General features: G+C 42.4%; 2 long non-coding RNA genes across 2 annotated transcripts; one reads left to right on the top strand and one right to left on the bottom strand.

Moving 5' to 3' along the window:
* Positions 1 to 63618: 63618 nt before the first annotated feature.
* Positions 63619 to 84386, bottom strand: LOC143823900 (uncharacterized). The gene is made up of 3 exons (XR_013226641.1): positions 84023 to 84386; positions 65046 to 65156; positions 63619 to 63930 (listed from the first exon to the last, which is right to left on the bottom strand). It is a non-coding gene; the product is annotated as an uncharacterized LOC143823900 (long non-coding RNA).
* Positions 84387 to 89214: 4828 nt separating this feature from the next.
* On the top strand, positions 89215 to 95845 carry LOC143823951 (uncharacterized). Its single transcript, XR_013226654.1, has 2 exons — positions 89215 to 89335; positions 95729 to 95845. It is a non-coding gene; the product is annotated as an uncharacterized LOC143823951 (long non-coding RNA).
* The last annotated feature ends 48334 nt before the right edge of the window (positions 95846 to 144179 follow it).

Genomic DNA, 144179 nt, shown 5'->3' with positions numbered 1-144179 from the left:
GGACACTCTACCAGAGCCAACCAAAAACTGGAACTGGTCCTTCTACTGGGATGCTTCGGGGAGACAGAAAAAATAAGGTGCTGCTGGAGGGAGGAGTAGACGAAACCAAAGCAAAAAGGGAAAACAAAGCCAAACCTAATCAGAGAAATCAGAAAAGTTAGGAATCCAAAGGCTGAACTGCAAAAAAAAAAAAAAATTTAAACAAAAATTGTAAATATTTATTACATAAAGTGTACTAATTCATTTTTAATGTATGGAGATCCAGTAGATCCAGGGCAAACCTGACTTAGCTTTCAAGATCAGACTGGTCTGAACTATTCAGGTCAAGGTGACCACCATATTACAAAACATTTAAATTTCTCCTGGCAGAGTGATAACAATGAGGATTCCATAGGGTCCCCTCCCCCATTCCCTTTCCCTGATATAGGTAAAAGTTGACCCAGGATCACCCAGTGAATTATGGAACTCCCATCATACATACCATAAACAGCAGCTATCTCTGTCACATATTGTTAAAGCTGACATTCCATGCTATGCACATGGTATGTACTCAGTGGGCTCCTGTAGAGCCCCCTGAGAAAGAATCTTGCTCCCAAATGCTAACTGAAATATCCTTTGGGTCATGACTATAGTCCTGACCTGGGGGAACTGAACAAGACAATCCCCCCAGCCCCCTTTGATCAAAGCAACAGTAACTTCCATCCACCATGAATATTTATGCCTCTCTTCTCTGTTATATCAGAATTAGCGCCAACATATTGTGTATGCCAAAGGCATATTAACTCAAACCACTGGGCTTTCCTGATAGAAGATGCAGAGGACAAGATGAGTCTCGCTCTGATTAACTGAGAGCCCCCTCCCCCCCCAAAAAAGCCTTTCTTACTTCAGCAATTTGCAAAATTTACATTTAAAAGCCTCAGTCAGTGTCCAGTGATCTCGTATTAACACATGCAGAAAAGCAGGAGGGAGCTTAATTCTCACAAGGGGGAGGGGAAAGGAACCTTTCTTATAAATCGGAGAGAATCTTTCATGAAAAATAGAGGTACTGCTGAACTTTATGGCAACATGGTTTTGGGCGCAACATTTCGGTTTCTGACACAGGCTCCCGTTGTTTGGGATAAAACTATAGCCAGCTTTAAAAAGACAAAAACAAAGCCAATCCCCCTTGAAGCATGCTAACAGACTTCATTAGAAATATTAATGCAAACATAGATCTTGCTTTGCCATTCAGTTGGACATAAAAGGAGCAAAATGGCATATAAAAGACATCAGAGAAGTAAACAAATCAGTAGCAGCAGCTACAAAAGAGGGCAAAATGAAAAGGCTTACAAGGACAAGGCAGTGGAAAGAAATGAAAATAGAGAGGGGAGGCAACCCAGCTCAGGAGTAGAGAAAGTCCCACAGTTCACTCCATGGCATCTACAGCTAAAGGAGACAGAAGTGGTATGAGAGAACCAAGACCCCGAGGAGCTGCTGCCAATTAGGGGAGACAATACTGACCTTGATGGAACAAAAGTTATATTGAGTGGAAGTGCACTCACATATTTTTACAGGGGCCCATTCCGTACAAATAGGATAATACACTTTCAACATGCTTTGACAGCTGGATTTCCCTGTGCAGAACAGAAAAATCTATTTCTAAAGTGCATTGAAAGTGCATTATCTATTGTGTGCAGAATAGGCCAGGGAGAGACTATGACTCAGTGGTGGAGCACTTGTACAGTTGCCAACATCGAGTTGAGAAATTCCTGGAGATTTGGGGGTGAAGCATCTGCTGGCAAGGGAATTGTAGTCCGTGGACATCTGGAGAGCCACAGGTTGGCTGCCCTTGCCATAGATTCTACCATCCAAAGCAGTCATTTTCTCTAGGGGAAATGATCTTTGTTGACTGGATATGAATTGTAATTATGAGAGGTCTCCAGGCCCCACTTGGTGGCTGTCATTGTTGGCATCTGCTTTCCATGCAGAATGTCCCAGATCTCCAGTTCAGATGACCAGGCGGTAGATGATATGAAAGACCCTCAGGAGATGCTACCAGTCAAAGTAGATGAATTCTGATCTTGGTAAGATGGGTGGTCCATCTTAGCATGCAACAGCCCCATGTGAAGAAGGGCATGTATGAGTCTCCCACTTTTTGAAATTACAGGCCTATTTAGGGATGTTTCCCTTTTGACCTCTAAAGTTCTGAATTGTCTGATCTGTTCCCCAAACTAATGCTCTATATTCTTTCCATTCTTCAATTTCTATTATGTGCAAAAAGTCTGAACATACAGAGCTCTCTGCATGCACAGATTGCTGCTGCTTTATTTAAATCCTTGTTTAAACCCTTCCCATCATACAGGTGTCAGGTTAAGAAGTCTCCCAAGGAAGCTTTCTATATATATATTAAAAAAGACAACTTCCAGAACACAACATTTCACAAGACATCAGCCATATCACCCGCCAATAATAACTGTGCAGCTCTCTCAGCTCTAACTCTATACTAAGCCGTAGAGAATATGTGGGGCCGAGGCTGCCACCCAACTATCCCAGAAGGCTGCTTTCAATGGGGATTAGGCCAGCCAACTCATTGGACACTATTCAGGAAGTGCTTGAAAAAGGCAGCTGAGTGTCCTATGCCACTAGCCCTCTCTCTATAAACAGCTACCATAATAATAGCTTGCTTAAGAATTTGAGCTTTATAGCTATACTACAGGATCTTGAGGGTCCCAAGCCAAGTTCTTTCACATCACTTACTGTCCACTCTTTTTAACTGGAGGTGCGAGAACTGAACCTGGGACTCAATGCATGCCAAGCATGTGCTCTACATTTGAGCTACAGGCCCATCTTAGAGTCAGCAGATCGTATTTGATACGAGAGAAGCACCAGTGAAGGTACTGAGTATTTCAGGAGCAACATTTACTTTCTTGTAAATACACATAACACTATAACTCAGGGTTTTTAATTTTAAAAATTATAGTCAGGACACTTTGGGGGGAAGGGAGTAGCAATCAAGGGTGCAGAATCATGGGATTAAGGGGTGTAAAAAAAAACAAAGGTGCAAGCAGGCACCACCTCGCAAAGCAAAATACATTTTTGGAAAAGGGGAAGGGAGCAAAGCATAAGGGGAGGCTGCCTCCATCAGACTTAGTGTGGAAAGCATATTGCAAATTTCAGCCTGGGAAATCAGGGGAGGGAAACCCAGATGTTTCCTTATGCAGAAACGGTCACAGAGATAGCTAGGAGCACTGCTACATTGCGGCAGATCAGCTGTTTCTGTTTTGATCCCCTGAGAGATCAATATAGATGGACTGTTTACCCCCAATCCAATTGACAGCAGCCTGCAGCAGCCAGCCTACAAAGTTTACCCCTTCAATGGGAATGGTTCATGGATAGGTTGTTGTCGTTAAGTTCCATCAAGTCATTTCTGACTCTTGGTGACTTTATGAACAATGGCCTTCCATCCAACTCTGTCGGTAGTCATTTCTTTATGTTTTTGCAAGGCCAATCCACTTGACTTTGATTCCATCCCCCCAATCTTGTTGAAACCATTCATCTTGTTTAAACCATGGCTCCTTAGCAGAACTATCCAGAGATCATTTCTCAACAACACGCTACCCCACACTGAGGATGTGTCAGTCAAGCCTTCCGAACCATTGACCCAGCAAAAGAATAGTCAACTGGCAGATTCAACAATAGTTATTACAAGGATTTCAGAGTCACCTCATTTTGACAATGTGTTTCAGTCGAGGCTCATTTGCAACCAAAGTCATATGATTGCTGTCCAGGGCCCAAGTGGGGATAATTGCAGATATCTCATCCCTGCTGTTTTGACCTGAAAACCCCAGGTTTCAATTTCGCTTTGTGCAAACGGAACTTATGATTCTTTATTTTCATGTCCTTTTTGGTTTTGGCAAATTGCATTTGCTCAGAGAATGGAGGCTTCCAAGTTCTTTGTGCCCCATAAAGCAGGAAAATAGGTGTACTGAAGCTATAAATGATGTACATTGCACATGAGTACCTATGAATGATGTACAATGAACATGAATAGTGAACATGAATAGTACACGAATAGCATATAAATAACGTGCAAGGTATATAGAAAACACAAATAAAGGTACAAAACAAAAGGACAAGTAGGGAAAGAAACCCATTGACAAAGATAGAAAAGGAATGCTCAAAACTTCCCATTTTTTATAACAAATAGCCAATGGGGTTACGTTTTACAAGTTCTAATATAATCTATTGTCTGTTCCCGTATGGTTGTTGAACTGCTGCCTGCTAGTTGTTCCCCTCCACTGAATGTAGCCTGTCTGGCATCAACTAGAAGTTATAGCTCCCATTCTATGAATGGGCTGTTTGAGGAGTTGAAAGCACAGACCACCATCTCTAGAGATGTTCAGGTGATGCTACAAAGCGACCCTGTTTGCTAGGGCTTTTAATGGGCCATCAGGGATAGGGGAGGGTGTGGGGTTTCATTGCAGTTAGTATGTCTTTAAAACTTGAATTTGTGAGTCCCATTTATCTCACATTCCACCCCATACAATAGAGAGGGCTGAAGCATTCGAACAGTCATAATGAGCTTCAATAAGATCAAAGCTATTTCTTAAGTAACCATTGCACACACCCAGATTACACAATAAAACAATCAAAATGGATCCTGTCACTGGACAGAGAATTAAGGTCTACTGGAAGGATGCATTCCTGCCCTTCTTCTCTAGGACCGTTTATGCACTGGAGGTTTCATGCCAGGCTGCAGGCTGGAGTTTTAGTCATGGCAGGTTTCCCCACCTCTTCCTGCACCCACACAGAAGAGCATTTGGCCTGGTGCACCTCATCCGGCCCCGATTTGTGTTCCTGCATGGGAGCTGGGGTAGTGAAGTTCCCAGTGTGTAAACAGTCTAGGTGAACCCCATGAACACCATGGCTCAAGAAAGACCGGACTGCCGCCAGCTATCCGTTGAATAAAAGCTGAAGGATGGAGTCTGCTTCCCATCTCCTACAACAGCTATGGATATTGTCAGGTGTCTAGAAACCCTAGATCTCCACCATATCAGTGGAATTTCTGCTGTGAACTTTAGGGGCTACAGACCAGTTCTGTTGCCATCTAAGCAGCCATTATTTAACCGCTGAGGGTGGGGAAAGGCTCACCATTGCCATTGTCCCCTGTGTTGTTATTTATATATCTGAACAGCCAAAGTGATTTCCTTCCTATGGGCCCTGTCTTTTTCAATTAAAAGTCTCGGGACCCATTCCCCAGCTCTGTTAATAGTGACAGATGTCACGTGTCAAACAACAGTGCTATAAATGTAACATAAAATACAGAAATACAGTGCTGGATACCAAATTTTTGGTAAGGTAAGCTTATAGAATGTACAGCCTCCCATTCCCCTAATTCACACTGGGTTTAATAGCTTTCCACTGAGTTATGCAGAGGTACGCGGGATTTCCGATGGACTTTTTCTACCGAGGGATGAAACTCAGAGATGAATGTTTCTCTCTCTGCCCTGTTTTGGCATCATCTGTGCCCATCTGCTCTCTTTCACGCCGCGACATAGGCAGGAGCAGATGGGACCTCCTCTCCAGCCTTTTCCTGAAGCCCATATTCATTATAACCTAATTTTTATGATGACAGTCTCACTGTCAGAAATGCCAGTCAGTCATTCCTCCACACTTTGCGGGGGTGAAAGACAAAAAGAATAATAATAATTCCGTTGCTGCTGCTCTCGCAACCCCATATGCAAGCCAGTTAAATGGAAGTGCTAGTATGGAAGCCAAAGTCAAATCCTGTTGATTTAATTGGCTTGTGGATGAGAAAGTTTGTCCTAACCCACGGAATACTGCATCCTTGGAAGAGAGGCTATATCGATTACAAGCTTGACAGTGCAGCTGGCTGTGGTGGTTGACCAAGATGGGTACAGCTGATGGACCTCTAAACTATTTCATTATACTCAGTAGAATAGTATCACTGTTTGTGTTACTGTCATGATTCAGGCACCAGTTGAAATCTAAGCGGCTTCTGGCTTTCGTGGTGGCAGAAAGCAGGCTGAGCAGAATGTAGAAGTGCCCTGTGCCCCTTTTTGGTCCAAAGCAAAATGTGAAATGATTCAGAGGGAGTTTCTTCTTATGTGAACTTCTGGAGCAATGTTGAGGGACACTAAACGAGTTTGGGTAAGGCTAGAAAAATTCCCTATAGTGTATTGAGACCCTACAGCTTGTTTGTAGTGATTAAGAGCCATGGCTTGGTGTGATGGTTATCAGCAGTGGATTCTAACCTGGCGAGCCAGGTTTGATTCCCTGCTCCTCCACATGCAGCCAGCTGGGTGATACTGGGATAGTCACAGTCCTGACAGAGCTGTTCTCAGAGAGGAGTCTCTCTCCAAGATCTCTCAGCTGTACCCTGGACCAGTTTATCCATGTAGCACATGCTAAGGATAATGCCCCCCCCCCAAGGATCAGGGTTGTATCTCTCCTTCCTCCTTTTCCCTCTTAAGAACCCTCAAAGTGACACCCGTTTCCACTGGGAGGGGCTTATACTACCTGGTGGAGGCCAGGACTGAAAAGGCCTGGTCGAGGCCAGGCGGGCTTCCCTAGGGCTGGGGACAACCAATCTGTTGGTACTCGAAGAGCAAAGGGCTCTCCAGAGGCCATAGGCAGATAGGTGGTCCCTTGGATACGTTGGGCCCAGACTACATAAGGCCTTAAAAGTCAAAACTAATATCTTGAACTGGCTCCAGAATTCAACTGGTAACCAATGGGCTGGTGGGCCTATTTCACATTCCAAGCTGGAGCTTTTAGATGAAGAATTAACTTAACGATCCTTCATTGAGCAGGTTGCATCAAGTACAATGCCACTGTTCTAATCAAACAGTATCAATGTAGGTGACACATGTGTCTTTCCCATTGTTCCTTTAAATAGCTATTTTACTGATATCATATATCGGCTTGTATACTTATCATTTTTATTGAGCTTCTAAGCACCTCTGGGATTGCAGCCAATGAATCTGCTATTTTCTTTAAAAAAAAACATTAAATATGAAAAGAGATGTATGTGACAAGAGCTCCGGTCACAGCAGCATATGTAACGTGGTCTACTAATGTTCTTTAATCTCAAGAAAGGTCCTCCAGTTTGATATTTGAAAGCCTAAACCATCTAATTAGGTTAAGGTGAAGCATTTGGTTAAACTCACATGAAAAGCCCTGCTAAGAAGGAATAGTAAACATCGGATGAAATTGAGTTCGGAGGAACCATCATCCAATGACCTCGATGAAATAATGTTTTGTGGAAGGCACAAGTGTTAATCCATTATAGACGACTCAAATAAAGCACACTGACTAGCAATCAGCAATGAATGAATAGGCTTCTTTTCAAACAACAGTTTTATTGTTAACGGTGAGCATATCCTCAAACATGCAAAATATATATATTCTGAACTTATTCTAGCCTGCAATGCCTGCCTATATAAGATTTGCACAGGACAAAGACTTTGACTATGCCAAGCCCCATTGCAGTAAAAAGCTATATAGACAATGCTTGTGCCTTTAATTTAAATTTTGATATTTTGTGTGTGCCATCTAATACCAGGTATTGATATATTAGATAGAAAATTTAGCTTTCTTACTTTTATGCTGCAAGAACATAGAGACTTTGCCTACTGCTGTCTTGTTCTTTAAATATTTAATAAACATTCATATGTTTTGCTTGAGTAGCGCACAAGTATTCACTACTTGTTCAAGGGATGGTAACTTAGAGGGACCCTGGCTTGAGTCCTTGACAAGTACTGAACTATATTTTGAACTAATAATTATTTTATGTGTAAAAACATCTTGCACTTTGAGCATATTGTTCATATATGTATTAATTAGTGACCTTATCTGTGCCATTTTAAAGCTTCCAGGATAATGATTCTATATGGTATTTTTAATTCATCATTAAAAAAAAAAAACTCTGAAAATTCATCCCCACCCTTCAAACATTGCTTAACAATTATGGATATGACTCATACAAATCAACCTTTCAAATATCTTGTCATAAAATAAAGGTCAAGCCATGGAATGGTTTAACAAGAAGTGCTTAAAGAATATAAAGGAATAATGTTGTCGCTTTCATTAGAGTTTTATCTTTCAAATGCTCAGAACTTATTATTAAAGTTAATTTTCAGATTACAGGGTTTTTAAAAAAAGAACCCCGCTGCTATTTTTGACCTGATTATGCCACAAGGCAAAAATCAATTGATGGGGGGGGGGGGGAGAACCTCCACAATATACTCTAAAACGTTTATGTTGCAACTGTAATTTTAATCCATTGCTATCAATCAACTCTGTGAGAAAAGGTCTGTGGGTTTTATACACTATAGTTTTATAACTTGGCTATGCATTTCTGTAAATGTTCAAGTCTTCTGTAAAGGAACAGGTTACATTTTAAAGGTGCCCTAGAATCCAGTGTTAATTGCCTGCTCATCATTCATTAATTCATTGGATTTGAACCCTTCTAAATCCATCCAAGTCAATGCCTGGGATTATACTGCAAAAATACGGGTCTGCCTTCGATAATCTGCCTTTGGTAATAGTTTGAAAGCTTCAAATGGTGCAGAATACTGAAAGATCAGAATTTGTTCATGTGGGGATAGGAAAACCGTAAGCTATCAAAAGGACCATAGCTGGGCCGACAAAGGTGGCTGATACACGAGAGAAGAACAGGAAGACAGCAGGCAGGAAAAAATGTTTTTATTTCTCATACCTAGGAACTTCCAGCATCAGGAAGAACTTAGAGGGTCCACATCACATTAAACTAAGTTTCCCAACAGCTGGGAAATTATCCTGCCAACACTGGTGTTACTTCCTGGCCTCAAACATAGTCCTGGCGGAACAGCTATGTTTTGCAGGCTTTCTGGGATTGTGAGAGATCCTGGACAGCCCTGATTTCCTCAAGTTGGGGCCAAGGCCAAAAAGGCCCTGGCCCTGGTCAAGACCAGTTTTATATCCCTGGGGCCAGAGACCTTGAGCAGCTTTAACCTGCCTAATCTTAATACTCTTTGGGAAGAGTAAGGGTGGGAGTCTGGCAAAGTCTTTTTTAAACTGACCAAGGGAAAGTAATCAATCAATTGTTTCACATCCCATTTTGACTAGTAAGACTATTATGTATTTATTATTTTGAAAACAGGTTAAAGACCCATTAAAACAATAATAGATAACCAATACCATAACACCCGTTAAAAAATGTAAACAAAAACGTAAAATGGTGGGATAATCCTGAGTCCTAGAGGGTAGGCAATATAGAGAGCACTAATGCATATTTTGTGTAGCTCCACACACACAATGCACAAAGAACCATCAGCAGCCCAGCAAGGTGGCACTGGTGTGGAATGGTGTGGAAACAAGCATCTGACTCTAGTAAGCCTTCTTCCCCATCTTTATATTTCAATGAGCCATCCTGAAAAAATGAGTACTTATAGTCTGTGAATTCCCCCAGTCAATTCTTATGCAATGTATTAATACTCCAATTCATTCTTTTATTGTACACATTCCCAAAATGCACTAAAATGTTCCAGGATTATTTTAGTCATGGTACTTACTGCTTTAAAACAAGCTTTAAAAATTCAATAAGACTAATGATGTAAGATGTACATTACTCTTTTAGGTAAAAGATGTTGATGTAAGCAATATTTATGACACTATCTGTGTCTATATCTGTACCTCTATAATTGGCAGCCCCACGAGCACTCCCTTTGGTTCATAAATCTCCTAAATGTAATTCTGGAGGGGTCATCCTGTCTCTTAAGAAACATCATTGCCTCCGATGCTGGCTTAAATCATTAAGAAGACATGGAAAGTGTGAGATGGTGGTGCATTAGCACATTGTCTGACGAGATTTCTTACCTCCTCAAATTCTAGGCACAAAAACCCCAACATTTGTACAATGGGATTATTTATCCCTCCCTTAAAGTATTCTTTGTTCTTCTCCATAGCCCATGGGCAGGCTTCCTTTGTTCTATTCTTCTCCGTTGGCTTCTCCAGTATGGAGAGACTGCCAGAATTAAGAAGATCTCTGCTCAAGTGTTGGTGGGAAAGGAGAAAAAAGGACATCTCAAGAGGGACTTGTGAATGACGTATCCAGAGATTCCTGCACAGTCAATCTTTTTCACCCACAACTATGGGTGGTTCATAGGGGGTAACACCTGGGGGCTCTAGTGCACAATCAAATAGTTGCCATTCTATTCTTTGATTGATTGATTAGATTTTTAGACCGCCCTCGCAGCAAGCCGGCTAGGGTGGTGTACAAGATTTGTATAATATACAATAATTAAAACAATAAAATTCAAGGTTAAAACCAGCAACATTTCCTCCACTAGAGTTATTGGAATTCTCCCAAAAAAACTCAGCCTCGTCTAGGAGTGAATACATAACTAGATAGATGGACAGATGGATGAGCGAGGCCATAATTAGGTAGGCAGATTGGTGTTAACTTTGGACCCAACCAAAGCCTAGCAGAAGAATTCTGTCTTTCAAGCCCTGCGGAATTGGATCAAGCCCTTTCAAGCCCTGCGGAATTTCAAGCCCTACTCCAGCAGCGTCCTGAAGTAATCCATTTAGCTCTGTTTAGATATATCCATTCAGCACAGGGGTGGGTGATACTTCTGGTCCATTTCCACAATTTGCTGATCGGATAAGATCATATTTAGTAGCCTTCTAGCTCATCCTGTTGTAATGTTTATATTTATTATCAACTATGCGACTGTTTAAAAACTGTTGTGCACCTCCCTGTTTAGGGAGGGTGGTATATAAATATTATTTGCATTAATAATAATTAATAATAATAATTAATAATTAATAATAAAAATTAAGCTGGGCCGATCCTTACATGCGTTCCTGGGTTGCTAAGCAGAAGCATGCAAACGCAAATCACGTCTGCTCATCTCTTGCCTTGAAAACCTAATGGTCCTGGGGTCACCATGCGTTACTTGTGATTTGATGGTACACAATTATTTATCAGTTTCGGGTTGCATAGGCAAAAGAACCAGGGGTCATTATGCTAAGGTCATTTATGTATCTGCTGCTTCTGTGCCTTCTCTACTTCCACAGGATCTAGAATGCATTGGTCAATTTCATTATGTTGGGGAAAAGCTCAGAACGTATCCAGTCGAACAGCAGTTCCCTGGTAGCAGCATGAGAATCCACAGCACATGATAGCCCAGTAAAGTTCACTGGATTAACATCAACATCAGCTTTGAAAGTCAGAGAGGCAAATCAAAGGCTGGAATGCTAGGAAGAGAAGCAATGCAGCTTCTTGCCACCCGGAGACACAGCAGGCTCAAGGCAACAAAAGAAAGCAACTACTTTGGTAGTTGATTGTTTTCCTCCAGGGTGATGGGCAGAGGGTGATGATACACCTATGTAAGAACGCACCTGGTTAAATATAAAGTGAAGTGTGAGGGTATTGCTCACAATTCCCAGTCAATTTTCCATTTGAAAAGAGAAGGGGTCCTCTTTTGTTACCGATGTAAAAGTGTGATGAACCAGGAGCACGCATTCGCATTCGCCGTGATCCATCAACATCTGAACTGAGTTAAAGAATCTATCATATGAGAACATATCCAGTCCTTAGCTTTCATTGCCCAAGGTGTACGAGCTACTCATTTAGAGTAAATGTATACCTGTTCAGAATGCCACACTAGCAGACTGGTTAACACTGACCTCTGCTTCTATTGATCTTACAACAGATAGAGTTTTTTTCATTTGATTGGCTCTTCCTTTGTGACATGTCGCAGTTGCTTAGCAACTACACTGTGCTCCTTCCAAGGACTTCTTCATCTGGCCTAAACTTGTTGAAAGTCCAGCCAGCAGCTGATACTGTACTGCAGTATGTTTGTACTCACTCCCCAAGGACATGAACACTTTTATTAATTCTATCTTTCCAGTTCTCCATGTGGTTGATGGGGAGAGAATAATATCAATAAAACAATCCAGACAATGATTTGAAATGTAAAATTGCCTGTTACTAAATTTCAAATCATACACGTGAAAACCCTGCATAGTAAAAATGTCACACACACACACAATGTTGAATCCAGATTCATGGGCTCTGCATGGATCAAAACCATAAGTATTGGGTACTGTAGTATGTATGAGAACTTAATGAGAGTGTGTAAAAAAGCAGGTTAAGTCCAAGATACGAGGTGTTGGATTCCACCAGGTTTACTCCTATATGTCATTCAATCCCCATCTTTACTGCATGTCTGTCCACAATTCCTAGCATAACATTTTAGTGGTCAATAGTGGCTTCTCATACTTTTCCCCCTTTGGAAAAGCTGGTAGGATTCAACTGTAATATACTGAAGTGGGCACACACAAACACCAGTATTTTTCAGCTTCGGGTATACTGAACTTGAAAAAGATCACTATTCCCCAATATTACTGAATCATTCCCAATATTGAGATTGAAAATTCCATTGGAATTCAGAGATTACTTGGGAATGCTGAATTTTTTCATCTCAGAGACATTAAAAGTGACCGTGATTCATTTTAATCCCTTGGAATCCCTAGGATCTGGGATGGGATTCTATGATTCATAGCTTGGAGTCTGTAGGGGGCGGTCCAATCTGGGGCCCTGTGCAAAGCCCACCAAACAGCTGATCCTGTGGAGAAAGATCTCCCTAGGGCTGCCACCCATGTAAACCTAATCACTTGGCAGTTCTGCCCATCAGCTGTTAGGTTTAAATGTCTTCCTTTTGCTTCCCCTCACATGGAGGGGGGAGCAAAATGGATGCTTTAAATAGCTAAACGTAACAGCTGACAGGCAGAATACAGATTAGAGAATCTGCCTGGTCTACTGGTATCACTGACCCAAATCAAAAGATTTTTTTCTGGCTTTTATTCAGAGCTCTTTAGCTGTACCAATCAGCTAGTGAATCTGCCTGTCAGCCGTTGGATGTGGGAGTGAAATGAATGGTTTAAATAACTCCCCACCAGCTGATTGTTATGGCTAAATATCCATGAATAAAGGCCAGGGAAAAATGTCTTTTATTTGGGTCAGCTATACTGGTTGCTGAAAGAGATTATCTGATCTGCATTCAGTTTAGAAAACACCGGAAAACACGGATAAGGTATTTCTTTTCAGTATTTTTTTCCAGCTAGACCGAGCCAGATGCACATGCCTATACTGAAGCAGAAGGAAATGAAGCAGGGAAATGGAAGTGTAATACCCACAGTAAGATTCAAAAGATACCTCTCACAAGCACAGATTGAGCTTGCAAATAACACAGGATAACATCAAACAGTTTCTTTCCCAAGCCCAGATGGAAAAGGATACCCCCACCAACACCACCACCATGAAGAAAAAAGGGGGATCATTGGGGAATGCCTGTCGGTAGATACTCTGCTGCCACCAGTGTAGCTGAGTAGGGAATAAAATGGTGCTGCGGCCCAATGAATGTCTGACCCATGTTGCAGTTGTGGGAAAGGATGCAAAACAGAAACTGAACATGGGAAGTTGCCTTCTACCAAATTAAGTCATTGATCTCTCAAGACTCAGAGTAGCAGCGTTTGTCAGGGTCTCAGGCAGAGATCATTCACGTCATCTCCTACCAGATCCTTCTAACTGGGGATAACAGGAATGAGGCTGGGATCCAAAACAGATGGCTCTACAGCCCTTTCCTGAAACACTTCACCAAATTGCTTTCTTTTTCACTGCATTCAAGTGTGTTTCCCTTTAATTTAAATAGATGGGTACAACCATTTTTACCTTCTCAAACTGAAGATGTGCCTAAGTGAATGCTGTCTACTGCAGCAAGATGCTACGTATTTTGGGCTAAAGTCCTTCAGTTCCCAGACAAGGACAACGATTCAAACAAGCTAAGCCTCTGTGCTTTTTATTTAACTATTTATTTTAGAAATATGATTCACAGCCGAGGAATATCACAGCTGGATTTTTGCTCAGAAGACAAACAAGAAAAAAAGACCGTTACGAGATAACAAGCTTCCTCGCTAATACAAGGCCCCAAGGATGACCTCTCAGCGGTGTGTCTAATTTTTGCAAAATCAGACTACAAGCGTTTGATAGCCTGCCATCATAAACGGAGGCTGTTCCTTTTGTTTTTGTCCACTCACAAAAAGAGTCCAGTGGCAGAAACATTCGCCGTTTCCAAGACACCCCCCCAAAAAAAAATTGCCAGTTTCCCTTCTCTTATTAATGATTTCTTTTTGATGTGGAAACACATCTTCTGGTGCAGTCAGAGAAGTGGAAATGACTATAGACGTGATGTGTGTCCATCCTGCCTCCACCCCACCTTGCTGTCACAGAGCTGCACTGCCTCATCTGAGGAGACTGGTGAGAGTGATTGGAAAAGGGCTTAGTGCTGGGCCGGGCCAGCCATTGCTGTGCCTATTCCTCCTCCCCCTGCACCGGCCTCCACCTGAGGCCGAGCACCTCAGTCTTCTCCAATCTTCAGACCGGGATGAAGGAACTGGGGATGGGCCAGGCATGGAAGATAAGCAGCAGTAGTAGCACAAGTGTAACTCACTGCCGGGCCTGGCCAGCCACTACTGTGCCCCTTTGATGTGCAGCCACGTTGGCCTCTGTCTGAAGCTGAGGGACCCTGTCTCCTACTCCTGGCTTCATACCAGGACTAAGGAGGTAGCTGAGGGTGTGGGGTGGCCCCTGGCAGGGTGGCTGCCAGTGAGGGCTACTAGGGAGAGTCAAATTGTCACAGATTGCCACAGATTATGTGCTTCCACACAAGATATTGAAACCATAGTTCTTTATATATGTTCCTCAAATTATATACATGCAATGTACATCAGGTTTGTTATGAAGATAAAATGAAGAAGAAGAAGAAGAAGAAGAAGAAGAAGAAGAAGAAGAAGAAGAAGAAGAAGAAGAAGAAGAAGAAGAAGAAGAAGAAGAAGAAGAAGAAGAAGAAGAAGGGAGAATTATGCTGTAAACCATTTTGGTTCTCCATTGGGGATGAAAGTCGAGGATAAATGTTTAAATAAACAAGGTGGGCTTTCTGATAGAAGTTAGTGTCCTTTGTTCTTTTGTCAGTAGTGGGATAAAAATAGTACAACAGTGTTTTTAAAAAGAAATAATTGTCTTCATCTTCATCTACTCATGTTTTTGATCTAGTAGTAGATCTATAGCAGGTAGATTAGCAAAAAAATAAAAAATAAAGAGAGAAAGGGAGAGAGAAAAACATCATTCTTAAATTAAAAGATGACTCCATTCAGTAGTCAATTTTGCAATATAATCACATTGTATCTATTAAGTGTATTAGGATGTCCATAGGGAACTTCTTTCCAATGTGAAATGCTAGTAAAAGGCTTATAAAATCTCAATACAACAGATGCAGGAGAGTTTACATTACTGTCATGAGAATGTCTATATTGATTCAGTTATTACCTGTCAAGGTATAATGGGTTTGTGGGCAACCATATTTATCGTACAGGATTAATGAAATGTAGTGCGGAGTGGAGACCAAAATGACTCAGATGTCCCCCTTAGTTTAATTTTGTTAATGAATCTTAAGAAAACGTTCAACTGGCACAGGGCAAAAATACAAAAGAAGCATACAGTTGGAACTGAACCACAGAGTTGGATCTAAAGGAATCCTTCTGTGACCAAAAGAGCAGAGACCCCCTTTGTTGGATAGGAGAAGAAAGATGAGACAAACCAACCTCACATGTTGGATTCAATCCAGAGCTTTATGTACCATAGTCAATATGAAATATATATATATTCACTCATGCTTCCCAGATGTGATTCTACTCAGAGGTCCACAGACCATCAAGGAGACTAGCAAAAAATCTAATGGATCTCACAAGTCCTAAATCAGTATTTAGGATGATAATTGGTCTATTTTTGAAAAAGAATATCTGAGAAAAAAAAAAGATCTGTAATTTTCTTATCGTATATTACTTTCAAGTATATTATTTTCAAGTTTCACTGACTAAACCAACTTGGATAACAGCAAGTTTTGATTATTTGGGCATAGAATAATACATATTTAATAGAAACCTTCCAAATGGTACACAGTGCCTACAGAGACAGCCAGTTATCAGCAGGAGAGCAAAAGAAGCCCAAATTAATTCAGACAAAACTCAAATGCCATGCACAATGTTGGAGAGAGAAAAATTGCGCTTCTTTCCTTTTCTGCATGTTCAGCATGGTGGTTCCTCCCCTCCAGCATGTGCGAGCAACTTCCATTTTAAAATCCTCTTCTCTCATAGATTTAACACGTTTCTTCCAAGTGTGAAAAAGATATGCTGAGTGTTACAGGACCCAATGCCAGCAGTTTGCAGATGGGCTCAGAGATGTCTGGAAGAAAAGAGGGAGGAAATATGTTGATTGGTAGGATTTGGTGGCAGAGAACCAGACGTCCCCATGGGAGTTGTGACTGATTTAGAGACATGAAAAGAGATGAGTCGATGGGTGAGGGAAGAACAAGCTGCCAGAGATGGTGCAAAGGACTGGAATGACAATGCACTTCTTCGAAAGTAGCTTCTGAAAGAACGTTCAGCTGGAGAGGCCATAAACAACAAAAAATAAAATCTCCTTTATCAACAGAGGATTGGATGTCAATGTGAGTGAAGGATGAGATCAACTGGGTAACAGAGCGAGAGATGAAGGTGGCAAACCAGGGTGAACGCGTGGGGGTGGTATCACTACTGAGGCAATACATGGCTATTTTTCAGTAATGGACATGGAAAAACAATATTTCTGGGAATTTGAAGTCCAGGTTCAAATAAACTAGATCGTTTTAAAAACACCCTGTTGTGAAACCACCATTTCTCAGGCTCAGATCTGTGGGGCTTGTAGCACCAGAGCCAGTTTAAGGATTTGCAGGGTAGAGTACAATTGTGGTGGGAGCAGACAGACTGTAGGCAGGTGGGCCCTCCAAAGTGGAAAGGGGTATCACTCTGAATGTCCTTAAAGAGGAAAAGAGAGAGAGGAGACAGGCTACGGTCCTGATCCATGGGGGGGAAGGCACCGGGTATGACCTTTGGAAGTGCAAGGCCCATAGCACGTTCCAGAACTGTTCAGAACTGTTCAGTTCACCAAGTTTGGTCATAGTTTCAGAAGGTAGACATGTTGATCTATAGTAGAACTGCTAGATTCAAGTCCAGTAGCACCTTAGAAACTGACAAGATTTTCAGAGTGTGAGCTTCCAAGCTTTTGGAAGCTTTGACTCTTTAATTTTCATACCCTGAAAATCTGGTTGCTTTCAAAGGTGCTATTGGATTTGGCTCTAGCTCAGGCTTTCTCCACCAGGGTTCTATGAAACCCTGGGGTTTCTTGATGGTCCTGGAAGGGTTCCCCAAATGGGTGCAAGTTAATTAATTTTAAAATATTTTTAAAATGTGTTAAACATTTATCAATTGGTATGACCATATATGTTCATGTTGACCCACCCATACCTCCCAAAATGGCCAGTGGTGGGCCTGGAGGGATTGGGAAGGGGAGGGGCCCGGGTGGCTGTGTACACCACTATGCTTCTCAACCATATTCTGCATGGTCACACCACTTCTGGGGGTTCTCGAGGCCTGAAGAGAGTTTCAGCGGGATCTCAATGGTAGAAAAGTTGAGAAAGTCTGATCTAGCTATTCAAATTGGGTCATGAGTCTCTTGCTAGGGAGAGAGGGAAAGTGTACATGGGGAGAGAAGACTGAACCAAATTGACTGACAAATTTGGCTTTGTCTACGTGCAAAGTGTGAATGGCCTTGAAAGAAGCCCGTTTTATGTATCATTAAATATTTTTTTTAAGTAAAAAGGAAAGTTGTTCAGTGTTAAGTGTTGTGAGATTCATACAATTTATGTTTGTTAGCAGGGAAGAAGCATGATGAAGTTATTTTTCGAGTTGCTTCTGAAAAATGCAAAAGGTTTACAAATGCATCCCACTTCAAAATGTCTGAGAGCCACTGAGCGGAAGTGAAAATTCATACAAGATATGCACAAGGGACCATTTCTGTCCCTTAAGGCTTCAGTCCTAGACACATAAATTCCACTCAAATCTAGAGTTGAGTTATTTCCAAATAAACATGCATAGAATTAGACTTGATGTGTCTTAACTATATCTTAGATATGCAGCTTGATAGTAGACTCCCAAACAGAGTTGGGAGGTTATGCACAGATGAGCTTCTGATTGGCCACTGGGCTGAACAGGTGGTTATACCTGACTGGCCACTGGGCTGAGCAGGAGATTATGCCTGATTGGCCACTGGGCTGAGATGGAGGTTATGCCCAGATGGGCTTCTGATTGGCCACTGGGCTGAGCAGATTCAAAAGGACATTATGGTTAGAACTTGAACAGAAGACCTTCAAAGAAGTCCTAGGCTGCTACACAGAGGCAGGAAATATCAGACCGCCTCTGCGCGGATCTTGCTTTGAAAATCCTGCAAGGTCACCATAATTCGGGTTTGACTTGGTAACAAACCTCCCCTACCCCTTAAAAAAATGCAAATAGAGTGACTTTTGTATTCTAGTGCAAAAATTTCTTTTGGACAAAGGCAGTTTCGAATATGGTTGCAAAATTTTGTTTCTTAGCATTAACAAAACAGAAAGCTTTATTTAAACAAAATGGGCAATTTCATTGTTTGCCATATTTTTATCTTCTGTCACTGATGTTTCAACGTTTATCTGATGTTTGTGTTAATCAAATAATCAAATGTGCCTTTAAATCTTCCCTAGGCCTAATGCTCCCTCTACCTTACCAATCCCCAACCTAAACCATATCTAACCTAACTCTTTCCTCAACCCCAATATGAATTCCTATTTTTTAACATGTTTTACATGTAAAAAATAAAGTTAAAAAATACTAATATATCCCATGGCCTTTCCTAACCATGAATATAATCCCATTCCACAATAAATTATGTATCATCAAAGAAAATCCCTGGGTTTTAAAATAAATACCAGGAGACCAAATCATAGAAATTGGCTGGCAACCTCTCTGTCTAGTAAATTGTAGGCATCCTATCATCTCATTCGTGGACTCTGGCTGCAATTGACATTTTTAGAAGTATACCTATATTTATGCAACTAATGTAACAAGCTTTCTTCTTCTTCTTCTTCTTCTTCTTCTTCTTCTTCTTCTTCTTCTTCTTCTTCTTCTTCTTCTTCACCTTTCCTGTGCATATTTGGAACATTTATCAGCAAGATGAATATACTGTGTGAACACAAATAATTAGTTTTTTAAAAGTTAATTTTCCTGGAATTTCTTTCATTGCAGTAATAAGTATGTAGAGAAACATGTTACAGTTGGATAACAGATAAGTAATGAAATTTAATTACTGCTAAGTAAATGGTTTGAACATTTTCTATGGCAATCAAAGCATCCAATAGGAGATATATGTCACAAATCACTTGCTTCCTGTTCTTTCAGCTGGGGATTGAACTTAGGACCTTCTGCATGCAAACCAGATGTGGTACCACTGAGTGATGGGGACACCACATTTGAAGATGCTTTAATGGACCAGATCAAAGACTTTCATTCAAAGCAATCCACCTGATGTCTTAGGGGGCATGCAAGACACACTTGGCGAAGGCTATTTCCTTTCATTTATTTCAGAGACATTCTATTTTTGCATTTAGAATTTTCATTTAGCTAGCTACTATTTACCCACATCTTTATTTCATCTGAGAAGATCACAATAGTGTACACAGGTTTGCCTCCCTGCATTTTAGCTTCTCAATAACCCTTTTGAGGTAGATTACCTTAAGGAGAAGAAATTGGTTCAAGGTTAACAATGAATGCTGATGGAAGATAAGAATCAAGGACTCCCTGATTCTTTGCACTCTGTTACAACTAGTAACTGCTAATAGGCATACATTTCTGGGATAGTACCTTCAACCATGGCTGCCTGCTGATTATATCAATCTCAATTATTTACGTTTCAAATTCCACCCCAATTAAACTTGAGCTGGATCCCAAAAAGTCTTGGATTCCCACATTTGACAGACTTCTCTAGACTCCCTGGAAACTGCCACAAACTGTATCTTTCTATCAGTGGGACCTCCGCCTGGGCTTATAGGACAAAGCAGTACTGCGAGGCATAGAGTTGAGGCCCAATAAGAGTTAACATCTGATCTCTAGACTTTCCTACCTACATCTGTATCAACCAGCCAATCGGTTGGCAAATTTCCATCGTACCCTCCCCAGTCCTGGACTAGGATTTTATGGACTGTATTTTGAATTTTAATGTAAACTAGGTCTTTATAATATATGGAATTTGGAAGGAAGGAAGGAAGGAAGGAAGGAAGGAAGGAAGGAAGAAAGAAGGAAGGAAGGAAGGAAGGAAGGAAGGAAGGAAGGAAGGAAGGATCAATATTGGAAAGGGACTAATTGCCAGGGGCTGATAGGCTTGACATATTCTAAATTGCATGCTTATTCTGTGTAAGAAAGGACAAAATAGGACATCTTGTGGAGGGGGGGGGAATAAAGCTAATTAGCTGAGATTCTATTCAGTCCTGTGGCTCACTCATGCAAAAGGCTGAGCTGTTTGTTTTACAGAGAATGCATATATAAATCAGAGTAACAACATGGCCACTGACACCACTGCTGTAGGTTTGCTGAATAATGCCAGCTGTATCCAGGCAACACTAATATCTGAGTCAGAAAAGTCCATGTGAGGAATTTGTTTACCTTCTAGAGAAGCACTCTCAGCAGTGCTCGTAGACCTCAGAAAAACAGGCTATCATAAAACAGGATTATGTTATTGGAAGTTAATCAGGTTCAAGCCACTCTGCGGAAAGAGCAAAGGATGTGATTTATGAAGGATGCCCATTGACTTGCAGATTGAATTAATGGACGGGAATCAGGAAATAATAATAATGAAAAAGGTTTAGGAAGTCGTTGTGATAGAGCAACTGTAAAGGATGCTACTTTGGTTGAGATTTTATGTGCAGTTATTTGGGCAGAAGCAGGCATCCCCTGAGAGCCTCTTGTGGCACAGAGTGGTAAGGCAGCCGTCTGAAAGCTTTGCCCATGAGGCTGGGAGTTCAATCCCAGCAGCCGGCTCAAGGTTGACTCAGCCTTCCATCCTTCCAAGGTCGGTAAAATGAGTACCCAGCTTGCTGGGGGGTAAACGGTAATGACTGGGGAAGGGAATAGCAAACCACCCCGTATTGAGTCTGCCATGAAAACGCTAGAGGGCGTCACCCCAAGGGTCAGACATGACTCGGTGCTTGCACAGGGGATACCTTTACCTTTACCTTTAGGCATCCCCTGAAGTTTACAATAAATGTGTTAGATAATCAGCCTTACCTTGTTCCACTATTACAATCAAATGTGAACCAATGTCCAGGTGCATTCCATCCAGCCCTGATTGACACAATGCTTGCCAAGCGGATTTTTCGTTATGTTTCACAAAATGGTTCAGGCATGAAGATTCCGCTGATCTAAACAGATCCAAGCAGATTTTTTAAAAAATACTGAATAGCAAGACTATTTCACACTGTCCTTGGCAAGAAGGCCAAGCCCTTGATGATTCTCCAGAAACACTTCAAAATGGAAATCCATAACAAAAGGCATTTGAGGATGTACAAGTTGCCCCACACAGTCCTTACTTGGTGAATTAAAGATCACCCTGTATTTATTGTGATACTTGTGCCTCACTTTTCTCTTCAGTGGAGATCCAAAGCTGCTTATGACATGATTCTTTCATCCTGTGCTGTGCTGTTACTCTTCTTGTGTATTGCTTTTGATGTTTTGTATGCCGCTTCTGGTCTCCTTGGGAACAAGGGAAATTTAAATTTTTTGAAGACTGATAAAACACACCCCAAAACACGTGGCTTGGTAGTGATCAGCTGTAGTTTGCTGGTTCTTTCTACACATGTGTTGCCTTCCTTGTTCTTTTGTTGACTTGATTTTTGCCGTCATGATGCAGCCCACTTCAGGAAATACCATCGAGCTTCAAGGCAAGAGACATTAAGAGGTGGTTGACCCTTGCCTATGTCTGCATAGAGACTTTGGGTTTCCTTGGTGGTCTCCTATCCAATCCCTGACCAGAGCTGGCCCTGTTTAGCTTCTGAGATCCGATGAGATCAAGCAAGGCTGGGCTATCCAAGTCATAGTGCTTTCGTTCTAAATACCAAGGGATGCCTATTCTCCAGGTATTTACACTTTCTGTTTCTAAGATGCCGCAGACCAATCAATCAATAAACCTTTAATGGCATAGTCTGTAAAAGGAGCAACAATAATCAGAATAAAACAGCACGTCAATAAGGAGAAACTAACATTGGATAAAATGGATAATCAGGGGTTGTCCAATTTGGGGACAGCGTAGGAATCCAGCTACAGCTGCTGAAATGGTAAGCCATGACTTCTTTGAGAGCTGCTGCAGATCAAAAACATTTTATTTATTTAGATTTATATCCCGCCCTCCCTTGCGGCTCAGGGTGGTATACGAAGAACATAAATTGGGGGATACAATGCAACATACTACAACAAAAGTGATAAGACAGCCGTAACATAGTACAGGTAACATGATTGAGCGCTGCCTTTGGTGCCTACAGAGAAAAAAGACATGTTGTAGGTAACTATCCTATTCCTTCATATTTAACACCCATCCATGGACATGTCGGAAAGCACTGGAAATCAGTTGAAGGACAAGGTGGCAACATTGTTTTCCCTGGTCTTCACTCCCACTTTGTTCACCTCTCTCTCTTTCTCCCTATCTCTCCCCGAGGCTGGCTAATCCAGCTTCAGCTCTCACTTAGCAAACTTCAGGTTGCTCATTTCTTCCCCAAGATTAATAACTTCTTTGTGGAAAGTATTGGGAGAGAAGGAGAATCACTCACAACACAGAACTGGCCTGTAGCAACTGGCTGATGGAATGAAACACTGGTGATAAAAAGAGCACATGGAGCTCTTTGGGTACTTAAAAAAAAAAAACACCCTATAATTCGTGTTTGTTCAGCTGCAAAAGGGTAACTGGTGCTCTCCTGTGATATTGGATTGCCTTGAGCGCCAGTGAGCGCAAAGCCCATGAGAAAAGACTCACCTGTTTCATTCTTCCAGGCATGTGCATTTTTCTAAATTATTGACAATGTCTGTAGGTCTTAGGTTTCTGTTTGAAACTAGTTCAGGTAAACTCTACAAACTGAAATGTACTGTGGAAACTCCCACCTACCCATGAGCCACTTATACACAAACAAACACACAGATGTACATGAATACACGCATGGTATGGTGGCTAAGAGCAGCAAATCCTCTCCAGTCCTAATCCTCTAGAGCAGGGGTAGTCAACCTGTGGTCCTCCAGTTGTCCATGGACTACAGGTTGACTACCCCTGCTCTAGACTAGTGTGGTATGCTCTTGAGCCAGTGTAATGCCAGGTTTAAAGTGGCGACTTCTAATCTGTCAAACTGGGTTTGACTCCTTGCTCCTCCACATGAAGTCAGCGGGCCAGTCATAGTCCTGATAGTTCTGTTCTCACAGAGCATTCCTGTCAGAAGTTCAGCCTCACCTACTCCACAGGGTGTCTGTTGTGGGGAGAGGAGGGGAAGGTGATTGTAAGCCGCTTTGAGACTCCTTCAGGCAGTGAAAAATGGGATATAAAAACCACTATACTATCTTGCCTGAGACAGCTGAGTAAGAACTAGGGCTGGGTGCTTCAGCAGTGAGGGGGGAGGGGCGGTGCCTGTGTGCATGCGCCAACTGGTGCACCTGTACTGCCCCTCCCTCCCTCCCGTCATGGAGCTGGCTGCTTCAGGCTGGCCAACCCTAGTAAGAACTATAATAAATTGCTCTGCATGTTTTTTTTAAATGGAGAATTCGTAATATTCAACTTGATATAAAACCAAGTAATCAGGAATAAAATTCAGATGATTGTAATCTCTCTCTCTCTCTCTCTCTCTCTCTCTCTCTCTCTCTCTCTCTCTCTCTCTCTCTCTCTCTCTCTCTCTCTCTCTCTTTCTCTCCCCCCCCCTCCTTTCATTATCTATCCCAGCTATTTCCTTGGTCAGTCCACCAAGTAAAACTGGAAGTTCTTTTGCAGGGCAGCTAGTGAAATTTAGCACATTTTTCTTTCTCGCCTTAAGAAAAAAAAAAAACAACCTACCAAAATGTGCTGTCATATAGTGTTTCAAAATTGGTATATTACTCAGGGAGAGGCCAACAAAAAGCTATTAGGGACAGAGAAGAGCATGAGTCAGAACAGATGAAAGATAAGAAGAATGGGCTTGGGAGCAGCTTCGGGAACAAAGAGAGCTGGAAGCATCTCAAATAATTCTCTGGCAAAAGTTAAACAATTCAAAAGAGAGAGTTGCATCTGACTAAAAAGGAGCAGAGGTTATCTATACATTGAGGAGGGGGAATCAGCTCAGCAATCAGTCCCAGGATTCTGGTGGTTGCCTCGCACCTAGTTTGCTCGATGTTGTGTCAGTGTTCATCTTCTTAATGTGGCTCTCAGACATTCTGTACAATGAACCCTTGCTCTTCAGAGATTGGAGTGGAACTGGAAAGGATGGAGAATCAGCGAGCAATTTAGTTAACAGGCTATGGGAGAGTGGAGAAAACTAACAAAGGGCAATGGAATTTGCACTGGCAAATTGGATCTGACTCTTTTCAGTTAGTCCATTAAATGAGCCGTTAACAACGAAAACACACAAACCTGGGATGATATTACGTATTCAAATGGCAGGCATTGAGGGGTTCCTCGGATACTTTACTACGGCGCGTGGGAAATTGTAAGCAACTTGCATTTTGAAGATGCAGAAGTTGTTTTGCTGTGTTTCCACTACAATTGTAAGAACTCTTTCCTGGGACTAAGCAACATGGATTAGACGAGGTCTGATCCTGTTCGGATCTTCATAAGATTGCTCTCTAATGGACAAAGTAGATGTTGCCTCTGACCTGACTCTGCTCTTTTTTACAGACACACATTATATAACGTTCCTAAGTGTGTTTCTGTCTAATATAGCTCAGAAGCACAGGGATTTCACCTTTCCCTCCTTCAGACTTTTTCCTGTGCCAAAATGGCTGCAGGAAGCTTTGTTTACCACAATTTTGGGCTGCACATGCAAGATGGGGCAGAAATGAGTATGGTCAGGGAAACATGCAAATATAAAACATGGGTGCAGTACATGGAGTCCCACAGCAAGGCAAATATGGCCCTCATGACTGTTTCAGCTGTGGAAAATGGCAAGAGACTTATGGCTGGAGACCCTCATCCCCTCTGTCTTGGTTCTGAGACAAATCAGACCCCAATACATTTGGAAATGATACCTCTTGAGTCATGTCAGAGATAAAATCCAGTTCGGCCGTAAGTGTCTCCCCATATAGATTTGAACAGATACCTATGGGTATTGTACTCATTGGTCTGAACCCAAACAGGTGTATGTGTGCGTGTGTGTGTTTTAATGTGAAAATGAGAAGACGGGTGTGTTTGGACTACACACCTTTTAATAATAGAAGCCAAGGCTTGAAGGCTGGCAATACTCTTATGGCCACATATCAACAGCTACTGAGGGCCTTAGATTCTGATAGTGGAGTCACTTTTATTGTTTAGAAGGAAGACCACCCAGAAATACCATGATCATGATGCAGAACCAGGCAATGGCAAACCTTTTATGATTTTTTTTTTGCCAAGAAAACCCTACAGGGTCACTATAAGTCAGCAGTGACTTAACAGCACTTTCTACCATCACCAAAATTTCAGGATTGAACATCATTGTTCAAGAAGGAAATTGACAGGTTGGAATATGTTCAGAGAAGGTTGACTAGGATAGTTGAGAGGTTTGAATCCATGTCTTATGAGGAAATGTTGAGAATGCTGTGTGTGTGTAGCTTAGAGCAGGGGTAGTCAACCTGTGGTTCTCCAGATGTTTACAGATTACAATTCCCATGAGCCCCTGCCAGAGTTTGCTGGCAGGGGCTCATGGGAATTGTAGTCCATGAACATCTGGAGGACCACAGGTTGACTACCCCTGGCTTAGAGAAGAGGAGGACAAGTAGTGATATGATAGCTGTGTTGAACTACGTAAAAGGCAGAAATGTTGAATTGGGGGTCAACTTGTTTATTGCAAATTTAGAGGCAAGGGCTAGGAGCAATGGATTCAAATGACAGGAAAAGAGGTCCCACTTAAATGTTTGAAAGCATATTCTGACAGTGAGAGCTGTTTATAGATGGAATAAACCTCAGAGGCTGGTGGAGTCTTCTTTGTTGGAAGTTTTTGAGAGGAGATTGGTTGAGTACCTGTCAGGAGTATGTGATTTTTAAGAAGAAGAAGAGTTGGTTTTTATATGCCATTTTTCTCTACCCAAAAGAGTCTCAAAGCGGTTTATATTCACCTTCCCTTTCCTCTCCCCACAACAGTCACCCTGTGAGGGAGGGAAGGCTGAGAGAGCCCTGATATTATTGCTTGGTCAGAACAGCTTTATCACTGCCATAGCAAGCCCAAGGTCAACCACCTGGCTGCATGTGGAGGAGTGCAGAATCAAACCCGGCTCGCCAGATTAGAAGTCCACACTCCTAACCACTACACCAAACTCGCTCTCAGTCTTTAAGTCCCCAAGAAGGTGGGGGGCTGGGCTGGATGGTCCTTGGTGGTCTCTTCCACTTTTGTGTGATTCAGTTAATTTGTGATCTTGAAGATTCAGCAAAAAAATAAATACAGATTTTTGTTTGGCACTGTCCATATATTCATATTAATTATGGAAAACACTTGGTTTTTTTTCTGATTAAATTATTAACAGGAAAATAGGCAGCATTAATGACAGTTCTGTCGATTGTGCCACCAAGGTAGCAATCTACCTCCATTTCTCCAGACTACCATAGGCAAATTTGAAAGGCAATTCAATTTGATTCTCAGAGTGGAAACAAGATGACCGGAAGATGTTAGGTTTCCACACATGAGCGCGCAAGAGCTCTGAGAGTTTCCAAGGGCTGAGCATTAGTGATTGCACAGGCCGTCAGGTATTCTCGGATGGGTTTTGGAATTTAAACATCCATTAGTCTTGAATCTGAAGATGAAAGCAAATGCAAAAGATAGAGTTTGAGTGCAAAAGCATCTCAGAGGAGAAATGTATATATCTTTGGGGATTGCTTCTTGGAATGGGAAGAATGCAACGGGAGGTTGAAGGCAGAAAAGATGCATTATGCACTTTACAATGTCCCCAGGGTCCTGCTGTATGTACCATTAAAGCTGCAGTTAAACTACAGAACATTATTATGGATATTAGTGGGATGCTAAAGAATATTAGTGTGTGTGTGGGGGGGGGTTCAAGATGGGATTGGTTATGATAATCAGTGATGACTGCCCACAAAATTGTTAGCAATAATCAAAAATATTTCCGTAATCTGATAATACCTCCAAAAGTTCAGGTAGTGATCCTAAGTGCATATATCTGAAACCTATCCATTTTGCACCCACCCACTTCTAAGCAGGGGGCGGAGCAAAACAGAACAGTGAAATGGCTGCCAGCCATTTCAGCCTAAGAACTGAGGGGTGCACCCACCTTGCTGTTAGGTTGAAATGGCTGCTTGGAAGGCAAAGCAAAATTGACTGGTGAAATGGCTGACAGTTATTTAAACATAACAGTAGGACGGGTCTGCCAGTCTGGTATTTGCTTTAAATAACTCAAATAAAGCTCTCTGTCCAAAGGACGTGAATCTTACATTAAAAAAATCAAAAGTAGAAAAAGAAATATATGAACATCGAACAACCAACAATGAAAGTACGATATAAAAATATACTGCAATGCAATAATCTATGTACAATGAAAATAATGCCCAAAATTTACAGTCCTCTTACAGGTACAGTCCTCTTACTTTTGCTGAAGGATTTCAAGAGAAGTGCACAATCTCTCATTGTGGATAACACACATTGCAACAATCCTACTTGTGGCAGCCAATGAACCCTTTCCAGGTGACCCCCAGGCAGTCCAATGAATGGAGGTCAGAACTGGCTGGTTTGGTTTGTGGAAATTCCAAATCAGTTTGGTTTGGGGGTTGGTTCAGAGGCCACCCCGAACTGAATTGAACCAGAATATTTATGTTCCTGTCCATCCCTTGTTATAAATAAAGTATCTGGCAATGGATGATGAGAATTGCTACTACCTCTCTTTCAGAATTTCTTCTTGCAGTGGCCAGAGTCACATGGTTGCTGTTGAAATGCAATTTTCCATGCAGCTGAGCAGAAGCTATCGTGATCAAAGAACGGTATTATTTGAGATGTAATTAGGATACCATTTTAGTTTTGACAGCCAAAGGTAAATGTAATCACCTAGCAATTAGCAAGTGATTATGCCATTACTACCTGGACCCATGTTAAGGTACTTACTATCTAGGAAGGCAGCTGGACCTAAATCTTTTTTGCACTAAAACTGTTGTTTAATTTAATGAAAACCTATTGATGCAATTTAATTAGCTATAGCAACAGATTACTTGTTCATAAAAAAGAATAGTGCCAGATAAAACAATTAATACCAGGGATTGCCGCTCTGAGAATATTCAGGCCACTCTATATCCATGGCCTGGGAGTCCTGGACATCTAGATGTATAGCCCTAGAAACCAGGAATGGGTGGGATTTCGATCAGGACCATGGAGCAAGGTTAGGAGAAGTTTCATTGCTATTTTTTTTCAAATCAAAATGACCTCCTATATGCTCTTATAAGGGGGAAAGACAGGTACCAATATTGTCCTGTCTTTTTCTCCTATTGAGTCTTAAACCAGCTGAACTGGTAATAGAGTGGAATAGAGAACTCTCCTTCTTCAATCCATGTTGTCTCTGATAGTTGATTTTTAAGGCCAAATAATATATCTGGTGTTCTATTCACAAAATTCCCAGGTTTATATGTGGTTTTTCACCATATCTCTTACACTCAAATCCGGAGCATTTAAAAATGGTTTTGGTGGGATTCTTCCTACCTGCGATGGTTGAAGAGAATCATTCTCTGGCAAAGAAAAACTTCATGTGAAACCAAAACGATGCATGTGCTGAGAAGCATTTTCCCAGTTTCCCTTTAAGCATTTGGCTGTGATTTGTCCAAACCATTTTCCATATTCCTTATAGTATTTTTTTAACTGTTGCCTGGTTTATTTCACTGGCAGTCTTCAAGCAAAGGTTGGATACACACTTTTCTTGGATGCTTTAGGATGCTTAGGGCTGATCCTGCGTTGAGCAGGGGGTTGGACTAGATGGCCTGTATGGCCCCTTCCAACTCTATGATTCTATGATTTATTTTTATTTAGTTAGATCATTACACCCCTACAGTGTGCTCTCTCCACCTTCATTTTATTTTCACAGCGACAATAATGTGAAGAGAGAGAATGACTCGTCCGTGGTCACCCAGTACGCTCCTATGGCAGGGTAGGGCTTTGAGCCTTGGCCTCCATGGTTCCATTCTGACAACCTTACCATTACCCGATACTGACGTTCTTTTGGATGAGCGAATGAAATGACTCTTGGAATTCAACTCAGAGTGAACACCATCACGAGTGAAGCTCTTTGAAGAGGACAAATACGCACACATGCCTTACCTTGGTTCTCTTCCAAGCTTAGATCCTCGGATTCCTGTTGGGCTCATCTTTAATTAAGCAATCAAACTAAGACCGACTGTGCTGTAGCAATGAGTCACGACCTCCTTCCCCCACCCCCAAGATGTTCATTAATCAAGATGGCATGCTTTGAAGCGGCTTCTTGCAATTATGAAATAGTTATTATAAATATTGTCAGCCTTCTCAATGTCAAAAGATCTAGCCTTCAAAATAGCCCCTCACCAATTAGTTCTGAAGGAATTTGTATGTAAATACACCTATTAATTACAAATATTGTTGTGTGTGATTAAAGTTGCCTATTTTTAGGCTGGGTTGCTAGGGGGATTTCTTATTCATGTTTATATCAAAGGAATGTAGGTGGTGTCACAGCTCTTCCCCCTCGCTCCTTTTTCCTAGAGTTCTACCTCTAAGCAAAGAGAGGCTCTTGAAGTAATTCCCTTCACTAGAATTAATCAGGGTCTCTTTCTTCTTCTTCTTTTATTTGCATCTGAAGCTCCACTGGGTTTTGCTTGCTATTCCAAAAAAAAAAAAAAAAAAAAGGAAAACCTTCACCCTTAAATAAAATATCATATACAAACGTATGGATGAGTTATGAAAAGACATTCTTAGAACCCCAAACAGGCACACAGAAGCCAGCGATGTTGTTGATATAATTTTGTGAAGGTTTGGCCAAATCAATTTTCACAACAAAAGAGACATTATTTGCAACTTGTTTTGCATATAGACAATGGGCCCATTCGTATCACCCTGAGTGCACATACACTGTGTGTGCAATTCTGTTTGTAAGAAAGAGCCAATGCATGCTCACATCACAGCTAAAAACAGGTCTCAGTACCTGTGGGTTTGAAGAAGAAGAAGAAGAAGAAGAAGAAGAAGAAGAAGAAGAAGAAGAAGAAGAAGAAGAAGAGTTGGTTCTTATATGCCGCTTTTCCCTACCCGAAGGAGGCTCAAAGCGGCTTACAGTCGCCTTCCCATTCCTCTCCCCACAACAGACTCCCTGTGGGGTGGGTGAGGCTGAGAGAGCCCTGATATAACTGCTCAGTCAGAACAGTTTTATCAGTGCCGTGGCGAGCCCAAGGTCACCCAGCTGGTTGCATGTGGGGGAGCGCAGAATGGAACCCGGCATGCCAGATTAGAAGTCCGCACTCCTAACCACTACGCCAAACTGGTCACATACTGAGCTGTACATTAATTCAAGCTTCCCCACAGCTGATCCTGCCAGGGCTCACTTCTCCTGCCCCCATTTATTTCTGATAGAAGAGGAAAGAAGGCATTTAAAGAACTCACAGTCCTTTTAAAAGCCTTCCATGATCCTGTGAGTGAACTTCAAAGGCATTTAAAAGCCTCTGTCTCTTTAAACACCTTTTCCAAACTGAGAGTTCATTCCAAAGTAATTTGAAGGGGTCGAGAGCACTTTAAAATGCACTTTAACTGCCGCTATCTGGCAATCCAGAGAAATCCTGAATGTTTTGGGTATTTAAGGGGTTTTGCAATTTGGAATAGCCAATTAAATACTGGCTATCTGTAACCAGATGAAAATAATCCATAAGATACTAGTAGGATATTTTTCAGTTGTTTTTTTCAAGCTTAAATAAACTGAATGAATCTTGGTAGTCCTTTTACTTAGGGCTGAAAATAAAGACCCAGAGTGGGTTAATCAGCTATTCTCCTGTGAGTGCACGGAATCCACACAGCACATATCCAGCAATTGCTGTACCCAAACAAACCCTCTCTCATTTTTTTTCAGCACTCTTTGATGATATCGTAAAATTCCAGGAAGGAAGTGGAATCTCAATGAAAAGGAAGTCCATTGTCTGCTTAATACAACAGGACACTGCCCCCCCCCCAAACACTCGACAAAAAGCTTTACAACACAAAAAGTATTGGATTTTTTTAAAGACCAAATAATGTTCTGCAGCACCTTCTGTTTGTTGCCACTGTGCTTGTGCAGCTCCTTTGTCCCTTGCTAGGATCCCGAGAAATCCCTTGCACTTTCTCCCTTGAGAGAAATACCCAAATTCATTTCAGAAATTCACATTCAGCCCCATTTCAAAGGCAACTCTAGTGCCCCTGTGCAGACAAGCCTACGATCCTGTTGTCGGTGGCTTGAATTGCAAATCAGTTCATATGCAAATAGGCCAGAATAATTGGTTGATGGGTTGCAGTCTATGCAAATTTTGCCACCCAAGACCAGCTGAATCTGTTGAGAAAGGGTACAAGAGCCTTCATGCGTTGCCTTTTCAAACAACTAAACCTCAGTCTATAAATATGTCATTTTAATTCCTGACCCTTGGAAGCAGAGTGAGGTTCGTGGAGCACTAGTTCCGCTGCATGTTGCGTTTTGTTTTGTTTCTATTATGTTTCCTTGCACCATGTTTTGACCATCTATGATTACATAGCTCAGCGAGAGGGGAGAAAATTACCCAGTAATTTAGAAAGAAATTCCACAACCAAGTCAGCAGGAATATGCTTTTCAATTTAGAAAGAAATTTCACGGTGACTAGCTGTTTGGAGTCGTCGTAAGCACTGTTTAAATCCACACCGGCCTGATGTATCATTCAAATAAATGTGATTTTATTCCTTTGTCTCTCTTTCTCATTCCCTTGAGCGAAATTCAAATCAGCTCTGGGAATTGTTCCTGATCCTGTGGACTACCAAACCCAACAGTGCAATCCATCATATGCCAATCTGAAGAAACAATGAAAACAGAAGATGCATAAATGCCACAGTGATGATCCCACGGGTACCTGGGTCTGTTCAATGAGGACATGATTCTGTAGCTGATGGTATTTGCTGATATTCATTGGATAAACTTGCCCCAGTGCATGCTGTATTCATAGGTTATTGAAATGGTGGAAGATAGAGGGTCAAAGCACAGACGAAACTCAAAGCCAAACAAGATGTTACAGTGGCCATAGGTCTAACCTGTAATGGCTCACATAATTCCACAGAAGAACTTGGCTGCTGCAAAATTCATGGTGGTCCAATCCTGATTGGACCCCTGGCACAATGGGCCAGGTGATCCCTCCACACACATCTTTTTGAGGGTCGCAAGAGCTGTGGTGCTGTTCTGTCACTCGAAAGGGCTCACAAGGCGTAGACCAAATAACCTGATCCAGTTACAGCATGGGGCCAATCAGGACTGGACTGTTGCAGCATTTTTAAAGGGCCAAACTCTTCTCTCAGATAGCACTTTCCACCACAGGTGGGACCTGTGGCTGCTGGAATGTCTAGTATGGCGTTTAGTGGACCTCCTTAATACTGTCAAACAGAAATAGCACCTGTATAGAGCCATGACTTGGACTGGAGACATCTTGCATGTAGGAGACTAAGAGTAGCCTTTGTCCTGCATGATTTCTCCAAAACATTTTGGAATAGAGGGAGAAAGTCCAGTGTTCTCAGTTCACCTTCCCCACCTCCAGCCAGTCTCGAGCATGTATGATCTTTGATCAGTAAAACAGTACATGATGTAGGAGCACCATTGTCCAGGTGGAGCCTAGAATTCTGCCAGAATCACAAGTGATCTCCAGACTACAGAGATCAGTTCCCCCAGATGAAATTACAGCTTTGGATGGAAGATGCTATGGAACCACATCTCTGCTGACTCTGATAGTGCAATGGCCAGCAATTTCCCTTATATATGTCAAATACCAAGCAAGAGTCTCAGAGCCCTGGGGAGATGGCAGTCTTCAAGCAAAGGTTGGATACACACTTTTCTTGGATGCTTTAGGATGCTTTGGGCTGATCCTGCATTCAGCAGGGGGTTGGATTAGATGGCCTGTATGGCCCCTTCCAACTCTATGATTCTATGATTCTATGATGACAGCAAATAAATTTTAGAGAGAGATTTAAGGGAATGTCACTCAGTAGAACTGACTCTTTTGGCTAGCCCCATGAGCCCTTCTGCTATATGGTACAGTTTAGTATCAAAGTCAATATAAGAGGAAGACCTTGGTCACCATGGCCTGTCTATCATCCTCCGTGGCAACTGGTTGGCTCCTATTTGCTACAGGTTGCTGGACTGGATTACCCACTGGTCTGATGAAGCAAGGCTCTTTTGCTGTTCTTACAATCTTCCGCCAGGCAGTAATGTCCCTCCCAATCTCCCTGACAAATGAAGCGAAAACCTCTATGGCTTACATCATATAGCAACCAAGTCACGAACTCCAAACATTGACCTTCTAGCTACAACTTATGCATCTTTGTAATAATAAAGGATGCAAAAAGCCTGACCTCAAGCTATTGTCAGGGTTTCTTCTCTTGTCCCTAAATAAGTAAAACAGAGCTGAGCTGGGCAAAAAGTAGCTAGGCCTAAAGAGCTATGGAAAGGTCAACAGCTTTATTAGTATCCATAAACTAGAAACATGGAGGAATATACTTTTGACAACTGGCTTTGGGTAACAACCGCAATGCAGCTTCCCACATGCATTTTAATGTGCCCCAAAGGGTTGCGTGTATGTGCCCCACAAGGGAGGCATTTCTATTCTATGCTATTGCTGGGAGCCTTTTCATTTAACCCATTCCTCATTGGTGGCATTCCAATTTTGTCCATTTCATATTTATGCGATACTTAGAGCATTTTAATGTTATACACCATTTGTAAGACTTCCATATGCCACGTCTATGCAATTGACACAGAATAGGGGTCAACTCTATGAGAATATTTCTGACATTTTTTGTTTTGTTTTGTTCATTTTGCATGGTCAAAAAAGATGATGGCAGTTTCATCCCAGTTGATGAAAACCAGGGAAGAAACTGGAAATTCTGCATCAAAACTGTATGATCCTGTTATCTGGCAATACTTCAAATGCATGCTGTCACTGATGGGACTCTTAAACCTGCTATCAGCATGGCTGACAGTATAATAAGAAGGGAAGAAGGCCAAACACTAGGTGAAACCTAGAGTTCTCCCTGGATAAATATGCAGTTTTATTCTAATCTCCCATTGAAATGACTGGGCCTAGACTGGACTAACTCTCCTCAGGATTTCATTGTTGGACTTTGTTTTGTGAAAACCAAAAAAAGGGAATGAAAAGTCAGGAACTCACAAGTTGAGCTATAAAACAATATACATACATACATACATACATACATACATACATACATACATACATACATACATACATACATACATACATATATATATTAAAGTGCACCAATATTAGGTTAAAAACAAAGTAAAACTGTATTAAAAAAAAAAACTATACAGATCTACCTGCACATGAACAGACCAAATGCATTTTGACCCTACTGGGTCTTCCTTATCTAAAGCCAATTATGAAGAATAGCTGTTTGGTGAAGGGAAATCTGGTCGTTGTAGCCCCAACAAATACTGGTATAATGTTTCTTTTTTGAGCACCACCTTCTAAGATATGTAATATCCAGGAACACCACTTTCATCTATTGTTTTACTCTGCACAGAGAGTGCAACTCATGTTTGTCAGGGTTTTTTTCCCTCCAGAATAGTGGGCTGGGGAAACACAAAGTCACTCTGGTAAATTCTACCAAAAGCCACCCCCCAAAAAAACTGTTTTAACAATTGGAAGACAATTCAATGCACCTTTTCATCAACAGTGTCCCCCACCCACATTTTCTAAACCCCCAGCAAATTTGAAGCATTGCAAAATACAGAAAACCTTAATGAGAACTGAGGAGTTTCCAAAAGAAATATTTCTCACTATCTCTGTGGTGCAGAAATGCACAAGTGTCCAGCTGATAAAGGGCACATGCTTATTCAACCAAAACTCTCCCATCATTCTCCCACTAGGAGTAAGGCCCACAGCAACAGACTTAAGGAAGCGGCACCATGTGCCGGATGGCTTTCATCATTTTCTCATTTAAATGAAAAAGATGCTATGTTTCCTTTGCCACAGGTGTTCTCGAGGGAAGAGAACTAGGACCCTGGGAACAAGCAGATAATGCTTAATATGCATGCCCCCAACATTTGCAGAATTATTTGGTTTTTTTTTTTTTAGAAAAGAAAATGTTTTGTAGAAACTATGAGTGGTATGGTCTGAAACAGTATTGGAACTATGCTTTTGGAATCAGGAAGCATGGCTGAATCTTATTTTTCAGAGAATAATGTAACCCCCACCACATCCTTGGGATCAAGTCATGGAACACAGTGCATGGATCAGCTAAGGGCCACATTTTGCTCATTAGCTCCCTTTCCTAACAGTGTATTAACAATAAGTTCCATTGACTTGAGGTCTTTAGCCAAATGATACAATGCATTTAAAACAAGGATCAAATCAGAAACATTTACAAACAACATAAACACTTTCTCTCACCGACAAAATATCATTGAAAAATATACAACCCTTCCAGTTGCATTTATGCATAGCAGAGACTCTTGAGTCAAGCTTAAATCAGATGAAGGTGCAATCTCTCCTTCCAACCTTCTCACAAACAGGCAGTCCCCAGCAAAAGTGCTCTCTCCCTTGGCATGGCACACCCCCCTCCCACTTGCTGACTTTTGTCTTGCTGATCATAGCCTTCTATGCTGGCTCAGCAGCCAATTTCTGCCCCCTTTCCAATCCTACATGGCTCCCTTTGCTGGCTAGTGGAGTCTGCCCACAGTGAGGCCATTCCTGATATTGTTCCAGGGCAGGGGTAGTCAAACTGCGGTCTTCCAGATGTCCATGGACTACAATTCCCATTAGGCTCTGCCAGCGAATGCTGGACATCTGGAGGGCCACAGTTTGACTACCCCTGGCTTAGAACATGGTTTTCTTCTGCATTTTCTCACAACCACCATTCCAGGTGGTAAGCCAGGTTGAGAGTTTGTGATGGGCTCCAGGTCTGCCTGCAAGCTTCAGTGGTAAAACTGGGAATTGTAGTCCATGGACATCTGGAGGGCCGCAGTTTGACTACCCCTGTTCCAGGGCCTGCTGCTGGCCCAGGAGTTAAATGGCAGCGCTCCCCTAGCCTGGAGAATAACATCAATGTGGCTATACAATGCCTCCTGCCCATGGATCTGTGGCACAGCAGTGCACCATTGAACTTGGATTCCTGGGGGGCTATTGTCTGGGAAAGACTGAGTTACAGTTGGGTACAGTATGAAGCCAAAAACGAGCAATATGAAGAGCTGCACTCTTATCAGCAGATATATTTTGAGAGTGCAATCCTAAAATCTACTTTCCTGGGAATAAATACCACAGAATAAAATAAAGTGTGCTTAGGTATACAATTTTTGGATTGTTCCTTAATGGACTTAGAAAGGATTAACTCTATTTATGCAATCATAATAAAATTAGTAATGTGACTATGATCAAGATGTGATCAATGAACACAAGAGAGACAATGTTTGGACAATTTTGCAATGTATGGATCTCGTTTAGCCGGATCACTGAGAAAAAGGAGCTGAGTTTCCCAAAATGCCCTTGTCTTGTGCTTATAACTAACAATAAAATCAGGAATATATACTAAGAGGCCTCTTTAGTTTTCTTGTTCCTTGCACATCCTCCTTCCCCATATTAGCATATAGTTCCAGGGAATTGCAGTTTACAGCATGTAGAATTCCCTGTCTCAGATCCGTCTCGTCTTCAAGTAATTATGTTAGCTGCCTGCCTGCCTTTTCAAAAGGGGCTCTTTTTAATTTTGTTAATACTAGCTAATATTATTTAACAAAGATCCAATCCCTGAATGGATTTCAAAAAGCTTTTGCTCAGTTCTAAGGAATATATTACCATTTTCCATCAAGATAAAATTATAGCTATTGCAATACTTTGCCCAAACAGCATTCAGGTTCGGAAGGTTTGCATTTTGATTGCTAATACATTTTTTCCCCAAGACTCCTCCAATAATTCTCAAGTGCTTTCCATTTTCATATAGTATTTTCTTTAAAGGGGAGGGGGGAACCCCTCTGCTCTCTTCATTAGCACCTGAAGATGACTAGATCTCAGAAAAGTCTAATGTTTCATTATGTAGATGATCTCATTTCACTTCGTTTTGACCTTGCCAAGAGGATTCATTTCCATGCACTGTTTTAACAATAATAACACGTAATATATAAATAAGCAACCCAGCAAAGGAGATGAGCATTATTAGGCCTATAATGCAGTTAGGGAGCCGATAGTGCCTTGTATAAAGCCATCTGCTGAGCTTAGGGGCTCGGTGACATTTTAACTGTGTACCTCCCAGATCTAGGGTTACCAGTTTTGGGTTGGGAAATATCTGGAGATTTGGAGGGTAGAATCTAGGGAGGGACCTCTATTGCCATACAATTAGCCTCCCAAAGCAGCCATTTTCTCCATGGGAATTGATCTCTCTCATTGGGACAGCAGTGGTAACATGAGGAGATTTCCCGCCACCACCTGGAGGTTGGCAACTATAGCCTGTCCACAGGCACATTTCGCTGTGACACTATGACACCTCTCAAAGTATGAGAATAATAAATCAAAAAGGATCAAGGATGAGGCTGCCTATATCAGGCCTTGGATGACAATCCCATTAACATGAATGTCTCACAGGTAAGTCACAGTATAAAGATAATCATAATACAGATTTTTACAGATGTTCAGTGTTCAAAGTACCTCACTCACCATGGGTTGGGGGTTATCTTTCCTGCTAAGTGAGGAGTCTTGGACTAGATGGAGTAGATGGCCCTTTCAAACTCTGATTCTACAATCATAGCACTGTTCTTTAAATCTGCATTGGAGATGAGCTGATCAAAAAGGGGGGATATAAATCTTTAAAATGATATACACACAATGGCTAAAACCAATCTGATTGACTCATAAATAATGATGAAATGTGTGCATGAGGAAAATGTAGTGTGAACAAACAAAAAAATGGAAAAGGGAAAATGAATCCAGAACAGTCCCTAGGCTCAAAGGCTGGTGTCTAGGGACAGGAATCAGATAGCCATAACAGCCTGGCCAATTCTCTAGCATCTCCCTCAGCCATGCTACTTCTTATTGGACATGATCTGATTCTCTTAAAATACAGTGCTCCAGGCTTTTTGCTTGGCAATTTCCTTTCCTACAAGGATCTTTTCTTTCTTTCTTTCTTTCTTTTTTTTTTTGGAAAAAAAAAGACAGAAAGTAGTTACTTTGCCACATCCACCTCTTAAAAAAAATACAGATCAATCCAAGCTAACAGCAAGGGCAATTAGATAATTGATTCTGAAATGTAGGCTTTTAAACTATTTGCGAATCATAGCCCTTGTAGGATAATGAACTGGATCCTGAGTTCCTTGAGATCAATGGGGTTGAATGCAAAGACGGAATGTGCAGTAAAGTGGAATGGTTTCCTTAACAGTTTAATAAATTAAATGACTTGATATTAAATGTGTAAGTGCCTTGTGTCAAGACAGGAGACCTTTTAATTGACTTAATAATTTCCCCCCCCACCCCCAAAAATAACTAATAAGTACTCAGTGACAAAATCAGTATAAACAACAACCTTTTTAGTTCTGCTTTTTCGCTTTTATTTTCTGGATGACTTGAATTAAATAGCTTACAGACAGGGCACAAGGGCTCTTGTTGAGCTTTGACTTTGATGTGGCGGAGAACTTGACCCCCAACAATGTATGCAGAGCCAAGAAAACCTGTCTCTATAGATACCTCTATGCTTACTCCCTAAAATGACGGGAACTGTGCAATGTCCCCCCAAAATACTAAAATCATATAAAAATGTATTAACTATCCCCAGATTGTCAATATTTCACTTAAACAGGAACTTTGAAGTTGAACTTTAGGTGCCACTCAGTGGAAATATGTGTGTGGCAGCAGAACCATTGTTCCTTACTCATTTTTTTGAAACATTAAAAAAAAATCACCCAGTTTAGTTTTGAAACTATGCACTTAAAAGAGCCTAGATATATTTGGGATGAAGGAACTCAGTGCCAGTTTTAAGCTCCTGGCATGTCAAGGGATGCCTCTTGTTATTAATGAGCAGGGTCAATCGGGAATGGTAATTAACCCCTAGGAGCATAGATCAGAGACTGCTAGGCTAATGAAGCTTATTTTTCAAAGATTCAGTCTAATGTAGACGGTGCATTTTCTAACTCCTCTGGCCAAGAGAAAAGGGGGAGACTGGATATATTCATAACTCCTAGGGCATCTTCTGATATGGTGAATGAATACATTGCAGATGCCTAAATTTATGCTTTATACCAACACTAATCAGCTTTACACTGTGCTAGACTATTGCTATACCAAGACTGGTATTTTCGACTATGACTGGGAGGGATTCTCCACGGTCTCAGACAGAAGACTTTCCTATCACCGACTACCTGGTTGTTTTAATTGGAGGTGATGGGAATTGAACCTGGAACCCCAGATCTTCTGGTACTGGGCAACAGCCCTTGCCAACATTAGCTGGGAACTGTGCTCATTACTCTTGAGCCAGCAGTTAACCAGACATAGAAATAATGTTTCCTCGATCTTCTGTTTTTTGTTTTTTGAGGGGAGTTAGCAAAAAGGAAGGTCTGAAATGAGTTTCTCTATTGCTACCATGGCTTTGGCATTCATGGGCTGATGCAAGTCCATCTGCCATCTCACAGAACAAGCTACTATTCCAGGAAATTAAATTCAACCCCTGGGGAAAGCTCAGGGCCAGGATTGGCATGGTCCAGCTGAGGGATATAGATTTATTTCCTGTCTATGCCAAGCCAATCTAGTGCCTGGCGAGCACAGAGGAAACAGAGAACAATGGGAACCCTTTTCTTTTCTTCTAAGTAACCTTCTCAATGCAAGAGTGATCTCCCATTTCTTAGGAAGAATGACAAGAGAAAGCAGAACCTCAACTTTTGTGGTCCTTTTTAGTCCCACAGAACCCATTGGGGACTGTGAGTCTCCTCCTGGCCCACCGTGGGCAAGCTGACGTGTGCAATTCTGAGGTCAGATAACCACCCTTGAGCCCCCAGGATGGCTTTCAACAGGGATGGAAGCAAAACAGGAGAATCATGTTTCCCTCCCATCAGGCATAAGGTAGGAAAAGTCCAGAAGAAGGCCCTGAAGAAAAAAACCAATGGAGGATGGGGATTATTAGGGTGTTAGTTGCTTTGGCTCCTCGAGAAGAAGAACAAGGGGGTATACATAAATAAAATAAATCCTGAACTTCATGGAGATATGCTTTTGGAGAGAGAGATTCAAGGCGATTGAATCTTCTCAAAGAAACACCATCTGCAGAAGCTGGTGCAAACATAAACAAAATAACATTCTGAACAAAATACAGTTCAGCCAATCAAACTAACTAAAACACTTTTGCTATAGAACAATGCCTATTAATAAGGAAAAATATTGGTATCAGCAAAGACTCCCCTCCCCCCTTAATTCAAATATGCCATCTCTTAAAGCAGGGGTAGTCAACCTGTGGTCCTCCAGATGTTCCCATGAGCCCCTGCCAGCAAATGCATGCCAGGAGCTTAAAACTGGCACCGAGTTCCTTCATCCCAAATATATCTAGGCTCTTTTAAGTGCATAGTTTCAAAACTAAACTGGGTGATTTTTTTTTAATGTGTCAAAAAATGAGTAAGGAACAATGGTTCTGCTGCCACACACATATTTCCACTGAGTGGCACCTAAAGTTCAACTTCAAAGTTCCTGCCAGCAAATGCTGGCAGTGGCTCATGGGAATTGTAGTCCATGAACATCCGGAGGACCACAGGTTGACTACCCCTGTCTTAAAGGGTTCAGGGGCAATTTGAGAGATCCTCGTGCAAATGGGTGATGGACGAACACCCATGTTGAGGTCAAAAGTCAATTTTGACATGGGCGGGAGGTTGTCTTAGTATTTCATGAGCAAGGTCTCGATCACCCAGATCCTCGTCTGGCTTGCCAACCTACTCATGCTGGCTCTCTCTTCTGACACCTTAGGTGCTAACAATGGCACTTGTCTCTGATAGGACAGTTCTTGCTGAGAAAAAGAACTGGCTGGAAGATGTTGCCCTCAGGATTTCCTGAAATTCATTTGAATCCATTGCTTTTGTGCTTTTTAGAGGTGTTAAACAATCTCCCATTCTTGTTCTCTCTCTCACACACATACACACACTTTCTCTCCGCTGATGTTTTCAACTGTAACATTGATTTGATTTTCACATATTGGATTTAGCATTACGCTTTACGCTAAAGCATATTTAGCAGGAGTAGAGCTGAAAACTTCATTATAAGCTCCTTCAAAACAATGGAAGTGGTGAAATGCACTGGGGGTGGGTGGGGGGGGGGGGAGAGGCAAATCGCAGGAATGTGTCAGGCTATTACTTTTTAATTCCAATTTGCTTTTCAGTTAAGTAGCATAGATAATGAAGCCAGTGGTGCTGGGATATCCCCAAATGCCTAGGCGATAAGGGTTTGTGTGAGCGCATGCTTAATGCCACCCCTGGTAAATGAATTAATGGATGAATGATTTAAACAATAAAATATATATTGCTCATGGATTTATGTGGCAGGCAGTGGCTCTCTGGGGCACGGCAGGAATTATGGCAGAGGTCCTGGCCTACATGTGCTGCCGAATGCAGTCGGGATTGAGTAGAAGGTTTTGGAGCCAAAGAACGGACATGATTATTTCAGGCTACGTGAGGAGTTCTGAATGCTCATGCGCATTTAGAAAGAAAAGCCCTTGCAAATAGAACATTGGATTTACTGTTTGTGTATTTAGAAAACTTATATTCCATCTTTCCACTCCATCAGGGTCACCAATTAGGCTAACAATTTAAAACAAAACATTGCAAAAATATATAATAACTAACTAACTAACTAACTAACTAACTAACTAACTAACTAACTAACTAAATAAATAAATAAATAAATAAAGGATGCAGTGTAGGTAAGGCTGAGAGACCTGTGATTAACCCAATGTCATCCAGCTGTCTTCATGTGGAGGGGTGGAGAATCAAACCCATCTCTCCAGAGTACACTGCTCTTATCCACTGTGCTACACTGGCAGGAGGGGGCATCCTGTTCACATGATACTGAAAGAGAGATATGGATGAGCATTCAAAAGGAAACCCTCTACCTAAAATCTTGAAGTGGTACAGTCCTTGCTGTCACTTGCAATCCTCTCATCTCTTTCGGTTAAATTTAGCAATTATGTCCCCAATGACCGTTTGTTGCCAGATCATGGCAATGAAAGGAACATAAAATTGGGAACAGTCCAAAATGACAAAAATGTCATAGAGTACCAGGTTTGGTTCAAGGTTTTGATATTCTGCGATCTGTGTATCTGAGGGATTGTCTGTCTGTGTACATCCCCCAGAGAACATTTTTGTTGGCCACAGCCAATGGACTTGTGATCCCCAGTCCTAAAGAAGTGAGGCTGGTCCATGCTTGGTAGAATAAGTTCCTGGAGAACGTCAGGGCCCTGACAGAACTAGCACAGTTATGCAGGATCTGCAGGACGGAGCTCTTCTGCCAGGTTTACATTTGAAGCCAGCTAGTACTGAATATTTAAACATAATGTGAACCTCCCCTGCTGATATGCCACCCCTCCCCCCCTCCGTGCCACTCTTCGGGGTAGGACTTATCAGGTTTGGTATAAATACCATCTCTCAGCTGGCTGCATGTAGGGGAGTGTGGAATTACACCTGGCTCTCCAGATTAGAAGTCTGCACTCCTAACCACTACACCAAGCTGGCTCTCTAAACCAAGGATGGATGCTATGAGGATAAATGGAAAGATGAGATAATGATTTCGAAAGCTTCCAAGTGGAAAGCAACCAGTAGAGGCTCATAACAATCATGCTTCAAGACTGGGAAACTTAAAACACTCAGAATAACTTACAGATAAAATAAGACATACTGTTTGAAGTGGATCTGTTCAGTAGATTTCAGCACTTTTGTGGTCCAGGCTTCCCAAGCACTTGCACGAAGAAGGGCAACATCATCTAACCATTTAAAATCATGTTATTCAACACCCTAAACTCCTAAAAACAGTCTTTTGATTTATAGCCCCCATCTCGACAAAGAGTTTTAACTCATTAGAGTGCAGTCAAACTGCAAGATGATTATCAATTGTCCATATCTTGCTGTGCTAAGTGTTGTTAGGGCTTTCTTTTTGGGTTTGGGGGGGGGGACAGAAAACCATCAGAGTGGCATAATGGGATTTAAATTTGCCATGGTGATCACATCAGCCTCTTCAAATAAAATGAAGCTTTGATGGAGGATTATGTGAATAAGAAAAATCATTGAAATGGGGCCTCAGGGGACGCTTAAGTAGCAAGAGATTATTATCTTCAAACAAACCTCCTTTAAGAAAATAATGAAACCGGAGAAACTTGTGACTTGTTTTAGTATTCACTTTCATGAGACAGAGAGATACGGGCATTCACTGTATGCCTGCTGAGCCTCGCTACAGTGGTTGGGGACATGGCTTCTGGACTGTATAATGATGTTAAAATATCTCCAAGAAATTAAAAGATTACAAGGATATATGTCAGAGAGGATTCTGGAGATTACAGTACTAATAAACATAGATCGTACATTGATCTCTGGGCCGGTTGCACCGATATCATTCTAATTTGAGGGAGTAAATGAGTTGACATAAGTTGGATCCAGATTGGGACGGATCCAATGGTCTCTTCCACTCATCGAAGTTGTACTTTTTGTTCACACTAGGGATCCTGTCTCCCTTGGAATGTCTTTTGTGAAACGGAAAGGCAGCTTTGGACATTACTCAATGTCGACTGCAACCACTGATTCCCCCTTTTTGAGCCAATATGAAATGCACTTTGTTTGTGAACAAATGATGGAACAAGATTCTCTTTTTTATTATAATGGTTCTGAATGCCTTATCTGTTGACTACCACATGTGCTGTTTTGCATCCAGAGTATGTTTGAAGAAATGCATCACAGACTTCATGACATTCAGACATCAGATGAGGTCCTTCCCTACCCCAAACTTCACCCTCTTCATGCTCCACCCCCAAATTTACAAGGATTTCCCAGCCTGGAGCTGGCAACTCTACCTTATCAGAGGGTCATTATGAAATTACATCTTGCTTCTTATATATAGACTTTTTAAATGAAGGACTCACCATTAGGTTATATGCTTTTACTAGATTTGTACCCTGGCTTCTCCCAGCAGGTCCCCAAAGTAGCTTACATGGTTCTCTTCTTCTCTGGTGTTATACTCACAACAACCGTGACTGTCACAAGGTCATCCAGCAAGCTTCTGTGTCTGAGGGGGATCTAAGACCGAGTCTCCCAGATCGTAGGTCCACTGTACTGGCAAACTGAACAGCTGAAAAATGAAGGATGACTCAGAAGTAATGACGTTAGTCATTGGGATGAGGAAGCTAAGGGCTTTGTTAGCAGAAATAATTGGAGCAGGCCATGAGAAGGTGACATCCATTCAGGCTGTTAGAGTAGCAGCAACCAGGAGAGAAACCATGTGGGGAGACAAATGGGAGCCATGAACCCATGACAACATTCAGGCAAATCGACAAAGGAGAATGACTTCATCTGATGTAGCATCATAGAACAGAACAGAATTCAGTTTTTTGGGGGGCTGTTTTTTTGTTTTGTTTTGTATTTAATATGAACATCCATCTCTTAAGAAGTATACAATCTGTATTAACCCTGAAGACGCTAGTTTTTCACTTAATCCAGATCAATTAAGATTGTAAATGATATTAAATCAAGTTGTATTTACCTATGGTAGAAAAGGGGAAGAAAAGACTACTGAAGTAGTGTTTTTTTTTTTAAATGTGTAATCCTAAAAATGAATGACCACTGAAGCTGAAGGGGAGTTCATACTCCAATTGGTAGAGTGTTAGAGTAGATGCTATCTATCAGCATTTCATGAAAGCCCTGGGAATAGCGTCTGGCTCTGTATGATGTCTTACCTCATTGACAGATCCATCCTCCAAGTTTATTTTCTACAGGTGAATTAATATTTCAGTATATGCAACATGTATTTTTTTTCTTCCACATTGAGGTTTGAAAGAGTTTCCAGTAACAGGCAACTGACACAACGGGAGCTTTAAACAGGGATGAAAGTAAATCCAGACATAATAGTCCACTGTAGTGATAAAAACAACCAAATAGCTTAGGAGGTACCTACAGGGATCATATGAGCCTTTTGTGGTGCAGAGTGGTAAGGCAGCAGACATGCAGTCTGAAAGCTCTGCCCATGAGGCTGGGAGTTCAATCCCAGCAGCCAGCTCAAGGTTGACTCAGCCTTCCATCCTTCTGAGGTCGGTAAAATGAGTACCCAGCTTGCTGGGGGGGGAAGGCACTGGCAAACCACCCCGTATTGAGTCTGCCATGAAAACGCTAGAGGGCGTCACCCCAAGGGTCAGACATGACCTGGTGCTTGCACAGGGGATACCTTTACCTTTACCTTTTACAGGGATCATGGACTGCCCAAAAGACAAGTAAGTGGGTTCTATATAAAATCGACCTTGAACTCTCCATTGAAACTAAAATGGCTAAACTGAGTTAATCAATTCATAGGGTTAGTATAAATGGGAAGCAACTTGATGGTGCCTCACACACACATACACACATCACCAAATTGGATCCAGGTTGAATGTTCATCCAGAACAGAATGTCTCTGACTCCACTGACCTAATGAACATCATGAAATGTGGGCCAGGGGGGCAATATGGGGGATATAAGATAGATCTGCAGCACCAATGGAGAACTGGTAGAAATTGTCAGTTCCGTCAGGATGAACCCATCTTCTGTTTCAAGGCCCCTGAGAAAGACGGTATTAGCAAGTAACGTATGTAACCCTGATTTGTGGCTACAGATACGCATAATCTACCATGAATCCAAGAGACAGAGTTGGTAGGAAGGTCTCTATAGAATGTGCAATGTGCAACAAAGGACATTCATTTAGTTTGTACCACTTGGGAGCAAGCCTGATTTGAGGTTTTCTTCTGTTGAGTTTAAATTGTAATACTTTAAGTTTGGTATGCAAACTGCCTTGAACAACACGGAAAGGCATGGTATGCACATTTTAATGAATAAATGAATGGGTTTAAAGTTAAAAAACAAAGGGTTTTGGTACAGATTTTCCCCACCTTACCCCACTCCAGAATGGAGATCAAAGATAACTGTGACATTAAGATTACCAGTGGATAAAGGAATGAATTATGTCTACAGTTATAGCTCATGTTGCTTGAGTGCTCCTTATTGCCTATAGAAAGACCTATAAATAAATCCGCCAAAAAGTTTGACCAATTAGTGCATGTTGCAAACTGGACAACGTTATATAAAACAAGACCCTTTGCAATGGAAAGCATTGCGAAGCCTACATAAAGAATTCATAGACACCCTCCTCCTGCAAGCAGCATTCAATATTGCTATTATTCAATCTAAGGGGGAAAGAAACACGGAGACCTTCCCCCTTTTTTAATTTAAATGGATTGCCGCAGATAAGCAAGTTGCTAGAGTACCATTAGCGTTAATTCAAAATGCATTAGCACGTTGCATTGGGTAATGTCAACTTAAGGCAAACCACTAAAGCAGTGCACCTCCCGTGGCTTCCATGCTGCTAATTTCAATTATTATGATTCTTGCATCTTTTTAGAAATACCATCACTTTCGGGATGTCCTTGATGTTGCATTTAAAGAGCAGTAAATAAAATGAAAACATCTCAGTAGGCTGTTAAGGTGAAAACAGCTGCATCTCTGTGTATATGTGTGTGTGTGTACGTACACATATATATATTATATATTAAGAGCCTCTTGTGGCGCAGAGTGTTAAGGCAGCAGACATGCAGTCTGAAAGCTCTGCCCATGAGGCTGGGACTTTGTACTTTGTATATTGCCCCATTTCCCCTTCTGGCCTGTCAGCCAGTAGAAAGCACTCCTCCGAGTTCAATTTGCCAATCAGTGGCTCCTCCGAGTTCAATTTGCCAATCAGCCACTGGTTGACTTGGGACCATTCATCATATCTCATCCTAGAGTAGTAAAGATCAAATGGTCAATGTGAGAAGGAGATGTCACCCTGTAGTCCTAAGAGAAAGAGTAAGACAGAAATGCAATAGATTTTCCTAGAGTCTTTGGCCACTTTCTGAGCATCCAGTAAACCTGAAAGTCATACAACAGAAAGTCCTATTCAGAATTCCTTGGGGCATGAGGCCATGTGAACTACACATTCATCTTTGTCTATTGCACAAGAAAGATCTGAAATAAACAGTGTCCCCATTTTTGCATTGTATGGATCCATGGAAGCTCTATCCCAGGGGTAGTCAAACTGCGGCCCTCCAGATGTCCATGGACTACAATTCCCAGGAACTCCTGGGAATTGTAGTCCATGGACATCTGGAGGGCCGCAGTTTGACTACCCCTGCTCTATCCAAAACTTCTGATTAAGAAAGGAAGCCTCTGTTAAGGTCAGTATTGATTATCCTGACAGGTAGTTGGATGTTCAGATCACAGCAGAGGCTTTTCACATCACCTACCAACTGATTCTTTAAAAAGAATCAAACCTGGATCAAAAGGATCAAACCTGGGAAATATGTGAAGTGAAGCAGATGTTCTGCCAGTGAACTACAGCCCCTCACTGCTTGAGAATCTCAAGGTGATTTCCCATAGATTGTCATGAGCTAATGCCATGCTGTGCTTCTTAACTAAGCCATCCGGTGGTGGTGGAATGTGCTATCAAGTGATAGATGGCAACCCCATGGGGTTTTCAAAGCTAGAGACATTCAGAGGTGGTTTGCCATTGGCTACCTCTTCTTCATGACCCTGTGTTGCTCCCATCCAAATATTTTCCAGAGCTGACCCTGCTTAACTTATGAGATCAGGCTAGCCTGGGCTATCCAGGTCAAGGTGAGAGATCTGGCTACCGCCACGTAAATATGGACAGTCCTACATCATTAATTACTTTTCATTGATCTTCAGAAATCGGTGACCTCATCTCCAGTCATGGAAAATTACCAGCCATGCCCCTAGTTTAAATACAACTGGATTGCAATTCCTAATAGAAATGGAGCCAGTAAGTAAAAGCAAAATTGGATGCTCGCTAATAGCCATAGAGTGTTTACAAGACAATAAAAAACACACACGTATTAAATGTATTTCATGGATTCAACAGTAATCTAAGCCTTTACTTTTAATTTTGGAGGAAAGCTAATTTTGAGACTTCCTGATTGAGTGTGAAGCAATTTAGAATCTGGATGATACACAGTGTATAGTTCAAAGAGAATCATGCCTTTGATTGAATAACAGAAAATAAACATTAGCAGAAAGAGATGTCACTTGGGTCTACAACTAATACTGTGCCAGGCTTAAATTTGTTTATTTAGCAAGTTGTTATCCTGTCCTCCCTTTTCAGTGTTTTCCAACCTGGGTTCTGTGCAACCTCAGGGGTGTTCTGTAGTGCCAAGGGGTTTGGGCCAGTTGAGAGGGAATTATTATTTGTTTTAAAATATGTATTTCTAATTTTTTTTAAATTAACATGGGGTGGTTTTCTCCTTCTTTGGGTAGGTTGGCTGACTCCCTCCCAAAATGGCCAATGATGGATCGGGAAGGGGAGAGAAGGGGAGGGTCCTTGGCCATACAAACCTTGGCTGGCTGAGGCTCCTCTCATGTGGTTGACCTGTTGGTGGTGACTGAAATCCAGCAAGTCGGCCTCTGTGCAACTTCTGGGCTTGGGGGATGGGTAGGAACAGAGACCTCGTTCCTGCCACCTGGATTTGGTTCACTGTGGAGGGCAGAGCAGGCTGCTGGGCAGCTTCAGTGCTTGGGGATGGGGTGGATTTGGAAACAGTGACCCATCTCTCACCTGCCACTGCGGTCTGGCATTTTTGTTTCAGTGGCAGATGGAGCATGCCACCTTTCTCCAGTTGGGTGAGTCCTCTTGGGGCTGGTTGGGGACGTTAGGTAGGTAGAGAGCCAGTGTGGTGTAGTGGTTTAGAGCAGGGGTAGTCAACCTGTGGTCCTCCAGATGTTCATGGACTACAATTCCCATGAGCCCCTGCCAGCAAGTGCTGGCAAGGGCTCATGGGAATTTTAGTCCATAAACATCTGGAGGACCACAGGTTGACTACCCCAGGTTTAGAGCAGCAGACTATATTCTGGAGACCAGGGTTTGATTCTCCACTTCTCCTCCCTGTGCAGTTAGCTGGGAGACCTTGGGCCAGTCACAGTTCTGGCAGAGCTTGTTCAGCCCCACCTACCTCACAGGACATATGTTGTGGGGAGAGGAAAGGAAGGCAATTGAATCTCCTTCTGGTAGTGAAAAGTAAGATGTAAAAGCCTACTTTTTCTTCTAGACTAGATATAATATTTGAAACAGGAAATTGGGTTGTGGGTGATGAACCTCATGGGGAAGGGGAGTCTTTCCAACTATGAATGTGTGTAAAAGGACAAAGAAAGAAGTAGCTTTGGGACAAGAGATGCCCTATGCAAAAATCAGGTCATGGAGAGTTATTTCCTACCACCAGCTTTGTCCACCATGGGACCTGAAACTCAGTGACTTTTCTCACTCTGCCTTCTAGGTTTCTGACATCCCTTAAAAAAATAATCAAATGAAGAATTTGGGGAGGATGTTCACCTGACTGCAAGGGCTTAGAGACCTGCTCCTTATACAGAGTGAATTAAGTCATTAACTGGAGAGCTATCTATAAATCACCTTTAGGAAGCTCAGCATCTGCTGCAGTCACTTTTCATCAATGCCTTTCCCTGACCTGCTTAGCGGCTTCTTCGGGGTCGGTGGAAAGGAAGGGCCTATTCCGTGGTCTTCGCACTCATGCACACACACGAGCTAGATGTTGTAATGGCTTTGAAATTAATTCAAATATGAAGGAGAATTGTGTTTTCTCCATCTCTGGTTATCTTACTGTTTCTCTTTAGTATGCAGGAGTGGTTTCAGGATTTGTGGGGCCCTAAGGTAAAGGTAAAGGTATCCCCTGTGCAAGCACCGGGTCATGTCTGACCCTTGGGGTGACGCCATCTAGCGTTTTCATGGCAGACTCAATACGGGGTGTTTTGCCAGTGCCTTCCCCAGTCATTACCGTTTTCCCCCCAGCAAGCTGGGTACTCATTTTACCGACCTCGGAAGGATGGAAGGCTGAGTCAACCTTGAGCCGGCTGCTGGGATTGAACTCCCAGCCTCATGGGCAGAGCTTTCAGACTGCATGTCGCTGCCTTACCACCCTGCGCCACAAGAGGCTCATTGTGGGGCCCTAGTGGAGTCCAATTGCAGTGAGAGCAGCCAAGCTGGGGGTGGAGGGCCCTCTCCCAGTGGAAGGGGGTGTGGAGAGAAGCTACAGCCCTGTTCCATGGGGGGAGGCACAGTCTGGGGGCCCTGAATGTGTGGGGCCTGCAGCACGTGCTACATGGTGCTACAAGGATAAAGCAACCCTGCCAGTATGTGATCCAACTCTCGAAGCAGTTCTAGGAGGTAAGAAGAGGAAAAGGTTTTGGCTTCCATGCTCAGTTGGCTTTCCAGAACTGGATGGCCACTGTGGGAAACAAGATGAACCAACAGATGAGCCACTGGTCTCATCCAGCAAGATTCTTTTTATGTTCTAGTGTTCATGTACCCTTTAATGATGCTTGATTTGCTGACACATCAGGAGCTTTGAACAACGGCTGCATTCTATACAGGAAACTGAAAATGGCACAATTTTTTTTTAAACCTCGTATTTAATTCACAAAAGGGAGAAACACAACTAAAACAAGAATATTTAGATTTAAACAATAATAAATGAAAGCTTTTTGTAATCATCTTTAGCTGATTGGGAGTGAGTGCGCAAGTTTTTGAGATAGGAACTCTTGAACAATCTCTACAAGTCGAAGCTTTCAAAAACTACAGATTGCAGATTAATTGCTGTTGCAGGGAAGGTATCAGATCACGCCAGAAGTTGCTGTTCTTCTTCCAAAAAATCGGTGTTCAACCAATGATTTATGCAGGTGTTCTCTAATGTAGCAGATAGATCTTTAAAGGGGGAAATATTGCCTTAAGTGGTATTTGATCATTCTTTGGCATTGGCTTTGTGCTAGATGTGGTCCTGAGATATGTCCAAGCAAAGGTTATCTAGCACCAGAATATACCAGTCTAGAACATTCCAGAAAAGACTGCCCTACGTTCATTCTGTTAACCTCTTGGAATTACTTGTACCCTGGCGATATTTTATTAGCCATAAACAGCAAGCAAACAGGTGGAAATGGATTTTCCATCCAGACCAGGCAGGCTTTAAAGTAATGCTCAAGACATTCTGAAAATTATACCTCAAAACTGTGCCTAGACATGAAACCAATACCTGCCATAGATTACTCTTGAGATGTACTGTAATTACATTTCTGCAGAGTCTTTGAACTCACATCAGATTATGGTTTATCATCTGTTTACTATAACTGGGCTTCTAAGCATTGTCCCTGGGGAATGGCTGAGATGTCAAAAAAGGTTCAAATCCCCATGTTCAAATTCTCAGTCTTAGGAGCGGGTCGTAGAGCTGATCTTTCTCTCTTTGCCTAATTTAATTTACAGGATTTTTATGAAACTAAAATAGAATGGAGAGTCACGTTAGGTGGTCACTTTCTTGGAAGAAGGGTTTTGAGTAATATGTGGGGCCTCCTAATCCTCAGTAAACAGGTAGTTCAAAGGTGAAAGCAGAGTCAGAGTTCAATATGGTCGCTGCATACAATCCCACCTTACCTACCTGTTTTAGGTTGAGAAGTACAGAGTTACAATGCAATCACATGCAGAGTGTTCACTTTAGTAAATTTTGGAGTGACTCTGCATAGAATTTCACTGTATCCAAAATGGAAATCTGAAAACTGGCAGATAATGTCACTATCACATGCAATGGAGAAAGAACATGGAAGAAGGACCACCAAATACCCTATGAACCTGTTTATGGCTAATAATACTATGCCCCTTCACATGCTCCTGCTTTCTGAGATTTGGCAGGTGGTAACAATCCAGGAGATGGTCTTCTTGGACATCAGAGTTGCCACTTCCCAGGTAGTGGCTGGAGATCTCCCACTAGAGTTAATTTGTTTGATATAGTGATTAAAAGCAGTGGACTCAAGTTTCATTTGAATATTTCTCCCAAGATCATAGACTGTTTTCAGTGTCTGAGGTCTCTGCTTCAAATTTAGTGCTGACTCTAACAGAGTATAAAATAGATCTGGAGACAATAAAAAATGCACTGTTTTATTTCCCCAAGGCATGTACTATATGATAGTCCTTCAGCAAAACTAATTTTATAAGGAGAGACAAGCAACAAAGGTAATCTCCAAGTGCAACAATTTATCTACTGTTCTCTAAATTATTTTACTAAATATTGATTGACTCCCTGGTTTTGTAGGCATCTGGCATGCAGGGCAATTGACGATGGTTTATCTTGTGAGTTTTGGGTTTTTTTTAAAATCAGTGAAATAGTATCAGACTCAGACATTTTTTTTTTCTAAGTGAATGGCATAGTTCAGGCCTGCATACGCGGTCACACACCAGGCTGAATACAGCTGAAACAAAAACGTCTGTAACTTGAAGAAGCAGAAGAGCTGGCTTTTCTTATACCCCACTTTTCATTAAAGCAGTGGCTCTCAACCTGGGGGTCGAACGACCCTTTCACAGGGGTCACGGCAGGGCAACAGCTTGGCTGGGGGGGGGCATCGACACAACAGCCTTGCAGGGTAGATTGAGATAGAGCGTTCATCTGTCTGAAGCAGCAGAAAAGAATGAGATCGGCATGATGGGACAAGAGGTAGAACTGAACTGAGAAACCCTGGGGGGGGGGGAAACAATTTATATACACTCATGAACAATGGATCTTCACACCACTGGTCAGTTTTGGTTTAATTTCTGTGAAAGAACACTTGCATAGTTTTATGGTTGGGGGTCACCACCACATGAGGAACTGTATTAAAGGGTCACAGCATTAGGAAGGTTGAGAACCACTGCATTAAAGTATATTAAAACATGAGGTTCTCCTTAAAGCTCCCAGAAACTTTGCACCCAAGCTAAAACTTCAATTCACTTTTAAATTTGATTTGAAGCACTATCTGATGGCATTTTAGAGATTAATTGCAAATGAATTTGCCTTATCTTATGCATTTAAAAGGTTTTATTTTTTTTAAATGTCCCCCTTGAAATTCTCACAAATCATTCAACTAATCTTCACAACTGATTTTCAATTTTTTTTTTGCATGAGCAGAAATTTGATATTTTTAACAAATTAATCAAACAGATGCCAGTGGAGGAGCATCACAGCTGTTGTTTCTTTAAGAACAATCTTAGTTCAATTTAATACTGCTGTTTTTAGCTATGCTGCTATTTGTACCAGGCTAAGGACATAAGACATTAGTGTGCGGATGAAATAGTTGTTAAAGGCTGATGTACATCAATTAAATGCCACTGAATTACAGCAGGTGGCTGCTAACAAACAGCCTATCATGAAGGATTGCCAATATGGATGGGCAGAAACCAGTTCATGAGCCAAAATTCATCATGCTTTTGCTTCCCTTCCCCCCACACCCAAGTTCAGTGCAGGAGCTTCCCTGAATATTTCATGGACCTTTTGCCTGGTTCAGTTAGGGGATTTGAACCATTTAAACCCAGCTGGTGAGAAGGGTGAAGCCATTTAAATTGTTAAATTTCAACCTAGCAGTGGAGCCATTTAAACTGTTTGTTTTACACACACCTCTTCCAAGTGTGAGGGAGAAAAATCGATCTCCGAAATGGCAGTCGGACATTTAAACATAATAACTTTATGGGTCCCTTCAGACTTCCAGGAATCATAGAATCATAGAGTTGGAAGGGACCCCCCACACAATGCAGGACATTCACACCCCTATCACTCATCCCCTGTAACCTGCCATCTTCACAGAATCAGCATCTCTGTCAGATGGCTCTCCAGCCTCTATTTAAAAAATTTCCAAAGAAGGAGAAACCACCTGTCAAGGAAACTTCTTTTTGACATAGTCCATTTGTGGTTGCATGTGTTTCCCTACAAAATCCCCTTCAATTTTTGTTTGAATTAGTTAATTTTGTTTTATATTAATTTTTAAGAACGAGCAAAGTAAAAAAAAAAGTAAGGAGACATGTCTGGAAATACTCAATACTCTTCAAGCTACATTTCTGAGATTGCAAACGTATTTACTTCTTGAAAGGCTGCTTTAAGAATGCACATTAATAATAATAATGAAACATCCTAGCAACACCGTCTGATTAGAAATCTTCAGGGCCCTGATAGCCAAGATAACTGCTAATAGGATATTGAGCCTTTCTCCTCAACAAAGCCGGTGTAAATCCAGCCCGGACTCGTGTTGCCTGAAAGATTTGGTTCTCTCTGTCTCAGTTGTTGATTCTCATTCATGCATGCAAAATGAACTTGCATCCTCAGCCCGGCTCTAAATGAGGAAATAACATAAAATCTCAAAAAGGCCTGTTCTTTTTTTTTTTTTTTAACACATCCTAGCATTGCAAGGATGCTTTCGACATACTGTGTGAATAATTGATGTTATTTCTTTCGCACGATGACGAGGTGAGATACAGAGAGCTCCATGATGGCAATTTCCCACCATTTTTAAGGTAAACGACAGGCATGCTTGGCCCTGATTTGGGCTGGTGTTCTCTCGCAGGAGATCCACTTTCGATTTCAAAAGGGAGCTCATGCCTTAAGTCTTTATTAGCCTTGTGAAGAAAGTCAGACTCCAAGTGAATTTGCCTGTCTTTTCCCTATTCCAGGGATAATGGCATGGGGTGTGTGTGTCTTTTCACAGTCAAAACCATGCAAATGAATAAATTAGTTCTATCTGTTTCTAAATCATCGAATCTTAGAATTGGAAGGAACCTCCAGGTTCATCTAGTCCAACCTCCATACCATGCAGGAAACTCACAGCTACCTGCCCACCCACAGTGACCCCAATTCCATGCCCAGCTGCCCCCCAAAAGCCAAAATCCCTGGCCTGTGGTGACAATACTGTGGATGTAGGAGTTGTGCTGCCAAGCCTCCTGCTATGGAAGGAGATGTCCCGCTGGAAGACCTTTTGGCCCATTACCATTCTGAGCTGCAGTGGAAGGGGGGGGGGACTGACAACAGCATCATAGCTGACATTTCTGCAAGGAGCAAAGCTGAGTGGATTTCTCAGATCCTTTAGATCCTTACATGTTGTCCAGTTGTTCAAGGTGGCAGCTGGAGAAGTTTCTATGAATAATTCCTAGACCTCCAGGGTCATCTAGTCCAATCCTCTGCAGAATGCAGGATATTCATAACTAGCTGCCTACCCACAGTAATCCCAATTCCATGCCCAAATGATCCCACCCCCCAAAAAAAAAAACAGAATCCCTGGTCAGTCTGGCCTTTATGTGAGGTTTTTTTTTTTTTTTAACATCCATGGCAACCTAGCAGTTCTATTGTCAATAAAACGCTGTCCAATAATAGCAAAACATCAGCAGGTCCCAGAACCATGTGTACGATACACTGTCATAATAAAGCAAGAATATTGCATAGCGCACTGTAACCGCATCTGTTTGATTCATATTCCTCATCCCTGTCCTTGTGTGATAGTTTAATTAACTTTCAGGGACTCATTATATTTTCCATCTCTAGGAAAGAAGAGCGGTGACCATGTAAGGGAGAAAGGAATGTGCTGCTCTTGTCACCCTCACATCCTTCCAATCAAATCGCAGTCATAGTAGAACTGATGAAAATCCACAGCTCATTTCATTCTCTCTCTTAACAGCTTGCTGGCTAGGAACTGATAAAAAAGATTTACAGGTCAAAACGACCGTCTCTTTTCTGCTGATTCAGGGACCTGGAATCTGAGGGTTACTCAAGCGAATTCAGCACCCTCGACACCCTCAAATTGTTCTAGTTAAGGGATGGTACAGTCTTTTATTTGAAGAAAAATGCCCCATTCAGATGTTACTTTTAAAGCTGATGCCGTGTGATTCCTTGTGGTTCCGTGCAGCTGTACAATCAGAAGATGATGACCACATGGACAAAGACAGCCCCACAACTATTTCCTAGACTGGCACTGCTCATCATAGAAAGTGGAACAATGCCAACATGAGATGGAGCTACGGCAAACCGTTGTAATCTCTAGGAGGCAAATGTGAACACAGGAAGACATGAAGCTTGTTTGCATGGAATCAGCACATTGGTTGGTATCTCAAGGTCAATTCCATCTACTCAAACAGGCAGTGGCTCTCCAGGTTTCGCCCACCTGATCCTTTAAGAAGAAGAAAACTATAGATGCTAGTAATTGAACTTTGGGTTGCCAGGTCTTTTCTGGCCACCAGCAGAGGGAGTAGAGTTGCCAGATCCAGGCTGAGAAACTTCTGTAGGTTTGGCAATGAAGCCTGGGGAGGACAGGGACTTCAGTGAGGTACAAGGCCATAAAGCCCACCCTTCAGATCATCTATTTTCTCCATGGAAGCAGATCTCTGCAGTTTGGAGATGAGCTGTCGTTCTGGGGGATCTACAGGCTGGGGTCCCTAACTGAACCTGAGACCTTCTACATGCAAAGCAAATGTTCTACTATTGAACCACGGCCCCACCCCAAAGCATTTGTTCTGCAGTGTCTACTTCATCACAGTGCTAACATTGGATAGGACTCCACAGAGACAGGCTGAAGGTCAAACTCAAGGGCCCTTTGAGATTTCCAGGGCTCTCAGTTTACCCTTTAATAAACATCAGCCGCATGGACCTTGATTTATATTGGAACCACGGTTCAAGGAAAGGACATTTCATCCTTTCTAGGTGTGATGTTCACAAAACTTGAAATGGGTCATGGTCTACCACCACACAAAATCTGCTCTCTCAACTCTCCTACCTCACAAGGTAAATCTTGCAGGGGAGAGGAAGGGAGCTTTGAACCTCTTGAGGGCAGAGAAAAATGTGGTATAAAAACTAAATTGTGTTCTTCTTCCATAGAAACTTAGGCAATCCCTATCTTCTGAACACCAGGATTCCGTCTCTCGGGCTTGTAAGATGTTTTGACAAATACATTGCAAGGTTTACAAAATTAACATGCTATTTTTTTAAAAAAAGAAGGATGGTCCTGATAACTGGAAACACTTCAGTGTAGGCACCAGTACCTTTGGTAAGCAACAGGTTCCAAACTTTACTGAAATGGATTGACAATGGATTACTGTGCAGTCTTTAGCCTTTTGTATGCATGGTAAAATAAGCCCTAATAGCATGATCATACTGAGAATGTAAAGACACAATAAAAAAAGAGCAAGCTTTGTTAACTGAGTTAGTATACAGGCAGGCAAAGCATGCATGCTGTTCCCACACAGTTAAGAATCAGTGTGGCATGTCTTCCCATACCGGGGAATCCAAATAGTCATTATTTTCATGGACTAGCTAGCAAAAATAAATAAATAAAATAAAAGTCCTTCCTGGTGTGGCAACTATGTGCCTTTTAAGACATGAAGACTTTAAAGGAATGCAAAATGACTCAATTGAATTCAGTTGGTGATCAATAATGCATGGAAAATCAACAGGAGAAAACTGAGAGATGTTGAAGATGGGCCGGCTTGGGCAGATGGTAGATAAACAATGCGGTCAAACCGTGAGGCGCAATCAAGACAGCAAACCACCTCGAAGATTGGCTGTTTCACTCCGATGGACTGCAGAGCAATTAAGGCTGCTTGAATGCTTGCGGGATTACAGAACAAAATAGGCGGAAATGGGATCGCCCAAATCTAGAGTCAACTGGGGAGTAGGGTGGTCAAGTTGAGTGGTCTCTGTGGTACTGCGAGCCAGCCCTGCAAAGTCCATTCAGCTCAGAACCAACCAACTGAGTAATGATGGGGATGTATTAGAGAGCCTGTTAGTATGGAATGTGAGGCATTTAGTGCAGTTGAACAGTTATTACATTTTTTAAATTGATTATGATGTTATCCATTCAGTCATGTCCGACCCTCAGAAATTCTACAGGAAAGTCTTCACCATGCGCCCCTGTCTCTGACTGCTTCTTTTAACTGGTTTTAAATTAAATATATATTAAATAAATTATATTATTAAACCACCTTATTAAAATTCTTGCAATGGGGAACCCATTCTGTTGTGTGAATTGGTACTTTTGTGGATGACCCGTGGATGTTTTGTATGGAGGGATGCCAGCATTCTCTCAGTTGGACTAGGTTGGAGATCATTATGCAGAGGAAGGCAATGGAAAACCACTTCTGTTAGTCTATTGCCTTGAAAGCCTTATGCCATCCTTTTTCAACCTTTTGACCATGGAATAATTGACCTGAAATTATTTTTTCAAGCTCCAAGGAGGTCTGGAAGTGATGTTACCTGGCCACGCCTCCCTACCACACACACCTGGAATGACATTACCACCTATGTTAACAGGCAGATTCAAGGAGGAAGGAGGCCAGAAGAGACAGGAGGTAGTTGAAGCCGGGAGTAGGCATGTAGGCTCTGCCCCCTTCCAAACACAGCAACCATTCATGCTTGGGAGGGGGAGCAATGGAAGCAGCTGATTCTCTAACTTGTGGCCAAGTCCATTAAGGCAGGAGAGGAAAGGCCGCAGACCCCTCCAGAGTTCACACAGTCTAAGGAAGAGTGCTTGCACTCGAAAACTCACGACTTAAATAAATCTTAGAATCATAGAGTTGGAAGGAGCCATACAGGCCATCTAGTCCAACCCCCTGCTCAACGCAGGATCAGCCCAAAGCATCCTAAAGCAAATCTTTGTAGGTCTTAAAGGTGCTACTGGACTCTGATTTTATTATCCAGGAAATGAAACAGAGGAGAATGTTTAAATCCCCCCCAAATCATAGTGAAATAGGCCCAGTCCAAACCTCTTAACTGGCTTTTAAATAAATTAGATACATCAGAAAATCCAATAGTATGGCTCTTGTATTTTATCAAATTTGTCCCTTAAAGAGTCTTGCTGGTCAGTGTTGCAAAAAAACCCTGGATGTTTAAAGAGTTATGAATCTGATGTTTGCATATAAAAAGAAGAAAACTTGAAAGGGGGAAAACTGCCATTGATTTATATCAAATTGAGAGAAGGAGGCAGAGGGGGGAAAAACCCTTTAAAATTCTGCCTGGAGCATTTCCCAGAAACAAGTCTGAATATATTATAGCACCTTGTAGGCCACTCAAGTTGTCTTCTCATTGACCTTTCAAAAGGCACTGTGAAACAGGGGTAATAAGAAAACATATAATACCTGCCATCTTTTTTTTTAAAAAAAAACCTTAAATGAAGAAAAATGCACCTTGCATCTAAAACATAGAGTGGTTTGTATGAGGAAATCCAAAGCCATGGAATTGCAATCAGCTGTCCAAAACAAAATGGGAAAATTGAAGTCACAATTCAGCATCCATAGAAGCTTCTTATCCACAGTGCAAAGAATGATCTCATTTCCTTGTTCTCTCTGGTCAAACAGAAATGGGTTCTTCATTGTTATCTTAAATGTTGATAAAGTAAAGCAGACACATCTAGGCTCTGCCAGTTGTATTGTATACATTACGTGGGGTCTGAAGGATAATAATCATTGTGTGTTTTTTTAGCCTGAAGACCATTTGTGTCTCCTGACATCAATCCAAAGAGATTCACCTGGCCTCAACCTGAGCCAGGACTTTTTGGTCCTGGCCCCAACCTCGTGGAATGAGCTCCCAGGAGAGCTGAGGGCCTGGCAAAGCTGGCAAAGTTCTGCAGGGCCTGTAAAATGGAGCTCTCCTGCCAGGTCTATGGTTGAGGATGGGTTAGCAAGATCCATGAGCCCCCTTCAGACTCCGATATCTAGTGCACTCTTTTTAGATGACTACGGGAGGTAGGCGGGATTTTGCCATCTCAGAATTTTTGGGAAAATGCTGTTTTTAGGGTTGGGTTTATGGAGATATTTGATATGTAACCTGCCTTGAGTCCTAGGAGGAAGGTGGCCTATACATTCAATCAATAAAGAAATAACAAAGGACATGAGATGGAAGAGTTTTGATCTCAAATGGAGCTTCCATTAACTTGGAAGTATAGCAATATCTGATTCTTTAAGTTGTAATGGGCCACCACAATCCAACATGAGAATCATTTGCATAGAGCTCCTGAGTTCAACATGAGAGATGCTGTTGAATTACAATGGAAATATTGACTCATTTGTTCAGGCATTAAAGAAAGGGAGGAAAAAAATATCTCTTTTTTTCTCAAGGGAAAAAAATATATATTCAGAAGGTCCCAGCGCTATTAATAAAATAGATCATATTGCTCTGTTCCCACAGCTGCTACTTTATTTTTAAACAGCAAATATGTGTTCATGCATATTTGAAGAAAATTCTGAAATATTCTTTAGCAGCAGGTTAAGAAAACATATTTATCGGCTGTTGAAGCAGCCCATATAGTTAATGTGAATACTCTATGCAAGGAAGCTGATAGTTGACTCATCCCAAGTTTGATCTGCCTATGAAAATTCATTCCAAAAGAAGGGAGGGGGGGATCCCTACATTTGAACATAGCGAAGGTTTAATCCTGTTCCCAGTCATGCAGTTGAACACCGGATTTGCAATTTTATCCTTCAGTGCTTCTGATTACTGTTTCACATTTATTGATTTCTGGTTGTGTTTGCTATTATGAGAGGGTCTTCTAAAATGCAGAATCTCATGGCAACAGATATAAATGCTGCAATGTGTGTGGGAGGAAATCATGGGGCTTAGGAATCATTTGCAATCACATGAACTCTAATAGGGCTACGGAATACAGCAGGCTTAGTAAAATGTAATTAACCTTGAAGGTTTTGGCATGTAATAACAATGGTTAGTGTATTGTGACTATTGCTATGGCAGATATGTGAAATACAGCTTCTGTCCAAGGTGTTTTTTAACTAGTTGGCAGTCCCAACTAGGAGTGTGAATCACCATATCAGAGTGCAGTGACTGTTGTTAGCTCAGAATTTAGGGTTGTCAGCTTTTTTGGGGGGAGCGCAATTCCTGGAAATGTGGGGTAGAACCTTTGGGAGGGAGGTTTGGAAAAGAAAAAAGACCTCAGCAGGGCATAGTGTCATGGGATCCACCATTCAAAACAGCACCAGTTTCTCCAGAGGGGTCAATTACTATGTCATCAGTTTTATGCTGGGTTTTAATGCTGAAGTTTTAATACTTCAGGCCCAACCCGGGGGATGACATTTCCAGCTCAGATTGATTTGAGGAATGTGGCAGTGGCGTTTCTGAAATTTGAAAATGAAGACTTCAACTAGAGGCCAAGGTAAGGACCAGAAACGGAGGGTAAGATACAACAGGTCAGAGATGTTGTTTCATGCACAAAACAGAAGGCAGTAAGGACAAAGGCACGATGGAGACATGCTCAGTGGATTGTGTTGAAGAACTAGGGGATGGTCCACTTCTGGCTCAAAATGGCTTATTATCCAACCTTGAAGGTTTTGGCATGTCTCCTACCTTTCACTGATCTTCCTGGAAAACTTCTTGATATATTAGATTTTTAAAAATATATATATTAGATATTTATATTCTACTTTTCTCCACAATGGGAACATAAACTAACTGATGATGTAGTTCTTCCTAACTTCATTTCCCTCCCCACAACAAATGTTTATGGGTACCCAGGTCATCCAGCAAGGTTTCATGGCAGGGTAGGGATTCAAACCTGCATTTAGCAGATCCTATGCCAAACTGGCTGTCTCGATTAGCGGTCAAAAGGCAAAATTTGGAGTTTTCTTCCTGAACCACTGTGCTATGTTAGGCTCAAAGTGGATTGGGGAAAATTGGCATGCATAATTTCAAAATCAGTTTAAACTCTGGAGGGAAAACCCCCTCTGGAATGTGTTATGTGGTCAATAAACTCTCAGTTGATATTTTAAAAATATTTTCAGCATCACTAAAGTATGCATATTTATGAAGAGTGCGTTTTAAAACCCACTGATTATATGTTTCTCTTATTCATAAAAGGTCCTATAGCCCTTGAAAAAAATGTCAGTACCATTTTGCTGTCGTTCCTTGATATCTTTGCCAGGTGCATTCTAGACATTTGTGAAGATCAAACCTCAAATAGGAATGGAACAAGAAACAGGTAACAGCTATGGATATGATGATGCATTTAGAAAGACATCTGTTAGGCAGGATGGTTATAGCTCCGCACCTTTACATTCACTTCTTTTAAGGATGCTTCTGTCAGATAGTCTGTGTACCAAAGGGGTGACAAGAAGACAATGTATAATGTTTTGGAACAAGGAGCTGAACTTGGCCTAAGATATCACTGTTTTCTTCTTTGTTTTCATGTCATGAGTCTAAAGGTATCCTCCTTTGACCTTTTGTTATGCTATTAACAGAAAGCTGTAAGAAAATGTCTATAAACCTAGATGCATGCTTTGTTATCCTGAAACATTAAAGCACTGTGCAAACCAGCAAAGCAGAATGCTGGAGATATCTGATTCCAACTCTCATTAAAATCTTCCATATTGCTTCTTCTCCCCATGGGAGAATTTAGGATGAGCAGGTGCTCAACCTTCCAGCAGATCATTCAATTATCATTCCCAAATTCATTCCAAAATCTCAGTACCCAGGAACCATACAAGCATGGGAATCTGTCTGTTTTTTGTTTTGTTTTGTTTGTTTGTTTGTTTGTTTTGGTAACATGTGAAACGGTGGAGAAATTGGGTTCAGCAATTTTCAATCTAGTGTCATTTTTGCTGTTTAAACCACATATGTTTTATTAGTATTTGCTATCGTATTCGCATCTCTCATGTCTCGCCTGAAATATAAAATAGTATAACTGAAGTGGTAAACTTCTGTTCCATCCATCGATCGATCGATCGATCCATCCATCCATCCATCCATCCACATCACAAATTACGCAAGGGAGAATATTAAGGTAAAACATTTCTCCCTGTCATTTAAATCCCCTCTCTTAATTTGCCAGGAATCTTTAATTTTTTTTGGGGGGGAAGTATCATTCAACAATGCAACCCCCAAAGAAGGCAACTCTCCATGCAACAGGACTTCTCTCTTTTAATTCCTACTCTATTGATTCTTTTCTACTGATTTCTCTCTACTGGTTTGAGTCAAGTAGCAGTATTTCCAAGAGACGGCAAATCAAACCAAAAGGTAGGGGGTTAACACAGTGTAATGGTTCATGCAAAATAAACAATTGGAGGTCGGCAGCCCTTGTAAAAGGGCAATGGACCCAGACTAAAATCTCATTGCAATGCTGTGTCCTATTTCTAAATGGAATACAGCATTGCAATGATATGTATACATTCCTTTTATGATTTATGATATTGTACTATGGGATGGGATTGTTTGTGTGTGTGTCCAGTCCATAGCTCTGTCTCTCTGTCATTACAGCACACAGTAGCAACTTTATCAGAAGCAACAGATGAGAATTATCTCCAAGGGAAATGATCACCCTGCCCTCCCTTAATCCTGCACAGCCTCTTTTGGTGGCTGGTCCAGATCCAGATAATTATGTCCACAAAGGAGGCCAGCTTTTCTTCTCAGTGGGAGGTCCCCTGGCATCAGCAATCATGTGAAGAGAAGCCTTTTTTTAACAGACTGTCTGCCACCTGGATCAAAACCATTGACTGAGACTTCGTAGACTCCAGAGGAGGACACAAGAAGACATGTGGTCGTTTGTTTATCGTGCCTTTGAAAGAGAAAAGGAATTCAATTCAAAAAAGGAGGATGGGTCTTCTATTTCAGTTTATGCTTAACCTATTTGCATGTTTTTAAATATCTTTTTCATGAACCTCTACTTTGTGTCCTACTTATAGCTGATGAACAGAGCCTTGACTTTTAAACATCTTCTCAGTCCTGGCCCGTACCTGGTGGAATGACCTCCCAGAGGAGCTGAGGGCTCTGCCAGAACTATTCCAGTTCCACAAGGCCTGCAAGACAGAACTCTTCCACCAGACATTTGGTCGAGGCTAGGACTGGACGATCTATGGACCCCCCCCCTTCTTTTCTTTTTGAATGCCTCTGACATCTGAGGCAACATCATATCTCCCCACCCAACTGTGATGCTACTGGATCATTACATTCTACCACTCTCCCATAGCACAGGTTAGGGGTGGGGTTCATCAAGCCAAATAAAGATTGAATTGGAGGGAATGGATTTTTGATTGTTTTACTTCACTGCTGTTTTCTACTGAGCAGATTCACTGCATAGAGGCAGGCAATGGCAAACCACCTCCCTTGAAAATCCTGATTGTGACTTGAAAGAGAAAGAAAAAAGTCAATTGAAGTAGAAAAGAAGATTCCTCTCTCCACAATAAACACTTTGAGACAGGTGAAGCTAAGAGAGCTCTAACAGGACAGCTCTGTGAGAACAGCTCCAACAGGACTGTGGCTAGCCCAAGGTCACCCAGCTGGCTGCACATGGACGAGTTGAGAATCAAGTCCAGTTCTCCAAATTAAAGGCTGCCACTCCTAACCACTGCGACACACTGACTGACAACGGTATAATGGTTTAGGACCACAATGATAATCTTGTTAGGAATGCCGCCCACAGAAATTAAAATTGTGCCTATACAGTACTTCACATTATGTGGAGCTACTGCAAAGTGCTTCTTTCTCTGTATCTTCTGTCAAATTCTACTCCAGATGACCTTTCTCATGAATTATCATTATAATTCTTCATCCCCTTGTTCAAACACAACCCGAGTACAAAGTGGCGGTTGCCCGTATTAATATCATGTTGCCTCTTCTCTCCCACCAAAGAAACATAATACTATAGACTTCCCCAGGTATCTTGTAACATACCTTGTTCCACCCGCAGATCAATTAAATACCACAACAGATGTCCATTGCATTCCCTTTAGATGATCCAAAGAATAGGGTAGGACATCTGTAACCGTGTAGAAGCACTGTTACCTGCCAGGAATATTAGCAGTAGAAAAAAAAATGTTGGTAACAGAAGCTTAATCAAAGTTGGGCTGGATCTCAAGAGGATTATTTTAAGGGGGGGAAACATGTGTTTCATTACAGTTCCCTTTCCTTTATCTTCTGGCTCTTGTTTTGCTGGGGAAAAGTAATTCAGTGGACACAAGAAACAATAATATGGAGCCATATTTTTCTCCAGACTAGTTTTCTTCTCTTTGGTAGCATATCTGAATTTAATCTACAACAGGGATTTAGGTAGAATGCAGGGCTCCCCCCCCCAAAAAAAAGGCTTTTATTTTTTATTGTTTATTTTTAAGGGAATGTTTCTTTTTACCGCATCTCATCCGATTCTCCTTTTTAATACAGTCACTTTTGTACATGAATGTCCTATGCTCCCCCTTTGTTTGAGGGTCAAGAGGGACCTTCCTTGCTTTTTCACTAGCATGCAAGCTCCAACCCTATATAGAAATGACCATAGAGACAACCCTAAGCAAATCTACTTAAAAGTAAGTCCCATTTCATTAATGATGTATACCTTTAGGAAAGTATTCCTAGGATTGCACTATAACAATTAAGTATGCTGTAGTACCTGGTGTTTGAGATGAAGAAGCAGATACTTCGGCATGTTGATTGGCTCTTTTCATATAAATGCAGATGTGTCGGATTTGGATAATTCCATTGTTTCTGAGTTTTCCTTTGGAAGTGATGCAGCGCTATCGCACCAATGGGACCCCTCCATACCCCCCCCCCCCGCAAACACACACAATTTCCACCTTCCAGATTCTCTACTCAATAATGGTCATCAGGGAGATTTGATTAAGAACTCCCCTGATACCTAGTCATAGGAGGCAAACATGGATAGGTTGTCCAGCCATCTAATTTGTGTCAAAGTTCTCAGCATTGCTATAAAGCTGAGGCTCACTTCGGCCACTTGTTGACACGGCGGAGATCAACTGGAGGCAGATGCGACTGCCCCATCAGCCTTTCCAATGTAAGTGCTGCATGCCCACAGTGTGCAGTGCATCAGTAGACAAGGTGGGACCCACAGCGCCTATAAAAGTGCCACAGCTTTCGTGCCCAGGATGCCATGGAGCAGCTGCCCTCCAACCCACCCTTTGTTAATGTAAAAACATCCTGGTTACAGTGTTTGAGGTGGATGTTTCATGGTTAATAATTTGTCACAACTGTGGGCTTGCATGGGATGAAGCCTGTTGGCAGGGAGTCTGATGTAAAATCAGAGTCCCTGGGGTTTGGGGCCTCCATAAGAGGCAGCATGTAAACAAGTGTGGCTTACCTAGATGGGAGGACAGGGGTTTGTTTTCCAGGCAGCCTCGGGACAGCTAATCAAGGTTGGCATCCTTTGGCTCCCCTACATAGGTTGCCTCCCTTAGTGGCTCTCTTTGGTAGGCAAGGGGATCTGCTCTCCCCGCTAGGAATGCTATGGATCCCCAGGGAGCCTCTGGATTTCAAGAGGTTTGGTGCAGTCCACTGACTGCTAGGTCAGGCTCCCTTTCCCATGCTGTGCCAACCTTCTCATGGGGAGGTTATGAAGCTGTGGCCTTGTTTATACCCAGGAAGGAAATGGCAAACAGAAGCATGGGTTTCCCTTACTAGAACTAAAGAACAAAACTACAAGCATATTCTTGTTATCCTTACAACCCCCGCCCCCAGTTGAAATACTGGTGCATTAATTCATGCTGATCAAAAGAGGCTGAGCCCCTGTATGTGGCACCTTTTAAGGTGCTTCTGGCCCCCATCTTCCAGCTCACATGGGTGCAGCATACAGTTATTGCACCCACCCTGCATTCCACCAGGCTCATCACCCCCTGCATGCCCTCCTACATGCCCGACTCCTCTGCTTCATCAATAGCGGCTCAAGGTAAGTCCTCACCACTTTAAGTGCTCACAAACTTCTAGATACTACAGTCATTCCTAAATCCAGCAAGGACAAAATGATAAAACACCAGCAAGAGATGTAACAAGGGAGAGAGCTGTCAGAAACCACTAGACCATTAAGTCACAAATTAAAAATAGGTCAAAAGAAATACCACTTGACAAAAGGATCGAACAGGTCAAAAATCATAAAACAGGCCAAGCATCACATGGCAAGATAATACAAACAGGCCAAGGAAACACTACATGGCAAGATCATGAAAACAGGCAAACTGGTTCCTGACACAGCTGTTTTAAACCAAGTTACAGCATCCAACTCAGGGTAGGCTCTTCTGACTAGTAGGGGCTCTTCAGAGTCTCAACCGAAGCAAAATATATGCCAGGTCTTCTGAGATCTTATAACTGAAGATACTGGAGTCTGAATTTGTGACCATTTGAATGTAGAGTATACACCTTTTCTGCTGAGCTGTTCTACCCATGCACTATATTAGCAGTAATATCAAAACACCTGTACAGAGATAAACATGAGTTGCCTAATTATGGACTTACCATTCCAAAAAATGAAGCAATTACTTACAAACAAAATACAAATTATTGTTCAAATTGCAAAACAGATAAGATTAATTTCGTTTGTTCATATTGGATCATTAATCATGAAGTCAGCTTGAAGATCAAGGAATGCAAAATACAGAAGACACATGTATAAGTAGCTGATCTTAATGGTGTGATTGTTCTCTTCAGTCAGGTTTTCAGCCAAGACAAGTGAAACAAGCCATCAACCAGAGCCCAGGGGCCCTTCCCACCACCAGCTGCACCCACAGTAGACAAATGGAGCCACAGTGCAATAAAAAACTGGGTTGTTGAGCACTGAATGTTGAATGTTAAATTATTATTTTTTATTCAGTGCGAGTTATCCTTAACAGTTATATATTTAAGTCAAAATGTTTACTGTGTGTGTCATTTATGAGAGTTCTAATGTAAACTGCCTTGAGCCAAAAGGGAGGGTGGTATCTGTTCCACTTAATATTTCTGGAGGAGGAGCATGTCTCATGACTTAAGTGCCACTCAACCCTTAACACCCACTCAGGGTGGCTGTTCTGCCCCTGAGTGCCTCCTCCTCCAACCAGCTTGCCTGTCTGTCCAGCGGCCAGCCAGTCACCTTCTGTCCCTCAACCCTGACCACCACCCCCTTCTTCTACTTCCCTCCGAGTCTCAGAAGCTGCAGATCCCTGCTGCATGAGAGCTGCTCTTGCCAGTGAGTTCCCTTCCAGGGGGCCTCCAGCCTGCAGCCTTTCCAGGTCTTGTGGGGAGGGAGAGGCCATCTGCAGAGTTATTCCACCCCACCCCACCCAATCTAGTGCCCAATGTATTCCTGAATGCAACAGGCTTGGCCCCTAGTATAAATATAATAAAATAAATAAAATATAATCACCTACTAATTATCCCAATATCTCCAGCATTGGAATCTGAGGTTGGCAAAGGTTGCCTTCTTTGGAGCCCTGTTGCCCAAATCAAACTCCTGGTAGGAAGACCAGATTCTTGTAATAAAGCAGGAGATTTGACTCTGGCCTTCTACTGCATCCTGGTACAGCAGGAGGTGCAAACCCAGACATGACATCTCTGTATTGGTATAACACTCTCAGATTCCACTGAAGTTCCATGGTAAAACCAGCACCTAAACTTTAATTTCCTTGCTAGCTTCCAGTTGCTAGCACTTGACTGGCAAGAATAACCTCCATACAAGAACAATACAACCAAAGAAAAGGGGGCAGGTGGGAATAAACCTATAACTAAAATGCAAAAATGATAACCCCAACAAGGCTGAGAAACAACTCAAGCCTACCCTAGAGACAGATGTATTGATTTGTCTTATTCACATTATGCAAATATTAGATTTATTTGATGACATATGATTCTAGCATAGGCATAATTTGTTCCTCAACTTTATGGGGTCCATCATTTTTCCTGTCCCTCAACAGAATATTGCATGCCTTGAATGCTAATTTATTTTGTTTTTGTCATGCCAAGAGCCAAACGGTGGCCATGAAATGAGACAATTTAATTTGCTTTTGCTTACGAAACAAATAGTTTCTTTAAAAGAAATCATGTATTGAGCAGCTTTCGAGAATTATGAGCACAGAGGTTTCGCACAGGTCAGTCAGCAGTGGAAAAGAAAGCTGACTGAGGGGAAGTTACTCCCATCATCTTTTGGGAATCTGATCCATCTCGCATAAGGGGAAGTCAGCAGGATATGGGTGCTGCTGAGTTGCATGAGTGGATTAATGGACTGACTTGGTTATTAAAGCAAATGCCTATGAGTGAAGTTAGTTCAGCGTGGAAAGAAGACTCTACCGAAGTAGCAGGCGGATCAATAGTAAGGCAATTTTGTTTGCTTTACTTAATCAATGGCCTAAGAGGAAAAAGCAACACCAAGGTGAATGTGCTGATTGGCGAGAAACTGGGACAAAGGGGAGAAGGTTTCCTTGGGAGGCAACGTCAATGCAAAATGAGAAGCTACATTAATTTTAGAATCAGTGTGAGGGATAGTTGAACCTTGGACTGCATATGGAAAGAAATGCCTCTGAGGAGGATATTTTCCCTCTTTATTGTCGCAGAAATCTAGCCAAAGTTATTGAATGCTGAATAGGAATGGGCTATCTGTCCCCTTTTTGTTTCATCTTTCTTCTGAAGCATTTAAGTTATTAAACAGTAATTAGTATTGTCTCTAGCACAAAATCCTATCTAATCAAGAGGTGAGATTGATTGGGACTTCGGTTAGGGCCTGTTAGCGTGGTGTAGTGCTTAAAAGTAGCTTCTCATCTGGTGAGCTGGGTTTGATTCCCCACCCATCTTCCATGTATGGTCAGCTGGGTTACCTTGGGCTGGTCACAGCTCTGAAAGTTCTGTTCTGACCAAGGAATCCTGTCAGAGGACTCTCAGCCTCATCTACCTCAGAGGGTGTATGTTGGGGGGAGGGGAAATGAAGACAATTGTAAGCCGATTTGAGACTCTTTTGGGCAATGAAAAGTGGGGTATAAAAACCAGCTCTTCTTCTTCTTCTGTAGTATTATAGTACTTCTGTAGTATTATAGACAGCTGACAGGTGAGGCCTCGTGAAAATGTCTCCTTAAGGAATGGGCACATACCAAACCATGAAGAAAATTTGTCATCAATTTTGTCAAGGTCATGGCAGGGCAACAAACTTTGACATTGTTCATGTATATATACGCTGGTTCATGAGCAGATACATTCCCAGATAGATGCATTCCCAGTCTTTGCTCAATTAAAATGTTTACAAACGTCACGAATAGAGCACACAATGAGTCACAAACCAATCAGAATCACATTTTCCGGGTTCATGCTCACCCTTAGTCACATTACAATAGCCTTTGTGATCTGACTAAACAGGGATTTTCTCAAACGTTAATGTCAAAGCTAAGAACAATAAGTGTCATGCGAAAGTCTGTACCATAGGTTTGCCAAGGCACAGATCATTATGCATTATAAGTTCACAGGCACTGAAAGCATTTATGTATTCAGCCTACTTATAAAAGCATTCTTGGGCAAGTAACTTTGGATTGTATCCAACCATTTTTTTCACTGAATTTCATACTGAATTCTCCTTCTTACTGAAGCTCCTGGTCCGACACAGCTTGCTGTTCTGACCGAGCAGTGATAGGGTTCTTTCAGCTTCACTTACCTCGCAGGGTGTCTGTTGTGGGGAGAGGAAAGGGGAGGTGACTGTAAGCCACCTTGAGACTCCTTTGAGTAGAGAAAAGTGGCATATAAGAACCAACTCTTCTTCTTCTTCTTCTTCTTCTTCTTCTTCTTCTTCTTCTTCTTCTTCTTCTTCTTCTTCTTCTTCTTCTTCTTCTTCTTCTGTACATGTATGTCCTATGACCCCTAGAATGGTTTGGGATGGTTGAAGGTTGCCTTTCTTTCCTTTTTCACACACAGGGTCCAGAATTGCCTTTATGAAATTACCATATTGCTTAGTGTAGGGTGAAGATATGGGAGACCTAGGTTTGAAATCTCATTCTCCCATGGAAATTTATTGCGTGATCTGGATCCAGTCAAGTTCATTTTACATAACTTGAGTTGTTGAAAGACTATAATAGAGGGGAGAAGACTGACCAATTTGTGAAGAAAAGTGGAACGTTCATGAAAGAAAGAAATCTTTTAATGGTTTAGTCAACAACTGATAGCTTGAGAAGAATGCATCCTGACTAAATAGGACCTACCAGCTGACCAAGAAGCATTTTGTTTGCATAAAAACTGAGACATTTACCCTCTACGATGCCATCACTCAAACACTGTGATTGGTGGAAACCACTTAGCTGAGGGGGTACGGAAGCAGAAAATGATCTGTAGAAGAAAACAGCTGTGAGCAGACTTAAAAATAAGATTTCAACGGAGTTTTGGCAACCACTTCTATCCTCACAGGCATGTTTACTTCCTAAACAATGAGATTAAACATAAAGGTTAAGGCAATAGTGCAAAATTCAGGAAAATATCAATTTTATTATTTTGTTAAAATTACGTACTTAGTTTGCCAACAAGAAGAGGACACAGAGCGAGACCCCCAATGTCATGATAGGATACAGCTTAAACTGGGAGCCCCTTGTCCTAGTTACTACCTGCCATCACTGAAGTCAGAAGGAGAAGAGACAGCAGCCAGGCTCCTCTTTATCAGGCCTGGAAGGAGACATTATCAAAAGATTCCCATCCCAATTTTTTCTTATGGACTTATAGTCAATCCTTGCTTTTTCTAGTGTATGTAAATCATGCTGGGACACTAGTTTGGACAGAAAAGTAGGGCAAAATGCAAGGGAAAAAAGATATAAAATACTGCTGAATGTTAAATAATATTGCAACCCATCAGATAGTGTCAAACACAATCTACCAGCGATTTTCTGTCCTCCAATGAATCCTCGGATATTTATATACTCCAAAACAGGTCATGCATCAAATCAAATCAAGAAATTGCTGGGACCAACCACAAGCACCGCTGCCCTCGGTGAGTCAACTAAATGATCCTAACAAATTCTGAATCCCTGCATTAGCTGGTGAGGCTAATACAGAGGCAAATTGAACAACTCAGGTGTAATTGTTTGAGGGGTGGTGGCGGCGGCTTAAATAAATGGCTAAAATGCAGCTTTAATATTTCACAGGCCTTACACAATGAAATGATTCCTCTGTGTTTCCCAGGCAGCCTTAATGTTCGAGGTTCACTTTCCTTGATTACTGGCTTTTCTTCTCATTTCCACACAGCTCTGTTAGCAAGCCCTTGTTATCCTGGTTTTTCACTCATGCACATATGCCCAAACTCTTTCTGAAACTTGGTTGGTGGGCGGGGAATAGACTTCAAAAAAGGCAGGAGGAGAACATTGAAAAACCTGGAAACCACGGGACTGTAACTAAATTGTGAGGAAATGAGGTGTGGGGGGAGGGGGAGAAGGTAACCAATGGAAATGAAGCTGGGACATTAAGGCTGTCTGGAAAACACCAAGTCCTTAGTGTTAAACAGTCCTTCCCCTATCCATGTCCTATTAGATAAGATACTTCTAATCATATATCTGTTTTCAATGGAAATTAGCTCTTTGGGTCACCATTCCAAAGATCGGAGTTACTTCAGAGTACTGTTGAGACCTCGTGGGAACCTAATTGCAGTAGAAGCAGTTGCCTAAGGGTGTGGTGACCCCCCCCCCTCATGGGCAGTCTTCAAGCAGTGGCCGGACAGATATTTATCAAGGATGCTTTAGCCTGATCCAAGGGTTGGACTAGATGGCCTGTATGGCCCCTTCCAACTCTATGATTCAATACCTCTATGTGAAAGATGTACAAGTCAATTACTCTTCTTGTTGCGTCAATCCAAAAAAGCATAAAGAAACAGAGTCAGTTTCATTTGGGTTACTAAATTTAACTATATGTTCATATTCCGACAATGCATAAACTGAATGGACACCGCGGCACGTTCGAGTGAATTTATAGAATTAGAAAGCCTACCAAATGATACACTAAATCCAGATGTGGACATGCAATTTCCCTTACGTTGACAACAAGTGGTAATCAAGTTGTACAACAAACATATTGTGATCAATAACAAAAATTGCACCAGTGGCTGTCTGCAATTCAATATGAAGAGTTCCATTGTTACAAAGACCCAAATCAAGGTCAGAGCAGCATAGCAAGGCATAATAGCATTTTTCTCAGGCATTCCTCTTCTGTATTCATAGATGGCAGACTTCTCCTTGAACACAACACAGCTTTCCTGTTTAAGTAGAATTAAAACCACCACCACCACCCATAGGCATAAACAGGACAAAAAACAGCTAATTCCAAGGTGCAGGAACTAATCTTAGCCATGATTACTTGGAATTGAGAGCCAAGCCACAACTGGATTTACCCTTGTAGATAAAGGAGCCCAGTTGCAAATTACATCTACAGAGTAATGACCATGTAAAAGCCAGTGATACATGGATCCAACCCAAGTTTGACCCTAATTTCCACCTGGTTTATGGCACCTACTCCAAAGTAAGTGCACTTATATCTGCAACCTAATTCTCGCCTTGAAAAACCAAATGAGCGTTAATCACTGCAATCCTAATGAGAATAATCTCCATTATAACCTATAGACATCAATACTTATAGGTGCAATTCTGCATTGTCAGTGTCTTTGTCCATTTTTAAGACCACCTTTAGGGGTAGTCAAACTGTGGCCCTCCAGATGTCCATGGACTACAATTCCCAGGAGCCCTTGCCAGCATTTGCTGGCGAATGCTGGCAAGGGCTCCTGGGAATTGTAGTCCATGGACATCTGGAGGGCCGCAGTTTGACTACCCCCGTTTAAGACCAACAAAGATTTATTCAACCTTCCAGGACATTCTATAACAGAAGATTCAAGACTCTACCGAAGTCTATTTTGGAAATTGTGCTTGCCACCTTGGCATCCCAGTGCCTCTATACTTGAGGTGTAGTATACCTGGCCACTGGAACTGCTCACAGAAACTGCTTCGGAAACAGGCAGAAAGGTGTGGAGGGAGTTAAAATGAAAGCATGTGGCAGATGTAATTATGAGATCACCACCAGGGCATTGGGGGTGGGGGGAGAGAGATGAAAACATTCTGGCAGTCTGAACAAAGCGGCAAGAATTCCTGTCAGCGCAGACGTTTGCTGAGGCGATTCACCTACTCTTTGAAAGCCCACTCTTTGAGCCTTGCTTCAGCAAAATGCGGCTATCGTTTCTAAAAGGTCTCATCAGTTGGCGAAGAAGCAGCCAGACAAACATAGGAGTTCAAAGGAAGGGGGAATAAAACAACATGCCCGAGCCCGTAAGTTCATGTATTGGATGAAACACTACATGAAACATCCACTTCTGCTGCCCTCGTTTGTTCTGTTCAATGAATATGGATTAGCAATTAACCACAGCTACACTTGAAGTTAAGATATATTACAGGAATAAATGCAATGTGGATTATGTGATGAGAACTTCTCATTGATCAGCTTGCTATAGACCCCAAAAATATATATGACCTCAAAACTCCTGCCTGCTTCATATGACAGGAGCAGCTTGTTTTACTGTTGTTGTATCCAGTTACGTCAGACCGGCTATTATAGATGGCAGGAAGCAATTAGCACTGGAATGGTTTCAAAAAGAACGATCAGAAGCTTGAGTAGTTAGTTTCCTTTGCCTGGGAGTGAGTCGAGGCAGACCTTCTGTGTGTTGCCTAAGAACTAGAGGGAAAGAAGGAGTGGGAATCCTCTTCTTGACCACCCGAAAGACTTTGCCAGAAAGGACCATGAGAACCCTAGGAACCAAAATCATATGGAATGGAGGCCTTAGCAAGGTGATGAATTGTCCAAGATGAGATGGAAGAAATGGTAGAATCTAACATGGAGTTTCCAAGCAACTGCACAGAGTAATCATAGAACTGTGGAGACTGAAGAACTTCCAGGGTCATCTAGTCCAACCCCTTGCAGATTGCAGGAAACTGATTGCTACCTGCCTACCCACAGTGACTGCAATTCCATGCCTGGATGATGCCCCCTCCCCCCAACCCCCCCCCCCCCCCCGAATCCCTGGCCAGTCTGGACTGGAAGAAATTCACTTCCTGAGTCCAAACTGGCTATCAGCATTATCCTGGGCATGAAAGAGCCACAAGAACCAAGCACTAACCTAGTCCCTTCTGCCCACCCACTTACAAGCTGCCTAAATTCACTGAGATTCAGCATTTCTGTCAGTTGGCTATCTAGCCTTTGCTTAAAAGCTTGCAAAATAGGAGAACCCACCACCCCTTGAGGAAGCTTGTTCAAATGAGGAACTGCTTTGTCAGGAACTGGTTCCTGATATTTAGCCGAAAATTCATTTCAATTAATCTCAACCCATTGATTCTGGTCTGACCCTGAGGGGCAACAGAAAACAACTGTGCTCCATTCTCTATATCAGGTGTAGTCAACCTGTGGTCCTCCAGATGTCCATGTATTACAATTCCCATGAGCCCCGGCCAGCATTTGCTAGCAGGGTTCTCATGGGAATTGTAGTCCATGAACATCTGGAGGACCACAGGTTGACTACCCCTGCTCTATATGACAGTACTTGAAGATGGCTATTATATCACCTCTTAGTCGTCTTTTCACCAGTCTAAACAGACCAAGCTCCCCCAACCTTTCCTCATACAGCTTGGTCTCCAAACCCCTCATCATCTTCGTTGCCCTCCTCTGGACACAATTGTGAGCACTGCTGCTATACAGAAATCAGGGGGAATAAATAACCTTTATTCTCTCAGCATCAATGTAATCTCTCTAGGAAACAAACTCAAGCAACTCCCCTCCCCTGACTAAATTATTCTGTTTCTATAACTTTGTTGATTAAAAAGACCAAGAACTTTGGGAACGCTTCACGTTTCTGCTAAATGTTTCATATGCTGCAGATTAAACAGTTGGATACTCTGTCAAAATCTGTTCTGAGGTGATTATGTAAAACCACTACCATATGGTTAGCTTAGCATTTCCAGCATTGTTGCAAAGGTTAGATTCTTAAAACAGTTCAGGTAAGGCTCATTTAGAAGAATAATGCCATTTCAACTGCTTACACATTCAGATTTTGAAAACTTTAATTTAGCTAAATTGAAAAGTTTTTTTTTCTTTTTTAAGGAAACAACAGAGATAAATATAAGGAGTGATTGCATTTGTTGAGGTTAAATATATGAACTTTATAACATTCTTCTAGAGAAAACCTGCACATAGTAAGCACTAAGCAGTTTTATCTATAAACTAGTATCAAAGCCCATTTTAAAAACTGTGCTTTGAAAGGGGCGGCATTTTAAAAATGGGCTTTGAAAGGGGCAGCAGGCAGGAGGGCGTGAGAGGGTGGCTGTGGTTCCCTTTGGCATGCAAAGCGGGCTAAAGGGAGTGGAAAGACCCCCCTGTCAGCAGCAACAGGGCTTTGCAGCCCACAGGGAGGCTGCTAACTCCCCCTCCCGGCTCCCTCCCAGCAGGAGTGTACCTGCGGGCCGCAAAACCCTGTTGCTGCCTCTCTCCTCGTGGGTGACAATAGAGGCCACAGCCACAAGGCTTCTAGCAGGCAAGGAGGGAGGGTGGGAGCTGGAGAGGGAGGGCCAATCACGGTGGACTTGGACGGACAGGGCCCCGGACAGTCTCCTCCCAGGAGGCTGTTTCCCAAATATATAAGGGAGTGAAATAGTGTTAAGGATTTCCAATTAGTAAACAGCAGGTTTAGTATATCATGTTTAATGGTCACAATTGACATCATTCACTTGTTTACGGAGGTCACCCCCAATTTGGTGCCCACCACTGTGTCTACTGATGTCCATTTCTTTCTTCCCTAAAACCCCTTTTCCCCAAGCAAAGTCCTAAGATTCTTCCATCTCAAAGGAGCAGGATCTTAGTCCAAGATCTGCAGAGAGCACTCAAAGAGAAATACCTGTCCCCCATCATAGGCAGATGTTTGGTTTATAAGCCATCCATTTTCTTGCTCACAGGAGGCAAAACTCCATCCTTAGTCACAATCCTCTACTCCCAAGAGACTGAGAAGGAGACAAAATGGCTGAAAACCATCTCCATATTTATACTCTAGGAATTTCCCCCATGTCTCTATTGTAGTATTGTAGATACAGATCAGGGGAATTCCTAGTCTGTCACCCAGAAGTGATGGTACATCTTTCCCAAACTCCATCCTTCCCTCAAAATATCCCAGCATTTGCCGAGTTAGCCCTGGCAACATTTTGGTCATTCCTTTGGGGTGACAACAAGTTGTTTCTGTGCTGTTAGCTCTATGCATAATTAGCAGCTGATGATTTGAGCATTGTCGATTTGCATATGTGAACCAGACTCTACACTAAGCGATTTGAGGACCGTTTACCTGTTATAGATCAGGACAGTGTTATTCTCACAGGAAACCCAGTATAAAACTAAACCATTTCCCTCTTCTTTTGCTCACTCCAGGAAGAAAAAAAATATTACCGCGAAGGTTCTTCAGATTCTGTGACTAAAGCCGGACAAGTGGAAGTCCATATTCCACAACCTATTTGTGCTCCTGCTGCTGAGACAACATAATAGACTTCGCTCACACAATTCTGTCGGCATTAATGACTACTATGAAATCACAACTAGGTCTCGAGGCTAAATTTACTCTTCATAAGTATGGCCATTATGATGCAGAAAATCATAAATATGTAATGTGAAAGCAATCTAAAGGCTGCTACGTATCTCTGTGCAAATGGCAGCCTCCCCGTTATGTATGTTTCCCTAGCCTAGCAAGGAGGTTGAGTCAGTGCTAACTGCAATAGCCTTTTTGGAACTGGGGGGGGGGGGTTGAAGCTCTCTTCTCCCGAATTAGAATTACTAATGCCTCTGGTGATGTTCTGTGCACAGCGGGGAAAGGTTTTAAGTACAGCATGTTTGAAATTCAGATTCTTGCCGAACCGAGTGTTGTTTGCATGCATCTCTTCCCTCTTTGTTTACCAGGAGAAAGTTTATGAGGGAGATCAGATTTTTTTTTAATAATTAAAGAACAACATCTCCAACCCGGGGAGTGATTTAAAACGATGAAAGACGATGGGCAGTAGATGGAAGATGGACAACGGAAAATACTTCTTTACGCAGAAAGTAATTAAAATGTGGAATTCACTGCCAGAGGATGGAATGACCATAGGCCCCGACAGCCGTAAAAGGGGGATTAGATAGGTTCATGGATCGTAGGTCTGTCAGTATCTATTAGCCACAGTGACTAAAGGGAACATTCATATTCAGGGGAAGTCAACCTCTGAATCTCAGTGCCAAGAGGTGACATCAGGGGAAGGCCTCAGACTCACTCACTGCTCTGCTGTTGGCTGTCAGAGGAACTGGTTGCCTTGAATAAATCTTTGTTGGTTTTAAAGATGCTACTGGACTCTGATGTTATTGGTTGCTAATGTGTGAATGGGATCTAGGGACAACCTCCCCCCCCAAAAAAAAATAAAATATAGCTCATCTCCAGACTGTACTGGGTCAGTTCCCCTGGAGCAAATGAATGCTTTGGAGGTTGGGCTCTATGATGTTGTACCCAACTGAGGTCCTTATCCTCCCCAGGTTCAACCCAAATCTCCAGAAGTTTTTCAAACTGGATCTAACAAGTCAAGCACCCATCCCCTGCTGGTGACAGGGACCTGACAACCCTGATTCCAATAAATGGTATAAGAAAACCAAATCAATCCTTGGTTTAAGAGTTGGTTTTTATACCATGCTTTTCTCTACCAGATGGTGTCTCAAAGTGGTTTATAATCACCTTCCCTTCCTCTCCCTACAACAGGCACCCTGTGAGGCAGGTGGGGATGAGATAGCCCTAATGTGACTACATTGTGAGATCAGCACAATCCAGGCTGTGATGAGCCCAAGGTCACCCAGCTGGCTGCACGTGGAGAAGGGGGAATCAAACCCAGTTCTCCAGATTACAGTCCACTATTCACAACCATTACAACAAGCTGGACACTACACCAAGAGAGGGAAAACTCTGAAAATGAAGACAAAGAGTAGACTTCCATGCTGTTTACTCAGAAAGGCCAAATCATAAAGAATAGCCAAATGTTTTGTTAGGCTGCAGAGAATTCTTTAAAATAAGAACTCCATGCCAAGAGTGAATTTTAAGTCCCTTTTCTGTGTCAGCAAAGAAGAATGGGATATCCCTGAATGTCTCAAATACCATGAAATCATTGTATGCTAAAATTAGGGGGAAAGATCAGGAATTAATTGAAAATGTCAAAATTATATGTAATTTCAACCTTGGCGATTACATAATTGAAACAAAGCAAACAATGAACAGCAGCCATAACACCAACTATACCGAGATTTTAATTAGATCTGAACAAAACAAGACATTATTCATTTTCTCCAGCGACGACTCTGGATGAACCCACATTCAAATGATTTTTGTCATGCAGTAAAATCATTGTGCTTAATTGTTGAAGCTATTGATTACTGGAAGTCCTTTAGGGGGGAAAAAATAGCCTGGCTGAATGTTTTTGAGATAAAATATGTCCTGCTTCCCAGATGTTCTGATCATAAGTAAAACTAAATATATTCTGGTTAACATTGTCTATCCACAGAAAGTTAACTGCACACAAATCCTACAGGATCTGCAGAACGAATCTTTATTCTCTTTCAGTTCAATGGGACTTGAACGTTAGCATCGATTCCTGGATTGGGTCCAATGTGTTCAGATACTAGGCATAATTTATTTATTTGCTACACCCCTCCACTCCATTCCTCCAAGGAGATTAGGGCAACATCCATCATTCTCTGTTCTTCTGCTTTATTCTCACAAGAACCCTGCAAATAAAGTTAGACTGAGAGGGAATGGTTGACTCAAGGTCATCCATTGAGCTTTGTTACTGAAAGGGGAAGTGAATCTGGATATTTCAGAGCTTAGTCTAATATTCTAGTAGCTACACTCTTCCAGGTGTCTTCAAGGTTCCGAGAATACCTGTCCTCTTCAAGCAGAGAATAAATAATGCTACTGAGAATGCTTTTAAATGAGATGAACAAATGTACCTTCTTTCATTTCTGTATATATTTTGTTAGCAGTTTTAGCTCTCCACTGATGGTTTCATAGATTTTAAGGGTTTTTTTTATTATTATTGTGTGCATATGTTTTTCTATGAAGCTGATATTGTTTTTTATATGAATAATGTACATCACAGAAACATAGGATACATCTGACTTACAATAACATGTAAGTAACACTGGAAAAGGTATATGTTGTATAGGAAAAGAATCAGTATGATATAGAAGACAGAGGGGAAATAAAGAGACATGGTTTCAATAAGAACCTCAGGACCCTAATTTTGACCTACAAGTAAAGGAAGGTTTAGAATGCCTCACAGATTCTGCCCATCCAGGTCCCAAGTTTCCTCAGCTTAGCCTTGTAGGTGGTTCAGGTTGGTCCCTTGCTTCTTTTTCTACAAGTGAAAAAGCTAGTTGGAGTCAACCCAAAATGTTTCTGAGAAACAGTGCTGTGGAATTTGGATGTTGTAGATTCACCTGTAGTGAACTGCTTCCAGAAGATTCTGGGCATGTGGCTCCCACTCAAACAAGTCAATCGTGCGAACAATCATGACAGTTGCAGCTTAAAAGGACATTAATAGTGAGGTTGGTTTCAAATTTGGAGCCCAACTTCCTGGTTTCATCTATCTTTTTCTTTATGCTAAGAGGTTTATACGGCTCAGATGGGTGTGTTCAAAGCCATGCTATTTACGAGGAGATACAGGGATGTGAACAATTCGTTTCAGAACATGGGTGATCGTGAAGTTCATACTTCTAGTTAACAACTAGGCAGGGAATCCACCCCACAAAAGGAAATCAACTCACATCAATATCAGAAGAGAGCAGACTTGTTCTATTCAGAGCCAGTTTGGTGTAGTGGTTAGGAGTGCGGACTTCTAATCTGACATGCCGGGTTCGATTCTGCACTCCCCCACATGCAGCCAGCTGGGTGACCTTGGGCTCGCCACAGCACTGATAAAGCTGCTCTGACCGGGAAGTGATATCAGGGCTCTCTCAGCCTCACCCACCCCACAGGGTGTCTGTTGTGGGGGGAGGAATGGGAAGGCGACTGTAAGCCGCTTTGAGCCTCCTTCGGGTAGGGAAAAGCGGCATATAAGAACCAACTCTTCTTCTTCTTCTTCTTCTTCTATTACAATTTTAAAACTAGCCATAATGTGGGTTATAGTAAAGAGGAGTGAGATTCAGTGAATGACACTGCCTGGATCCCACCTTGAATTTCACAGGCCTACTGTTTTGACTTGGAAACTTCCCATTGTGTTTTACTTTCACCTCTTTGCTGATCATACCTGTTCCTCCCCTCCTTTTCTTGTCCTTTCCTGTTCCCATGTGCCTCATTTTTGCTGTAGAATTTATGAACCTTTTGCATGAATTGTGTTATTTAGGAGGTTTATAAATGACATATCAGAACAAAATGGGAATCACAAACACATGCCTCACACCATCAACCCATCACAATCAGTATTGTCTACTCAGACTAGCAGCAGCTCTCAAGAGTCTCAGGAAGAGGTCTTTCAGATCCCAAGATCTTTAACTGCACATGCTGAGGCTTGAAACTGAGGTATCGGCATGTGAAGCAGATGCTCTGCTGTTGAGCCTCAGTCTTTCCCATGAGCAACAACAAGGAGCAAAAGGAAAAGGATCATGAAGACAAGAGAGAGAGGAATTGCCCAAATCAACAAAACGGCATGCTTGTTTGTAGCTGTTATTGCAAACAGTTGCCTATCAAGTATTCTGCACCAGTTGGAATGTGCACAGTTATAATGAACAGTCACAATAAACAGCCATAAAACTTGATGACAACAACAACAACTCTTAACTCTATCAGACAGGGTTGCCAACTTCCAGGCAGTACCTGGGGATCTGTCCCTATTACAATTGATCTTCAGATGACCAAGATCAGTTCTCCTGGAGAAAATGGCTGCTTCAGAGGGGGGGGCTTTGTGGCATTATATCCCTCCCCTCCCCAAACCCCATCCTTTCCAAGCTCCAGCTCCCCCCCCCCATTTCTAGCCATTTCCCAATCTATTTCTGGCATCCATATGACCAGGGGGTTCAGCAACATTTAACTACTTAGATGATCTTTAACAGGAAGAACTAAATCAAAAAGAATCAAAAAGAAACAAAAAGAATTGAAGGCAGAGGTGGGAGGACCGCTTCTTCTCTACCTCTTTCAATCATGGCTTTCGTTGAAAACAATACAATCCTTGCATTAAAAAATAAATCTGGAGCATAATGTTTACAATGTACTTAGTGATACGGCCATGAAGTGGAATTAGTTGCTAATAATTTTTGTTTAGGCTCCATCGACATCTCTTCATCACAATCTACTCTAATTAGCATAAGCGCCTCTTCATTAAACAGATTAAGACGACTATCTCAGGATTATACTAATAGCTGGCATTTCACATTCCTAACTATTTTGCAATTGTCGGGTTTTCTTTTTGCTACCGGATTCCCCCTCCCCCTGCTGGACCTACTGGAGCTTCCGGAAGAGGCTCATGGGCTTCTATATCTAACAGCAACATCAATTACAGATAGTATTTCTAGTGCCATCTTTTTCAATAGGTCTGTGTCCAGATTAAGATGTAGACATGAGAGTGTTTCTTAAAGGGGGGGGGCAATGGATGTTATCGGATAATTGGCCCCAGCCAAAAACTCATTCCACCAAGTAGGGGCCAGGATCAAAAATGTCCCAGCCCTGGTTGAATCCAAACATACTTCCTTGGGGACAGGGACTAACAACCAGTTAGTGTTTACACTTGTAGAGCAGAGTGCTCTATGGGGGAATGTGTAAAAGAAGCTTGGGGAAAAGTAAAAAAGCAAAGCAAGTCATACAGGGAAGGAATGCAAAGATGGGCATGGCGCATGGCATTCATTGAACGACTGGTCTCAAACATAAAAGCAGAAATGACTGAAGCAGGGGGAAAGTTGGCTTACAGTGCATAGTTTCCGAGGGTGCGGCGTATTTTAAACAAAACCTTTAATGATGTGCTTTGAATGGGCATGTGAGAGAGAGCGAAAACTGTGTGCTTAACCGAAGACTTGAACAATCTTTGCCAGAGTATGTGATCAGTCATTTATATCAAGGTCTTTCCCTTCCTTTTGGGGGAGGAAGCCGGGGCAACGCTTAAAGCTAAAACCTTTCAAGGTAATGGAGAAAACGTATCAGTGTTCAGTGGTCTATGTGACTACTTGCTAGAAAGGTCAGGCAAAAGGAGTTCACATTATCCCTTATCAAGGGGGTAAAGCCGGCAGAGGATAAATAGGTCCCTGCAGCCTGCTATTTTGGCCTGATGTATGATTTTCTTGTTATTAAAAAAAAAAAACACACACGAAATTGTCAGGTTGAGATTTATAACCTCCACTGCACATGTCACCGAATTGCTGATACCTAATCAGATTGCTCCAATAATCGGGCCCATTTAATGCCAAGACACACGGCCATAAATATTGATGGACTCATGATGTAAAAGATCTTGGGATTAATTGACTCCATAAAACGTAGCAATCAATATTGCCTCCACAGTGCCATTAGGACACTCACCAATAGATCTCCTCTGCCCCTGAAGAGCTGTAAAAAAAAAAATACAAAAGCCAACATGCTATTAATGTGTCTCATTTGAGGCGGGGATGCTAAAGCGGGATGCTGTAATGCCAAGGGAAGGACAGGATGCATTTGTGTCGGAATACTGTGCTTGGTCAATCATGATTTGGGTTGGATCCAAACAGCTTTTTCTGCTGCTGAAAAAAGAAGGTGAGGACCCCGGGGGTCGCCAAAAAGGCTGCGTTAGAGATCGGGACACCTGAATGGGAAAAATGTGTAGCTGAGAGCTGATGTAAGGAGTTGATAACCAGAACCTTGAATTGAGCTCAGTTATTCACTGAGTGGCTGGACAGATACTTACCCTGGATGCTTTAGGCCAGGGGTAGTCAACCTGCGGTCCTCCAGATGTCCATGGACTACAATTCCTATCAGCCCCTGCCAGCATCTTCTTCTTCTACCGTGAGCTTTTGGCTGGGCAGTAAGGATGATACAAGCGCATGAATATATTAACTTCTCACATTGACTCCATTATCTTTGCCCACACAACAGAGGTGGCTGTAATGCTTTCTTTGAGTCTCTAGAGATCCCTGAGAGATATCTTGTAGCTGGAACCAAATTCCTCATAATCTGACCATTCTGCAACATTTCCGAATGTGTCTCAGGTTCTTCTTTTGCAACTTGGTTTTAAAAGTACTCCCCTGGGGTGTCTTCTTGAAGAACGTGACATTTCACTTGACCAAATTCTGTAGTACTGAACTCAATAGCACCTGTTCTTTGAATGTGGGAGAAAGTCTAATTAAAAGCCTGTAAATTCTTGCTTTTGCAATCATGGCTGATCCGGGAAGATTAGCTGGTGTGTTTCAGGTCCTGTACTCCAGGGGTAGTCAACCTGTGTTCCTCCGGATGTTCATGAACTACAATTCCCATGAGCCTCTGCCAGAAAACACTGGCAGGGGCTCATGGGAATTGTAGTCCATGAACATCTGGAGGACCACAGGTTGACTACCCCTGCTCTACTCCAAACTTGTCTCATTGTTCCTACCAGCCCAACACTGTTCCTTTTCACTTCATCTGATAAAGGCCATGACTTGTGGTGCTGCCAATGGTTAGTCCATATGAAAAGAGAAAATGTGAAGACTTAACCCTGGCAGAATGCTACAATACATTCTCAGTTCATACTGTAGGAATACACAGGATGTGTCTGAGGTCCCCATATTGGGCAGCAGTCAGATATGAATTAGAAATACTCCTGCACTCCTGTCCCCATTAAGTGACACTTATAACTACTCCATAGTAGAGATGCCTTGTCCTTCTAGACAGCATGGCTTACTGCAGTCTTCTGGTTTTCCAGCTCCAGCTGCAATTCAGTTCTCAAACTGATGTAATGAATTTTTTAAAAATAAGCCAAGAACAGCTTATTGCTTGCCCTACAGATAAGGAATGCCCTTCATGACTGTCTCATAGAAACTTCATTTGACTGCTTTGACTTCTGGATAGTTTGAATATATTCACAAACTAAAAAAAACAAAAAACAGAACAAACTTCGAGCCCAGTGGCACCTTTAAAAAGATGTGGAGATGGTTTCTATACCCCACTTTTTACTTCTCGAAGAAGTCTCATAGCAGCGTACAATTGCCTTCCCTTCCTCTCCCCCCACAACAGACACCCTGTCAGGTAGGTGAGGCTGAGAGAGCCCCAAGAGAAATTGCACTGTGAGAACAACTCTGAGAGAACTGTGAGGTCACCCAACTGGCTGCATGTAGAGATGGGGGGAAATCACAACCAGTTCTCCAGATTAGAAGTCTCATTCTTAACCAGAACACCAAGCTGCATGTACATGAAAACTTATACTCTGAATTAAATCTCGTTGGTTTTAAAAGTGCCATGGGGCTCAAAATTTGTTCTGGTCCTTCAGAACAACATGACTATCAACATGAGTCCATACTAAAAAAATTGGGGGTTGGGGTTGGGTAGAGGAGTTCTTACTAATTCCCAAGAGAACAGTAGTGGAGAACAATAGTTTGGCATATAGAATTCTAATAAATAATTTTAAAAATCTACTGATAGTCTGACTCTCAGAAGAAGAAGAAGAGAAGAAGAGTTGGTTCTTATATGCCGCTTTTCCCTACCCGAAGGAGGCTCAAAGCGGCTTACAGTCGCCTTCCCATTCCTCTCCCCACAACAGACACCCTGTGGGGTGGGTGAGGCTGAGAGAGCGCTGATATCACTGCTCGGTCAGAACAGTTTTATCAGTGCCGTGGCGAGCCCAAGGTCACCCAGCTGGTTGCATGTGGGGGAGCGCAGAATCGAACCCGGCATGCCAGATTAGAAGTCCGCACTCCTAACCACTACACCAAACTGGCCCAGAAGGTATCTGGGACACATACTTGCTCTGGGGCTACTTGGTCAGGGCCCCTCCTTCCCTTGCAAATACACATGCACATGCACAGACATACAGAAACGCCCTGTTTGACAAGGCGCACCAGAAGATGTGTCCCACATCAATAACACAGGGTTGGATGCTATAACTCTCCTTACTGTTAGGACCAGTGATTCTCTTCTCTGCTGCCAAAACTTCATCCATTTTCTTAGGGGGGGGGGTCCTTCATCAAAGGACCTTTAGGAAGGCAGTCACTTGGTCCACTGTAACAGAAGGGAAGGGAGTTGTAGGTTCCAACCCCATAATTCTCTGCTGGAAGGTATTTTAAATGTTCTAGGAAAAGCATTACAATTGCTTGTAAAAATGTCAAGCTGAAAGTTTATGATGAATTTCAGATTTTTAACCCTCTAAATTATAGCGAGGCAGACATTTAGAGACTTCAATACTCTTTTAAAAACCAGTCAATCTGTTCTCCAAAGTAAGCCACCCTGACAAGTGACAGCAGCTCAGAACCGATTGTGTCCCATGAGAGCACTGGAACATCTGGATGGAAATGCCTTTTTAGTACACTGTGGACTGATCTTCTAGAATGATACTGTAGATAATATAGAGCCATGCCTCCTATTGCTACCAATGGATTGTAAGTCAGGGCCAGGATGTAGCCATGACTGAAAGCTGCTCTCTCATATTTAGATTGTCATAAACCAAGGCTACTCTTTCTCATAAGAGACAAGACAACTGAGACATTCTTCATAGAACAGAGTTCAGAGTTGTTGATTATGTCTAACAGGATACATCTGAAAAATCTATTGCTAAGAACAACTGGCTTGACCAGTCTCAAGATACATCTAGACACCTTCCTGCCCCTATGAAGAATGATTTCCCTGCCCTTTTTTATTCTCATGGCTGAAGGGTTTTTATCTTCAAAAGACATCCAGAACAATGTGAAATCTACATTTTACACCTTGTGGCCAAAAGGTTCACAGAACTACTCACTAGAGCCATAGCATGCAGAATAAGAGATACCATTGTGAAGGATACTCTCTACCTCCTGTCAACAGGCTACAGTGTGTGTGTGTATGTGTGTGTGCTGAGAGCCAAATGAGGGGAAGGGGAGGGAAAACAAGAGTTGAGTCCAATGGCACCTGGAACTTCGTTTCACTCTTTACCTGAATCCATGTTATGTAGTAAGGGAAGGCATGACAAATATTCAGCCCTCCTGTCTCCCTTAAGGGGCAATTAGCTGCAACTACAGACTAGTGAGGAAAAGTCTTTCCCATGATTCTTCCTCACGGTCTGAATCCAACCCATTCAAAAGCATTTTTTAAAAATAAGATTGTGTGGCTACCCGAACAGCCCTAACTCCCTTGAGTTCATCACAGCTCAAAAGCTAAACAGAGTTGGCCATGGTTGGGAAACTTGGTTGGAAAACCACCAAAGAAGACCAGAGGAAGCCAATGGAAAACCACTTCTGCTCATCTCTTGCCAGGAAAAAAACTATAAGTGGGGTCACCATAACATGGGTGCGAGCTGCCATCATCTTCTAAAACAGGGGTAGTCAACCTGTGGTCCTCCAGATGTTTGTGGACTATAATTCCCATGAGGGGCTCATGGGAATTGTAGTCCATGAACATCTGGAGGACCACAGGTTGACTACCCCTGTTCTAAACGTCATCTCCTTTTGGTGAAAATTAATGGAGAATTTGTGGGTGACATCGCTATCACCGTGGTTTTAACAGGTCATTTTTAATTGAGCATAATTGACACAATATGACAAAAAAACCCTACCTATTTAACTAGGGTCAGCTTTGTAACTGATTTGTCTAATTAACAGTGCTACGCAGCTGTTCCTGTCCAAGCCCATTCATAGTTTTGCTTTGCAGATAAATGCTGCATAGGGAGCAGTTCTAAGTGACCTCCTGACAGATTACATTCAATGGACTTCACTCACAGAAAAGTTCTCTGCAGCCTGGAGCCTTACAGTGTTACTGTAAGCAGAGTTACACTGTGCTAAATCAATGGACTTGGAATTGTGTAATTTTGTTGGTGAATGGCATTGTAAATATGGCAGCCTTCATAGAGGTTTGTTTGTTGGAGGAAAGGAAAGGAAAATATGGCAGCCTTAGCCACAATCAAACACACACACAATTAATTATGGCCCATTCTGGGGGTTTGAAACCCAGGATAAATCCACCCAACAAACCTGCACTGGCTTTTCACTTTTTTCTCAGTGAAGGTGCTAATAAAATCTCTTGACATAATATGAGTTGTCATCTTCTGGGAGCCTAACTCCAAGAAGTCTAATTTGCGTAGTATGCAACCTTTCAAATTATGCAAATCCAGCATATAAATTATTGCTGTTTCGATATGTTTATTTATATATCCAAATTATGTTTATGCATTCTTAGATGTAAAGTTCATTGCGGAGACTTGTAGCAAGCGTGTCGATCACGGCTGTAATTTCCTCATTGGCTCCAACAGAATGCCGTCAAATCTGGCTTGTTTTTCATTCAGTCATCAGGCAGAATATTCTGTTTGAATATTTTGCTTTGTTCGGGTGTCCCTGAGTGAAGCCACAGAAGAGGGGAAGCCTGGCATTTCCGTTTCTTTTTATTTCAGTCACACACAATGTGATTTAAGCAGAGTTAGAACCTTGTAAGCCATTGACTTTAATGGACTTAAGGAGTAATAAATCTGTTAAGGACTGTACTGCCAGTATAGGGCTGCCTAGACTTCAGTGGGGGCAGGTATCAGCTGCTCCCAGTTCCCACTGCCCGTGGCCACAGGAAGAGACAACAGAACTTTTTTTTAATGTACTTACCTGAAGTTGTTGCCAAAAGTGAAAAGGGATGGTTCTAAGAACTGCCAGAAAGTCCATGGTTGTCACTCCCATTAAGAACTTACAATAAATATACATGGTTGCCTTTTTTTTTGGGGGGGGGGGTGATATATCTCCCTCAGTGCCAATCCCCCCCCACCTCAATCTTCATGGTAGATGTTTAGAGTTGCCAGGCCCCCTAGTGGAGATGGGATTCTCACTCTATGCGGACCTGCCTCCTAGCCAACAATCAGCTGGCCAGTGGGAGGACTTACCAGGAGAAAGAAAAAAGCCTGGGCCACATCACTGGCATCACACAGGAAATGATGTCATAATGCCAGTGATGTCCAGGTAACACTGTTATATGGGCAAGAACTCTATGGTAGAAGCAACTTTTGCTCAAGTACCAGAACACTGTAGCAGTGTCACAGAATGATGATATCACTTCCAGTGCAAGTCCAGGGGTTTTCCTCTTGGTAAGTCTCCTCCACCCCCACTAGTTTCCAGGAGGGGCCAGATTCTTATCTTATTCATCACAGAATGTGCAAACAAGCTAAGAAAGTGGAAGGGGTGGCTTCTTTACCTACTTATGAAAAATTATATCTTTCTATGTCTTGCCTAACATCAGCATGTAAGGAAGGGAGCTACTAGCAGAAGATCTCTGTCAGGACCTCCACCTCCATTGGCTTGTGTGGCCTTCCTGGTCAGAACCTTTTATTTTGGTGACCTTTTCTGCTGGCCCTATGATTCTCATTCTTGTTGACCAAGGCCTTTTTTTAGTCTTCTAATGGAGGCTCTACCCAACTTCCCACCCATCCATGTTTGCTTCTGTTCAAGTGGAATATACTGAAGAGCTGACCATTGGCCCCTGTGGTCCAAACATCTATATTTTGGATCCACAAGGGGTAGTAGATTATTCTGTTTGTAAAGCCTCTTGAGCCTCTTGTGGTGCAGAGTGGTAAGGCAGCAGTCATGCAGTCTGAAAGCTCTGCCCATGAGGCTGGGAGTTCAATCCCAGCAGCCGGCTCAAAGTTGACTCAGCCTTCCATCCTTCCGAGGTCGGTAAAATGAGTACCCAGCTTGCTGGGGGGTAAACGGTAATGACTGGGGAAGGCACTGGCAAACCACCCCGTATTGAGTCTGCCATGAAAACGCTAGAGGGCATCACCCCAAGGGTCAGACATGACTCGGTGCTTGCACAGGGGATACCTTTACCTTTACCTTTAAAGCAAGGAACCTGGGAATCTGAGATGATGAGACACAAACAAGCACTGGATGGCATTGTGCTCAGAATCCAGGCAAAGCCTATAAATCCAACTTAAACTCAAAAAATGCCATCTTCAGGGGCCCAACAAAGAAGCAAAGGTTTATAAAGCAGGTTTTGACATTGAGAACAGTCTGTAAACCATCTGTAGTGCTGGTCTAATCTCAGACTCCTGTCAGAAGATGTAGTTCAAAAAACATTATTTTACACAAGTTTACTTCTAATTCCAAACTATTATTTTAATACAACTCTGAATAAGGTGTGAAATAAGGCACTGGTCAAATAAATGGTATCATCCGGGGGGAAAAATAAAGATGGTATACAACACGGATAGGAAATAAATAGATCGGTATAGATGCTTATGAGGCGCTGCACAGATATAATAGATTGTTATCAATTCCTCTCAGACTGTGGAAGTACAATTTTGCATCAAATCAATTCATTCAAGCACATATAATTGAAGAACTACTGTTGGAGTACACATCTGAACAGCGGAGAAGTTCGCTGCCCTCCTGCAAGAGAAAAAAAAAATCATACAATATTTATAAATATGACTTTAGAGAGGAAAGGAATTGTTTAAATATAAAGAAGTTATCCCACGAGAATGAGGATACAATAGGCACAAATCAGAGCGGTCGTCAAGTTTTGCCTTAAGCAACATTCAAGGCAAATCCAGAAATTTCTGCTTTGGCAATAAGCACAAACAGCTCTTGAGAGACGGGCATTGGGGGAGAGTTTAGATTAGGATTGCCAACCGTCAGTTGGTGACTAGAGACCTCCCGGGGTTACAACCGATATCCAGTTGATAGAGATCAGTTCATCCAGAGAAAATGGTCACTCAGAAAGGTGGATTATATCCCACTGAGCTCCTTCTAGAGGAAGAAGAGTTGGTTCTTATATGCCACTTTTCTCTACCCGAAGGAGGCTCAAAGCGGCTTACAGTCGCCTTCCCTTTCCTCTCCCCACAACAGACACCCTGTGAGGTGGGTGAGGCTGACAGAGCCCTGATATTACTGAAGAAGAAGAAGAGTTGGTTCTTATATGCCACTTTTCTCTACCCAAAGGAGTCTCAAAGCGGCTTACAGTCGCCTTCCCTTTCCTCTCCCCACAACAGACACCCTGTGAGGGAGGTGAGGCTGAGAGAGCCCTGATATCACTGCTCAGTCAGAACAGCTTTATCAGTGCTGTGGCTTCATCTTTCAGGCCTTGTGGAACTGTTTAAAGTCCTATAGGGACCCACTCTCATTAGGTAGAGCATTCCACCAGGCCAAAAAATCCCTGGCCCTAGTTGAGGGCAGTTTTATCTCTTTGAGGCCAGGGATCCTGAACATGTTTTGTTCTCTTAACCTCAACACTCTCTGGGGAACATCGAGGAAGAGGCAGTTTCCTAGATACAAAGGGCCCAGACCATTTAGGGTTTTGAAAATAATGATCAGAACCTTGAACCTGATCCGGTCTCCAATCTGGAGCCAGTGTAGATGGGAGCACAGATGTAATTTGTGCTCTCCACTGGACCCTGATAAGGACCCAAGCTGCCACATTCTGGACCAGTTGGAGTTTCTGGAGCAACTTCAAGGGCAGTCCTGCATAGACCAAGTTCTGCCTTATCAGCATCAGCTCTGCTTTATCAGCACCTGACTAGACAGGAAAGTGAACATTTATATTTAGGCCAACAATCGGAAGACATTTGAAGGACAATTAGGAGAATAACTCAGAGTATGATGGAGGTCACATAGCCCTGCTATAAACACAATGTCTTGTTTGGTTTAAAAATATATATAATGCTTAAAAACACAGCCGGCTGTTTTTCTATTCTCCTATTCCACACAGATAATTGAAGTTGTGAGATATAATTAGTGGTGAAAGGCCTTTAAGGACATGGTGGGAAAATTACTGTTATTACTATAAATTCGTTAGGTTGCAGTATAATGTTGTTCCAAGACTCTGAACAATAGCAAATGTTGAGAAAAATCACTCATAAAAGCTCTATCTGAAGTTGGGGGGGGGGAACCCTCAGACACTGATTAATGGTACAGCTTCAATTCTTATGAAAAGCCATGGCTGGGGTCCAAAGAACTCCTTGCAAAAGAGCAAGACCTTTCTGCTCTAGCAAGGGAGAGATTCTAGTTTGGGTCATTCCAGCTGTAAGTCCTGATGCTACTCCCTATTCCATTCCAGAGAACCCTGGGCTTGTCAGGTGTAGAAGTAGGTCAGCAAGAAAAAAAAAGAAGCAAGGAGGATCACTTATAGAAGCAGAACTCACACATCTCTCTGGATCCAACTTTGTGACTTAGATATCTCTTTCTCATTGGGCTACTAGCACTCAGCCCCTTGTAGAAAATGGCAGTTTTTGAAGGTGGAGTCTAAGGCATTGTGCCCCACTGAGGCCCCGTCCATTCCTAAACTCTAATCCTCCCCAGGCTCCACCCCCAAAATCTCCAGGTATTTCTCAATTTGGGGGTGATCTCTGGAGAACAGCGGAACTCAAACCGTCATTTCCATTGACCTCAAAATCAGCAAATGGCGGTTTGCAAACACTTTCCAAATCTGGACTGAAAACAAAGTGTCCTTCTAATTATTGTTTTGAAAGTAAGTGCAAATAATAGGGTGGCAGCAAATCACTTGTTTTTGGTAGAGAATTGCTTCCTTTGATAAATAACTATTTTCTTAATCTAAGGAGAGTTAAGTTGACGATGATCATTGGAACCTGTTAGGGCCCAGGGGCTTACAGGATTCTTCAGGCAAAGACAGTGTGGAGAACCAGTTGACTAAAGGACAATGCAGATGATCCTAAATAATTACCAGATAGCTCTTCTGAGGATATGTAAACAATTCAAAGCCAAGACTATTATTTCCAGCAGTTCAGGGGCCAGTAGTTAAACATGCATTCTCTTTCTAATACAATGGATATCCAATATACTAAGAAGGGTAAGGGACACAATGGGAAAAATAGCTTTTTGTTTCTTCTGTTTTCAGCTGCATTCTCTAAGTGGCACCTTTGATCAGAACAACACATTTGGCTTTGTAGCCCAAAGATAATGGTTAGTTTCTTTTCTGAGTTGTATCCTTGAAAGAAAGTGGGCACAGTATGCTCAGTCACAAATAACTCTTTCGTTCTCAGTTAAGAAATGTTTCATTAAAAGTTCTAACTCACCAGTTGAATGGCATCCTTGTTTTGCTCTTGGCACTGATAAAGTAATCCTGCCAAATATATATATATATATATCATAGAATCATAGAATCATAGAGTTGGAAGGGGCCTTACAGGCCATCTAGTCCAACCCCTAGTCCAATATATATATATCAGTAAGAATTCAATGAATGCTAATAGTGCACCATTTTGAAATTGTGCACAGAAACCTTGGCTCAGAGGAAAATGGCTGGAAGCCACAATTAATTGCATTTTATCTCAGGCAGGGGTTCTTAACCACTGAATAGAACATCTCATGAGGGAGATGTGACATGATAACTGAGCAGAGGGAAATAAAGGTCATCGCAGGGCACTTTCGGTAAGCCAACTGAAAGGGTGACAGGTGAGATGAGGGTTTACAAACTAGGTGTCAATGAAAAGAAAGGTGTTGTTGCATGAATGGATGGGGAAGGCCCTCTGTTCTACCTCACTTTCTCACTTCTTCCCTCATGTTCAGTGATCTACTTGGAGACGCCTGTTGTGGAAAATCATTTAGTCCAGTGGTTCTCAACCTTCCTAATGCCGCAACTCTTTTATACAATTATGCAAGGGTTCTTTCACAGAAATTAAACCGAAACTGAACAATGGCGTGAAGATCCATTGTTCATGATTGTATATAAATTGGTTATAAATTGTGTATAAATTGGCGGGCACCTTCAGGAAGAGCAGTATAGTGCCCCCCCCAGCCAAGCTGCTCGCCCTGCTGCAACCCCTGTGAAAGGGTCCCGACTCCCAGGTTGAGAACCACTGATTTAGTTGGTTCCAGCCAGCTTTTTGTTTCATTGCTCCTTGTTTCATTGCTCCTTGTGTCATTGATAATGCGCTTTCAATGCGCTGAAGTAGATGTTCCTGTTTTGCACAGGAAAAACCAGCTGCAAAAGCACATTGAAAGAGCATTATCCAACATGTGTGGAACAAGCTGCATCTTACAATGGTGCAACTTGCTTGGAAATACCTTTATACATAAGTGCATGGCCAGCACATGAACCTAAGTGACAAATCTTGCAACTGGTTTTCAACAACTATACTGACAAATAATGTTCATGCTATGCACATCAGGTATCCAGATTTACAATAGTTTAACAGCCCCCCTCCCCCTCCATAATCTCTTAATTGGAATACTATGCAGATTTCTGGCTGATTAACAAATTGGTACATTTGTATAACTGAAAACAACAGCCTTTCCCAGTCTTCCTCTTTCCAATACTGGCAAAGAACCTGATTGAAAATGTATTTGATTAATCTGACCGGGATGCAGAACTGGACTGTCCTCCCCCCTGCTTAAAATGTTCTCCTTAGAAAGATTCTAACGGCAGAATTATTTTCTGCATCGAGCAGGTGTTGTTCTGAAACCTAAAACAAAAGAATGTGAAGGGCTAAGGTGATTTTTTCCCCCCTCCGGGTTTTGTATAGTTTGTGTGTGAAAGAGAAAGAATAACTGGCTTTTTGTGTTCTTACACCTGCCTACTCTCTCCATTAGCATAAGTATTCCTCTCTGAACAAATGTATTGTGACATTTTGTTTACACTAACAGGGAAAAAATAGGTGTGTCCATCTGCAATGCATCTGCCGTGAATGGCTTTTTGGAGGGGAGTTCTAATTAGTAACGACGAATAACAGAACATTTGAATCCGTGCTTATGGGACAACGAAAAAGAAGGAATACAATCTAATTACTTACTTCACCTGAGTTGGCAAATCCCATCCACTTGGTTTGTCTCAACTAAATAACTAAGAGAGCCAGCTTGGTGGTTAGGAGTGTGGACCTCTAATCTGGTGATCTGGATTTGATTTCCCTCTCCTCTACTTGCAGCCAGCTGGGTGACCTTAGGCTTGCCGCAGCACAGATAAAGCTGGCATAGGAAGGAGCCTGCTTTTCGGGGGGAGGTTGGCTTGCGGCCCGGACTCCTCACATTAGGGGCCTCTGTAAAAGGAAACATGGTGTGAGCAGGGCTGAATTTAAGGGAAGGCACCAGTAGCTTGAACTGCCAGGTGGCTTGGAGGGGACCAAAGGAGGTGTGTGTTCCCTGCGGTACTTCAGGTGGCACTTTCCTTTGAGTAGGATCATGGCAGCAGAGAGAGATCCTGGAATTTTCAGTGGGAGAAATTGGGGGATCCTTGGAGGGCTGCCAGGATAAATGGGGTGTGTGGTCAGCTGACCACAGCTGTGGGGTCTTGTCCTATGCCACACCAACACTCAATATTTGGTTATTAATCAAGCTGTGGCCATGCTGAGCCAAGCCAAGTGTCAAGACCTTCTTGGGGCCAGGGATGCCCTCCTGCCCGTCAACTCTGGCCTAGAAATCCGAGGACAGCTAAAATCTGCACTAAAGGTCCAACTAGCTCATAAATTCACACTTAAAAAAAAAAGTATAATCCCAACTTGTTTAATCACCCCTCTGTGTTTTGTTTACAGAAACGAATCTTCCAAAGTAATTTGTGATTTGGATAAGGCCGATCTGACTCAACCGTGTGTTTTCCAATTAACTTCAGCCTGCAGATATCAATACAGAAAGGGAGCCTGTCAATTGTTCACACTGTGACGAGTTTATTTTTACTGATATGGAAGATGGTACAACAAACCAATTTACACTGTGGGGGAAAAATAAGATTAAAATAAGATTAAAAAGAACAAAAACAAAACAAAACTGAAGCAAGAGTACAGTTCCCAAAGCTCACACGAAGGGTCTTTCAGAACATGGAACTCAATATGTTCCAGTAGTTATTCAGTTCGTTAAAAAAAAAAGTGTATGCTTCAATTTTAATCTATACAATTCATACTAAACATTTATATCCGGAAGAAGTCCCCGACAGTTTCTCAGTGGAACAGGTTTCCCCAGGAGGTGGTGGGTTCTCCATCTTTGGAAATTTTTAAACAGAGGCTGGATAGCCATCTGACGGAGAGGCTGATTCTGTGAAGGCTCAAGGGGGTGGCAGGTTACAGTGGATGAGCGATAGGGCTGTGAGCATCCTGCATAGTGCAGGGGGCTGGACTAGGTCCCTTCCAACTCTATGATTCTATAAGTACATGAGCCCTGATTTGGATGGCTCACGCTAGCCCAGTCTTATCAGATCAGAATATAAACAGGGGCCACCCTAGTTGGTATTGGGATGGGAGACCACCAAAGAATCCCAGGATCACTATGCAGAGGCAGCAGTGGCAAAGGCAGGCCAACCATCTCTGTTAGTCTCCTGCCTTGAAATACCCTATGGGTGTCACCGAGCAGCAATATCAAGGCTCTCTCAGCCTCACTCACCTCACAGGGTGTCTGTTGTGGGGAGAGAAGAGGGAGGGCGATTGTAAGCCACTTTGAGTCTCCTTCGGGTAGAGAAAAGTGGCATATAAGAACCAACTCTTCTGCTTCTTAATATTCAGGCTCTCTCAGCCTGACTCACCTCACAGGTGGACTCTCTCAGCCTGACCCACCTCACAGGGTGTCTGTTGTGGGGAGAGGAGAGGGAAGGTGATTGTAAGCCGCTTTGAGCCTCCTTCGGTTAGAGAAAAGTGGCATATAAGAACCAACTCTTCTTCATATCTCCACGCTTTTCCCAACCCCCAAATTTGGCAACCCGGTCAGTCAACTAAATGTTAATTATGACTTAGGACCTTCCAAGGTGAATAAGGCCTAAAAGCCGCTTGTGAAACTAAGTCACTTGTCTGTATGCCAGCTTGGTGTAGTGGTTAGGAGTGCAGACTTCTAATCTGGTGAGCCGGGTTCCATCTTGCACTCCCCCACATGCAGTCAGCTGGGTGACTTTGGGCCACGGCACTGATAACATTGTTCTGACCGAGCAGTGATATCAGGGCTCTCTCAGCCTCACCCACCTCACAGGGTGTCTGTTGTGGGGAGAGGAAAGGGAAGGTGATTGTAAGCTGCTTTGAGCCTCCTTTGGGTAGAGAAAAGCGACATATAAGAACCAACTCTTCTTCTTCTATGCTAGCACACCACTACACAATACTTGTGGCCTTCCCCCAGTCAAAGGGGATTTCCTTCAACTTGAAAGAACCCAATGAACCTGGGAGAAAACTCCTTAAGATACTGCCTTCCTTTTGTGTGGTGTTATACCAGCACCTAGAACAGTGCTGGAATAAACTCACAAAAGTGTTGTAACCCAGGCATGTACATGATTACCTCTATCCATTTTCAATATCTTATAATCGCGCACAGACCAAAAGAAAATGCCCATCGAAAGCATGGCATGAATTCACCTTCAGAGCTAATGTCAGCTTTCCTGGTGTTAGAGCATTCTTTCTCAATTATTTTTTTGTTTGTTCTTTTTTAACATTAGGAAACCCCTGAAACTTTAATCAAGCTTTGAGAAACTGCAGAAGTGGTGTGATGGTGCAGAATATGGTTGGGAAGCACAGCTGTGTACATGTCCACCTGGGGACATTCTCAACCCCTCCAGGCCCATCATTGTCCATTATGGGGGAGGGGGGGAGGTCATATAACCCGATAAATGTTTAAGAAATTTTAAAATATATATATTAAAAAGAATTAACTCCCACCCATTTGGGAAATCCTTCCAGGGCTGACAAGAAACCCCCCAGAGTTTCACAAAACCTTGATTGAGAAAGCCTGGTTTCGATGCTCATGCCCAATCGTATCCACCTTCTCTGCCCAGCATCTCCCTTGCTCCCAAAATGCACAGCTTGTCTTTATGCAAAGCATGCCCAGAGTTCATGCAGGCTGCGGAATGTCCTTTTTTTGGCCTTTGGAAAAGATGAATTGTAGTGGCTTTTTGAATTAATTACGATTGATGTAAAAATACTTTGAAGTTAAGGCAAGGAGAATAGCCGTAATTAATACGAGCAAAACGATCATGTGCTCATTAGCACAGTTCCCCCCCCCCCATAATGTGCTGATTTTTTCCGGCCAATATTTAAGGACCAAAAGGCTGTGGGGATGGGTGGGAGGGAATGAATGTCTCATACATTTTTTAAAAGTATTAATTGAAATTCAATATTTAAGTCCATCCAGATCCTGAACAATTAGCTTCATATATTAAAATATAGATTTAGTTAAAATTGAGGAGAGACACTGTAAGTTCAAATGGGGAACCAATCTCTAATTAAGGTCCATAGGCTACCAATGAGCTGCTTTCCTTGCCAGTACACATCTACATAATTGCAATTCTCGCTAGAGAATGAGGTTTCAACTTTGCAGAATGGCTCTTTGTGAGCATTTGATAAAAATTTAATAAAATGATTAAGAGGCATTTTAATGGGGCTACTCGACAATGTACCATCTACTGTGAAACAAAAGACATCATTTGATTGGTTATAGCCCCCAGGCATGGAAGGTCATATTTCCAATGGCTTTGCACTCATTACCCAATCTAGTAACTTTGAAGCTACCTACGCATATTTTGACATCAATGTTTCCTATATAAGTGCATATTTGATCATTATAATATTTCAGAGAGAGAGAGAGAGAGAGAGAGAGAGAGAGAGAGAGAGAGAGAGAGAGAGAGAGAGAGAGAGAGAGAGAGAGAGAGAGAGAACGAGCATAGATGGGGAGAGAGATCCATTTAGACTTTAGAGGAATAAGGATAGTGTTGGTTGGACAAACCTCCACCGTTCAGTCCTAAATTAATCAGGAAATAATCCTCATCATGTTCATTTGCACTGAACCTGTATGGCATAATAGTCCAGGAACGAAAAAAGTTAACAAAAAGGGAAATGTCTGTAGGCCTAATAATAAGGGTGCACCAGAGAGTTTCTAGAATATAACGTAGTTCTAAGAAATACCAGTATCTATTAATAATTAATAATACAATATTAATTAAAACACACCCAAGGTCTTTATTCATAGGCTCCTATGAAATCCAATCCTATGAACAAACTAGTGCCTCACCACCACTAACCAAACATGTTTTGGTATTGCCAAATATATATAATTTTTTCAATGTCCACATCAGTGTCTTCCAATCAGGGAGGGAGCCATAGACATGGAAAGTATGTTGAGGGTGCTTCAGATTTCTATTCTGCCATTGATAAGGTTGACAACACAAGCTTTGGAAGAACTTGGAGATTTGAGAGTGGAACCTGCAAGACTGGGGGTTTAGGGAGGGGAGGAACTTTGGTAAGGTACAGTATAGTTCCATGCTGACCACAATCCAAAACAACCATCTTCTCAAGAAGAAGTGGAATCAATATTTTTAAATAAATGCTACGTGATTGGTGTAGTCTGGAGATCAGATGTAATTCCAGGGGGGTCTCTAGTCCCACCTGGAGGTTTGCTACCCTAACCATGGAAGATTACTGGAAGCACTTTGGGCAAAGCTCTCAGATTTACAACCTTCATGGGGTTATTGCTTGGTGAATAAAATGGAATCAAGGGGTATGACATTTGGATCCCTGTTGGGGAGAAAAGTAAGGGATAACTATTAATATCCCTAGCAGATCACTTGAGAGGAGTGACCGTTCAATATTTCTTTCCTTCTTACATTGGTTTCCATGTTTTTCAGTGGCTTCGCAACTCCAGCTTTTGCTTTGGGTGTTCTAAGTTCCTTTGGGTTGTGCATGCCTGTGATATATAGCTCTTTATCCTGAGTATGTGAGCACCACCAATTTACAGTTTGCTTCTTATGTTGACTCTGGGGACCAGTGAAGAAGCCAGTTATTGTTTCTGGCTTGCCCGGTCTGCAGGTCCCTTCCCTGAGGGATCCTAATGAATACTCTTGACCTTCTTGGCCAATGCATCTTTTAGGGAGAGCAAAGGACATCCACCCTCTCCAGCATCTGCTTTAGTCTCTATTATAATGATTCGAAAGGAATTGCCTATACCTCTGGCTTGCTCACTGAATCTGCACGCTGAAGGACTATAGTCAAGGGGTTTTGAAAATTAAACAACAGCACACACATAATTAAATCATCTCTGTATGCCATACATCATCAGCATAGGATCCATTATTCACTATTTCCACTACTGATAGGTATGCTTTGTACGTTAGGTTCTAAGGAAGAACAGCTTTGGATTTATTTTTGCATTTCTCATGCAATGCCTTAGGTCAAACGCATTATGTTAAATGCTCCTGACATAATTGGCATGCACCTTCAGCATGAGGAAAGGCATGCTGGAGATGACTCCCATTCCCAAAGATCCCTCCTGCCAGTTTGCAATAGCTTTCCTTGACCCTAGCAATCACCATGTCTATCCACAAGCATTATCTGCAAGTATACATAAGGATCAAGCTAGCCTTGGTGGGGCATGCTTCAGCACTTGAAAAAACATGTATGGGGAGGGATCACCTGCTTCCAATAGGGCTGTCAAACCCAATCCCCCTCCTGGCCACTGACAGGGATTGGGGCAATAGAACTGCCAAACCCAGGTTGGGGAACTCCTGGAGATGTGGAGATCGAATCAGGAGAGGACAAGGATTACAGTGGGATACAATGCAGTCTGGAGAGGAGCTGTAATTCTGGGTGATCCCCAGGTCCCCTCTGGAAGCTGACATCCTTGGGCCTCACCGTTTATGGGCCCGGTCAGAAGTGCCATTTTTAAACGACTGAGTTCAGCTTTCAAATGGCATTGACCCCTGGCTGGTCTGTGAATGCTGTAGCTTGTGGTCTGGCCCAAAGTCTTACCATTCTCACAGACTAACTGAGGTGCCACAAGCTTCACAGAGTCCAGCAGGCCAAGGTGTCATTTGTGACCACCATGACCAGTCGTAAGCCAAGCCTTGAATAATTATCGCTTGAGTCAAGCACCTGCTTCACCTCTTTGGGGAGCTGTACCTGAACTGAACCAGATGGGTATTAAAATATCCATAACTAAAAAAATATGCCACACTTGGCTAAACTTGTTAAGGATCAACATACTCTTTTGGTAAATTTAAAATGTTCAGCCCACCAAACCATTTATTAAGGTTTCTGTCAGGCTTTGTTCTACTCAGGGTTTGCTGGTTTTCAAAATAAATAACAACTGGATTGCTAATTAAATCCATTCAGTGGATAAGAGAACCACTGTGTCAGTCAAAGGGGAAATCTAAGCCACCCTCCGCCCCACTCTTTTGGTATGCTAATCAACATCAAAGGCTCGGTTATTTATTTCCGATCTCTAGCACTTGAGGACTGACGTAAAATCTGTCCATTTCTTTTCTCAGCTGGACAAAGATTTGGAGGCTCCATTTCGACAGCTGTCATTTATTAATGCAAAAGAGATTGGAGATCAAAAGGCGAGCACTCTTTCCTTTGCCATACAGTCTTAGCATCGGAAATGTAAAAGAAGAACTGCAAGAAGCGTCATTAAAACTTTAAAAGTGGTGGCTTCCCATCTGGTGAACTGGGTTTGATTCCCCACTCCTCCTCCACAAGCCACCAGCTGGGTGATTTTGGGCTTGCCATGGCACTGATAAAGCTGTTATGATTGAGCAGTAATATGAGGGCTCTCTCAGCTTCACCCACCTCACAGGGTGTCTGTTGTGGGGAGAGGAAAGGGAAGGCGACTGTAAGCCACTTTGAGACTCCTTTGGAAAGTGAAAATCAGGGTGTAAAAACCAACTCTTCTTCTTCTAAAGATAAAATGAAGGAGAGGAGAACAGTGTAAGCTGGCCTTGAACAAAAAGGTGGCATATAAATGCACTAAATAAAAATAGAATATTTTCCTAATTGTAATTGTTGAGGGACCTTACAGCAGGGGTAGTCAAACTGTGGTCCTCCAGATGTCCATGGACTACAATTCCCAGGAGCCCCTGCCAGCAAATGCTGGCAGGGGCTCCTGGGAATTGTAGTCCATGGGCATCTGGAGGACCACAGGTTGACTACCCCTGCCTTACAGTATTTCACTCTTCTCAATCCACGTAAGTCAATGGGGTCAGAAGGACATAGCCCTTCTCAGGCCTCCACTGCTAGGCATTTCAGGTACCTACTTCAATATGCAATAGGCATACCAGGTGAGTGGGATGGCATGTTTCCTTTTGCCCTTGCTCCCTTCCCCATAGGAAAACAATCAGGGAGCATTATGTATGTCTCTAAAGATTGACTTCTAGGGACTCTTACTCTTTTCTCCTGCAACAGGCAGAATAACAGGCCTACCCATCTTGATCTCTGTATCACTCTGTCCAGCTAGGCTCACCTGCGGTTGGCTTGAAGTTCTCCTGAAAATGACCACTGATCTCCATACTACAGAGATTGCTTCTTCCAGAGGAAATTACAATGGTGGACTCTATGGTGTCCCCTCCCCACTGAGCTCCCTGTCTTCTCTGAAATCGGCCCTCCCCAAGCATCAGCCTCCAGTCTTCAGGAATTTCTCAAGCCAAAGTAGGACTCTGAGGACTCCCAAATGCGATCAGAGCACTGCAGGACCTTGAACAGGTCTTCAGGACTTGTAAAAGAGAGCTATTCCACCAGGCCTATGGTTGAGACCTTAAAATATCACTGCATGATGCCGGCCTCCCTGCTAAAGCCACAACTATAGACCATCCAGGGCTGGGACAGTTTTTCTACCTCCCCTTTTCTTCCTTCCCAGTGTATTTGATAGAACAGGCCACTAATGATCAAGCTCCCTCCAGGAGGTAGATTTTAGCTGTATTAACAATAAAGGCACAATTAAAAACTACCACCCACAGCAGCTTGTGTCTGTGTGCATCTATATCTAAAATTTTTAGACTGACCTTCCCTTTTTAGATAGACCCAGTTTTCAAATTCTGAACGCTCAAATTGAATCCCTTTGCTTCATTGTCGCCTCGTTTCCCCACCCCCACCCCAGAGCTCCCTTGCGTAAATCCCCCCTCCCTTCCTCATGAATACAGGAAATGAGTTTTTAAAAATATTAATAAAGCTTTAAATGTATGTAGAGCTCCAGCTGTGACCTTTCGATGGAGGCGGCAACTCCCTCCAAAGTCTGCCGTGTGTCAGCATTGCTAGCGGAGGGGAGGGATATGGAAGAAATGAGATTAAGATCAGGAAATCAAATGAAGGGTGTCTGGGAAAAAAAAATACTTAACTTTATTTGGCAATCGATGTTGAGGCTTTCCTTCCCCGCACACGCGTTTTCTGGAAGGGAAGGAAAGAGAAAACTTGAAATGGATCATGATTGAAAGGTACAATATGAGAAGCTTTTGGGAAATGCTGGCACAGGATCATTGTCAGAGCAGAAGTCCAACATTGGGCGCAAGGGCCCTGAATGTGCATGCCAGCTGCATGCACAGCATCTACCTGGGAGGTGGGGCGGCAGGGCACTGTTTAGTGTTGCTGGATCAATGTGCTCCCTGTGCAGTGTATTCAGAGATGTGGTCCTTCAGATATGTAGGCCAGACCTTCCTTCCTTCCTTCCTTCCTTCCTTCCTTCCTTCCTTCCTTCCTTCCTTCCTTCCTTCCTTCCTTCCTTCCTTCCTTCCTTCCTTCAAAAGCTAGATGTTGATTTTTTTTCTTTTAACAAAATAAAAACATAGTGCTGTCACAATGCATTGTCGTCGCTACATATACAGCTTAGCATACATTTGATGTGGTGTTCAGTAGTGAGATGTGATTATATGGTTCAGTGAAAAGTTTTGCACACTTGTTTGCCCTCGGCAGGCAATAATAGCCAAATTTAGATGGATGGTGCCTTGTGATGACCTCAGTGGTGTAGGATCGATTAGAATGGTCCACCCCTAAGGCTGATTATCCAGATAGCTTCCTTTGGGGAGTTTCCTACTGTCACAATTGGTGTTCCTGGGTGATCTTTGGACTTTGGTGTTGACCAAAACAAAATTAGTGGGTGCTGTGACATCCATGGCCGTCATGCCTTAAGAAGACAGGAAGTTTAGAATTCTCAACTATACTGAATCCTTCAGTCTGAGTTACAGAACTGTATGTGAATATGCACTGCATATTATACTTGTGTAATGATAATGTGTACCAAGTGCAAATTGGATGGTTGGTGGTGGGAAATGTCATCAAGTTGCAACAGATTCATGTTGACCTCTGACTCCCTAACAAAATCTGGGAAGCACCAATGAGAAATGGTGAGGGCTAGGGAGGCCAGAGCAGATATGCAGTTCTCCTGCTGCACAGGTTACACAGTTCAAACTGGAGACGCATACTGCAAAGAGCATGCCTATCAGGAAAATCCCTTGGTTCATATAACTGACCCTGCCTCTGAGCCAAGTTCTTATAGTACAAATCTGTGATCGCAGCCAGGATATAAATGCATCATTTGATCCTCTGAAGTGGACTTGTCAAAAAGCAAGGGAATATTACGATTCTCAGTAAGATGCAAAAGATATTGAAAATTAAATTTGTATGAGATCCAAAATGTATGTTATTAATGATGGGGCCAAATAACATTAGAATGTATAGTGAACTTGTTAAGTATATGGTCAAACAAAATGGCTGAATATGCAACCATTAGAAAACTTACATATCTAATGCACAACAGACTAACGTCAGACTTCAGTAGAAAATTGAGTCCTATCTTAGATGATATTGACTATATAATTCAGTAAAATCAGATGAAAAGGAATACCTGAGTTATAAAATGTAAATTGTATTCTTATGGGTCTTTTCTTCCCTGTCTTCTTAAAAGCTGTCTTCTAGGGGGGGAAATATTGGGTTCTTATCCTAATCTTTATTTTGTATTATAAAACAGTAGCTTAATGTATTTAAGAAATAGTTCTGTAATGTGCAATGCACTGCTTTTAAATAAAATTCATTTATTAAAAAAAAAGTCTGTGATTGCAAGAGATCACAGATAGCTCTAAGGCTATTTCAGCTTTACAAAATTAAAATGTGTATAGTGCATCTATGTTACTTGTGCACTGAGCAATATTCTTTGTGCTATATTGTCTTTATTGTCCCAGTAGGGCATTTATGTTAAGGTGTTTACACTGTATCTGTAGTAACAGCTGTTTTTATTGTTGCTTCGACTGTTTCTATTAGTTTTATTGGATTTCCCCCCCACTTTATCTTTGCTGCAAACTACTAAAATAATATTCATGGGTGATTTATTTTGTTAAGTAGGCTTTAACTATGGTTTTGCAAGCGGTGTGCCCAATTTATATTAAAATTTAATCAATCCATGACCTGCATATTTAGTGTGGTTTATCAGTTAGAATCCTGCAGTTGAATATGAACAGTCAAACTGGGTGGCATCAACCAAGACATTTGTTTTTGCTTCTCTCCCTTTGGAAGGGGGGTAGGTGGGAGGGTTTAAATGGTTGTTGCATTTAAACTTAACAGCTGATGGGTGGCCCCACCAAGCTTTTAGACTGGAATGGCTGCCAGCCATTTAAATCTAACAGTGAGTCAGACATATCCATCCTCTATCAGGTTGAAATGGCGGTGAGCCATTTCAGCAATCTGTTTCACTTATGCCCCACCCTGCTCAACCAGAACACTCAAACCAAGATGGCCAAACCATCGGTTCAGGACTACAAATTGGGGCAGATTTTGACTGGATTTTGGCTTGTGAACAGGTTCGTTCCCATCCTGATTTCAAACCTCCAAAGAAAACCTGTGTTTCTTCATAGTCTCCAATGAAGCCCATGCACAGCATAGTTGAAGTCACCAAGAAAATCTGAGCTTGACCAAGAAGAGTTCTTACCAACCTGAAGGGATGGATAGTTTGAAGGACCATCATGATGGATTTTCAAAGCTAACACCCAGCTCTTGGATTGAGCATGGAAACAAATTGTCACCCAATATAGTCAAATTAAGCTTGGAGTGATGAGTTTAAGAATACTTAAGACCTGTCAACAGTCTAGCTGCTGCATGTTTAACTAAAAATAGATAGTTCCCATCTAAGAGCAAGGTTGGGAGTCCAAAGCAATGCAGGTTTTTTTTTTTTTTAATTATGTTGGTGTCAAGTCAACCTATGTGATGTGTGGGCTTTAGTCAGACCACAATTCTATTTCATAAGGTTCGTGCCTCTCTGTATTAGTACATCTGTTCTTACCACAATATCTGCACATAACCATTCCATATTTAGATCTCTGGATTAACTGATCATTGAACTGCACATTATCAATTCCGCTTGTGCCACAACAATTTCTTCCAAAGGTTCCATTTTTTTCTGGTCACATAAAGTTTCCGATCATATCAGCCATCATTTTTCTTTTTGTTCAGTTCCTAACACCCCCTCCCCCAACAATAGAACTGTTGAAGTTCAATCAAAATGTTAGTCTGTCTGTAGCAATAGAAAAGGAACAACAGTGCCCAGGTGATGCCCCCCCCCAATAAGAGTATCCCATGACCTGGAGGAAATTCACCTCTCAACCCCAAAGCGGCAATTGGTGTTTCTCTGGGCATGTAAGAAAAGTCAACAAGAGCCAAGCAGGGACGCACTCCCTTCTGCTCAGCCACTTACAATCTGCCTAAGTTCACAGAATCACCACTTCTGTCAGATGACTATCTAGTCTTTGCTGAAAAACTTCCAAGGAAGGAGAATCTATGACCTCCTGAGGAAGCCTATTCCACTGAGGAACCACACTAACTGTCAGGAACGTCTTCTGGATGTTTTGCCAAAAGTTCTTTTGAATTAATTTCATCCAGTTGATGAGGCAACAGAAAACAACTCTGCTCCATCCTCTATGTGACAGCCCTTCAAGTACTTGAAGATGGCTATTGTATCACCTCTTAGATGTCTTCTCTCCGGGCTAAACAGATCAAGCTCCCTCAACCTTTCCTCATATGTCTTGACTCGACTCACCAAGAAACAGTGGCAAGCTCGAGATGTTGGAAAGGCCCTAGAAATCCTGGCTTGAATGGAAGCTTTCTAGATGATCTCGGGCTGGTCATGCACTCTCAACCTCACCGATATTTCTGTAGGGATCAAAGAGAGGGGAGGAGAACAATGTAAGTTGCTTTGGGTCCTCATTGGGAGAGAATGGTGGGATATAAACAAAATAGGTGATTAATAATCTTCAGAACTTTATTATGGTCATAGACCAGCATAGGCAAAATTAATAAACCATCAGTTAGAAAACAAGGAACAAAAAGCATAAAACAGCTAAAGGCACAAAATGTACTAACATAAATAAAATAAAATACTAAAAGCATGTATTATATTGTTACATAGGCCCATTATGCACGGGGGGGAATAGTGCGCATTAGGGGTGGAATGGCAATGACTAAAATCACCGATAACGCATGGAGCCGGCTGCAACCGGCCGCAGATTCGGTGCAGGCCGCCGAAAAAGCCGCATTAGCGTAACGTGGAAGAAAGCGCAGCTTCCAGGCGAAACGCGGAAGAAAGCGCAGCTTCCAGGGGTGCAACCAGAAACGGTGCCAGGGTCGCCGCGTGCATAATCGGTTACTCTGGGTTTTGCCACCGTTGCGTCCCTTCCCATGCATAAGCAGTTTGCTTCGCTTCTTCCCCCTCCGTGTTTTCCATGTGACCCAAACTCGCCGTTTTGGCAGCCGTGCATAATGGGCCATAGAGGAGATGATTCTGATTAATCACAGGTCTCAGAATCAACAACAAAAACAACAACAATAAAAATTTACAGTACTAGATGATGCAGCATTTGAAACCCGGTTCCAGCAAGAAGCCACAGTTAAAATTAATGGGGGCTTTGTCAAAACTTGGCCTATAATTCTGCCCTTGCTCTTCATTCCAAAAGAAACCAAACTTGGTTAGTGTTTCACCACATGGAAAAGGTTGGCGTATAACATTTTCCCATCCTCCTGACTATTGCGAAACTTCCATGGCACTTTGGGGACGAATGACTAATGTTTAGCCACAGAACTCTTCCAGACAAGCCAGATAAATAATCAGAATTCTGGCAGAAACCAGCTATGAACAGAGCTGGGTTAACACAGGGTTGGTGCTTTCTGATCTGCGTCACCGGTGCCGGAGGCCTTCTCTCTCTCCCGCCCCTCCATGGGTTTGCTGCTAGTTGTTTTATTAACAAAGACTGTCAATTTCCTGCGGTTGCCATATTAAATCCACAGGACAGAAGTTTCAGTGTGACTCCGTGCCGAGGAGGTCGGCACCTCCTGGCCCGTCAAGCTGTTTGTTGTGTAATTAGATGAAAGACAGGTCACTCCAAGATGCCCTCCAAATATTTATGAATCGGTGCCTCTTCCAGGGTTTCTCATCAGAAATTGATCAGGAGGATAGAAAACTGCGGGAGATGGGACAAAAAAAAAGACATTTTCTGTCTCGCCCCTTAGCAGAGAGACAAATTAAACTCTACCATGTCACACCAAATTATTTGTTGGTATCGATCTCCGCAGAAACTTGGCCTGCCACTGGAGAGCGGAGGGGAGGCGGAAGATACGTTCCAAACGCTGGGCTGAAAGAAAGGGAAGCGTGCAACGTGGTCTGTGGTCTCTAGCTTACAGTAAACTCATAATGCATAAGAGAAAGTGCAATTCAAAACCGAGATGGATCGCAAAGCACTTTCCTGTTGGAGCCTTTTGAACCAGATGCCCATTACAGCGGCAGGCCGTGGCTTTCACACTGTTTGGAAAATGGTCAGCCCATCTGACATTTTCCAAACAAAATCCTCCTGCTTCTATATCACAAGTGCTCCCTCTACTGGAATCTTTCGGTCAGCTGAATTGCCTTTGGATGGAAAAATGGCATAAGTGACAAATATTTATAAAAGACTAGTTTCTGCCTTTTAAAATGAACTGGTGTGTGTGTGTGTGGGGGGGGAAGAGCCAAGCCTGGAGATTCACCACCAACAGAGCTGATAGGTAGGTGAATACTCAGATGCGCACTGAAGATCTCTTGGCCACGTGGGGCGCACTGGGCATTTTTTGATGTTATGCATCTTGAAGTTAGCCCATCAAAAGGTGTAATGTTGGTCGTTTGATTCCCCTTTGATGTGCTTTGGCTGATTTTTAATACCATTTCTTTGCCATCACTGCTCTTCCAACTACTTACTTGGGCTGATGTTAAATCCTATAGCATCCCATATGATTTTATTTATGGCTGTCTGTAGCTTTATCACAACAGATGCAGCACTGTGACCCAGATGAAACCTCATGTGTCCATGGCCAATAGGATAAAACAAATAAGGGCCAATAAAGGCAAGTGAGGGCACCAGAAGAAAGAGAGTAACACTGAGAAGAACAGCAGCAAAATCGTGTGACTATGTAACTGAATTTGCATGGGCAGAGAAGGGCGGGCTGGGGCCTGAATGACAGCTGGATTAAGCCCCACTTATGCACAACACTGGTACCACCTGGGCCCTTTCCCAGCCCTGGCCCACTTTAGGGCCCCTGATGGTCCATGGCAAGGGAACACTGAGTTTTCCACATTCCCTTTCTTGCTGCAGGAGCCATTAGAGGCCCAGCTGGACCCTGCTTCCGCACACACACACCTGGAGTTTCCCCACAGGGACACAAAATGCCTTGTTTGGCTTCATGGTGCTGTGTAGCCAAACAGGGTATTTTTACCCTCCCATGATGGTGGGATTGTGGCATGCTGCTCTCCCACTGTCATATATTGGGACCTCCATGCCCCCCTGTTTCCACTGCCACCATGAGATGCAGGGGACCCTCCCATCCCAGAGTTGTATGCGTGCATGCACAACTCCAGGGTGAACTTTGTGTCCCGGGGGATTTCTTCCCCTGTGCATACACAGGAAGTGGCGGGGTATGTTGTCCTGCTGCTAGGAATCTGGCCATGCATAATTGGACTATCTTCAGCAAATGTTCAAAATTGCCCCCCAAGAAGATGCTTTTTGATATTCATAGAACAGGCATGACGTGAGTCAATGAGATCTGCCTGTGACCTAAATTGAAATAAATGACCTAATTAACAAGATATTCCTTTGCATACATGAGTCATGCATTCTTTATTAAATATAACAGAAACATTTTTTTTTTTAATCAACAGGGGAACCTCATCTGTGAATCGGAACTTCTATACCATGAGTGACTGATTAATCATGATGCATGACTTATAAGCACTAGGTTACACTACTTAGTAATTAAAAAGGGACCTAAATATTATTTTGAAGGTTCAGTCTAAGATCTACCCAATTCAACATTTTGTTTCCAACGAGAGTATATTCAGATGCCCCTGGGCATTCTCAACAGGGCTGGGATAACGTGTGAATGAGTGTGCTGACATATTTTGCGATTCATATTTTGGGGGTTCTTGCATGGCCAAAGCATCTAAGAGAATTGGTGGGAACCTGAAACACTATATAAAAGACCTTAACCCCTTTTTCCCCCTGAGTTGTTCCATATGCCCCTGAGTTGCCATGGAATTATGCCCAGGGCAAAATGTGAAACAAGTGTAGAAAGTCTTCTTTCAACAACCACAAAAACATCCAAGAAGTTTTGCTATGACTTTCAGAATTGGGCAGCACTTCCCATCTCCCCATGGCTGCCCTGAGAATTGTTGTTGTTTTTTTTCAGTGAGAAGAAGCCAAATTGATACTCGGGTTCTGGTCCTTCTTCCCCTTCTTCTGTGTTTGGAACTGAGATCAAAAGACTCCCTGATGGAAAAGAAATGACAGCTGGTTGTGAGAGAGACACTGGGGTCCCTTAACAAATTGTTGTTTGTTCCCTATGAACAGGACATGTGCTAAACTATGGTTCTGGCCTTGTTTCGAATCCCAGTTGGTAGCAAGAAACCAACCACAATTTGATACAACAAATATGGTTACTGCAAAACAAACCAACCTTTGAGTTTTCTTTCAGATGAAGAATCTTGGTTTTGCATGTATAAACTAGGGAGGAAAAAGAACACATAAATCTGAACATCAACCAGTCCCGATCCCATCATGAACAAACTGGACTTTAACTGTAATTTACGTTAAGAATATAAGAGCAGGTTCTCAGACCAATGGTCTATCTTCTCCATCCTCCTGTTCCATGGAAATGCTATATTGACGCCTCCAGAAGACCTACAGGCAGGGCATGGTTAGCAGCCTCCTTGTTATTGCCTCCAAGTAATGGTATTCAGAACATTAAGGTTCTCCTTAATCTATGTGGGAAAGACTTCTTTCCAGACTTGAACTTTTCTAAGTCCCTGTTGAAAGTAAACTCAACCAGTAGTATCACTGCACCCTCTCTGAGCAGGATTGCCATGCTAAACCTGGCCACTGGTGGGGTGATTTGAGCTTGAGACACGAGGAGGGGGAACCTGTCAATTGGTATGATGACATCAGTTTCTAGGGAAATTGGGGCATTGGTAGAAACCAAGGGTTTCCTGGTGATTCCCAGAGTTATCTGCCATAACTTCCAGGTTTTCTCCAGAAGTAACATGATTAGTCTGGCAACATTTTTTATTATTTATTTTCCCATGCCATTGTCATAGTGGGCAACTGGAGATCAGGATGGAAGATGTCCCAGTCCCACTGGGGGACTTGAATGAATCCAATGAGTAAATGAATCCAACAAGTCTCACAATGAATCCAACAAGTTAATAGGTAAACCCATCTCTTTCACCAAAGTACTTTAGTGAACACATGGAATGCTGTGCTCTGAGACTTTGGCTTTCCTATATGACAGTGACCACACACACACACACACACACACACACACACCAGTGCCATGTCTCTTTTGCCTCCAAGGAGGCAGCAGAAACCCCATGTAACTGCATCAGCAATTGGAGTCAGCAAACCCACATTTCAGAGCAATCAATTTTCCAAGGGTACATTTTAGTAGACTTAACGGTGCTGCAGTGTATTCCTCTGGGGTAAAGAAAAATTCCATAACAGCATTAGTAATTTGCTAGGAGCATGCTTCTCATCATCTTTCATTTTTCAAGGGTAATTTACCAGCGGAGAACAATGACAAACTGGTATTCCCTTTGCCAACAAAAGCCTAAATAATCTTATTTGCTGTGATACAGGCGATCTTCAGAAATTGCTTGTGTTGTTGGGTTATTTATTTATTTATTTATTGCTCAGTCTGTTTCCTTTTGTCACTTCATAAAACGTGGAACGTCAATTCATATCTGCAGCTCCTCTCTCTCCGGCTCTGCTGCCTGTCTCTTTGTATAAAGTGCTTTCATGTATTGTTGGGGAGATGTCAAGTACTGCAAATGGCAGATGCCTGGCTCCTTTGAATCACTCAAGCGCTCAGTGGGGGAAACTGCGACTCCCAAGACAAACCAGATGGGACTGCAGCAACGGAGTTGATGAGAGAGGCAAGGAACACCCTTCCTGAATCACAACAGAAGACATTTTTCACCGGTTAACACTGCCCTCGTCATTTTATGAGGGCCATGGTTCACATGGCTCCTGGTTGCATGGTATAACACATTACATTGTAAAATATATATATTCAGGACTATAGGAATCTGCCAGTGCAGCCTTCCTCCTTGTGGGCTTCCTAGAGGCTGCTAGATGGTCATGATGTGAACAAAATGTTGAACTAGATGAGCCAGCATGGCTCTTCTTATGTTCTAGCATTAGACAAGGCACAGAGTGGTAAGCAGCAGAAATGCTGTCTGAAGCTGTCTGCCCATGAGGTTGGGAGTTCGATCCCAGCAGCCGGCTCAAGGTTGACTCAGCCTTCCATCCTTCCAAGGTCAGTAAAATGAGTACCCAGCTTGCTGGGGGGTAAACGGTAATGACTGGGGAAGGCACTGGCAAGGCCACCCTGTATTGAGTCTGCCATGAAAACGCTGGAGGACATCACCCCAAGGGTCAGGCATGACCCGGTGCTTGCACAGGGGATACCTTTACCTTTACCTTTACCTTTATAAAATGTATGAAATGACATGCAAAGTCAATATTCACTGTTCAGACTGTCTGTGGCTTGCCAGAGTCTCTGGAAGGGGTCTTTCTCTCCAGCTTCAGTCTTATATTTTTGATTGGAAGTGCTGTGGATTAAACTGAGGACTTGCTGTATGCAAAGCATATGTTCTGAGCCACAGCCCTTTCTCAGGTTGGTAGTCTGTAATTTACCTTTTAAGTTATCCCTAAGAGTTTCCCATGCTCCCAGATCATCATAGAATCATAGAATCATAGAGTTGGAAGGGGCCATACAGGCCATCTAGTCCAACCCCCTGCTCAACGCAGGATTAGCCCTAAGCATCCTAAAGCATCAATCAGCATGTGTTTCGGGCTGTCATAGGAGAGAGGAACTGGAGAATAAGCCCCCTGGCCTGCATCCATAGAAATCTAGGTGGGTATGTACAATCTGAAATGGAATCTCCCCCCCCCCCTTCGCCAGTTGCAAAAGGGAGCTGCAAAATTCATATGGAGTTGTTAAGGTCAAAACAGCAGGATGACAACTTGGAAATAATCACCAGATTTGCTCAGTGTTGGGAAGAACAGCGGCCAGGAAAGTTTTCTTGTTATAGGGCAAAACGACTTGTGAGTTTTTGATACATGAACTTTGCCGTCCAAGTTCCTTTTTGAAGGAAAACAGTGGTTAACATGAACATCACCGAAGGAACCCTGCCAGTACAAGACCCATCAAAATTAATGATGCTTTTGCTAACATACCATTCTGAGGATGAAAGGCTATTTCTATAAAGTCTGAACGTCTGCGGTTTCTCCTGGTTTTCTTCTCCCTTTGAATAATGGTTAATTTTTGAGAAGTCCTTTAAAAAACAATCAATTAGTCATTCTTCAAAGTCTCGACCCCCACCACGGGAGAAACAATAATGGCAGAGAAAGAAAATGTATCAGAAAAGCACACGTTTGCCTTTGAAGGTGATGATGAACATTCTAATCACAAAGGGATCAAGCAGGAACTTGGAAAAGATGGAACGGTCCGTAATACGCCTTTTAGAAAGAAGGATTAAGTAAAGGACTGACTTAAAAGGGGAGCCTCTTTCATGATAATGAATATACACTGAAATTATCTCATTGCAATGTTTTTTCCCCCAGCATTTTGCCAAGGATTATAACACCTTTGTAATATATAGTTTATCTATCTCTTCATCCATCAGTCTCGGCAGTGGCCCCCTAAGTATAGACTAAGTCAGGGGTCCCCAGTGTGATTCCAGTGGGTGCTTTGTTTCCTGCCAACACCGTTCCTGGCGCCTGCCAAATGCTTTCAGAAAGTGGGTGGGAATTGCCAGTCCTTTTTGGCTGTGTAGCCCAAAAAGGCATCCTGATAAACTGATCTGCCACCTGAAATATTGAGGAGTTACTCTTAAAGTTTGCTTTAGCTTCACTCACGGACATGTAGCATCCTTTTTGCAGTTCTGCCCATAGCCCTGTGTCAGAATTCTAAAGGTTGAGGACCATTGGACTGTTTTCTGGAAGACAATTAGGAGGGAGGAATGTCAAAACTGTGTCATTTTAGAAGGTCATATGTGAGACACTAACTTTTAAAAATGGTTGTCCCTCCCCAGGTATTACTGGATGAGAAACTGTTTTGCTGATGATGATTCTTTTTATAGTGCATTGTGAAATTTATCTTGTTGGGGTGCATATCCATTTTGTAAACTGTGCTGGATCTTCCGTTGTTGGCAGGATTATGATTTATGCATATTTCCATCAAATAAAAACAAGGAAAGCACAAAATCCTAGTCAAAATTATTTTTCATGAATTGAAATATCAACCGTAAAAATCACCTTAAAATGAAGCTTGCTTGTTTATGGCATATTCTCAACCCCCCCCCCCCCTTTTTATATATATAATGGAAAGATAGATTTTATGGGTGGGGCAATGAAATGTAACTTTTGAGTGTTACAGACTGAGCCCTTAAAGAAATGTTTCAATCACTCTCTGTATGTGAAACCAATGAGAAATTAAATTAGCAGCTAAATCTGGATGTCTGCATTCTCTAAGCAGCTTAAACTTCTGCCTTCCAAAATCTTTCATTTGTTGAAAGTAAACTGCTCATGCAATAACTAGTACAGTCATATAATTAAAACCATGTTTTGCAATTTCTTAAATGGGACTCAGTCAGCAGAGCGGAAACTGTTGGAATCGGATAGAGAGTGGGGGAAAGCATTGCTTATGAAAGTCTGTGCTGCTTGGGTTATATAGCTACTTTCCCCCAAAAATAAAGGTTGCATTTTTAACATTCACTAGATAAGGCCTTCTCAACCAAGGTTTTGTGAAACCCTGGGGCTTCTTGATAGCCCTGGAAGGGTTTCCTGAATGAATGGGCGTTAATTAATTTTTACATAGTTTAATTTTTTTCATGTATCAGTTGATATGACCATATCATAGAATCATAGAATCATAGAGTTGGGACCTCATGGGTCATCCAGTCCAACCCCCTGCACTATGTAGGACACTCACATCCCTATCGCTCATCTACTATAACCTGCCACTCCTTTGCCTTCACAGAATCAGCCTGTCCCTCAGATGGCTATCCAGCCCCTGTTTAAAAATTTCCAAAGATGGAGAACCCACCACCTCCCGAGGAAGCCTGTTCCACTGAGAAACCGCTCTAACTGTCAGGTACTTCTTCTGGATGTTTAGATGGAATTTCGTTTGAATTAATTTCATCCCATTCATTCTGGTCTGTCCCTCTCGGGCAAGAGAGAACAATTCTCTCTATATGGTACCCTTTTAAATACTTGAAGGTCATGTTGACTTGCCCCCCCCCCTTCCCAAAATGCCCTATGATGGGCCTGGAGGTGATAGGGAGGGGAGGGCCCCCCAATGAGCATATACAAAGCTATGCCTCCCAACCATATTCTGGACAAGTACACAAGTTTGGGATTTCTTGAAGCCTGAGGAATATTTCAGAGGCTTCACAATGATAAAAAGAAATTGGGAAAGGCTGCACTAGATTATAATATGAAATCAGTTATAGGGGGGAATATATCAATTGCATTATTCAGACTTCTGACTTAGGGAGATCATCCTTTCTTCTAAGAAAAATTTTGCCCATTTGTAGATCTCAAGAAAAGGGGGCTACCCCTATTCATTCTCTCCTGCATTCGATTATCTACCTTGTCACAACAAGGAGCCTCAAATGAAATAGAATGAAACAATCCTGGAATTGCTGCATGCACCGTTTGCCATAGCTATCTATTTGTTCTGGTCATCTTGGTTACTGAAGCATTAACACAAGTGTCCACCTGAGAAAACACAAGAGAGGAAGGAATTTTGATTTCTCACTACATTTCATCAAAGCACACTTTTGCATTGCTAGATGAATGTGCATTTATTGTGCGATTGTTAGATTGTGTGCATTGAGATCCTCTGTCTGTCTGTCTGTCTCTCTTTTAAAGGTCAAAACATAAGGAACTGAATCCTACAGCAAATTGTACACACACAAAATTTGGAAAAGTCCAAAATGGACAATAGGTGATTGCTAAGACACTACTACCATCACACTGACAAGACCAGGTATGTGGAATATTATAAATCAAGGGAGAAATTCTTCCTTCCTTCCTTCCTTCCGTCCTTCCTTCCTTCCTTCCTTCCTTCCTTCCTTCCTTCCTTCCTTCCTTCCTTCCTTCCTTCCTTCCTTCCTTCCTTCCTTCCTTCGAACCAGTCATCAAATTCTACTTCCAGATTGAAAGCCAGATAAAATTCAAGGTTTTGGTACTGAACTTCAAAGCCCCAAACATTCTGAGACCATTGTACCTGTGGGACCACCTCTCCCATTATGCCCTCCAAAGAGCGCTACAGTCTAGCAAACAAGATCCACTCAGGATCCCCTGCCCCAAAGAGGTGAGACTGGCCTCATTCAGGGCCAGGGCTTTTTCAGTTCTGGTCCTGGCCTAGCGGAATGCACTGCCAGCCGAGATAAGGCCATAGGTTCTGTAAGATCCATATTGATTGTTCAGTTTCAAATACTGATCCAGAGGACAGCAGCAGCAATCAAATGGCAGATTGAAAGAAAAAGCTAATAAAACATTAAAGTGTCTTGATGAGCACAGAATGATGGCAAGAAGTCTTTAAACTGTGAGCAAGCAGAGACCTTGACTTCCTGAACTTGCACAAACAAGTGAGCTTTGCTTTCTTGCTTCTTCCATGTGCATCTTCCTGTTTTTATGCTGTCACAGTAAATGCCTGAAATTAGGTGTCTGTTGATAATTTCAGACATGTTGGGTAATTGCCTGAAATCTCAGAAGTACACCTGCATGTGATGACAGTAATCTAAATGCAGTTGTCAACATTCACCTGTTTTAAGGATGAAAAAACGCTGTGTATTTCACTTCTTTCTATAACACACACAGCCTCTCCCACCCAGGCACCCTTCTCTCGGGCTAGCTTACCATTCGAATGTGGGTCATCAGAGTGGGCCAGGTCTTCCAGCTGGAAGAAAGAGGAGGGGCAGTGGCCAGGGGTGGAGCAGACTCTCCATTGGCCATCTGTGGGACAGCGAAGGCTCCCTATTGGTGGCCTATCCCCCCAGACAGCCAATCAGGTAGTGATTGTGAGCATATGTTTGAGCTTTATTCTTGTGGAGAGATAACATTTACCATTATCATCATTCCTCTGAAAAGCAGGAGTAAGACCTGTAGGTGGAGAACCAGCAAAAGGGGAGCCATAAGCAATGAACCTTGGGAACCATTGACATCAACAACTTCAAGCTTCTGACATCTAGGTATGTCATGCATTTTCTGCAAAACCATCACATTTTAGGTGTTTTCTGGAGGATTCCTTTCCAGTATATTTACTGGATCGATGTTATGAGGAACGTCACGATGGGGCTTTCTGACTTTGCATATAGAAATGTCACATCCAAGGATGGTTGAGCCTAACCCTAGTCAATTTGAAAACGTCTAACGAGGGGATAGCCTGAGGTGATACAACTGCAGTTGAGCAAAGTTGAAAGACACCTATCCTTTCCAATGATTTTTATTTAAAAGAACCCCAGAACTTAACGTTACACGGGAACAATCAGAACAAATAACATGTAAAGAAAAAAGGTAATGTTAATGAAGGGTGATGGGAGACACTAAGCATTCATAAGCGAGATTCAGGATGGAACAGCATTTCATATCAGCCTAAAGCGTGCCGACACTAAATTCTCTCCCGCTGTTCTCCCATCGGTTTTAAGGAGTGCTCACAATGTCTCACCAGACACGTCATTTATGTGCTTTTCTTAGGAATGGAGCAGTGACAGCATTGTCCTTAACACTGCCCAATCTGCTCAGAGGTAATTTGAATGAATTTCCCTCCCCATTGTCTTATAAGACTGTTGACAAGCTCTGCTTTTGCTATTGTGGGTCGTGGCCCAGAAGGGTGTGATGCGGCATTACCATATTCATGCCCGTGGAAATGGATGTTGAAGGTGGATAGTTCAGTTGGCATTGTTGTGGCATTATCAGAGGCCCACTTTCTAGGCTTTGTCAGGATTGTTGATTGATAGTGCAGTCCTAAAAAGAGTTATACCGTTTTAAGCCTGTTTACTGCCATGGACTTGGAAGGAGGTAACTGCTAGATGTTCCAACTCTCAGAGGATTCAGCAAATGTCATTCTTGCATTGAGCCTGTTTGGCATGGAGAGTCAGCTTGGTGTAGTATTTATGAGCAGTGGCTTCTGATCTGGCAAGCTGGGTTTGATTCCACATTGTTCCACATGCAGCCAGCCGGGTGGCCTTGGGCTAGTCACAGTCCTGATAGCGCTGTTCTCACAGAACAGTATTATCAGAGCTCTCTCGGCCCCACCTACCTCATATGGTATCGGTCATGGGGAGAGGAAGGGAAAGTGATTGTAAGTCACTTTGGCTAGTGAAAAGCGGCATATAAAAACCAACTCATCATCATCATCATCATCATCATCATCATCATCATCATCATCATCATCATCATCATCATCATCAATGTAATGTTACCTCGGAGGCCAATTATCCAAAAGGTGACATATAACACCCTAATTAGTGGTCTACAATTTTGTTGAGACTGTGAGTGTTTTTTGGAATACTGAGAGTGATGAATAGGTACCACCATAAAATGCCTGCTGGAGGACAATCACAAAATGGCTGCCAAGCCACTAAGGCCATCTACAAAATCTTGGAAGCTTTCCAGTCAAGCATCCTCCTACAATTGAGGCCGCTGTTTCTGAATAAGTCTTCCATGAAAACCCTAACATGGGGCATCCTGGGTTCTCCTGAGAGTTCTTCCTGCTCCGGTGAGGTGAATGACTGCTTTTGGGGAGAAATGTTTTGTAGAAGAAACAAATGAGTACCATGGAGAAACATAGTGGGGACCAAACTGGATAGTGTTGCCCTAGATCAGCTGTTTCTAACATTTGTGAACCTGTGGGCACCTTTGGAATCTTGACCCAGGGTGTTGGGCACAATCACAAAATGGCTGCTGCAGAGGCCAAGCCCAAAATCAAAATGTCTTTGACATTTCAGGAAAAAACTCTGCTGAACAAAATATCTTCCATCTGCACAGTCAAACAAAGGACACCAAAACACATACACACACACACACACACACACACACAAAGTTCTGCCTACTTTCTGAAAATTCTAGGTGGACATCGGAAGAAGTGTTGGTGGGATGCATGGCACCAACTGGCACCCACATTGGGGACCCCCTGCCTTAGATTAGCCATCAATCCTTAGATCAACCATGAGATGAGAATAGTAGGTAAGGTTGCAGAAGCAATTCCTTTTTCTGCATTTTATCTTTCTAGTTTTGCATAAGACCGAAGAAGACCGTAGCCTGCAACAGAGCCATCTAATTAAGCCTTTGGAAATATCATAGGCATGTTGTCCATAGGCTCTGATTTCCAATTATGAACGAACAACAGTACAAAACATTGCTAAAAGCAGGTACAACTTGCTGGGGGATGACAAACATTCACTCGCTCCGCAGGAGAAATTAAGGGTTGGCTGCTTTAGGAATAAAAGATCTATTTTGTTATGGAAAAGGTTTGTTTCATGCTAGCATTTTGTTAAACTTAGTTCTTAGAAACAGAATGAATTCTTCCCCTCTGCATCGCTTAATTGCTTACTGCAACCCCCCTCCTTTTGTATTTAATAGGAAGTAGAAGAATGTGTAAAGAAAAAAGTGTTAAAGGAAAAGAATATATATATATATATACCCAAACCATAGAACACTTTGTGTTTAACAATAACATCTCTTTTCCTTTGTGAAAACAGCAAAGCATTTAGGATGTGGTGGCTGTTCTTTATAATTTCTACCCACTAAGGGTTTTATGTAACCGTACATACAAGAAAGGAGAAGAAAGAACAAAGAGAGGTCAAGCTGAACTCTTTAATAAACAGGACTGAGTATTCTCTCTGAAATCTAACTCCTTCCCTATGTATAAGTAATGAAATGTATGGATATTATCTTCCACCAAGTGGAGACGAATTATTTCATGTTCCCGATTTGTCCTGCGTTCACCAATGGGAAGCCTGGCTTTCCGGGATCTTCCCCCCATGCATCATCAAAGATGTCTTTTGGGATGGTTTCTCAGGGATTCAGACATTTTGCTAAACTGAATCTCGTGAAAAGGTTTGTTATCACGTGAGCTTCTGGAAGCTAAAACCCTGAGTAGGAGGGTGAACTTGCCTTATCTCTAAATGCATTCCATGTTCATGGGTGCACTTAAACACGGAGACATCACACAATCCATGGATGCTGCAGATGGCGAGGTTCATTTTGAAGAGAGAATAACATATTAGATGTTGTTATTTTTTTTTCTTTCCCCTGATGTGCCTGGAATGACAAATCACTTCTTTGTTTATCTGTTAACAGAGAAAAAGCGGTAAACACTTAGCAGCAGCTGCCATAGATGTGGAGGAGGAGCAGGCAATGGGAAGACATGCTGGGGGAGGTTCTATGATGCCAGAAAGGGCAGGCACTGTGTGAGAACATCGCACTCATCCGGTTGGCACCTGGGCATGGGCTCAGGGCACCTTAAAAGACACCATGTGGAGGAGCCCTGCCTGTTGCGCCAGGCTCATTGCCCAAACAGCTTCCCTCCCACCCACCCTGGTTTGTGGGCTGTTAAATTTATGTCTGTTTGGCCACTGGATGAAACCTTTATATTGCATTTTGTCACTGCTGGCAGGTTTGGCATGGGATGGAGCCTATTTGGTGGGAGTTTGGTCTGCACATTGGACTCCCCAGATTGGGGACCTCCCTATGAGATGGCAGGTCTGCAAGCAGGGCCGACCCAACTGGGGATGCTTGGGGCTTGCAGTGCCAGATAGCCTGGGACCAAGAAAGAGGTGGGCACCTCTCCTTGGCACCCCAGGGCTTACAGTGCTGGGTGGCCTGGGGAAGTGTGGCTTACAATCATCTTGCTACTCTCTCATCACAACATTTAGACCAAGCCTTTTTTTTTTTTCTCCAGTTATTTTTTATGAACTGCCTTTCTCTACCGCAAAGTTTTGGGTTATGGATACTAGGAAGCCTCCCTTCTCCCTGTGAGAAACAGCAAGGGGTAATATAAACAAGGTGCCTAAATTAAAACACACACACAAAAAATGACATTTGTTCTTATAGCTTGTCCTAGGAAGGAAAACCTAAACACCATGGAAACTTGAACAGCCTGTTCACATTAAACTTTCCACTTAACTGTTCCCTTGGGGGAAGGGTAGCAGAAAACATTTCTGTTGATTAGAAAACAACAAGAAAAAAATGGAACCAAGAAACAGATGTCTTTTTTTTTTTAAAGGGCACTGTCATAATGTGGCAAGCTGTGAATTTGGCGGGGTGGCTCCCTTACTGAATCGTAGTTTTTTTTAACATGACCCCTTAAGGAGAACCTTTGTTTAATTTCGCCTTTCACTCGTTCTGTTGCTTACTGTGGATGGGTAAGGCCTAGCAAGGACCAAACTAGGACTTGCCTATGTTCTAATAAAATTCAGTACTAATACTGGACGCTGTAACGTTATTACAGCGGCAACTACATACTAAACATTGTTCTGATGTAAAGAAATACCCCACATTCATTGGAGGAGTTCTGTTGCAAAAGTAACGTAATCTCTGTGTGTATGTGTTACTGTGTATGTTAGGGTTGTGAAAGACCTGAAGACTTTGGGGGGTGGAGCCTGTGGAGAGAGGGGTTTAGGAAGGGGAGGGGCTTCAAAAGGATATAATGCCATGGAATCCAGCTTCCAAGGAGGCCATTTTCCCCAAGTGAATAATCTCTGTTGTAATCCCAGCAGATCTCTGCATACTAACTGAAAATTGTTAACCCGTGTGTGTGTATGTGTGTGTGTAGCAGGCTTTATCCAAACATAAAAAGAAAAACATTACTAACATAGGCACAGAACTTAATTACCCTGTGCTGTCTGTAGAGAGCCAGCATGGTGTGGTGGCTAGGACAGACAACCTTGAATCTGGAGAACTGGGTTTGATTCCCTGTTCCTCCTCCACATACAGCCAACTAGGTGACCTTGGTCCAGCCACAGTCCTCTCAGAGCTCTCAGTGCCCCAGCTACCTCACAAGGTGTCTGTTGTGAGGAGAGGAAGGGAAGGCTATCGGAAGCTGCTCTGAGAGTCCTTCCAGTAGTGAAAAGAGGGGTATAAAAACTGAGCAACAGTCACACCAGCAACAAGACAACCATGAAAACAGTGACAACATCTCACCCCAAAAACATTTGTGTGAAATCAGCTAGGTTATGTTTGATGGCTGCACATGTTATTTGCAAGCTTGACTCAGAAATCTCTGAACCAACACCAAGATGGAATGTGATGATGATGATAATGTTATCCGTTCAGTCATGTCTGACCCTCGGTGATTCTATAGGAAAGTCTCCTCCATTCATCTCTGTCAATGACCGCTTCTGTCAGTTGGTTCATGGTCATCCGTGTATCGGGTTTGATTATGTCGAGCCAGTGGACCACATTTCAATTGCCGCTGACCATGCCAAGAAGGAATAGCCAAGGTAATATATGTGGCTTTTCAAAGAAACCTCACATCATCCATGATACATAATGCATCATCCATTTGGTAACATCTCCCAACCTCCCAACCAATACTGTATTGGAAGTATCACTTACACTCCTTCCGGTTGCTTGGCTCTGCAGCTATAATTTTCTCGCACTGCGAGTCGATACTATACACCTGTCTGTTCCTTTTGAAAATGCCTTTAATGCTTTCTTTTTCACTTGGTATGTGTTCGAACAGCCAACAATGTGCTGAAGATCCCCTCTGAAAACAAAACACCTGCTACAGTCATAATTAACAACTCAGTGGCTGAGAGAGCAAAACTGATTCTAAGAAAAATAAAACTGCACTCATGATTCTTAATGGGGAGTTATACAGCCACCCGCTGGGGGAAGGGGATTTACAAATGCTGGAAACACTCAGAACTTTGGGAAGGTAATGGGATACTTTTGATACTCGAAGCAGTCCTTTGTTCAAGCTTGCAATGACTTCTGACATCCACGGGGGAAGAGTTTTCACCGCTCCTTGAAGATGAAATCCAAGATTTCTTTCCTGGGCCATTAAAAGCCAACACCCGGTAAGTAGCAATGGGCAGGTAGCCAGTCATGGGAAAGTGGTTTCTATTTCCCCTTCCCATGGGGCTAAAGAAATATGGAATGGTGTGGAATAGCCCGATCTCATCAGCTCATAGATGAGAAGCTGCAAAGGATGATCCAGGGCCCGGGGACTGAGCCCTATGAGGAAAGACTGAGGGATTTGGGAATGTTCAGCCTGAAGAAGAGGAAATTGAAAGGGGACATGATTTCAAGTATTTAAAAGGTTGTCCCTTGGAGGAGTGCAGGGAGCAGTACTTGTTGGTTGCAGAAGACCCTCAGTAATGTGCTTAATCTATGGGTAGAATGATATTGTCTAGATAGCAGGAAAAATGTTTTCACAGTCAGCGTAGTTTAGCAGTAGAATCATCTACCTCATTGGTGGGCTTTAAGCAGCATCTGGACAGATACTGATCATGGATCCTTTAGGCTGGTCCTGCATTGATCAGGGAATTGGATTAGATGGGATGTTTGGCGCTTTCCAACCCTGTGATTCTATGATATCGAACTATCTATCTTGACCCAAATGTCTGACTGATCCCCACCTTACAGTTGTATCCTGAGGCAAAATGCATTAGGTACATTTTGGGCAATTGCATCACCAGTTTCCTCTTTTCCAAGCGCATGACAATATTGGTATAGGCATGATTTCATGTATTACTTTGAGTATGAGTTCATGCTGAAGTTGTCCTTGCACTGAGGGGAAAAGGCATTCTTGGTACAGATGAAAAGCAACCCACCATATTCTGGATTAGGGGGCTGGGGAGCTATCCCTGGCCTCTATGGAGATTGGCTATGGGATATAAGAATCTCCCCTCTTCCCCGCCCAAGACTGCAGAAGCTGGCGACCTCTGATCTATTACAATAATATTGTTTACACTTAATTTTGAAATGTTGCCCCTGTCACACGAGGGTGCCTCAGTAACACTGTGAGAATGTAGAGATGCTTTATTGTGGTAATGAATACCATGGGTAATTGTGTTTTGAAAGCACAGGACGCTGCTTGCAATATACAGCCAGCATATATCTTTCAGTGTCTTGCCCTGGGCGACTACGGGACAAGAGAATGGAGCGCCGAGGAGGGTGCAGCATGGAATGCAAATGCTCTACTCGAAGGGAGAACGAGGGGGAAACCCTTGCAAAGGAGCTCGGCGGAAAGTCATCTATTAATTATCATTAATAATTCAAAATGTTACAAACTCACTCAGACATCCCCACTGAGCGTCTTGACACGCCAAACAAGCAATTACCACAGAATAAAGTTAAGTATGATATGGGGAGGGAAACGAAGCAAGGGGCGAGGGGAATAGCGGAGGTGCGGAATTGAGAGTTGATCAGCAGTGCTGTCTATCTGGCAGTTTGTCAGAGATGCAGGGGAAGGCAAGGCAGGATGGAATTCTAGGGTCCCGCACCACCCAAAACATTAATCCTGATACAGAATTCAATTGGGAGTTGGTGCAGTTGTTGGAGAGTGGGCCGGATGTGGGACTTCCATGGTGTTCCTGTGAGGACCCTGGGCACGGTATTCTTGATCAGTTGCAGTTTCCAAATCAAGGTTAAGGGTAAGCCTCCATAGAGCAAGTTGCAAAAGTCTAGTTGAGAGGTGACCATTGCATTGATGAAAGTGACTAGGTGATCTGGGGCCAAGTAGGGTGGTAGTAGTTTGATTTGGTGTAGGTGGTAGAAAGCACTACACATGACCTGCACTTCCTTAGAGAGGGAGGCATTGAAGATCACAGCCAGGTTCCTGGTGGAGTGAGCCGTTGATAGATGTAACCCGTCCATGTTGGGCAGATGTGCTTCCTTGCTTGGACCCTTTCTACCTAGCCATAGGACCTCTGTCTTTGAAGGACTGAGCTTCAGACAACTCTGCTTGAGCCACCTGATCACTGCTTCCAGATCACTGCTTCCAGCCACCTGATAACTGCTTCCAGACACTGCTTCCGGCGGCAGAGTGGCAGGGCAGCCCCTGAGGCAGCAGCCGGGGAGGAGGACGAGGAGGAGCCTTAGACCGTTACCGACTGATCTATGGACCGATCCCGGTCTCAGGACTGGGGGTTGGGGACCACTGATATCCCACATTGTGGTGAACCACTGTTCTCCAGTGGGAGTGAATATAGGGGAACAGCTCTCCAACTCAGACCAAACAATAAGGAACAGGGGCTACATCCCTTCTAGACTACTGGAATTAATTAAGATACCTTCTGTATCTCATTAGCCCACTGCAAAAAATCCCCTTCATCCACTTTTCTGCTCAGTTTTGGAAGTTTTGAACTGCGTTTTGAACAGTATATGAGCAGTTTGCTGCATCACTGACATCTCAACTAGCTGGTTGACTGTTCTCCTTTCACAGCAATTACTAGTCCCACTTTTATTATATTTTATGAAGCCCAACAGAAGCTCTCTTCTCCTCCCCCCCCCACTCCGTTTATTATTCTTTGTGTATTTGGCAGCTCAGAGATGAGCGTACTCAAGATCCGGAGACATCATTATTCCGTGCATCAAGACTCCTCTTTTGTCTCCCTTTTCCGCATCATTCATCAATGACATCCCAAGACTTGTCTTCTGAGTCTTGCAGACAGTTTTATTCCTCATCATTTATGATGCGGAAGCTGCATTATGGGCCCATCAAAAGTCCTCATTATTCTGTTCTTGTTTGCATCTCTTTTAAATGGTCTTTGTCATGTATTAATATTGAAGTCTGTTTATCAGTGGCTTCAAAGGGAGGGGAGTGTGGGGACCGATCCCATAATTTAATGTCATGTAGTCTCACACTTGTTTAATAGGTTCTAGAGGAAGGCCGTGAATGTGCTCCACTGAGGTTGCCATCTCAGGCTGTTCTATATTTTCATCCCCCAGCATTCTCAGGCATGACATGTCATATTACCTCTTGCCTGCACTCAGAATAGCAGCGTTTGTCCTTGGTAGGGCAAGCTCTGTAACCAGGTCACTGGAGGAGACTTTCTCAGAGAGCAAACTGCAGGAGAGGCAACCTCTCGGGGCGACGGCTGTCAATCTGCCCATCTCCACACCTACCAGTATCTTTAAAAACAATGCAGGAAGCTGCCTGTGCCACCTCATGTCCAGCATCTTCAGGAGGGTTGAGTGGTAAAGAAATAATTCTGGCTTTATTTTACAGAGAAACTGGGCTTCTTGCAGAATTAGGGTTGCCTAGCTGCAATCCTGAGCATTCCTACCTGTGAGTAAATCTAATTGAACATAGTGGAACTTGCTTCTGAATAGGTATGGTGCATAGGGGGAATGCTGGCTCAGTTCTCTGTCTTCCCTGTACCAGAAACCCCTGGGGCTGCCTGTGTCCTCTAACTCTTTGGTCAACTGAACCCAGCGCTGGTGCCCTTGACCAACCCTGCTGGTTCTTCCTCTTACATGAATGATGCTAACCAAGGACATTAAGGTACCTCTTTATCCTTCCAGTCTATGGAAGGTGCTACAACCATAGATGCTCCATCACACACAACTTCAGCTTGAGGCTGGTTCACCATATGCGATCAGTGCTACCAAATGTTTGTCAAATGTCTGCTTTTGGCATGAGTTCGGTCCTACGAGTGGAAATGGTTGTGCATGCACAACAACACATTGCTGCTTTCCCACAGCTGCCCCCCACTGCCACCACCATGGTTTCTCACACTACCCCTTCACTCTCAAAGACTTATGTTTACAAGACGTCCCTTGTTGCTTCTTGAGTCTGTAACCATTAATGGCAAAGACAGACAAAATGGCTGGAGCTAGATCCATTTGCATAGTCTCCCTCCCTTACACCCCAATGTTGTCCCGCTACCCCATAACTGACCAACAACAGAGCAGCAGTGACAGCTGCAGAATAAGAAGAAATGATTTTTATACCCCACTTTTTACCCCCCCCCAAGGCGTCCGAAAGCAGCTTACAAACACCTTTCCCTTCCTTTCCCTACAATGGACACCTCTGAGTTAGGTGGGGCTGAGAGAGCTCTAAGAGAACGTCTCTGTAAGAACAGCTCTAAGAGAACTGCTACTAGCTCAGAGTTATCTACCTGACTGCATGCGGAAGAATGGGGAATCAAGCCCAGTTCTCCGGATTAGAGTCTGCTGCTAGGCCATGCTGGCTCTCAGGTACCTTAGGGTGCAAATTGTTTTTTTGATCCCACATCGTCCAGTATTGGTTACTTTTAAGCAAAAATGGCAGGTAATGGCAATAATATAAAGAAGAAGAAGAAGAAGAAGAAGAAGAAGAAGAAGAAGAAGAAGAAGAAGAAGAAGAAGAAGAAGAAGAAGAAGAAGAAGGAAGAAGGAAGAAGGAAGAAGGAAGAAGGAAGAAGGAAGAAGGAAGAAGGAGAGTTAGTTCTTATATGCCACTTTTCTCTACCCAAAGGAGGCTCAAAGTGGCTTACAGTCACCTTCCCTTTCCTCTCCCCACAACAGACACGCTGTGAGGAGAATGAGCCTGAGAGAGCCCTGATATCACTGCTCAGTCAGAACAGCTTTCTCAATGCCATGGCAAGCCCAAGGTCACCCAGCTGGCTGCAGGTGGGGGAGCGGGGAATCAAACCCGGTTCACCAGATTAGAAGTCCGCACTCCTAACCACTACACCAAGCTCTGGCTTCTATTACTTGTATTGGGGGGGGGGGGCTGTCATTCCCCAGGCAATGGCATAACAAAGAACTGCTCTGATTGGGTGCCTTTGCATTTTCATGACTCTGTGACCAATGAAGAATTGAGACAGGAAAACCTTATAGAAGTGGCTACTGCACATCCTAACATGGTACTTGACTCCAACTTCACACCCCCCCCCCCAATATAAATGAACCATTTTAACGTGACAAGCTCCAATGTCGATCTTGTTCATTTTCATGTTCTCAGCATCCGTGTGCAGTCTCTCTCTCTCTCTCTCTCTCTCTCTCTCTCTCTCTCTCTCTCTCTCTCTCTCTCTCTCTCTCTCCCAACCTGTTAATCTACCTGAGCTCAAGGTCGTCTTATGGATGCTGTCTGTTTCTTTTTATTTCCGTGAGCCGTTTTTGGCATTTCCCCCGGAGTGCAGCATTTATCTGATGAACAATGATTTTGGCTGTGTTGGGATTTCCTTTGAGCAAAGAAACAGCCATTACGAGGCTGCAAAGCTAGAAATCCTTCCAATGCAGGGGAACTGGGTACTTCAGATAACCATACTGGCACTATGTTGGCATGCTTCCAAAATTCTCCTTCTCTGAATTTCCCCCTGATTTTGTACATCCAAATTACCCTTTTCTGCTTCTGAATCAGCTTAGGAATGTTTATGCTTTAATTTTCATTCACCAATTTTGTGCAGATCAATACAAAGTCAGTTCACTGCTTGAAAATAAGCGGGAGGCATGCTTGTCCCTAACTGTGGGGATGGAGCACAGTGTAGTTAAAGAGCTCCAGACTCTAGCCTGGAGAATCAGGTTGGGTTCCCCACTCCTCAACATGCAGCCAGCTGGGTGATCTTGGGCCCGTCACAGTTCTCTTAGAACTGTTCCTGCAGAGCAGTACTCTTAGAGCTCTCTCGGTCCCAACTACATCACAAGGTGTCAGTTGTGGGAAGATGAAGGGAAAGCTGTTTGTAAGCCACATTAGCACTCCTTTGGGTAGTAAAAAGAGGGCTTAAAAAAAAATCAGCGCTTCCCCTCCTCTCTGTCTTTGGATTAGGCATCCCACAAGAGGGAAAATGGGAGTGGCAATGAAAGGTAGCCCCGCCTCCTCTCTCTCCACCATTAGCAATGGTTGATAACTCACCGGGTCACCCTAAATGGAACCATACTTGTTCCAATACAAGAAACCCTGGCTCAGTAGGCCTGATCAAAAGGAAGGTGACCCTAAGCAAATAGATGATTGGATGTTTGGCTGCACAGCTGCATTGGACAAACTCCTAGCTGCTTGACCATACTTGGAAGAAGAGGGATGCAACATGGTCCCATGTAGCATACAGTGGCTGAACAGATTTCTCTGGAAGGCCTTCAAGAAATGCACAGTGGTCGTGGATGCCTTCACTCCAGCGCTTCCTCCAAGAACTGATATTCAAAGACCCACTGCCTCTGAATATGAAGATTCACATTAGTTGCCTTAGCTAACAGCCACAAAAGGACATCCTCCATGCATTTTAACAAGTTACTGGCCATTCCAGGACCTTCTACTTTTATTATAGTGCTTGTGGAGATGTATATAAGTAACTATTACACTGTTGGCAGCCTTAGGTGGTGGCTGGAGTTCTCTTGGGATTCAACTTATCTCCAGGCTACAGAGGTCAGTTTACCTGGAGCAAATGACTATTTTGGATGGTGGACATTGTACTTAGTGTAGCCCCCCCCCCCCCCCCCCGAATTCCCACTACTCTCTTAGGCCCCAACCCCTAAAATCTCCAGGCATTTCTCAATCCAGGGCTGGCAGCCTTAACAAATACATTATCAACATGTTGATCTTTGTCTATTATTGAGTGTTCTGAGACAGCTCAAATTGCTATGCCAGTGGCATTGATACACAAGTCCCTGGGTCAGCCTTCATGGGTCAGGAATAGAGCATCTTTGACATGACTTGCTCGCTGGCTGATTTGTTATGCATTGGTCTTCCACCTTTCTTTCTCAAATGAAGAAGTGGCTAACAAATACAGATGAAATGCAAATTGGTAACATATTCCCAAGGCAGAGGTCTTACTTCTCCTGTGGAGTGGCTAACTAGCCACAGGGATAGTTGGGAACTCTAGTCTGCATGGCACACACACACTTGTGCATGCACAATACTGTTTTTACACTATTTATTTTTTTAGAAAGGTTCCATGTTGATGTGCCATGGAAGCTGAGTAGCGGGCCTCCTCAGGAATCGTCCTCAAGAATTCCATAACCATTCCAAACAATCTTTCTCTTTTTTTTGACCTGTGGCAATTCGAGTGTTTACATTAAGTTCCTACGAAGTTTAATAAATGTTGACCGCAGACTTCTGATGCCAAACGGTCCTGAAGAATGAAGACGCTCTACCTGTTTGTGTGCCTTCTTCTTCCAAATTTCTCTTGTTAAATAGTTAGCAATGACTTATGGGTAATAAAACCTCTAGAATTCTAAAAGGGGGAAAGGAAGAAAACATATTGTAATACCAGCCAATGGCCATCTAGTACGCAGCTATACTATTGTAGACACGCAGTGGCAGGACATCCCAATGGCGCCAAGAATAGGTCTTGCTTTAGAAACCTTTATAAGATCTCTGATGGCTTCTCTCTGATGGCTTGCTTAGGCAGCCTCCAGAGGTAGCTACGCTAGCTATGGAAGCAAGTGGTAGGTGGAGATAGCGTTTCAATGGGATTTTATAATTTCATGGGATTGTACTGTGATATTTATGCTGATTGTTACCCACTACAAACCACAATGTGAGAGTGACAGGATACAAATTGAATTATAAAGGAAGTTAAATAAATTGGTCCCAGATAGTCGTTGATTGTTTTTGCCAAGAGTGGTTTACTGTTTCTCCTGGCTTAAGCATCAACATTTTTAGCCATCAAGTCACAACCAGCCCATGGGAACCCTCGTGGTTTTTTTCAGAGCAAGAGATAGGCAGAAGAGGTTTGCCATTGCCTGCCTCTGCCTAGTAACCCCAGTCTTCTTCAGCTGCCTCCCATCAAAGTATGAATTACAGTGGGATTTGTTGAGTTTTCTAGCATTGACAAGCTTGGCCTCAAATAAACTATTCAGGTAGTGGGGAATCCATCTGCATTTCCCTGTGAGCCATCTGCATTTCCAGCAGGAACACACCTGGGTTCCTGACCATCCAGATCCTCCAATTTACAGACTTCCGGCTTTATTGTCTCACCATTGCTAATGATCCTCCATACAGGATCCTGCCATCCCCTATGATCTACTTGTTGCCTGGAGTTCCTGATATTCAGTCAGTGCAGAGGAACAAGCAAAAGATTGGATTATTAAAACCAACGTTCTCCCTACAGGCTTTCATAATTCATGCAATAAAAGGAATTGTAATTCCGATACATTACCCCTTTGACAAAGATTATTCCAAGGACAGAAAATGTGCACAAATTAATCCATCATTTTGACATAGTTTTTAATGAGTGGAAATGCCACCCAAAAAAAAAAAATCAGTTATCACCCAGTTTCAAAGGCGGTAATAATACCCCAAGTTTGAGGTCAAACTAATTTCTCGAACAGGTGTTTCCCTGCCTATAAAATAACTACTTATTTAGCATATTTCAGCATATATTAATTTTGTTTTGTATATATGTTAGATGTGTCCCTTTTAAAGGTAGCAAAATATCTACAAGGGAAGCTTTTCCTTTTATGCGGAATATATACTGGTTCTGCTGAACAAAACACAATGTGGCATTGCCCTCCAGTGGTCAAAAAAGTATCAGGAGAAATCCAGTTGCTTGTAAAACTTTCAGTCTGTAATCATCCAGAGATTTAGTGACACCAACTGCTCAGTTCACAGACTATGTATATCAGTTTGTTGGGATTCGTATGAATGGGACAAAAATGGCTCACAGTTAAGCCTTTGGTTTCACTAGGAAGCAACCCATCCATTCAGGAGTTTAGGCTGATGAACTGACAGATGCTGCACTAGGCTGTTGAGATGTGTAGTCTCCCATCTTTAAAACAAATTAAAAGGTGTGAACATATTCCATTTCAACCAAAAACAAAAATTTCTACTCTTCTGGAGAGAAATAATATATTTGTTGACAGGGATTTTCAGCCTCTTTATATTCATTTCCTCTTTAATGAGAGCCAGCATAGTGTTGTGGTTAAGAGAAGTGGATACTAGTATGGAAAACCAGGTTTTATTCCTCACTCTTCTTCTACATAAAGCCTACTGAGTGATCTTGGGCCAGGTCAGGGTTCTTTGAGAATTCTTTCAGCCCCACCTATATGGAGCCTACAATGGGGAGAGGAAGGGAAGGCAATTGTTAGCCACTTTGAAACTCTTTAGGGTAGGGGAAAGTAAAAGTTAACTCTTCTTCTTCTCTTCGACCGTTTATGCACTGGGAACTTCACTGCCTCAGCTCCCATGCAGGAGCACAAATCGGGGGTGGATGATGTGCACTGGGCCAAATGCTCCCCCATGTGGGTGCAAGAAGAGGTGGGACAACCTGCCATGACTGAAACTACAGCCTGCAGCCTGGCATGAAACCTCTAGTGCATAAACGGTCTTCTAGTGTCCTTTGCTCCTCAATAATACATAATAAAATTATTCTTTAAGCAACATTCAGAAATATTTTTTTTTAATTTCCAAAATTGCTGTTGCATGCTTCCTTATACAGTAATATTCACCAAATCATTCTCCATTTGTGTGCTCGTGTACTAAAGTGGTCAACCAACCTTGTTTTCAAGGGATGCAAAAATGTTCATGAAACATCATCCCCCTGTATGGCTCAGCTCTATTATTAACTGTCCAGTCCTTTCAGCTTGCTTATCCCCTTCCTGTATTTCTGATCCTTTGACTGAACCTAGTTCATGTTTGTCTGGAGTACTGGGGCTTACTGGGTCAGAAGCACAGGGTCTGGAGGAGGTCAGTCAATGGAGGGGGGTTGTGGCAACTTCTGGCATTCCTCTGCTGAGGCTGGGCCAAGTCGAGGCCACCATGGTGTGGAAGTGCCTTCCAGGGCGCATTTTATCCCCACCTCAAGCTGCCTGGCATGATCCCCTTAGACAGTCTGCATGAGGGAACACAGCTGAGCTAGCAGGAAGAGACTTCTGTATGGTGGCCTAGCTATCTCAGGCTCTCCCACACAGCCCATATAAAGGGGCAGTACTAGGCACTATAAGTCCCCCCACCACCACCACCAGCTCAGCATAATCCCTTTAAATGGGCTGCCTGAGCAGACCCAAAGTAGCTGAGCCAGCAGAAAAGATCAGGGTGAAGTATCTTCCAGGGAGCATTTCATTCCCTCCTTTTTGTTGGCTCAAGAAAGCTGCAGCCTGCAGAAAGAAGAAGCTGAAATGCTCTCAGGAAGCACCATTCCAGGTTTAACCCTCTGGTTTGGTCCCCACTCTCCCCGATTCAAAGTGATGGGGAGCAAAACTGGAGGGTTTAAATGGCTCAAATCCCTTTCAGCCCCTGCTTTCTGACCCTCTTATTTTGCAGGGAAGTGAAAACAAGGTTTTAAAAAAAAACATTTAAATGGCTCATGGACAGTTCAGAACCAGCATACCTGGTCAATCCGCTCACGTTCCAGTTTGTTGAACCACATGAACCAGAAAATGCAATCTGTGGCCATCCCTCCTTTAAAGCTGTGTAATATGGAGAGCCTCTGGTGGCGCAGAATGGTAAGCGGCAGAAATGCTGTCTGAAGCTGTCTGTCCATGAGGTTGGGAGTTCAATCCCAGCAGCCAGCTCAAGGTTGACTCAGCCTTCCATCCTCCGAGGTCGGTAAAATGAGTACCCAGCTTGCTGGGGGGTAAAACGGTAATGACTGGGGAAGGTCAGACATGACTCGGTGCTTGCACAGGGGATACCTTCACCTTTAATATGGATCAAAAGTCCTCTTTTCCAGCTTATCAGTCTGCTTGGATTTGGATGCTAGAGATGGAAAATGATGAAAGAAGTTTTAAACTGTTGTTCCTAAGTGAAAGAACACCAGAAGGAGACTGTGAGAACATTCATATACAGGTCTACAGGGAGAAAATCCCATTTATTCCCAGGAAAGTGTTCTTAAGATTGCATTCTGAAATCTCATCTCTTCTGGATGACCATTGAGAGTAATTGAATGTTCAGGGTATTATGGTGAGTGTTTGATGCTGCTTGATTTTTAGAGACACTTTATTGGTTTTGACTGATAAATCAATGCAACCGGTTTGCATGACTTCATTATAGGATGTTTTCTATGTATTATTTCCTGAATTCAATACTTTTAAATATATCAGATATAAGTATATGTGTGTGTATGCATATGCATATGTATATTTTGCTCACCCAAACTGATAGAAGAAAATGCATTAATTTGACGAAAATAATGTCTGTTGATCCAATCTATCTATCCATCTCTCACTCTTTGAGGCAAAATGGCTTTGAAAGACAGAATGGTGTTTTCTTCCATGTCAGCCGTCCCCTCCCTTCACTGATTAAAATTTGCCTCCATTGATTAATATTTTTTTCTCTGATTAATCAATGAAAGCTCCAGCTTATTAACCTGCCATTAATCTACTTGAGTGACTGGCTTATCTCATCGGTAGATTGGATGGTGGTGAATTTAGAAGGAACAGGAAATGACTGGTATACAAGAGCCTGATGAAGAATAAACTGTTGGATGAAAATGTGAAATCAAACAGATAGTATTGTGCAGGGAACACACTCTTAGATATTCTCACACAAAACATTGCATTTGTTCAAAACAATGCACACTAATTTCAATCCTGAAACAATTGCATTGGTATAGCTGGTTGCGAGTGAAGAGGAATTTGTTGTTATTGTTCAAAGGGGGATTTTAATGCACTTCTTTAAAGAATTCAGTGTGATTTTACAGGATTCACAATGACTTTCATTTCCTATTTATAGGGAAAAACCAGCAATAGGTTAAAGTGATGGCAGTGAGTTTATGAAGCAATCCTGCATCACTGTTTAAAATGAAAACCAGTGGAAATGTGGGATCATTTCACATGTGATATACTTTAATTGTTACTTTATAGTGTGATTCTTGTTTTAATAGCATAGGTCTAAACCAAGGACAGACCAATCAAGAGCAAAATATGAATGTTAATTTATCTATTGAAAATCCACTACATTTTAACAAATCTGAAAGGCAAAAACCTTTGTTAGTACTTAGCATTTATGTGCAATTGTCCAAAAATGCTTGAAGGGATTCAGAACACAATTTTCTCCATATTATAGCAGTCCTAGGCTGGTCCATTCAGCAGCAAATTCCATTAGATTCAACAGGTCTACCTCCTGGCAAAGTCTTCTTCAGATGACAGCCTTTGTGATTTCTCTATGGCAATTTTTAAAAATTATTTGCTATATAGATGGCCACCCAGCCACAGCTGACATGGAAGCCTCACAGGCAAGAGACATTCAGAAGTGGTTTGACATTGTCTGCCTCTGTGTCATGCCCCTGGTATTCCCTGGAGAGCCAATTTGGTGTAGTGGTTAGGAGTGCGGACTTCTAATCTGGCATGCCAGGTTCGATTCTGCACTCCCCCACATGGAACCAACTGGGTGGCCTTGGGCTCTCCATAGCACTGATAAAATTGTTCTGACTGGACAGTGATATCAGCGCTCTCTCAGCCTTACCCACCCCACAGGGTGTCTGTTGTGGGGAGAGGAATGGGAAGGCCACTGTAAGCCGCTTTGAGCCTCCTTCGGGTAGGGAAAAGCGGCATATAAGAACCAACTCTTCTTCTTCTTCTTCTTCTTCTTCTTCTTCTTCTTCTTCTTCTTCTTCTTCTTCTTCTTCTTCTTCTTCTTCTTCTTCTTCTTCTTCTTCTTCTTCTTCTTCTTCTTGGAGGTCCCCCATCCAAATACTAGCCACAGCCATTAATATCCACAGCCAACTCTGATTAGCTTCTGATAGTAACAGCCAGACTCCTCCTCTCACTGAAAGCTTGAAAACAATGAACACCCTTCCTAAAATATTATCTGAAATAGTACCTGAAATAACATAAGTGCAATAACACTGCCTGGCCAAAAACGACATAAAATGGATGCCAACCAGAGACAAACCTGGAGAGAAATATAATTTAGGACAATGGGTCTCCCAAGAACCTATTGACTCAACTATTCACCAGACCTGGTAGGTTTTCCCATCTGGTACTTACAGGGTCATCAAGACCCATTTGTACCTATAATCCACTTTAGGGAAACCCATCAAACCTCTCCCAAATTATTTTCCACCTTAGGAAAACTCATCAATGTGTTGTTTGGGGGGCAAATATGTCAGCTTATCACAGGGAGTATTTTGCCTTATATCTACCCCAGTTTCCTCCTCTTGCTCTGTCTCCTGAAAGCTTCATTCCTCCAACTAATTAGGAGACTGCCTATTTTGGTAACACTGAGATTTGACGAGATCAAGCTAATCTGGGCTATCTGTGGCCTAAATCTGAATTGGCTCTCATGCAGCTGCTAATTCCATTTTTAAGAGTCAAAAAATATCTGTTTTCAGATCTCCAAGAACCATAGGTTATAAATGAATAAGTGTCGGGGGACACTAGCAAAGTGCAACTGTGCTGTAGTTCCAGGAAGCTATTGACAATTCCATAAAATCCACTGATTCTCTGGTGTCATCAAAATACCACAGCAAAAATTCATTTCTCACTGAAAATCCTGAAGAGACAGTTATGAACACTGCTGACTGCAAGACATAATGATGACTTATTTCTCTGCAGCTGAGAGTAGGGGTTGCTTCTGCACATACCCAAGCTGAAAATATACCTGAAATCAACCATTTCAGCTTGGGTCAGGTATAACCACACACACACACACACACACACACACACACACACACAAACATGTCCCAAATTCCTTCACTTGGGAGCTTTGCAAAGACTGTTGGTGGTGCTGTAATTCCTCCAGCACTGATCCAGTTATCAAAGGAATGCAATCAGGTCTGGCCATCATTCTCCACCAGCTTCCAGTTCCCAGGGGAACTCTGCAAGAAGGGTCAGTAGCCACAACCTGGCTGGAAAGGCAAGTCTGCCTCCTTACAAAGGAACTGAAAGGCCAATTGGGAGTAGCCTGACTAGCAGCTGTTAGTTGGGCCTCAGCCCTTTAACATATACAAGAACCATATGTCACTTAAAGGCTGTGTGTTGGTTTTAGTAGTGAATACCTGATTAGGCTCTGGGAGAACTGGGTTCTAATTCTCTTCCATTCCATGGAAAAAATGGAGGGCAGGAGAATAATGCAAGCCACTTTGGGTCCCTCGTTGGAGAGAGGCAGGATACAAATGCATACTCTTGCTCCCAGGGAATGAAGGGGAAAAGGGAATTTTATTTTGGATTAAAGCACCCCCCACCCCGAGGTCATGTTTCTCAGATGTTAAAATTCTGGAACCCAGAAATCATTTGAGAAAACAGTTCTCAAATTCACCCCTCTCCCAACAATATATTCTGACATGATCAATGGCATACCCTGCAGAAAAATCTGAATTGAAATTTAAACAGTAATTTTCAAAGTACTTATGGTTGGCAGAGTTTAAATAGGCAAATGAGGACTGAAGTACTACCTGCTTAAAAGATAAATAGCTTTATTGAGAAGAGAAAAAGCAATGTAAAAAGAGAGAAGCAGGGGCAAATTGACCGTTATTCTTTATTTGAAGGCAAATGGGGAGGAAGTATGTTCTACGTAGAAGGAAGTCTCCAGCTGAGCCAATCAGGAGGATATTATTTGGAAAAATCCAGGAAGTTCTTGATTTAAATATGCTAATTACACATCTTCTCGATTGCCCCCTATAGGGAATTCTGTATATGCTGTTGAATCATGCATGCTGTAGCTCTTGCATATTCTGACTTATCAATCATTCAAACAACTTAGTCCACAATAGCAAGCAGAGAACTCTTGTATGAAGGGAACACATAAATATCCAGGATCTAGAGTTGGAAGGATCAGTCCAAATATACTGCCTAATCCCATCTAGATGGTGGTCAGGTTGTCACCAGAGACATGGCTGGAGTATGGGAAGCACATCCCAAAGAAGGTGACAGAGAGGAATCTGAAAGGAATGATGATAGACAGACTTGTGGCAGAGAACTTCTCCTGCTCAAGATGTATTCTCTGAGAAAAGATTGAGTCCAATGACCTCTTTAAGATCAACCATTTTTAATTCAAAGTGTGATGATGCTGTTCACTGATTTATTGCTAATCTACTCTCTCCTTGTATATGTAGTCTGGTGATTTCCATTTCATTGTCTGAAGAAGTGTGCATGCAGAGGAAAGCTCACACCTTGAATGAAAGTTGGTTGATCTTAAAGGGGCTATTTGTCATGACCCACAGAATGTAGTCCAGAAACTTGGCCTCAGAACCAAAAGTGTAGAGTCCCAGGCCATAGGAACATAGTTAAAGTTGGCCATTATTGAAGGCACTTTACAGGGACAAGCATCATCAGTAGGCACACACAGAATGAGAGATTGTTGAAGATGGGGCACAAAGGAGGATTGGGACTCTTATGGAGTCAGGCTCCCACCCCCCAATACTGCATGGGAAAACCTGTTCCCAGGATGGAATTGCTGGATCAACAAATGTGTGCAAGTTGGAGACAGCAGTCTGACCAGTAAGGCCAGATTGCCCAAGCAGCCTCTAGCTGCTAGCCCAGATGTTTACACCTCAAAGCAAGGACAGAGAGATAACAATTTGCATTTCACAGGAGTCTCCTGAGCCAAAGTACAAAAGACATGAGGGAGGAATTGGAGGATCCCACCTCCAACCCGGGAAAGAACAGGAAAAATTGACATAGCACATGACACTATTGGACTCCAACTTAGTTCCACTACTTCGGACCAACACAGCTACCTTCCTGAATTGACCTACTCTCTGTCCTTGATAAGTTGCCTCTGCTAGCCGACCATTTGTTCATCATTCTCAATACCGACCATGTTCCAGTGCAGTGAGTCTGCTTCTCTCCACCTCGGTTCATTACAGAAGGAAGCAACCCTCCCAATTTCTCCAGACCCGAGAAGAGAGCTAACCAGCCATCTTCCTGACTGCCGAAAGTCTCTTGATCAGTAGGACCAAAGACATCCAGCTCAACGGAACCCTGAACTTTTCAAATATCGACACCTACAGAAAGGATCAAAGCACGTGGAGGAAAAAAGATGTCGTTTTGCGCACAGCAAGACACATTTCATCCTGGATTCCTGGCATGAAGCCCTAGTTCAGTTATACCTTTTAGAGCGGCGTCTTCCTCTTCTTTTCCTCCCCAAAGGCTACACACATTGCAGGCAGATGCTAATGTCACAGAAAACAGGTCACTTCATCAGGATCTGAGAACTCCACTAATTATGACATTATCATTTGTCTTTGTTAGCTGCTTTCCCCCTATTTCAAAGTGGAAAACTGCATGGATTTTGCAGTCCTAGAAGCCATTAACACCATATTAAAGCCACCCAAACCATTCAACACATAAAGACTGAAGGATGAATGTAGATCATTATATTTATTTACATGTTCATAGTTTTTCTTTCCAATGGAGACTCAAAGTCAGATATAGCATTAGTCTTTCCTTTTCTACCCTTGTACTCATCACCCTGTAGTTTAGGTTAAGCTGAGAACAAATGACTACCTCAAGGTCATCCAAGGACACTTTCAGCTAGTATTGCTTTATTGTGCATAATTTGTTCTACAGAATTGTTTTAATATATATATTTTTATATATAACTATAATATTGTGACGTGCCATCAGCAGGTGTGTAGAGGGAGCATACAAGCTGCCTGCCTCAGCCAACCAACCAACAAATCAATCAGTCAATCAGTAAATAAATAAGTGGATCCAGGGAGGGAAAGCAGCATGATATAACCTAAACTCGTCAAATCTTGGAAGCTAAGCAGGATCTGTATTTGGAATGGAGACCACCAAGAAAGACTCTACGGAGGGAGGCAAGAGTAGACCACTTTGAAAGTCCTTTGCTGGGGTCAACCATGAGTCAGTTGTGACTTGATGGCACTTTACACAAACACAAGTGATTCCAGGCACAGTAGAAATGAAGACAGCTCCACAAGGTTCCCGTAATCTCTGAGTGTACATATAATCACTTGGGAATAAGTACAACATTCCTAAGTAAACATACAAAGCATCTGGTGCATGTTTTCAAATCCTCATTCTGCTGTAGAAGCTCATGACGTGACTTTGGGGACAACCACACACTCTTCCACAGGGCTGGTATTGGGAGAATACAATGGAGGGTGGGGAAAACAGTGCTGTTAGCTGCTTTGTGTCTCACTGGGGAGATAAGGCAAGAAATAAATAGAGTTGGCCTATTACCTATGACAGATGATTAGAATAGGATTGTCAACATTCATCTGGAGCCTGGAGAACACCCAGAATCACAACTGATCTCCAGAAAGCATAAATCAATTCTCCTGGAGAAAATGACTGCTTTGGTGGGTGGGCTTTATTGAATTAAACTCTGCAAAGCTGCCATCTCACCGCCTCCCTTCCCCTCAAATTATGAATTTCCCAACCAAGAGTTGAGAACCTTTTTTTTGAAACTCCCTGTGTAGAGGCTGATTCAAATATGATGGAAACATCAAGCCCTGCTTGGTTATGATTGGAAATTGGATGTTGGTCAAGATGAGCACTGGGCCAATTTAGCCAAAGGCATTCATTTGTAAAGAATCTGCAGGAAGAAAGAGCCTTGGGAGTATACTGCAAAGGTGTGATGTATCCCTATTTTAGCTTAGTGCTGCTGCAGAAATGGCAACTCCACCCATTTTCTTTCCTTTGGTTAGTATAACAAAACTGTAGCAATGATTTAATATATAGAACCAAAAGCTGCTGCATGTGTCAGGCTGAGCTGGGTCTTAATTTTCTACCACTCCTTAAATCAAGAGTGTTTTTTTTTGGGGGGGAGGGGGGTTGATAATTATGTCCAAAATGTCAATGACATGTCTTTTGCTAGTGTGTCAGTCTATAACCTAACCTTATGCATGTGTGAGAGAGACAGGAAAATTTAGAAGATGTTTTAAAAAATGGCTACATTTTTCACATCACCAGGAATTCAGATATTTGCTTTGATTACTCCTTTTCCACCTCTACCCCACCGATCGCTAACGTTATGCAGCAAGCAGCTTTGTTATTCTTAGATCTCACAGGAGGCATTTCAAACAGCTTTTAATTACAACTATCTTTGCTTCATTTCTTCTATCTGAGTACAAGGCTCCCAGCTTTAAGGGGAGGGAGGGAAGGACGGGGAAGAGAGAGAGACAAAGAGAGAGAGAGAGAGAGACCCAAGTCCTGTGTAAGAGCAGCCTCACCTGTGGAGCAGTACAGATGCTTTTCTTGGCCTTTTCAGGTGTTCAGTGTTTGTCATGGCTGGGCTGCAGTCAGGTCGAGATGGCTGAGCAGTAGCCAAAGATCCACCACTTAGTCTGTCCCCTGACAATGTTTCTGTATTACCGTAAACCAGACTTCCTCAATCAGGGTTTCATGTAACCCTGGAGTTTTTTGACGGCCATAGAAGAGTTTCCTGAGTAGGTGGGAGTGGATGGACGGACAGACAGACAGACAGATTCGATTCCTCCCTCCCAAAATGGCCAGTGATGGGCCTGAAAGGGGTGGGAAGGGGAGAGACCCTGTGTAGGAATGTCCACATCTTTGTGTCCCAACCATGTTCAGCACAATTGTGCCACTTCTGGGGTTTTTTGAAGCCTGAAGAATATTCTCAGTGGTAAAAAAAAGTCATGGTATAAATTAATGTAGGAGGAGGAAGTTGGGCCAGGATATTCCCTATGGCTGTGTTGTCCTGGCCTACATTATGTCCCACACATAGGCATATTTCTGATGTGCACATGTTGGACCCTTGAGTATCCCTTTGGCCCACTGGATAATACCTCCCTGCTTGTTCCAAAGCACTAGTAAAAGATCCATTTATCAGTGGATGGACTAGATCTCCAGAGAAGCCCAGGAATCAGGGTGCACTTTATAGAACTGGGCTCAGGTCTCTGTTTCATCTGGTAACTTAAAAAAAAATATTCTCTGCTTTGTGAGAGGCAATAAATTTGCAAGGTTTTTTTGCAAGTGAGCTTGAAGGGCTTGTTCAGTAGAGCTTGAATTATCAGTCAGTTCCAAAATTAGTTGTCATCTCCGGAAAGGGGAGAGATTCCAACACTTCTTTCATACAAATTGCTTTCTGCTTAGTGCACCCTAAACATTCAAAGCAAAGGGCCATTAGTATTTTGATTTGAATTCGGCAGGATCTTATCATGCATATCGAAGGGTTATTTCTCCCCTCCCTCTTACCTTTTTTTCCGCCCTTCGCTGGAGCAATCGGAAATACATTTGCAGAGGGTCTGTATTTGAGCAACTGTAAAGATGAGATGTGGCCATTTCATCAATTGTGACAGACCCCATATTTGACTTTCATTCCCACCAGGAAGGAGAGTGAAGCAAGATTTTTTTTTTACACAGATTCTACAGCATTCTTGTAACCTGGCATTAAAAATAGAAAATAAAAACTTGCTCAAGTATATGAATTTCTACCCCCTGCCCAAGATTTTATAGCCCACAGGGATATAAAATATTAATGATTCAAGATAGACTTTCCTGCTGAATTCTCATATACAAATATGGAGGAGATCACAATATGATTATTCCTGATTATTATTACAAAATATATGAGCTTATACACACACACACATACATCATGCAGGTTTTACTTACTTCATGAACAGGTTGAGAGTCAGAGTGAGTTACACAATTACACAAACTCCAATCAAAATTGTCTAAAATATACAAATAACCACAAATAAAACTTCCTTACAAAATTAGAACGCCATGAAACACAATGTAATGGATACAGTATGAGAGTATAATAGATACACAAAATAATGCAACAAAGCTGAATTGCAAAACTGGAGAACAATGCAATAAAACTGTAATACACACAAGGAACAAAGTGATGAAAACTGCTGGAAATTTCACAGACATTAACTACATACAGCCTTATTCCCTATTATAAAAATGCTCTCCTGAACAATTCCATTTTACGTATTCTGCAGAATAGTAAATGTGTGGCAGCATTTCATTCTGTTTGCTGTTAGTACTGCAGATTTGCTTGTACTGTGAATACATTTTGCATTTTTTAAATATGCATTTCAGTGTATGCACTTTTGTGTGTGGAATGCTGATTAATTGGTACATGAAGAACATTGAAGTAGATACGTATTTTATATGGAAAAGTTGGTGTTAGGCCACAGTAAATGAAAATGAATTAAACTTGCACAAGAGGTAAATGAAATTGAAACAGGGATTGGAGGTGTCAAATCAGGACAAACGAGAACTTTGAAACCATCCCTGTATAAAACACTGGACAGAAGTCGAAGAATGAATAAAAATGTTTGGGGTCCAAATGATAGGTTAGATCAAGAAATACACTTCTGCTGATGGAAGCTCTCCTTCTTTTGATGGAAGGACCTCTTTGGATTAAACACCATGGTTGGGATGCAACCCTATGTTGGCTACCATTTCTAAATTGGCTATTTAAGGAGACACAGACATCCTGCTGGTGATGTATCTGTGACTGGCCATTCGTAAATGCATGTCATGAATACTCCTGTATAGCAGTCCCAGTCATACAATAACTAAGCACAGAGGAAACATATTATATACATGCATATGTGAACAGTTTTAGTCCAATGTTAAATTGTAGGCATTGCACTAGAATCTTAAAAATAGTCCTTACAACTAGCTGAGTTTGGATGGTACGTACTTCCATATATTCATGTTTCGAGGCTGTTATTAAAATGTATATTCCACTGAGCTACTTCGGAAGTTCATATTTGGCTGAAAAGACAGATTAAAAGCAAACAAATGGTATGGCCCCACAACACCCTGCAATTAATGTTAATACCCTCCCATTCCAAGAAACATTTGTTCATTCAAGGAGATTTAAGATTAACAAAAATGCCTGCTGGCAGTTTTGAACTATTGATCAAGGGGTAATAGTAATGAGTCATTTCTTCTGACCACCCCCACCAAATAGTTCAACACCATGTGGC

Source organism: Paroedura picta, chromosome 14 (assembly GCF_049243985.1).
Source record: "Paroedura picta isolate Pp20150507F chromosome 14, Ppicta_v3.0, whole genome shotgun sequence".
NCBI classification, from domain to species: domain Eukaryota; kingdom Metazoa; phylum Chordata; class Lepidosauria; order Squamata; family Gekkonidae; genus Paroedura; species Paroedura picta.
Note: the sequence above shows the minus strand (reverse complement) of the source record. Positions and strands in the feature narration are given on the sequence as shown.